This window comes from Panicum virgatum, chromosome 4N (assembly GCF_016808335.1).
Source record: "Panicum virgatum strain AP13 chromosome 4N, P.virgatum_v5, whole genome shotgun sequence".
In the NCBI taxonomy this organism is placed as follows: domain Eukaryota; kingdom Viridiplantae; phylum Streptophyta; class Magnoliopsida; order Poales; family Poaceae; genus Panicum; species Panicum virgatum.
In genome coordinates, this window is record NC_053148.1 from 6720141 (window position 1) to 6862660 (window position 142520).

At 49.0% G+C, this 142520-nt stretch overlaps 7 protein-coding genes and 3 pseudogenes across 12 annotated transcripts; 4 read left to right on the plus strand and 6 right to left on the minus strand.

Moving 5' to 3' along the window:
- Positions 1–15519: 15519 nt before the first annotated feature.
- Positions 15520–17282, minus strand: LOC120669055 (pentatricopeptide repeat-containing protein At3g25210, mitochondrial-like). Its single transcript, XM_039948878.1, has 2 exons — positions 17216–17282; positions 15520–17147 (listed from the first exon to the last, which is right to left on the minus strand). Exons 1-2 carry the CDS (start codon positions 17280–17282, stop codon positions 15997–15999), a joined length of 1218 nt encoding a protein of 405 aa, XP_039804812.1. The 3' UTR covers positions 15520–15996.
- Positions 17283–17440: 158 nt separating this feature from the next.
- LOC120670811 lies at positions 17441–18012 on the minus strand. The gene has a single exon (XM_039950977.1). It carries the CDS (start codon positions 17915–17917, stop codon positions 17579–17581), a length of 339 nt encoding a protein of 112 aa, XP_039806911.1. The 5' UTR covers positions 17918–18012; the 3' UTR covers positions 17441–17578.
- Positions 18013–26535: 8523 nt separating this feature from the next.
- LOC120668417 (hydroxycinnamoyltransferase 4-like) lies at positions 26536–28312 on the plus strand. Its single transcript, XM_039948118.1, has one exon. It carries the CDS (start codon positions 26606–26608, stop codon positions 27905–27907), a length of 1302 nt encoding a protein of 433 aa, XP_039804052.1. The 5' UTR covers positions 26536–26605; the 3' UTR covers positions 27908–28312.
- Positions 28313–33556: 5244 nt separating this feature from the next.
- LOC120670403 lies at positions 33557–35087 on the minus strand (annotated as a pseudogene).
- A 2697-nt stretch (positions 35088–37784) lies between these two features.
- LOC120668495 (atherin-like) lies at positions 37785–54030 on the plus strand. 5 transcript variants are annotated; one of them, XM_039948220.1, is made up of 5 exons: positions 37785–38772; positions 38987–39090; positions 39691–39720; positions 51999–52148; positions 53175–54030. In XM_039948220.1, the coding sequence occupies exons 1-5, from the start codon at positions 38570–38572 to the stop codon at positions 53189–53191; spliced, it is 504 nt and encodes a 167-aa protein (XP_039804154.1). In that variant the 5' UTR covers positions 37785–38569; the 3' UTR covers positions 53192–54030. The 5 variants fall into 5 exon arrangements, 2 of the variants coding, with proteins under 2 accessions (XP_039804154.1, XP_039804156.1); XR_005672453.1 differs by lacking the exons at positions 51999–52148; positions 53175–54030 and adding an exon at positions 40198–40384 and having other exon boundaries at positions 37815–38771; positions 38855–39094; positions 39619–39720; XR_005672451.1 differs by lacking the exon at positions 53175–54030 and having other exon boundaries at positions 37977–38771; positions 38855–39720; positions 51999–52016.
- LOC120669056 lies at positions 53330–57241 on the plus strand (annotated as a pseudogene).
- A 273-nt stretch (positions 57242–57514) lies between these two features.
- Positions 57515–60388, minus strand: LOC120668494 (pentatricopeptide repeat-containing protein At4g30700-like). Its single transcript, XM_039948219.1, has one exon. It carries the CDS (start codon positions 60339–60341, stop codon positions 57978–57980), a length of 2364 nt encoding a protein of 787 aa, XP_039804153.1. The 5' UTR covers positions 60342–60388; the 3' UTR covers positions 57515–57977.
- Positions 60389–61899: 1511 nt separating this feature from the next.
- Positions 61900–113713, plus strand: LOC120669813 (phospholipid hydroperoxide glutathione peroxidase 1, chloroplastic-like). 2 transcript variants are annotated; one of them, XM_039949650.1, is made up of 6 exons: positions 61931–62281; positions 63095–63171; positions 63267–63328; positions 97800–97918; positions 98039–98206; positions 102584–102773. In XM_039949650.1, exons 1-6 carry the CDS (start codon positions 62045–62047, stop codon positions 102611–102613), a joined length of 693 nt encoding a protein of 230 aa, XP_039805584.1. In that variant the 5' UTR covers positions 61931–62044; the 3' UTR covers positions 102614–102773. The 2 variants fall into 2 exon arrangements, with proteins under 2 accessions (XP_039805583.1, XP_039805584.1); XM_039949649.1 differs by lacking the exons at positions 97800–97918; positions 98039–98206; positions 102584–102773 and adding exons at positions 112348–113010; positions 113099–113713 and having other exon boundaries at positions 61900–62281.
- Positions 113714–113765: 52 nt separating this feature from the next.
- On the minus strand, positions 113766–117236 carry LOC120669812 (putative leucine-rich repeat receptor-like serine/threonine-protein kinase At2g24130). Its single transcript, XM_039949648.1, has 2 exons — positions 114492–117236; positions 113766–114388 (listed from the first exon to the last, which is right to left on the minus strand). Exons 1-2 carry the CDS (start codon positions 117196–117198, stop codon positions 113952–113954), a joined length of 3144 nt encoding a protein of 1047 aa, XP_039805582.1. The 5' UTR covers positions 117199–117236; the 3' UTR covers positions 113766–113951.
- Positions 117237–135711: 18475 nt separating this feature from the next.
- Positions 135712–142520, minus strand: part of LOC120669057 — a 15507-nt pseudogene continuing 8698 nt past the window's right edge.

The window sequence follows — 142520 nt, forward strand, 5'->3', positions numbered from 1 at the left end:
CTAATTAGATTCAAAAATTCGTCTCGTCGTGTACATCCAATCTATGCAATTAGTTTTTCGTTTCAATTACATTTAATGCTCTTTTCATGTGTCCAAAGGGTGGTCCAAAAATTTTTGGCAAAAAAATTTGGAAACTAAACATCCCGAATGAAAGACAAACAAATTCGTAATACACATCACAAATTAATTACAAATATTTAACCACGATGGCTGCATCCACCTTTTGCTAACTTTTAAGAAAGACATATTTAATTTAATGAATTTTAGATCATTTTTATAAATAACTAGTCATGTCTAACCTATTTTTTTCTAGAAGAGCCACAAACCAATCTCTAGTTCTCTACATGAAAATAATTAAACAAGCCCTTCTTTCGAGCCTCTTTTCCCATTTCTCCTAGTGGCCACTCTGTAGGCTCTTCTACTCTTCTATCCTGCTATACTCTCTTTCAAGGATTTGGATCACTAGTACAGAAAGTGTTTTTGGTCATGCACATTTGTCCTAGCTGACGCTGGCGCGGGACTAATGAAGGCACTGGTCCGAGATCCAACGCGGCTAGGGGACGGAAGGGACCTTTACTCCCGGTTGGAGCCTCCAACCTGGACTAAACGTCCACCTTTAGTCTAGGTTGATACTACAATCCAGGACTAAAGTTATAAAACTTTTAGTCCCGGTTGATAACACCAACTGGGACTAAAGAGTAACCATTTAGTTTGGTTGGAGGCTCCAATCGGGACCAAAGGGGATTCCACGAGTTGTTTTAAAAGGAAAACATCACAGGTAGTGCCTGTCGGTGTTTTACTGTCACAACCACCTAGAGATACCCTTAGTTAGAGAGATGATCGTGGGAAGGCACCGAGATCAGGAACATGATGGTGCAACCAACACAAGGGATTAGACAGGTTCGGGTCGCAAGTGTTGCGTAATACTCTATGTCTTGTGTGGGTTGTATTGCCTTGGGGTTCAGCGATGAATGAAAGGGGTCCCTGCCCGCCCTTATATACCCTAGGTCGGTTTAACGTCTAGAGTTTATCCCGAGTACTTTTCGGTGGTTTCTATCCGATCCGACTAACACAAGGTATGATATGGGTAGTTACATGGCGTATCAGTACATGATCTCTCCTACCCTATATCTCGCACAGAACCGTGCCACATCAGGTATCCCGTGGCTCCGGGTCTGATAGTGTCACATGTGTTGTGTAAGTGAGATGGTAAGAAAGCTATGCGCGAGGTAAGAGGTTATAGATTTGAGTCCTGGATGTGGAGTTTTTTTTTTTTTTGCATTGCACATGCCCTTTAGTCCTAACTGTGGGAACTGGGACTAATAATCCGGAGTCTTTGGTCCCGTATTCAAAGTCCTCATTCCATAACTGAGACTAAAGGGGGTCCGGTGCTAAAGGCTCTTTCTGGATTAGTGGATATCTCTAGAATTCGAAGAGAGAAGATATATCAATAAGATTAATAAAATAATTAATGTTTCTTCAAACTGGTTAAGAAAATAATCTACTGTATAAATCCACTAGCTGGTGGCCTGGAGCAAGGTTGGCGCAGACTTCCGCGTGGCTCACAGCAGCTGTAACACCCGAGTGTTAAACTTGGGATTTAATTAGCTAGTTAGTGACTTAAGACGTTCCGTTACAAATCGAGACGGAAATGGATCCAAGCTTAGTTCTCAAATTCTGGAGCCAGAGAAAACCGGAACCTCCGGAATTGGACCCGGAACTTCCGGAAATATCCGGATACTCCGGGTATTAGACCGGAAACTCCGGATTAACCCGGATACTCCGGGTATTCTTCCGGATACTCCGGACCTGAAGTGCTATTACTCCGTTTTTCACTCCTCCTCACTCTCTCCACGAGCTCTTCCTCTCTCCTTAGCCCTAAACTCCAAATCCTTCCCTCCCAATCCATTTCCAAGGCCAAAGAAGCTCAAATCGACGTGGGGAATCATCTTCTCCAGGTATTCCACCTTGGGGTGGTTTCATTTTCGAGTTTTTCTTGCAAGGGAAGCTTCCTCAAGGTACCCAAGCTAGGGCTAAGTGGTTTGATCATTTTAGGATGTGTTAAGCGATTTTCTTTGGGTCAATCATCTTCTTATGAATCACTCTACTATGGTCTAGAAGGGTTTCAAATTTTGTGGGTTGGTTTTGCCTCAATCAAAATTTCAGATTTGGGGGCAAAAGCAGTGTGAAACCCGAAAACTCCGGGTATTTATCCGGATATTCCGGAAATTTCACACCCGGAAACTCCGGGTATTAATCCGGATATTCCGGTCTAGCAGAATTGTGAACATCGGGTTGTCTTGGGTAGTGGTGCGTGTGTACGGGTTAGGATTATTTCAAAGTTACAATCATATTGCATGCATTCTTATGTCATATGCATACGTGTAGCAGCCGCGGCGGAGGAGGTCGTAAACGAGGTGGTTGCGGAGCCACAGGAGCCGCAGGGGCAAGCCCCGCAGGAGGAGGTTCGCGGGGAGTTGGCCCAAGGCCCAACTCACCCTAGCACGGAGCAGCAGACGCAAGGCAAGCCCCGAAGCACAACCTATTAATTTAAATTATGATATATATATATATTACTTGTGCATTACGTATAGATATTGGTTGAAACCCTAGTTGCATGATCTCTAGGTTTCCTTGAGTTTATACTAGTATGATAGAACAATAGTAATGCTATGCTTAAGAGTTCGCGGTAGAAGTCGAGTGACTTCTTGTCACTCGCGAGAGATAGAATATATAGAAGTCGAGTAATTTCCAGTTACTCGCGAGACATAGGTTATGTCTACTTATGTTACAGTACTTGAGATTGAAATGGATATGGAGATGTGAGACCGGGCGGGGATGATGTATACGTATGGCCGCAGGACAGGGTTCCTGGGTGTCTTAGCCCCGTCTGAGTCGATTAAGGACCAGTCGTTGTCGGCAGTGCTGATCGGGGATTGAATTGTACTAACCACATGCCGGGAGTAGGAGGTAGTCGAAACCGGTAAGCCGAGTACTGCCTTGCTTCGAAAGTACAGAACTTCTACCCACCCCTTAGGGCGAGTCGAGTGGCCACAGAGAATCGGGATGCATATGTTTACTTTTGGTGGTCTCTCGTAGGGCTCGACTGACTATATGCAGGTGGGGCGGTTCTGTAGTTTGAGGCAGGGAGGGGAATGGTTTGCATGTATAGTCCGACGGGGCAAATGTGTGCCGTGTTGGTTAGGTCCACCTTGTAAGGTTAAATCGGATCGATTCGCCGTGTCTCGCGGTTTATGAGGCCTTGATCTCTTTGATGCATCGTGGCAAAATGTTAGAATGTGAGTTATGTATATTTATATAAAATATTGAGTACATTGAATTATTTTTGCTTGCACCACCATGATTGCTATAGTGGGTCTATGCAAATATTAAATGAGGGTTCATTTATATAGAACCTGGAGCTAAAATAATAAAAGTAAGGAAACTACTTTAGTCGCTCTTTCTGCAAAAATAACCAGCAGCCAAAAGCCTTGCATGTCTAGTTATGTGGGCTAAGTTATACCCACTGGTGGGGTAAGCCTTGCTGAGTATTAGAATACTCAGGGTTTATTGCCACATTTATTATTTCAGGACACCTGGACGTCGACTTCTGCCCCTGTTGTGTCAAGTTCATCCGCCGGGATGCAGAGGGGTGGCAGGTCGAGGAGCGGGACCCTTAGGCTAGGGCTTTGTCGAGTTGTATACTTGGGGCTGCGTGTGCAGCCTGTCTGTTTTGCGCAAACCGGTCTGACCGGTCTTGTTAGATCAGAACTGGTGAAAGCTAGAGTAGTTGTAGGATTGTCACATCCTGGAAAATTTACCAAATAAATCACATGCTAAATAATTTTTCAAATTTTCTTTTCGTCGTTGAGCTCAAAACCTCCTAAAACCTGAACCCTAACTCCCCAAAATTTTTCCCCTATCCCGACGCCCGAATCCAGTCTTCATCGATTCGCGCACGCCACTTCCCGCCAAAGCCGCGACACGCCCGACAGATGGCCAGACAGAAAGGGTAAACCAGATTATGGAAGATATGCTGAGAGCGTGTGTCCTCACTTATGGCAAAGATTGGGAGCAGAGTTTACCCTATGCCGAGTTCTCATACAACAACGGGTACCAAGGAAGTTTAGGCATGTCACCGTTCGAAGCCCTCTATGGAAGGAAGTGCAGAACACCGCTGATGTGGTCAGAAGTTGGAGAACGTGCCCTAGTCGGGCCCGCACTCATAAAAGAAGCAGAAGAAAGAGTTGCTGAGATTAGAGAAAAGCTAAAAGCAGCCCAGTCCCGACAGAAGAGCTACGCCGACAAGAGAAGACGGGAAATAAGTTTCAACCCAAGAGATTTCGTGTATCTCAAAGTGTCACCCATTCGAGCAACCCGAAGATTTCAGGTACAAGGGAAATTGGCCCCCCGGTACATTGGACCGTACCAAGTTCTGAAGAAAGTTGGAGTAGTAGCATACCGCCTAGAGCTATCAGAAGAAATATCGGATATGCACCCAGTATTCCACGTGTCGCAATTAAGAAAGTGTTTGAGGGTACCCGAGGCAGAACATGTGCCAGTGGAAACAATAGATCTACAGCCAGACCTGCGGTACCAGGAAATACCGGTCAAGATTCTAGACACTGTCACCAGGAGGACCAGAAACTTCGAAGTACGGATCTGCAGAGTTCAGTGGAGCAGACACGGAGTGGAAGAAGCTACGTAGGAACGCGAAGACGCTCTGAAGAAGGAATTTCCTCATCTCTTTAGGAACCAGCCGAATCTCGAGGACGAGATTCATTTTAAGTGGGGTAGGTTTGTCATATCCCGAAAAATTTACCAAATAAATCACACGCTAAATAATTTTTTCAAATTTTCTTTTCGTCGTTGAGCTCAAAACCTCCTAAAACCTGAACCCTAACTCCCCAAAATTTTTCCCCTGTCCCGACGCCCGAATCCAGTCTACGTCGATTCGCGCACGCCACTTCCCGCCAAAGCCGCGACACGCGGACGCGACAGCCGCGCGTGCCCGACCGGCATCGTGGTCGCTACCGAAATTCTCGGCGCGAATCCCTCTCCTTCTCTCTCCTTTTCTTTTTCTTTTCCCTTTTTTCCAATTTTCTCTTCCTTTCTTTTCCTTTCTCCATTTTTCTTTTTCCCTTCCTCCTTTACTCTTTTCCTTTTCTCTCTTCTCTTCCTCCCTCTCTCCTTCCCCGAGCACAGCCCAGCCCGGCCTGCTCCGCTCCGCACTCCCGGCACGGCCCGACTCCCCTTCCCTCCTTCCTCTCTCCTCCCCGCACGCGCTGCCGTGCAGCTCGCCAACGCGCGCTCCACCCGAGCCGCTCCCCGCTCCCGGCCTGCCCCCTCCCACGCGCGCCTCCCCTCCCTCTGGCCCGCGCCCCCCTGCACCCGAGCCGCTCCCTACCCGCGTGCCCGCGCCCTGCCCTTGCTCAGCTCGCGCACCGGCCGCCCGCTCGCCCACGCTCTCGACGCCGCACCACGCCGCTCCTCACGCGCACCACCCACGCGAACGCAGACCGGCCCTGCTCCCCGACCTCGCGCACACGCTCGCCACGCCGCGGCGCACTGAGCCACGGCACCGGACCGCCTGCACGCACACACACCGCCCGTCGTTGACGCCCGCACAGCGCCGCCTGCGCCAGTCGCCGCCTGCCCGACGCGTCCCATCCTGCCTCGCCGCACGCGCCATCGCCTTGTGCACGCACAACACCGGCGACCTTGGCATGGCGCCGCCTACCCCACACCATTAACGCCGCCCTCAGAACTTGCCCCGCTGGCCATCGCCCCGCTCCCATCTTCACCGCCTTGGACGCCTATAAAAGGGGCCAAAGGGCACCCCCGAGCTCCACAACCACCACCACGAGCCACACCGCCCCTGTGCCCCTTCTCTCCAAGTTCCTAGCACCGCCGCCACCGCCATTGTCGTCGAGCTCCGCCCGCCGCCGTGGAGGGCCACTCACAGGCCGCCATCACCCAAGGTGAGCGGGGGAATCAACTCCCCGAGGCTCCCTGGTGCTCCTCCCCCTCTCCTTGACCGCCACCGCCCCTCTGGGACACCGGTCCGGGGCCAACGACGCCCGCTGCCGCCGGCCGTCGAGGCCAGGCCATCCTGAGCCGCCTCCGCCCGAGCTGGGGCCGGGGATCGACCCCGCGGGCCCCCCTCTCTCTTTCCCCTCACCCCGGAGCCGCTCCCGAGCCCCTGGCCGCCGGAATCGGTGCCGCCGCCGAGCGCCGCCCCTCCCCTGTTTCCCAGCGCGAGGGAAGGAAGAAGATAGGGCATTTTGCCCATAACCCCCTTCACCTTCTTCTAATTGTTAAAAGAACCCTCCACCCTTTGGTTTTTATGCAAAAGAACCCCTGCTCTTTATTATATTTACAAATAAACCCTTCCACCATAGGAACTTAATACTAATTAGGCCCTTACACCTTTCAGAAAGCCACAAATATTTCTAGAAATTACAACTAAGTCCTTTTCCTTTCCAGACAAATTACAAATGAGCCCCCTGGATCCTTATAAACCCCTTTGACCTATCATTTCATGCGCCGAACGACCTCGGATCTACCTAAAACTTTTTCACGCCTATCATAACATAGTTTTGTCCATGCCATTAAAAGACCGCCCGAAAATATTACTCCGAACTCCATATCTTAAGTATTTCCGATTCGAGCTCAACGATAAAACTTTTATTCTTTTTCTTGATTGTGTGTTTGTTTGTGTGCGTCGTAGACCATGGTGTGAACGAAGGAGAGCCCGTTGACGAGCAGTACTGCGAGCCCGTGAACGAGGACCAGTTCCGCGACCCCGAGCCCGAAGGACAGTGCTTCGACCAGGACCTCCCCGAAGGCTTCGAAGACGGCAAGTTCAATCCCATCCTTTGATGCATGCTTTTATCCTAGTTTTTATAAACACAACCTATTGGCCTGTTTTACAAGATTGCATATGTTTTGCTTGCATGAAAACACGGTTGGATAGCCACCCCTTGATTTGTGATAACCATTCCTTGACTACCTAGATTAATGTCTGATTTTACTTGGACGTTAATCGATACTAGAACGCTTAGGACCATGCTACTTTATACAACTTGTTTTATAAAGAAAAGGTGTGTGTGTGGGAAGGGATAAAAGTGAAATTTTCGAAAGATGAGACTAGACGGGATGGATGGCATTTCAGTGTGATTTGCCGTTTGGTGTGCTCGTGCCGGTGTGGCAGGGCAAGGAAGGGAGATATCCATCTTGTCACCCCTAAGGACCGAGTTGGTGTTACATCTCACCTAACTCCACTATCGTGCAAACCACTCGACCGTTGTATGGGCAACGGCTTAGCATAAATCCCACTAGTGAGTCTGATAGCCATCAGGAGAGCTGAGAGCAACGGGTGACTAAGGAGAAGGGATAAGCCCCGAGTGACTTATCCCCCGGTTAAACCTAGGTGAAAGGTCGATGACCCCTTGGTGCATCCCGTGATGGCTAGTTAGGTCTAGCTAATGTGGGTAATGGCTCTGTTGGGATCTATACCGACACTAAGGTGATCGTGTTGTGGTACCCCACTTGTGGGTAAAGTTGCACACCTCTGCAGAGATAAAAATCTATTCGAATAGCCGTGCCCACGGTACTGGGCGAGTTACGGTGTGGTCTCACAACTAGTGTTTACCTTGGGTTGGGCTAGCGTGAGTTGTTTTGGAATTTTGTCCGGCAGTTGTGCCGTGTGCTACGACGGACGGGGAGTCCGGTAGCAGTTTAAAACTTGAACTCCGTGTTACTCAATACAAAAACTAGTTTTTGAAATGTTTTCGGCTAAACGAACCCCTGCATAAAATTTAGCTTTCCGCAAATTAAACAGTAACCTTATCCTTGTTTTACCTGAGCATGTTATTCTGATATAACCCCTCCATGGGTGTGATTGGACTTGTTGAGTACGTTTGTACTCACCCCTTTCTTAGTTTTTACAGAAGAAGACCCAGACTTCGTACCAGACGACGCCGAGTAGGGTTATCGTTCTACACCCAACCTTGCCTGTGGAACCGGCCCTGTTCGTGATGTTTTCGCTGGCGCAGTACTCTGAGCCCGAGCTAGATCCCATGTGGGTCGCGCTCTGGTGTTATGTCGTAGCTTGGTTACTTATTATTATCATCTGTATCGAGTGTCCTCCTCGGAGGTTTGTACGGTAATGAACCATCTGATGTAATAAATGTGGCATCAGCCTCCTGGGACTGATGTTTGTACCACATTTAAGTTTTCTCTTATGAGGGGACGCTTCAAGGATCTTTTATATTTGAACTTCAGTCGTATCTATTGTAAAGTTAGGTTGTAAATTATTTATGTATTTGAACTTGGTTTGTAAAACTAAATGTTTCGTGTCGTGATCACTCTTGTATTTTCAAGTAATGAGTCGTGCTTGTGCCATATGCGCCCACCTTCGCGTGGGACTACCGGTGTTGTTTCGATCGGGCCGTGGGTTGAGAAAGGATCGCCAAATTAAGCCGTTAAGCTAATGTGCCCGATGTGTTCAAATGACGGCCATTATGCTTAATTAGAGTTTTAATTTGGCGGTTCCGTCACAACAGCCTCCATGGATAATGCTGAGGAAAGGAGCTGAGGTGATAATAATCTAGCACGTGCTTGGATCACTTCGCTATGAGAAGCAAGCATCCGGATAGACTTGCTTGACCCTAACACGTGGAATGACCTTAATAAGGGATCAAATAAATTTTAGATAATTTTTATAACACACTGGTCATGTCTTTGACCCCCTTTTTTTGAGAGCACAAACCAATCTCTAGTCCTCTGTGTGTGATTGGTTACTTGGACTATCCTTAGCTTAGCTATGAGTTATACATGACCAGCCCAAGCCAGGCTATTAGAAGTCTTTAGACTCGTGTTTGGTTGGTTGAATTGTCAGTATTTTCTCTGGCTAGATTGCGTTTTGTTGGGTGCATAAGAGGCTGGCTTGCACTGTATAATGCAATTGGGCATGATTGGTTGCTTGTATAGAGCCTGTTGTGAGCACCATGGTCTTGTTTGGGTATGCTTGTATAAAGGCGTTGCTCATCCTTTCTGTAACCCTACGGTCATTCTCACCGCTCCCCATCCTGTCCTCTCTTTCTTGCCTCTGCATCGAGTTCTCCTCCCCCTCTATGCCAAGGCCTCCATGGATGAGGGGATGAGAGGATCTTAAGATGTCTAGTGGGGGGTGAATAGTATGTCTAGTGGGGGGTGAATAGTCATACCTGAAACTTAAAACAACTTAAAACGAAGTTAGTAACCAAAGAGCCCGGAGACTCCGGGTTTGGGTCTGAATACTCCGGACCTAGCGTCCGGAGTTTCCGGGTATCAACCCCGGAGTATCCGGGTATGAATGTGAACGTGCACAAAATTAAGTAGATGAATAGGAAATTCAGATTGAGTAAATTTGTAGGTACCGAGAATGTCTTCTAAGTGTTTTCAACAAGATAGCTCACGCTAGAAACTAGTGTAAGGCTCACCGGGGTGTCCGACCCTAGAGGGGGAGGGGGTGAATAGGGACGCTAATCGCTTTTTAACCTAGGGCTCAAACTACTTGCATAAGATAAACCTAACACGTCCTATACATGCTAGTTATGACTAAGATTTATCTTTGCTATTTTCTACTTACCCCAAAATACTTACAACCTATAACTAATCCTAATCAAACTAACTAGGAAAGTAGAGGCACGCAAGGTAGAGTAAATGCGGAAACGTAATATGGTAAGTAAAAAGGTAAGTGCAAGAGGGATGCAAACTCCCGAGTAGACACGATCATGTAATGTGGTTCGGCACAAACGCCTACGTCCACGGGACACCGAGGCTCTTCCGATCACCGTCTTGCACTACGCCACCAAGGCGATGCCGGCAAGCAAAGGCAAGTGCCCACAAGACACCGAGTCTCGTGCACCGCCACCGTCTCTCTCGGTCACCCAGCCGAAATCCACTACGGAGCTTCTCCACCAAGGAGGGGGTCTCCTCTTCCCCCGCACAAAGTGTAGTTGCCACTCCACACCAAGTCGGAGGGTCACACGACGGATCACAAGGATTGCTTGCCGCAGCAAGACTTCTCTCAAGGGAGCTCTCGCAAGAACTAATCCCTATTACAAGCAATAAGCACTCTCACAAGTGTGCTTAAGCCTATATGATGTACAATGAAGCTCTATGGTGGCTGGAGATGATCTTTGGCTCTTGTATACTTCCTTGGTCTCCAGCACCCTCAAATGAGCCATGGGATGGCATATATATAGCCCACACACCCCAAACTAGCCATTGAAAAAAAGGCTGACGAAATCCCTTAACGCTGGTTAAACCGACGCTCCAGTTTTTGTCATCACCGGTTTAACCGGTGAGTGCATTTTCCCAGCAACTAGCCATTACTGCTCCAACGGCTACTTGATCAATCGACCGACGCTCTTAAAACTAACGTCGGTTCAACCGGTGTATGTAATCTCAGAAACCCCCGAAAAATGGAGTCTCTGGACAACTGCACCGATGCTCACTTTGCCTTGATCGTCGGTTTAACCTGCGCTTGTAAAACTTCTGTTGTTTCTTCTGCCTCCAAGCCTATTACACTGGTGAGTGTAAAACACTCAACGTCGGTTAATCCGGTGCCAAGTTCATTGCACCGATGAGTACAAATTTGCTCATCATCGGTTTAACCGGTGATAGCAAATTTGCTTCGTCTTGATCTTTTCGACTTGGATTTCTTCACGGTCTCTTCAATTCTTGTCATCACAAATTTGCTTAGCTACACCTATCTTCTCTTTGTCATCACTTGAACCTAAAAGCCTGGAAATGTTCATCTTAACAATCGTATTAGTCCAAGTGTTGTGTGTGTCATCAATCGCCAAAACATTATATTGAAATATGGCATGAGAGGCCATTTTCGCTACAACTAGTATATGAGTAGATCGAGTTCAAACTCTAGAAAGTTAGTCTGACAAGAAAATGACCAATAACTCAAGTAAAATAGAGACAAAGAGATTGTGATTTGTTTTCCGAAGTTCACACTCAAAGGTGCTACATCTCTATTCAGAAAAAGTCCAGGAGACGGAGCTTAAGAACCCGTATGCTCTTCAACCAAGGGCAAGATCAATGCTCAAGGCCAAGGTCACTTACTACGGGTTCCTCCGAGAAGAATGGAGAGTACAAACTTCCCGTGTAGCTCACAAATCAGCTTAAGCACTCACGAGCACGCCTAGCCGTCTAGGAGCTCAATGTTCCAAGAGTAATAGACTTGAATTCACCAGCTTGACGAAGAACTAGTATTCAAGAGTAGAAATGGAGGGTCACTAGCTCGAATCTTCTCTCTTGCAACACTCTCACTTGAATCCCTCAAAGAAATCACTCAAGAGTCCGGTTAAACCTCCGGATACTTCGGGCTGAAACCCGGACACTCCGGGTTCAGCAGCAGGCTCACTCAAAACTGACTTGTGTAAGATTTTTGATTGGTTTTTGTGGCTCACTGGCTTTGCATGGGTTTCTTGAGCACTAATCCAAGTCACAAGCTGCAGATCAAAGTCCCTCTTGATATTACGGCGATCCTATACTCAAATTTAAAACAAATACAAATTCTTGAGTCAATTCCAAAACACCGCTTTTCAATTCGCTTTTACGGGAACGTGCTTCACCATTTGTTTCACTAATTCAATCTTAGCACCTGCACACATGCTTGATAACAACATTAAACATACATGTGTTTTGTTGTCAAACACCAAAACCCACTAGGGGTCTAGATATCTTTCAATCTCTCTCTTTGTGGTGATTTATGACAACCCACGTGTACTTACGCGTGGACATCCTAATGATCCAAAGGACACCTTCCGTCGCTCCAAGGCTTGAATTTGTAGGCAGAGAGGACTGCTCGGCTCAGCTCAACACGACCCCGCGGCTAGGCTCTTGCATCTAGGGTTTTATTTCCCAACCGGAAACCGGTTACCGCCGCCCTCCGGTACCGGTTTACCGGACCGGTTAGGCCGGTAACCGGTGGAAACCGGTTAAATTCAAATCCAAATTCAAATAAATTCAAATTTTCCCGTGCAACCGGTTCCGACCGGTTTACCGGCCGGTTTGACCGGTTTACCGGTCGGTTTGACCGGTTTGAAATTCAAAAGCTCCCGTGCAACCGGTTTACCGGCCGGTTTTACCGGTTTGCCGACCGGTTTGACCGGTTTACCGGCCGGTTTGACCGGTTTGATCGGTGGGCCTTCATGGGCCGGCCCATTTTTTTTCTTTTTCTTTTTTGATTTAACTTTAAATTCCCACAAACTATACTAAATGAATGAATTTTTGAGAAAATTTGACACCATTAGATTCATCACACCTTGAAGTATTTTTAGGAATTTTTTAGGAATTTTTCATTTTTTGAATTCAAATTTAAAATTTGAATTTTGGCCGGTTGGGTACCGGCCGGAACCGGAACCGGACCGGACCGGTTTGACCGGTAACCGGTCAAACCGGACCGGTTCCCACCGGTTAGGTTAACCTTGCTTGCATCACGTCGCTGGACGAGACACGTTCCTTCGCCGGCCGCCCGTTTACGATGCAGCTACTTACCTGCTTGCTCTTTGCAGAGGAGCGAGGTGGACGGTGACATAAGCGTGGTAGCGCGAGCCGCAGCTTGCCTCCATGTAGGACTGCATCCAGCACACTGGGTTAGGCATTCCATCAAGCACGTGACGAGCCACATGCCCTCCGAGCTATGGTTGCATAGAGAGCTTGACTTCCCTAGACACCGATCAGAGTACAAAGTTCAGGGCACAGACGCTACAGTCCAGAGATCTAAGGCCCTTAAAAACCGTAAACGCATTAAAGTTAAACGGAATCTTGTTAATTTGAAGCACTAAATGAAGTCTATTTACAAAACTTTTTGTATGGATGGACTGTAAATCGCGAGACAATCTAATGAGCCTACTTAATTCATAATTTGCAACAGTGATACTACAGTAACCATCCGCTAATTATTGATTAATCATTGATTAATTAGCATCATTAGATTCGTCTCGCGATTTACAACCCATCTATGCAAAAAGTTTTGCAAATAGACTTCATTTAATACTTCAAATGCCATCTTTACATCTTTATATCTTTTTGCAAAATGAACTAAACACACCCTAACTCTAACTCTAAGCCTTGAGACCTTCACCCTTAGAAGCATCGCCACAAGAGCTCGGAGGCTCATTGATGCAGCAATGGCTGATTGACGATCTAGGTGTCGATGGAGGCGGACGAGGGAGGCAGCTTCGATTGACTGAGGTGATGGCTGGCCGCGGCGCTATGACGGGTAACTGAGGCGGCGGCGGCGGCGGACGAGGGAAGCATCACGCTTCTGTGCGTGCTGAGCCTACCAATCGAGCCGATCTCGTGTGCACGTGATTCTCTCATTTTCATCGAAGCCGAGCCGAGCGCACAGGTTTTGCCAGCGAATGTCAGATGCTATATCTGGACACGTGTCAACCATCGGCGTCTGGTATGCACGGGGAGGGGCTTTGCAGCCCGTCCGCACGGAATTTTTTTCAGGCTGTTTAGTTTCCAAAATTTTTCACACGATACAGTGATTATTAATTAGGAGTATTAAATGTGAATGACTGACAAAATCTATTCCATACCTCCCGGGCAAAATCGCGAGACGAATCTAATAAATCCAATTATGTAATAATTAGACGGTGTCGTACTACAGTAAACAACCTCTAATGGCGAATTAATTATGCCTAATAGATTCGTCCCGCGATTTCTAGTCCATTCGTGTAATTAGTTTCACAATTAATCTATATTTAATACTCTTAATTAGTGTTGTAAAAGTTTCTAAAAAATTTTGCCCAAAATTTTTTGGGAACTAAATGCAGACGGCAAAGGGCTAGCTAGTCAGCTATACCCACTATTTTGCCCAATAGTTTAGTTGCACTCCCCTTCTTTTGAATTCGGCAGAGAGCTAGCTAGTCGGCTAGACCCCGCTAGGCTCCAAAATTTTGTCCACCACACTCCTCTCTTTTTGAATTCGGCGGAGGGCTAACTAGTCGGCTAGACCCCGCAAGAGGCCCCACACGTCGGCACTCGAGCGGGAGAAGCTAGAGTCTGGGTAGAGATCGCGATCGATGGCGGCTGCGAGTGGCGGCGCCGGGGCCGCGTGCGCGGCATGCAAGTACCAGCGGCGCCGCTGCACACCGGACTGCCCGCTGGCGGAGTTCTTCCCGCACGACCGGCCACGCGTCTTCCGCAACGCGCACCGCCTCTTCGGCGTCAGCAACATCCTCAAGACGCTCGACCGCGCCGGCCCCGAGAAGCGCCGCGAGGCCATGCACTGCATCATCTACGAATCCCACGCCTGGGACATGTACCCGGCCAGCGGCTGCGTCCCCATCATCCACGACCTGCAGCAGCGGATACGCCAGGCGGAGCTCGACCTCCGCTGCGTCTACGCGGGCATCTTGGCCTACCGCGCCGCCGCCGCCCAGGGAGGAGTGCCCGTTCCCGACTCCGACGGCGACCCCTCGGCCTCCGCCTCCGCACCGCCGCCGCCATTCCAGTTGCAGCCCGCGACGGGCGACGACGTTGCTGCCGAAACATACGGCGGCGGTGGCTGGCCATTCATCACAATGTACGGTGGTGATCAGCAGCAGATGGTGATGAACGCTGCTGCTTCCGACGACGACAACATTGCTCTGCAGATGCCGCCGTGGATGATGCAGCCACCGCAGTACGACATGACGACGACGAGCGCAGCGGCTGTCGCCGACATGGCCGGCAAGCTCGTCGCGCAGCAAGACCACCAGTTCTTGGTTGACGCGACGATGGTATCCCAACCAGAGCACCAACAGCAGCACACCATCCAGCCTGCGGAGTTGGACGACGAGATGAGCTACTTCGTCAACGACGGCGTGGACGGTGACAGCGAGATGCCTCCTGAATCTAGGTAAAATGTTTTCGAATCTATCATATACAGAACTACTTTTGGATAGGTTGTTAGAGTAATTTTCGAAGAGTAATAAGTTGGCAACTAAAAAAATTCTAACAGATACTAGTATGAATATGTTTTTTTGTTGGTGAAAGTCTTTCCATATTAGCTTTTTGACGTCAGGTACATATACTTTATATATACGAACGTTTTTTGGATATATGAACTTATCTTAGATTTGACATTACAAAATAGAAACGTTCGTTTTCAAAAAAAATTATATATAAAGAGTACACGTTGCCATCTGCGTATATATAGGCGACATGCACGGTTGTTGTTGCTAGTTGTACTTGTACTTAACAAAATGGAAAGCTGTTCCAAAATTTATTAATGAGAAATTTAATTATTGCTACTAATTAAATCATCTCATATGTACATCCAGCATGTATTCTTCGGAGAAGAAGGCGATGAGAGCACCCAAGATGGAGAGCGTCAATGGCTTCTAGAAGGATGCTGCCGCCCCTAGCTAAAATAAATATCTGAGTGGCACTCGATGCTAAACTAGTCGCAGCTGCTCTGGTTCAGCCCATTTCAACCATGCGCTGCAAGATTAGCCTCTCTGTGGCCGCATGGTTATTTTAATCAATTTAGATGTAATACACTGCAATCTTTATTTCGCTGTTTGTCATACAACATATGATATCTGGAACAACTTTTTAAAATGGCCGTACAAGATTTACTTCAAATATTGGCTTTGGCAGGCAAATTTGTGAGCTAGTATCCTGACAGCAGCCATCAACATCTTATAGCAATCATCCCCACAGTAGTAGCTTCCTAACAGTGCAAGAACTTTAATCGCATATTTCCCATGATGTATTCTGCTGATGCTGATCTTTTCTATGCCTTGGCCTTGCATCAATTGTGCGCGTAGTAACTTTTATGTGGATGGGATGACCCTGCATCGATAATTGATTCATCCCGAATACTTCAAGCAGAGCTAGCCAATCTTCTGATGAACTAGAACCATTCATGCATTTGATTTTGGATGGCCTTAATGACCATTATAACACAAAACAATATGATCATCAGAACCCCTGTCATGGGCTGTCTTTATGTGGCTGGGAAATCCAATGCAGCCCATCGAGCAATTCTGAGTACATCCTCTGGTCCAATGGCCCTCGCTTCCTCCCTTTCAGCTCCTCCAGCACCTCGAACGCCTGCTCAGTCTGCCCGGCCCGGCACATCTCCTCCAGCAGTGTCCTGTATGTGATCATATCCGGCTTCCTCTTGCAATCCAACATGTCCAGCAGCACCCGTCTTGATTCCTCAAACCTCCATTCCAATGCCAATGCCGACACAGCAATCATGTACACGCCTCCTGATGGTACAAATCCTTTTTCCCTCATCTCTGCAAAATAAACCATCCCCTTGTCTGTCCAGCCCTTCTGAAACATGGCCTTGACAATGTAGCCATAGGTGAACTCGTTTGGCTCGCAACCATACAGCGGCATTTCACGGAACACCTTGAGCGCGTCGTCCACCTCCACGCATCTCGCATAGGCCTTGATGATGAGGTTGAGCAGGAAGGTGTCCGGGACAACGCCGGAGGCCTTCATCTGGCGGGAGAGGGACCGGACGGCGTGGAGGTAGACCATCGACGCCGGCGGGCGGCGCACGCGTCGCACGACGGCGGTGAGGAGGAGCGTGTAGGTCTCGACGTCGGGGCGGCATCCGGCGGCCGCGGGCATGGCGCGCATCTTGTTGAACATGTCGAAGGCGAGCGGGAACAGGCTGCGGCGGTCGCAGCAGAAGCGGAGGCAGGCGTTGAAGAGCCGGAGGTCGGGCGCGCAGGCCCCCGCGAAGACGTCGTGGACGAGCGCCTCCGCGGCCGCGGGGCGGCGGCCGGACGAGGCCGCCCTGAGCGCGGCGAGGTAGGATTCGGGCGCGTGACGGAACCCCGGGCGCAGCGCAGCCCAGCGGAAGAGCGCGAGCGCGAGGTCCGGGTCTGGCTCGGCGGAGATGGCCGCGGCGAGGTCGGACGCGGTGAAGCCCGGGCGGAGGCGCGTGACCCACGCCGCGAACTGCTCGTCCGGCGGGGTGCGGACGGGGGACGACTCTGGGGTGGGGGCGTCGGGGTCCGGATGGAGAGGGGGCGGGGAGGTGATGGTCAGGCGGCGGGGGTGGAGCAGACGGAGGTGGCGCGGGAGGCGGCGGACGGCGGCGGCGAGCAGCGCCATGGTGCTGGGGGCTCGCCCGTTTCAGCTTCACTGGGTGGACTTGAAGAAAGGCTCGCGGGCCGCGCGGGGCGAGGCTTACCGGGCTTCGTGGAGGTGCGAGGCCCAACAGGCCTCCTAGATGAGAGAAAGAAGGCCCATTGTTCCATGCAGGTTCGATTCACATAATTGATTAAGAATTTGAGATACAATTTTTTTTCTGGAGGAGAATTTGATATACAAAATTTAGTAGACTATAAATGCAAGCAGAAATCAGATTTTTGTTTTCCATTTGCAGCGAAGTGTCAGAGATATGTACGCGAAAACAAGCAAACAAGAAACAAATTTTCCAATTGTTTCAACTAAACTTTGTGTACATCGAGCTTGCCTTCGAGGTTAGAGACCAGTAGACTCTACTAATCTACAGCAAACGAACCCAAATAGATCGGAGCCGGCCGGCGGCCCGTCAGACCATGGAGACGCCGTCGCCGTCGTCGCGCGCCTTCCTCTCGCGGCGCCGGCGGCGGAGCAGGGCGAGGACGAGCGCGGCGGCCGCGACGCCGAGGAGGTCGGCGGCGGCGTCCTTGGGCGAGGCGCCGGCGGACCCGAAGAATCCGGCCTCGTCCGCGGCCTCCTTGGCGGCGCCGGCCGCGAGCGAGGCCGCGGAGCCGACGGCCGCGGCGCGGCGCCGAATCCCCGGGCGGGCGCTGCGGCCGGCAAGCGCGGCGGCGAGCAGGGTGATGAGGAAGCAGGCCAGGGCGTGCTGCAGCTTGTCGGGGGCCATCCACGCGTCGCCCCACTCCATTGCTCCCCGCCGCCGCCGCCGGGTCGGTTGGGTCCTCTGCCGGGTCGTCCGTCTCTCGCCGTCTCCGCGGCGTAACGGACGGACGCGCTCAGGCCGCCGAGAAGGTCTCGGCGGCCTTCTCGCCGTTTGTTTAACGGCGGGACTGAGACGGTAACTAGTGTTTGGTTGGAGAGCGAGATCGAATGTAAGGGATCCATTTTTAATTTTTAGAATGAATATTCTGTTTTATGTTTGATTGGAGGGTTGGAACAGTTTCATTTTTGTGTTTGATTGGAGATTATAGGGTTATAACGGTTCTATTTCCGTTTAGATTCCATCAAGCACCATTACTTCGGGCCACCTGTTGGTGAAATAGAAGCGTCTTCTTCCTCGTCGCGCTCGTCCGCCGCTCTCGCCTACTGCTGCTACCTGCAAGGCTTGCCTGGTGCTGCGGTGTTGCCGCATACACCGCGTACTCGCCCGGCCCCGCGCGCCCGCTGCCGCACGCGCCCCTGCAGCCTTGCCGCCGGCTCCGTGCACCAGCTGCCGCACACGCGGCTGCGGGCGCGGGCCCTCTTTGTTGCTACCGCCGAGCGCTTGTTTGCTGCGGCCGAATCGAAGCACCAGCCGCCGAATTGAAGTCACGAGCCAGTGAATTGAAGTCTCGGGTCTAGTGAATCAATGCTCCGATGGTGTAGTCATGGACAGCGAATGGAGCAAGAAAGACGGCGCGAGACAGCGTAAAAATGGAACGAGCTCGTTCGACCGATTTCACGAAACAACTCATCCCGAATCTATATGGAATATTTCTCATCTAGAACCGTTCTGTTCTCTCGCGCTCCAACCAAACAGCTTTAGAAATAGAGCCGCTCCATTCCATTCTATGCCATCCCCCAACCAAACACACAGGGACACGACGAGTCGACGACACGACGGTACGAGGCCCTTCGGTTAGCATGTGGAGGTGCAAGCCGGTTAGCACAGCGAATCCGGCCGGGAGTAGGTAGGCAGGCAACGGTGGCGCCGCCCGAGTCGCCGGAGCTCTGCGCGATCGCTGCCGGCCGGGCCGGAATGGGGCGCCTCCTGCAACGGGATCGGCGTCAGGCTGTCGCTGCGGCGCCCGCGTCAATGTCAGGATGACGTAGTCAAGACGCCCGATCCGCTTCGGTTAAACTCCTTCCGACACCACAATTTTTTTTTCAAAAAAAACCAGTCTATTTCTTCTCGATCCGTTTCAAAAAGGTATTCCTTCTCGATCCGTTGGTCCCAATGTTGGAAAGAGCCAGTTATAGCTTTGTTTTATTCCGCTATTAGTTTTTTAGAAGATCTACCGCTAAATTATACAGCATTTGTCCGCTATATCCGTTAAACAAGTTTTATGAGATTTAGCAATGCTAAATATATGTTAAAATGGCTTTTGCGACATTTAACAGTGTTAAATGTTAAGTTGCTAGTAGAGTATAGTGGTGTCATTCGTGCAAAGACGCAGTCAAAAGAATAATACAACTAAATGAGACCCACAACGTAGCATGCCCAGAGTTGGGCAGTTCAGAGACATGTTGGAGTTTTTGTTGTGTTAGACGAATAATGTTTATAGTTTTATATGTAATTATTGATTATTTTATTTTTCTACTAAATAATTTAGCTTTCGCTATATTTCGCTATAGCTTTTAGATAAAACTAGCACTAAACTTCATACCCGCTATTTTATTGGTTGGTCCGTTGGCGTTCAGATTCGCTGATGGGTTCGGCGAATCTATCTCGGAGCGGAGGGCGACTGCTCTGCTATGCTGTGGACTTGTTTACAGTTTTCAACACCTGCTCCAGCTAAATTCTTGACTTCACAACGTTTGTCCACACCTACCTGATGCATTTGCTCACGAACACATAATCAAAACGTGTTCCGCTCCACCGTGCGGTGCATAACTCTACGTAATCCAGAACGAAGAAAAAAGAAATCTTTGCGACATATACAAAGCAGTTGTACATATACCGCGATAAATAGAATTCCAGTAGAAAACGTAGCGCGATGTCTGTTTGCAAAAAAGGATGACGATCACACGCAGAAAATGCGACATGGGACAAAACTCTGATTATAGTTAATTTCCTAAGATGGAGGCGGTTAAGGAGTAATGTGCTACGGTCTCAGGTAGTGATGGATATGGATAGTTGAACATTCAAATTATCTGTATTTGTATCCGCTTAAAATACTAATATGGATATATGTATTCATATCCAATTTTTGTTTGGATGCATCCAAATCCGATTTTCATAATTTTTCTCTATCCGATATCATATCCGTATCCGAAATAAATATAAAATATCCGATCACATCCATATCCACAAAAAAAAGTGACTAGTGAAACCATCTTAAACTTATCTCTGTAGCTAATTACTTAATGATGTACACCATTTAAATTATTTAAAAAGTTTGATGACTAATAATATTAATTCCAATAGTATTAATGATATAAAATTAGTTTAACTATTCTAATATATTTATTTAATGATAAATTTATTTTGTATGAGTCAAATTTCTTATTTATCTAATGGTGAAATTTTTTATATATCTTAATTATTAAGTATTTAAATATTTATTGAATATATACTTACTTTGCATTTAAATTAGTTTGATATATTTAATTATACAGACTATGCATAGATAAGTATGTTATTTTTTATTAGCTAGATTCTAATCTTTGCTCTCTACTTGTATAATGATTCCAATCTACTACAAAATTATTGACAAAATAAATTGATACTGGCGATGACACTATGTTTCAAATCGACAAGGTATCCGGATCCGAATCCAAATTCGAAGTATCCATTTTGTATTCGTATTTGATATGATCAGTATTCGTATTCAAATTGAAATTGTGGTAAAAGGTGATACTGGGATCCAATTTTCGTATCTAATCCAAATCCATCTTTAACATCAGGGGGTAACACGCCTAGCCTCCACTACTGTTAGCGATCGACACCACCTACGGCCTACCGCGAGAGCTGCAGCTACCGATGACAGACCAGGCCACTGACTCAATGGGTGTGTTTTCCCACCAAATTTCCAAATTTTCCATCACATCCATCACATCTCTTATCGCATCGAAATATTAAATATAGCAAATAACCCATGCATAGAGTACTAAATGTAGTTAAATAAAAAAACTAATTGCATAGTTTTGATGTACGTTGCGAGCCGAATCTTTTGAGCCTAGTTAGGTCATGGTAGGATAATATTTACCACAAACAAACGAAAAGTGCTACAGTATACTATAGTGACTGATATGACTTTTTCTCTCCTTTTCGTCTCATCTAAACACAGCCAATGGAGGCGAGGCGAGAAACCTGCCGTTCATCATGGCAGTACGCGAGGCTGACGGCATCAGTGCTGTCACCACTAACGACCTAGCTTAGCCAGCAACAACAAGACGAAAGACGCAGCTACATCTACGCGTGCCCAAACTCCAATCAGGTCTCCGTCGACGCCTAAAGTCCACAAGGGTTGGTGCGGCGGCAGGTCCGGGCGCCGGCCCGGCCAGTACCGGCGCGTACACGTAAGCAGGCGCGATCCCTAGCCTTAGCCAGAGCGTTAGCCTACTACGTGACCGGTCGGCTGAAACGACGTCGTCGACGGAGACGGGAGACGATGAATGAGGTTGCGGCCCACCCAGCACGCCGTGGCGTGAGAAACGAAAGCTTTGCTTGCTTGCTTATTGACTGAATGACTGATACCAACCAACCATGGTACGGAAGAAAGAAAAGGAAAGGAAAACATTGCACGTTTGCATTCATGACTGATGAGATAGTACTACTACGACTCCTGCATATACATGGTCAAATTTTAAGCTTCTTTTAATATAAGTTCCGATTACTTTTAGTTTCCTATATCTACGTGTGGTTCGTCCTCTCTGCGCTTCGTCACTGATCGTCTTAGCTTGCTCATCACTGCAGATGCGGCGGTGCAATTTGCTTTAATAAGGTCCTACTAGTAATTAAGTTGACAGCGAAATCCGAAAGGCACGGAACATAGCAACATGCTGGTTATCTGGGAATAATAGAACAATTTATTAATTAGGGCGGGGAGGTCACCGTACCGTGCCTGATGATCGAGTGGTCTATCCCACCAAACATTCTCTCCATTTTTCAGAAGCAACACCACCACACCACAATTCTTTTGTTTTTACACCAAACGCGTGTGCTGAGTTAAACCAATCTTATTTAGTCGATCCGATTCCCTCGGCACCAGACGTGCACACCAAGTACAAAAGTACATGCTGACCGGCGGCCTCATTAGACCATGTCCAAGTCCCAGAGACCAATACAAGTTAATTTTTTTGTTAAAAAAATTATAACATCCTTACTAGGGCAGATGCTCGCTTCACTTAACAGTAAAATAGTACGTGTAATGTGATTCTCGCACATAAAGCATGTGACCGATTTTTTTATCGTATACATATATTGTATATGTGAACAGTCTATACACACACTGCACGTTAAATATACGAACCTTATTAGCAGGAGCGATGGTAGGATCAGTGGATAGAAGATACTGACGCTGTATATATTTTTTTTATCATTATTCAAAAAAAATATGTTTTTATCGACCCTGTTGATCATCAGTGCGGTAGTATTAAGCTAAGGGTTTACTTTGTTCTTCTACGACCTTCTTCTTTACTTGGCAAATAACCAACCTAAAATTTGTATAAAAGCTGGTGTGCTCTCTACACCATCACCCAATCTATCCTGGCGTAGAGACCTCATTGGTCACAATTTAACACGGTGAAATATCTTGGTATCCCAACTGGTTCACAGAAGAACAAGATGAGTTCAAGTGGGAATTAGACCCGATAGGTGTTTCTACAGTTAAAACACATTATCAGGTTAATCAACCAGAATGTTCCCAATAGAAATAAAAAACTTTGGAAGCTGAAAGCTCCTCTAAAAATTAAAATCTTCCTCTGGTACCTCAAAAGAGGAGTTATCCTCACAAAAGATAACCTCGCAAAACGTAACTGGCAAGGTAGCCAACAGTGCTGTTTCTGTCACGAAAATAAAACGATTCAGCACTTGTTCTTCGACTACCGCCTCACACGGATGGTATGGGCAACGGTTCACGCGCGGCATGGGGGCTATGCAAACCTACCAACATAGCCAATCTGTTTAGCGGGTGGCTTAATGGAATACCCAAACCTTATAAACCTCTCATTCTTGTAGGTGTGGCAGCCCTTTGTTGGTCTGTCTGGCTCTGCAGAAACGTTGTTGTATTTTGTCGGGTGCCACAATTAGGGACACCCTAATTGGGGTACTAAGATCGCTTTTAAAACATGAATACCTGTTAAGCCAACTGGGCCCACGAAGGCCCACGGCCTGCTTCCTATTCGGAAGAAAGGAAAGGACTCAAAGAAGTCCAGCATGCGACCCATTCCCATCCCCCTCGAACCAGAAGAACGATCTCCGCTTCGCTCAAGGGTCCCTTTCGGGCCCGCCGGGCAATCTCCGCCTCGCTCGAGGGTAGCGGATCTGCCCTTGAGCAGGTGACTCATCTCCGCCTCGCTCAAGGGTCCCTTTCGGGCCCACCGGGCAATCTCCGCCTCGCTCGAGGGTAGCGGATCTGCCCTCGAGCAGGTGACTCATCTCCGCCTCGCTCGAGGGTAGCGGATCTGCCCTCGAGCAGGTGACTCATCTCCGCCTCGCTCGAGGGTAGCGGGTCTGCCCTCGAGCATGTGACTCATCTCCGCCTCGCTCGAGGCCCTCTCACGGCACAAGGGACAAACGGTTCTGCCGCCCAACCGACCGCCGTACGAAGGCATTAAAGGCCAGCCACTCCGCCAGGGCTCAAATGACGGGCGGCGCCAGACCGCCGCTCCCGTGGTGGATGTGACCGACGTCCCATCCGCTGACCCCGGTCACCGCTCCGCCACCCCGGTCGCTGTAGCAACACTGTGGACATTCAATGCGGGGCAAGACAAGTTAGCGCCGCCCCCGTTACTGTTCTGCCGACATCAACCATCCGGACTCACCTCCCGCTGGGGAAGAGGTCCGGCGATGTCACGTGTCCTTCCGAGAGGGGCGCTCTGCACTCACGGGCAGGGACCCCGGACCTCCCCCTTATGGGGTCCGGGACTTCCACGTGCTCCTGGACCTTCTAGTGTGCACGCCCGCACTCCGACCAGGGGGTCCGGGACCGTCCCACGCCATTACTACCGCCGGGACACTGCAGGACGACCGGCGCAATCTTCGCGGGAACAAGGACGGAACCCAGGACGACAACGACGCGCGCCGCCTTCCCACAGTACACTTTCTACAGTGTTCGACCACAGTACCCCCGCGATTTAAGGGGAAACGATGACTTCCATATCCCCACTCATGTGCACCGCCCTTCCTTGTGACTATAAAAGGAGGAGGTGGGCTTCCTTAGGCGGGGTTGGCAGCAGGTTCTCCGGTTTTTCTCCCTCAGAAAGGCCTCAGCACTACTGAGCACTCACCTCAACCGACTCCACTCCTAGCAGAGACTTGGGAGCTTCCCTCCCTCTCTCGCTTTGCTTGTATCCCCTACTACAAGCACTCCGGGTGCAAGATAATACAGTGCCCTCGCACACCCCCTTTGCTGGACGTACGGCCCCGCGGCCGGAACCAGGATAAAACCGTGCGTTACTGTGTTGCCTCTTGCATCATCATCTGGGACGAGGAAACACGCAGCATTTACTAGTTGGGATTCAGGCCCCCCGGGTCGGAACACCGACATATTTGAAAACAAACAATCTTCTTTTTTACAAGTACTCTACATGACTACGCATTGGCTACGAACTTGGGCTATCCTACAACAGCCTACTTCCAAGGATACGCTTGTTGCGGGTTCTCAATTATTGGAGCAGGTGGTCAATGATGTTTTTACCCAGGCACATGGGTGGTGATATAGTATGAGGATTGATAGTCACTAGTGTGTCAGTTATCTAAAACTCTTGTTAGGCTGTGTGCCTTAGGACAGAGGCCGGAAATATTTCAAAGAGTTGTATCCCCTCGATGTAACGACTTGAAATTAATAAAAATTTCTTTTTTCAAAAAAAACCCTCCTATCTCCAAACATAAGTCATGTAGGCCTACTAATGGGTTGGGTTGAAATGGGTTTTATGGGGTGGGTTTTGAAATGGAGTGTGTTTGGATGATTTAAAATGGGTTGTATTAGTTAATGGGGTGGGTCGGAGCGGGTTCTATATAAATGCGGGTTGGGGCGGGTTGGGGTGAGTTGAAATGTATACTTTTTACAAAATAGTATAACTATATATAAATGTGGGTCCCACGTGAGAGCTGGACTCTGAAATTAAAACCACGTGTTTATATCAGAAAATTTTATCGAAATTGACTGAATTTTGTTGGAGATGACTCAGTACGACTGGCAGCTATTTTGTACAAAGCAGTGTGGCTAGAACTACCTGTGGGCCTCACATGAAAAGCCAGACCCTGGAATTAAAACCTCGCGTTCACACTATAAAATTTTATCGAAATTGACTGAAATTTGTTGGAGATGACTCAGTACGACTGGCAGCTATTTTGTACAAAGCAGTGTGGCTAGAACTACCTGTGGGCTCCACATCAAGAGCCGGACCCTAGAATTAAAATCTCGCGTTCACACTATAAAATTTTATCGAAATTGACTGAAATTTGTTGGAGATGACTCAGTACGACTGGCAGCTACTCTGTGCAAAGCAGCGTGGCTAGAACTACACGTGGGCTCCACATCAAGAGCCGAACCCTAGAATTAAAATCTCGCGTTCACACTATAAAATTTTATCGAAATTGACTGAAATTTGTTGGAGATGACTCAGTACGACTGGCAGCTACTCTGTGCAAAATAGCGTGGCTAGAACTATACGTGGGCTCCACATCAAGAGCCGAACCCTAGAATTAAAATCTCGCGTTCACACTATAAAATTTTATCGAAATTGACTGAAATTTTTAGAGATGAGTCAATATAACTGACAGATACTCTGTGCAAAGTAGTGTGGCTAGACATATATGTGGTCCCCACATTAAGTGTAGAAACACTAAATTTCTCTGCATAGTAGAACCCATGGGTTTTTATGGGTTACCCGCTTATAATGGGGCAGGTTGGTTAGAGTTGAGAAATTAACTAATTGGGTTGGGTGGTGTTGGGTATCTAAATATGTTAATTTTGGGTGGGGTTGGGTATGGTGCGGGTTCCAACCCATTAGCAGGGCTAAAGTCATGTACTCTTGTTCACCCACTAATATTGTACAACCATGCATATGCAAGCAGTACCATAGTCGTGTGTCGTCCTGCGATAGATGGCTGTCGTGTCCATCAATATCTTGCCCGGCGCTGCCTCACGATCAGGATTCATAGCATCTGATGATCATCCTCACCCATCCAAGAAACGAAGAAAATATGTGTGCCAATGCACACCGCTTTTATGTCTTCGTTCTCCACCCGCTTTACAATTTGTTGCTGCAGTCAACCGCGGCAGGAATTTCACAGGCGCCAGAGTGTTCCCCAGCGCACTTAGCTTACCTCTTTCTACCATGCCACCACACCGCCACCAACCGCCGTCGGGCGCCATGCACGCTTCCCCCACTCTCCTATATAAACCCACCACTCAACGCTCGGCCAAAACCACACCATCCAAGTCCCCAGCTAGCCCACCAACAGCTAGGGCGCACCAGCCGAACGCAGCAAGAGCCCCCGCGCGAGATGGCCGCCACGGTGGAGCGGCTGACGACGGAGCTGGTCGTCCCGGCGGAGGAGACGCCGGCGGGCGCCGTGTGGCTGTCCAACCTCGACCTGGCCGCGCGCCGCGGGTACACGCCGACGGTCTACTTCTACCGGGCGGACGGCAGGCCGGGGTTCTTCGAGGCCGACGCCGTCAGGGACAGCCTCGCCAGGGCGCTCGTGGCGTTCTACCCGCTGGCCGGCCGCCTCGGGCTCGACGGCGCCGGCCGCGTGCAGATCGACTGCACCGGCGAGGGCGCGGTGTTCGTGACGGCGCGGTCCGAGCGCTACGCGCTGGACGACCTGCTCCCCGAGTTCGTGCCTTGCGACGCGATGCGGGACATGCTCGTGCCGGCCACGCCCGCGCCCAACCCGCCGTGCCCGCTGCTGTTCGCGCAGCTCACCCGGCTGCGCTGCGGCGGCGTCGTGCTCGGCCTGGCGCTGCACCACTCGGTCGTCGACGCCAGGAGCGCCGCGCACTTCGTCGAGACGTGGGCGAGCATCGCCCGCGGCGACGCGGCGGCGCCCGTGCCGCCCTGCTTCGACCACAGGCTCCTCAGCGCGCGGCCCGCGCCCAGGGTGCTGTACGACCACCCGGAGTACAAGCCCGAGCCGGCGCCGTCGGCGGCGCTCTCGGCCGCCGCCGGGGCCGGGTCCGCCTACGCGAGCGCCATCATCACGCTGACCAAGGCGCAGGTGTCCGCGCTCAAGGCGCGGTGCGCGGGCGCGTCGACGTTCCGCGCCGTGGTGGCGCTGGTGTGGCAGTGCGCGTGCCGGGCGCGGGCGCTGCCCCACGACGCCGAGACGCGGCTCTTCTCCATGATCGACATGCGCGCGCGCCTGGCGCCGCCGCTGCCGCCGGGCTACTTCGGCAACGCGGTGGTGCGCACGTCGGTCTCCGCCACGGCCGGGGAGGTGGTGTCGAGCCCCGTGGGGTACGCGGCGCGGCGCGCGCTCGCGGCGACGAGCCAGGGCGACGACTACGCGCGGTCGCTGGTGGACTACCTGGAGGGCGTGGACGCCATGAACCTGCCCCGGAGCGGCATCTCGCGGGCGCACCTCCGCGCCATCAGCTGGATGGGCATGTCGCTCCACGACTCCGACTTCGGCTGGGGCGCGCCGGCGTTCATGGGGCCGGCCCTCATGTACTACGGCGGCTTCGTGTACGTGATGCAGGCGCCCGGCAAGGACGGCGCCGTCGCGCTCGCGCTCTCGCTGGAGCCCGAGAGCATGCCGGAGTTCAGGAAGGTGTTCGCCGAGGAGCTCGCCCGCCTCGAGATCTAGAGGAGCAATGTGGCACGTCCGCCACCGCGCACGAACGATCGATGCGTTGTCGTACGGTAACTGATGACGCCGGCCAAGAGTAGGTTGGTGGGAAGCGTAATCGGGTATACTCATGCATGCATGACATATACCACCACATACAGTACCATCCATCCGGGTTAGAGTCGTTAGCATAAGCTTATGTCACATCATTACTTTTGCATTGGCATGAACTAAAGCTATGTAAATTGTAATCTACCACGTGAAAAATTATTAGCAGTAAATTATACGTTGATTAACAAATCAACCCTGTGAATCTATAAAACCTATATAGTTGGTCCCCACTAGAGATTTCTCTCAACATGCAAGCTGTCCACCTCAGCAATGCACTATCACATGCAATTAAAACCCACTATGTTTTTCGCCGATTTTCTGTGAATGTTGCCATGCAATCACCTTAATATTTCTACTTTCAAATTTCACCTTAAAATTTTGTTTAAGAAATCCCGCAGCAATGCGCGGGGTATCACCTATTGGTATCATTTGTTCAACCATAAAGTATGTCTTGATAATAATGCACTTATTTGGTACTATGAATGTTATAATATTTTCCTAGAAACTTGATCTTTGACTTTGGATAAAGTTATGAATTATAATTTATAATGGAGGGAGTAGCTTTGTGATTCACAACTCAACACATTGACAAGGAGCACCATGCTGTCAAATTCCTGATACCTTAAAATGCATGGGTGATCTGGAGATTTGCTATTATATTTTTTATAAACCAGCAAGACAGCTCTCACTTATCCATAGCATTTTATTTAAATAATTATTATATTTTTATTATAATTTATCGAAAAGCTCTCTCAAATCCCGCAGCAACGCGCGGGGAGTCACCTAGTTCTCCATATTATTACTCCTCCTGGCATAAGCTAGCCAATCATGAGAAGATTGCAACTTTTCATCGTCAATGCTGAAAACTTAGAATACTTTCGTGCATAGCAAACGTCAAAAAGTTGCTGGATGCAAATCTGACCAGTCCCCACTGCCGAAAAGGGGTTCCGTTAGTGGCACACCCGCCCGCACACATAGAGCAAATCCGGGGGGGGGGGGGGGGGGGGGGTTCAATTTACCAGCTTGACAGTTGACTACTCACGACGATGACGACTGGGGTAGTTGGCTGCTCTCACGTTGACGATGGGGTCGACGCAACCGCATCACGCCGCTGGAGCGTTCAGCAACCTGCCAATCTTCAACGAACTGTCGAAGACGCCTGAAGGCATGAACCCTTTTCCGCCACGTTCCATGCTCTGTTAGCCTTTGGATCGCAAGCAATCCTGGTTAGCTGCTTATCTCCGACGACAACGCAAGGTTCTGCCTCAAGTTTCAGCACATATGGTGGAAAAAAAGTTTCAGCACATGGATGGGCATGGCTATGGCCATTTACTCGATTCGACGTCCTTCATTCATTCACGCGGCGCTTGTGGACGCGAAGAATCAGCTACTACTAGCTCCGTTCAAAGGATGGCAGATGCGGTGTCAGTGTCATGGACAGGTCGTGCGTAGGTTCTCCGGAATGATCGCCGGGCCAGGTGTTGAGAAGTTAAGGCTGGTACGACGCAACTGAGGCTCATGGTGTTATGGTCAGAGTTCTCGTTCCCATTGTGCTAGCTAACTGCCTAACTCGCTCAAGACTCCCAAGCTTGGCTCACACGTTGATGTGAAAAAGTGTAAAATGCACCAGAGATACATCAATTTATAGGAGGATGTCACTTAGCTCCATTAACTTTAAAATTGCATTTCTGAGTCCATAAATTTGTAATTTGTGTCATTTAGATTCATGAACTCTGAAAGTTTCATTCCTAGATCCATAAACTTGTAATTTGTGTCACCTAGGTCCATACCCTCAACCTAGTCTTCATGCACTGATATCGCACCAACATGAATCGACACAATTCCACACATTGCTGGAGTTTCGTTACAACGGTAAACTTAAGCCCCAATTTCAAATCAAGTGCATATGGATGGGAGAGAGGGGGATGAAAGATTTATTCTAGAGGTTATTGATATGTATTGGGATTCAAATGGGGCTTCCGGACTGTCATTGGTGAGTTCTGGAGCTTACATCCAAATATAACCCCGTAATATGGGTGGAGAATAGGGGGTGATTGTTTTGGAAGGATGGAGGAGGTTATAGAGAGATTCAACAACATGTGTACTGTGGTAGGGGATATTATATCCTCTGTGGCGTGGGTGTCCGGATCGGATATGGTGGAGCAAATTGTTGCGGTGAAAAAACTTGTGACGATGTTAGACTTAGGTCAACCCAGAGTGGTTCTCGGCGAGGAGTTGAAAGATATTCATGGACAGCTATATTGGGACGATCTTTATGGGTCTATAGCCACACGATTGCTCATGGATGAAGTTCATGAACATAAAAATGCACTTTTGGAGTTTATGGACCTAAATGACACAAATTACAAGTTTATGGATCTAAAAATGTACTTTCATAGTTTACGGACATAAGTGACACGAATTACAAGTTGATGGGTTTAAAAATACACTTTTGAAGTTCATAGACCTAAATGGAACACCCTTACAAGTTGGTGGATCTCTAGTGCATTTTACTCATGTGAAAAATTGAAAAGTCGACAAAAGAGAACCTGCGGATTCTTAGGGAGAGATCCAACACGCATAAGGCTACCGGAGAACAGTTGCACTGGGGTACTGATGAATCATGCTACTCAAGTAACTGTGATGCTTCAAGTAACTTTCGACACATGACAATATATTCAGGCCCTGTTTAGTTTCCAAAAAATTTTGCACTGTGCCCGTCACATCGAATCTTCGGACATATGCATGGAATATTAAATACAGTTAAAAAATAATTAATTACACAATCTAACTAATTAGCACGAGCTGAATTTTTTAAACCTAATTAGTCCATAATTAGACATTATTTGTAAAGTAACAACGACATATGCTACAGTACCAATACCCAAACTTTTTCACCAATTAAACACACCCTTATGATGCTTTGAGTAACTATGTACTATGTCAGCAAAGCAATTGTACCACAATCTGAAAAGAAAAAAAAAACAGTTATCCCTATTGGCCTGCCCCTGCCAGAAAAAAATAGAAACAGTCAACTCCATAATTGTATATCTCCAGATTACCTTCATATGCATATACTGCTCTTAGCTTTTCAATGTGTACTTAGGACGGAAAGTGATCAAATAGGCAAGTTATGGGATTAAATAATTGGTTAATTACCTAGGTGATTAATGAGATTTAGAGAATTATAAAGAATTATGTGTGGCCTTCTAATATATTTAAAATATATTGTATTATGGAAACAATTTGAACGACAGAATCTTTTATAATTTTGGATAAAATTTCGACGGTAGAATCTCTTATATTTGTGGATGGAAGGAGTAACAAACAAGAGGCCTCTGTTATAGCTTGAGCAGCTGGGCAGGTCAACCGAGAACTTAGTCATCAATTTTAGTCCCATCACGTCAAAGCGAATCTTATCGTTTTGAATTATTAAATAAAGTTTACATATAAAATTAATTGCGAAATTATATGTTAATTCGTGAGACGAATCTAATGAGGTATATTAATCTATATTTAGCGGATGATTAATGTAGAATAACTATAACAAATCATAAATTGATTAGGTTTATTAAATTCGTCTTGCGAATTAGCACCCATAAGTACAAAAAATTTAGTAAATAAATTATATAATAATTTAAATAGTAATATTTCTTGATGTGACCGGAACTAATCTGGATCGGGCCTAGCAAGTTGTCCGTTAACCGAAGTGTCAGAGGTCACAGCCGGCCTGCCCTGCATGCACTTGGATATATATCCCCATGCATGGTCCAATCCAAACAAAATTGCCGACCACCAACCCTCTAGTGATCCGTTTCTTCCGAGTTCCGATAGGCCCTACCTTGCATCAGTTGCATGTGGTATATCACTGCCGTACATGTCCCTTTCCAGGTTTCATATGATTCTTTTTTTTTTGAGATTAGGTTTCATATGATTCATGTGCTTAACTCTTAATTAACTGTGTAATTTGTGACGGAATAATTGAAGGCATTGACCAATGGCGGACCTAGAAATGTTCTAGAGCCCGGACCAACGTATCAACGACCAAATGCAGTTTGCTACTGGCTCACGTCCAACGACCACTCACCACTGTAACTTGTTTTTCTCGGGCTGCGCGGCACTGCAGCTCCACTGCACTCACAAAAAGGAGCCCGGACAAGTTAAACTGAATAGGGGCAGTAGTTTTCGACCGAATGGAAGGTGAGTTTTGTTGAAGGACTTGATGAGTTCCTTCAGCATGTTATTGGTGCTTATACATATGGAAGCTCTTTATATTCTCTGTTACACCTATTGGCCTTGTTCAATAGTCACTAGCTTGTTGCTTCTACAGTTTTTGTAGAAGAAATGCAAGTTAAGCAACGACATGTATTCTATCTGGAGGACCGATTTATTTTCCTAGTGATATAGTCTCACTTAGGGGTGGTAATGGGCCATGGCCCTAGTGGTCACTTCACAGCCCAACAAGACCCTTAAATTATTTAGTTCAAAATTGTATAAGATTAGAGCCCGGCTCTTTTAGGGCCCGACCCTTAGATTGTCCAGTTCAAAATGTTGGGCCGTTTACCACCCCTAGTCTCACTTGGATTAGTCATTGCAAATTGCAATAAACTTAGTTCTACTCTACATATGGAGGTCTCAACTAATTTTCATCGTCATCTTAATCAAACATGTGTCCAAGGATGTTCACTAAAAGAAAACTTACAATTACCATATTGATGAAATTTTAATGCATTAGAGCTAGGGGTGGTAAAAAGTCTTAAAATTTAGTCTAGATAATCTAAGAAACTCTTAAAATATATAAAAGTCAATTTAGATTGTGTTGAGCGTGCAGAGAATGCGCAAATCAAATCTCGGCACCCACTATGGCTTCTCCAATAATTAAGTCCTGGAGTTCTCTACTACTCATCAGTACACTTGGATATGAAGATGAATGATAGAAATCTGGGACTGAACTCTTTCTTAAAAAAAAAGAGTTAAACTGAATAGGGCAATAGTTTTCAGCTGAATGGAAGGTGCGTTTTGTTGAAGGACTTGATGAGTTCCTTCAGCATGTTATTGTTGCTTGTTACCATGGAAGCTCTTTGTATTTTCTCTGTTACACCTATTGGCCTTGTTCAATAGTCACTAGCATGTTGATTCTACAATTTTGTAGAAGAAATGCAAGTTAAGCAACGACATCTATTCTATATGGAGGACTGATTTATTTTCCTAGTACTCTACATATGAAGGTCTCAACTAATTTTCATTGTCGCATTATTGGAGCTAGGGGTACGGTGGTAGAGAGTTTTTAAATTTAGCATGGATAATCTAAGAGACTCTGAAAGAGCCGAACTTTAATCTTATACAACTTTAAACTAAAAATATATAAGATTCAAGTTGGACTGCGTTGAGCACGCAGAGAATGCACAAATCAAATCTCGGCCCCCACTATAGCTTCTCCAATGTCCTGGAGTTTTCTACTACTCGGTACACTTGAATATGAAGATGAATGATAGAAATCTGGGGCTGAAATACCAAAATATGTGTTCTATTTATTGGTTATATATATATAAACCAATATAGACATTCAAACATTCTGCATGACTTGGCATCCAAATTAAAGACTACACAGCTTAGAACTGAACAGTCTGGCTCACTCAGTCACTCACATGCATGTAGTACATCAGGCCATGGACGTTCGTGTAACCTTTCATGCCATGAATCAACAGTAATATACGCAGTTGTGCGCATACCCCTACACCACCTCCAGGCGCGCGAGCTCCTCGGCGAAGACCTTCCTGAACTCCGGCATGGTCTCGGGCTCCAGCGACAGCACGAGCGCGAGGCCGCCGTCCTTCCCCGCCGCGTTCATCACGTACACGAAGCCGCTGTAGTACATGAGCGCCGGCCCCATGAACGCCGGCGCGCCCCAGCCGAAGTCGCAGTCGTGCAGCGACATGCCCATCCAGCTGATGGCGCGGAGGTGCGCCCGCGAGATGCCGCTCCGGGGCAGGTCCATTGCGTCCACGCCCTCCAGGTAGTCCACCAGCGACCGCGCGTAGTCGCCGCCCTGGCTCGTCGCCGCGAGCGCGCGCCGCGCCGCGTGGCCGACCGGGTTGGACAGCACCTCCCCGGCCGTGGCGGAGACCGACGTGCGCACCACCGCGTTGCCGAATTAGCCCGGCGGGAGCGGCGGCGCCAGGCGCGCGCGCATGTCGATCATGGAGTAGAGCCGCGTCTCCGCCTCCGGGGGCAGCGCCCGCGCGCGGCACGCGCACCGCCACACCAGCGCCGCCACGGCGCGGAACGTGGACGCACCCGGGCACCGCGCCTTGAGCGCGCCCACCTGCGCCTTGGTCATGGTGAGGATGGCGCTCGCGTAGTCGGACCCGGCGGCGGCGTCCACCGGCTCCGGCTCGGGCTTGTACTCCGGGTGGTCGTACAGGACCGCGCGCGCGGGGCCGGGGCGCGCCGCGAGTAGGCCGTGGTCGAAGCACGGCGGCACGGGCGCGCCCGCGGCGGCGGCGGCGTCCCCGCGCGCGATGCTCGCCCACGTCTCGAAGAAATGCGCGGCGCCCCGCGCATCGCACACCGAGTGGTGCATCGCCTGCCTCAGCACGACGCCGCCGCAGCGCAGGTACGTGACCTGCACGAACAGCAACGCGCACGGCGGGTCCGGCGCTGGCGTCGCGGGTACAAGCAGGTCCCGCATCGCGCGGCACGGCACGAACTCGCTCATCAGGTCGTCCAGACCGTACCCTGACCTCGCGGTCACGAACACCGCGCCCTCGCCGGTGCAGTCGACCTGGACGCGCCCGGCGCCGTCGACACCGAGACGTCCGGCGAGCGGGTAGAACGCGACCAGCGCCCTGGCGAGGCTGCCCTTGACGACATCCGCGGCGAAGAACCACGGCTCACCGTTGGACCGGAAGAAGTAAACCGTGGGCGTGTACCCGCGGCGCGCGGCGAGGTCCAGGTTGGACAGCCAGAGGCCGCCCGACGGCGTCTCCTCGGCGGGCACGACCACCTCCGACGTCAACACCTCCACAGTCGCCATTGCCTCCGATTCGATCCTCACAAGCTAGCTGGAGCACTTGTGGTGCTGAGCAGCAGCTGGCGATGGGTTCTGGCGAGCATCTCGTCGGTTTAAATAGAGGTGTACGTGAGACAGTGAGCCAATGAAGCTGTGAGAGGGCTGCGCACGCGGTTGGTGATGAGTGACAGACTCCGCGCTGTGTCGAATGTTGACGACGAAGTTGTCAGTACATGTAGGAATAGGATGGCTGACTGATTATAGACGGCGGAAGGACTGGTGAAACGCGATTGGAACATATTTCAGTACAGCATTTTATGCACATAGACAACGGGACAGTACAGGTCCGTTTTTGTCAGTCATTTTTGTTGGTGAGAAAATAAGGTCATGTGGAAAATTTCGTTTGATACTTTGACAAAAATTACCTCAATTTGACAATGCCTGCAGTAGATTATATTATATTGGCCATTTGCTCATCAATTCATCACCTAACGCCCTAATCTGTTAACTAAGTGTAGCTCAGCTGGTAAGGTTCTACGTATTCAGTGGTACGTGGCAATACCCTTTACTAGCGAGCCGTTTGCAATGACTTCGTCAATCTTATAGATCTGTCGGCTCAGTCTCTCGGAGGAACTCAGTTGGGTTGTGTGATGAGTGTGTCTGTGCATTTTCTGCGTCTTTCATCTATCCCTATATATACTGTGTTCCGAAAAAATAACTCCCTATTTTTTAATTTATTAATTATTTAGTTAGTTTTTGTTGAGGGCAAGTCGCAAAACTAAAATTAAACTTACTGCATTTGTAGAAATTAAAATCCAGAAATCTTGAAAATCTCATAGTGAGAAGGGTTTTCCACTTAAACACAAAAAACGAGCAAAATGCAACAAACGTAGAAATGTACGGAATGCAGATCATACCTTAACTCAAGGCTGAGTTAAAAAAGTGGTGTGGTAAGTTATACTCTAACTTCTATCCGCCGTGGGAAGAGAAGCCTGGGAGCGCTCCGTTACTCCCGGAGCGACACGTGTCCCCGGAGAGAGTAGCGCGACGCGAGCCGTCCGATCCGTCGCATGGGGTTGATCCACGCCGTTCCTTGGTTATTTTGCAAATAGACCCTCCAAGTTATTTTATTCAAACCCGCCGTCCATATATTTTTCCAAAAAAAACCAGCCGCGCCACCCCTCCTCGCTCAAGCCTCCCCACCCCCAGCGCCCCCTCCCCCGACCTCCCGCGCCCCCTCCCTTAACCCTAACCCTAGCGTTCCCCTCCGCCACCCCGCAGCCCTCCGCCCCCGCCGCCGCCCCGCAGCCCTCAGCCCCTCGCCCTCCTCCCCTGCCGCCGGTCGCCTCCCTTGGCCGCCGAACCCTCCCGGGTTCCCCACCCCTCGACCCCCGCCGCCACCGCTACGACCCCGCCGTCCAGTCCACCCCACCACCCGGCGGGGTATCCAACCGGCGGCGTGACGGTGGCGGATCTGGTCGGCTCCGCCCTCCGGCGCCATCATCCGTCGCGATCCCCGCCCCCTCCCCACCCCCGCATCACCCCGGTCGCCGTGGGCCTCCACCCTGGCGGATCTCGGTGTACAGGCGCGAGGGATCCGACCGGTGGTGGATCTGTCGGCGAAGTTGAGGAGGAGGAGCGCGGCCGACGAATCTGGCTGTCATTGGCGACGTCCGGTGGACCTGTGCTGGATTTTTTTTTCTTCACCTTTTTTTGGTCCCCGGAGGCAGTGGTTCTTGCGGCGGCGGCGAGCCGGAGCCACGAGGGCAGTGGCCTGGTGGCGGAGGTGCTGGGTGGTGGGTTTGGGCGGCGGACGACTCCGCACTCGATGGGAGCAGCACCATGGGGGCCGAGCTGTGCGGTGGAGAAGGAGATGATTCCAATAGGGATTGAGCTGGTCAGTTTTTTTTTTCTTTTCATTTTTTTGTGCTATCTTTCTTTCAATTCGGGGGAGCTCACGCAGCGGAGCACGTGTATTGTCCTAGTTCTACCAAATCAACACTACATCTAGGCTTCGTAAGGGCTCTTGCATAATATTATATGTCTGTCCAGGGAAAGAATTTGCTTTTTTTTTGCGAGTTCACGAAGAGAGTTTTTTTTACGACACTACAGACGCATCATACAGTTATCACGCTCCTGCATCAATAGATATTAAGATTGACAAATATAAAGCATATCACTGTTAAAAGAAACATTATTGTTTACCACTGAAAAACAACATATTAATAAGACAAAAAGGACGTTAAACCTGTAGTTCGATTCATGGTGTGGTTTGGTTCTCTCGCGCATAAGAAGCAAATATTATATCGGTAAAACTTCCTAGCATGTTATACACGTCTTCGACAGAGAAGAACAATGACACAAACCACAACGTTTCAGTTCAACTGGTGACCCTTATCAGTTTTTTTTTTACATTTTGTGCTGAAATATGCAGCTTTCGGTGAAGTCTTTCTATCTTGAAAATTTACATCCTCGTCAAGCAAAGTTATTAGCACCTACGTTCGTTTCTGCAATGTAGAAATCACCAGGATACCAATTTTCCCTGGAAGGTAGGAAAACCGCCATGCACCTGTGTAAAGTTTAGACTCTGCTGGATGCTAGAACACCGAAAAAACGATGCTGCCAATTGCCCAATTCTGAAAATCAGAGCAGTCAAAGTCACTACCAAACTGTCTATTTTTGAAAGGTGAAAAATGGGTAGCAAAGTAACCATGAACGACTTTGCATGATACAGTCACCCCTGAAGTCATTTCTATGTATCATCCCCCCCCCGCTCCGTGAGCTCTTGGGGCATCCACGTCGGCCCGAATTGACTTGGCCGTTCGATTTGCTATCTACGGTGTTCACGACCTTGCCCGCTCCGGCGTTGCGTCGGTCTCCGTGGTCTTCCTTTCACACTGCCTTTCCAGCTTTTATCAGAGCTTTCCAGTTCCACTGCTGCACCGAGCCCGTTTTTCTCCCTCTCTTCCTGCTTTCACACTGACTCCCGTCCCAACCAGTGCCGACCATCGTGGGGAAAAAAATCCCCACCACGTCGCCACTGCCCCGCCCCCCGCACTGCTGCCGCCCGCCCCCTACACCCCGCGCCGCCAACGCCGTCCTTCAGTCCCGCGCTGCCGCTGCCCTCCGTGCGGCGAGACGGAGCTCGGCCACGGCTCCTGGCGGCGCGGCGGGCGGAGGCCGGTCTCCACCGGCCGCGCCGGCCGGATCTTGGCCCCGACCGGTTTCTCCCCGGCCCTTGCTCCTGGCGGCACGGCAGGAGGAAGAGTCCGGCGGCGGCGGCCGGATCCGCGGCCCTTCTCCTTCCGCCCGCGCTGTGCTCCTCCGGCCGTGGCTCCTGCTTCGACCGGCCCTCTTCGGCGGCGGATCCCAAGCTCGGGCTCCGCGGCCTCCCTCGTCGGCGCTAAAGCTCGGCCGGCCTCGAGCTCCGCCGGCCTCCCTGCTCCCTGCTCCCAGGGGGCGTGCCTCCCTGCCGCGCCTCCCTGACGCGCCCCGGCCGCACGTCCTCGCCCACCTCCGCGACGGGACGGCGCGCACGCGAGGACGGCCACAGCGGGATGCCGCGAGGCCGCCGCGCGGCGAGACGGCCCAAACGGCTGCCGGTGCGCCCCGGCCACGGAGCAGACCGCCGCCGCCGCCGGCCCGACGCGTCGAAGACGTGGTCGTCGTCGTCCTCGACGGAGCAGCAGAGGTCCTCCTCCTCCTTGCTTCGTTTCATCCTCCTTGCTGCGGTTGTTGGATCTAGACAATGTTTTCATGGTTTGCTTGTGCAACATGTGCTTCGCATTTCATTCTGTTTTTCTGCTACTGTTTCTTCAATGAACATTATGCATCATGTGTAGGAAATTTGGGATTTGCCTTGCGGGCCCCTACGGCCTCGCCAAGGAGCACGCCTACCTGCTCGGCTCCGGTGTGGCGCAACCCTCATGAGCTTCCCCTCACCAAGCCGCACCTTCCCCGCCCCACCTCATCGCTAATCGGTCGCCGAAGCGCCCCCGCCACGGAACAGAACGCCGCCGCTGCCGCCGGCTCCGATTCCGCCCGACCCCGTGGTCCTTCGCCGCCGGGGATCCCCCAGATGAGTTCCCCTTCGCTCCTCTCTTTTCCTCCCTACCCACTGTCTCCCGCGCCCCAGAACGCCGGGCGGCCGGCAGGCCAGTTCCGCAGGCAGCCATGGCCAGGAGCTCTTCGAGCTCCTCTGTTTAGGGCCCCAGGAAAAAGATCCGTTCATTTTTTCTTCTTATTCGTGCAAAACCAGGCCACGGTTAGTAAAGACCCAAGGATAAAGAATCACTGGTTGCATCTGTTTACTGACCGGTTTGCCCTGTCCTTCTCCTTCCGCCATTATGTGTAAGGTGATAATGTTGGTATCTACATAAGAGTTCATATCTTAACAATTAACTCCTCTGAACTCTGGTTTTCTTACGCTAAGAGTGTTTATATATCACTTTGCGATTCCTTGCTCGCTGCACCCCTTTTATATTAATTTCCTGTGTTTGAAAGTGCCCATTTACTTGGTGTTGACTCTTTCAGAGGAATAATTCCTTGAGCATGGTATAAGAAAATTAGAAACATCTTGAGTATTGTCTCTATGCATATATTGTAGGCTTCTTTGCCGGTTTGCCAGTGAAAGACTAACCTTGTCACCTTCTCATCATGCTTCTATCGTTTAATGCACACAAGGGACGCCAATCAATCATGCTCCTAAGTAAGGAACTACTACTATTCCATAACTAGGATAATAATTTTTTGTGGCATGTAATTAATATTTCCTTCTTACTTCCCAAGTTTTAATAAAAGCATATAGAATTTCCTTTCCTTTTCCTTTCCTCCTTCACCACTAAGGCATGATGAAGTTTTCCTAATTCTGTGTCCGACTACTTTATCAAGTAGTACATGTTTGCTATACATATGTTGTCTCCTTCACCAGCATATTTTGTTAAATTAATTTTACGACCTCACTGCTGAGCATGCGTTTAATTTGAAATCTTAATGTTCTTAGGATTTCAGACCTGTTTCAGCATAAAGACATCCTATTTCCAATATGCTGTTAACTATGCTAGAGCCTACCGCTTAACTATGGCAGTCCTCTTTGCAATTGAATTCCATACTTATGATGTCGCTTTCTCATATAATGTCATCTATACGATGATTCGAAATTTGATACGATTTGTGTTACAAGCAGTCTCCCCTCGCCGAGTTGCATCTGCCTGGCCCCTCCTCACTGCCTTCCCGTCGCTGGACCACCGCTGAAGCGTCCCCTCATAAGAGAAGACTTAAATGTGATACAAAACATCAGTCCCAGGAGGCTGATGCCACGTTTATTACATCAGATGGTTCAAAACCTTACAAACCTTGGCGGACACTCGATACAGATGATAATAATAATCAACCAGGCTACGACATAACACCAGACCGCGAACCACATAGGGTCTACTACGGGCTCAGAGTACTGCGACAGCGGAGCCATCTCAACAGGGCCGGTTCCACAGGCAAGGTTGGGTGTAGAACGATAACCCTACTCGGCGTCGTCTGGTACGAAGTCCGGGTCTTCTTCTGTAAAAAGTAAGAGTGGGGTGAGTACAAACGTACTCAGCAAGTCCAACCACACCCACGGAGGGGGTTATAACAGAATAATATGCATAGGTAAATCAAGGATAAGGTTACTGTTTAATTTGCAGAAAAACGACATTTTATGCAGGGGTTTATTTTACGAAAAACCTTTTATAAATCAGTTTTTGTAGTAACACAGAGTTCAGGTTTTAAAACTGCTACCGGACTCCCCGTCCGTCGTAGCACACGGCACAACTGCCGGAACCGATTCCAAAACAACTCATACCAGCCCATCCCAAAGAAACACTAGTTATGTGACCACACCATAACTCGCCCAATACCGTGGGCACGGACTATTCGAATAGATTCTTAACTCTGCAGAGGTGTGCAACTTTACCCACAAGTAGGATACCACAACTCGAACACCGTCGTGTCGGTGTAGATCCCAACATAGCCATTACCCACCATAGCTAAGCCTGACTAGCCATCACGGGATGCACCAAGGGGTCATTGACCGTTCACTTAGGTATAACCGGGCATAAGTCACTCGGGGCTTATCCCTTTTCCTTAGTTACCCGTTGCTCTCAGCTCTCCTGATGGCTACCACACCAACTAGTGGGATTTATGCTACGCCGTTGCCCATTCAACGGTCGAGTGGTTTGCACGATAGTGGAGTTAGGTGAGATGACACACCAACTCGGTCCTTAGACACGACAAGATGGATATCTCCCTTCTTTGCCCTGCCACACAGGCATAAGCACACCAATCGGCAATTCACACAGAAATGCCGTCCATCCCGTCCATACTCATCTTTCGAAAATCCACATTTTATTCCCTTCCCACACGCACACACATTTTCTTTATCAAATAAATTTTATTATGAGTAGAGTCCTAAGCGTTCTAATATCGATTAACGTCCAAGCAAAATCAGACATTAATCTAGGTGGTCAAGGAATAGTCATCACAAATCAAGGGGTGGCTATCCAACCGTGTTTTCATGCAAGCAAAACATATGCAATTTTATAAAACAGGCCATTGGGTTGTGTTTATAAAAACTAGGACTGAAACATGCATCAAAGGATGGGATTGAACTTGCCGTCTTCGTAGCCTTCGGGGAGGTCCTGTCCTTCGGGCTCGGGGTCGCGGAACGGGTCTTCGTTCTCCTGCTCACAGTATGGCTCATTGACGGGCTCCCCTTCGGTCACTCCGTGGTCTACGATGCACACAAACAAACACATAATCAAAACACAGAAAATAAAGATTTGTCGTCGAGCTCGAAACGGAAACACATGAAATATAGAGCATAGAGTATTATTTTTGGATGGTTTCTGAATGGTATGGCCAAAACTGAGTTAAGAGAGGCGTGGTAAAGTTTTAGGTTAATCCGGGGTCATTTGGCGCATGAAATGATAGGTCAAAGGAGGGTTTAAGGCCTAAACAGGGGTTCAGGGACCTAATTGTAATTAAGATTAAGTAGGCAGGGGCTTGGTTTATATTTTAGAAGTTTCTTGGGTTAATTAAAAAGGGTCAGGGTTTTATTTGTAATTAAGTTTATAAGGTGGGGGGTTTGTTTTGGAAATATAACAAAGGGTAAGGGTTTAATTGAAAAAGGGCTTAAAAGGGCGGGGTCTCTTTACTGATTAAAGGAAAGTGGAGGGGGTTATGGGCAAAAACGCCCTTTCTTCCTCCTCCCCCCGACACAGAACAGGGGAGGGGTAGGGGCGCGCCGGCGGCGGCCGATTCGGCCGCCCTGGGCCTTGACGGCGGCCCGGGGTAGAGGGGAAAGGAGGTGGGGGCCCGACGGGGTTGATTCCCGGCCTCACCTTGTGCCGGGGCGGCGCTCAGAGGCGGGGCGACGCGGGCCGGTGGCGGCGGCGCTGCTGAAGCGGGGCGGTGGCGCTAGCGCTGGGGAGGGGAGGCGGTGGCGGCCAGGGAGGTTTGAGTGTGAGGGTGCGGCGCCGGTGGGGAGGCTTTTATAGCCGTGGAGAGGCGGTGGCGGCTTGGCGGGATGCGGCGGAGGCCGGCGGCCGAATTAATGGCGGTGGGGGCCGGCGTTAACGGCGGTCGGGGCTCGGCGAGGCGACGTGACGCCTCAGGCAGGCGGCGACCGCCGCAGGCGGCGCTGTGCCACGGTCGACGCCGCTGTGCAGCGTCAACGGCGGTCGGCCGTGGCGTGACGCGCGCGGGCCGGGGTGAAGCACGGTGCGGTGGCGAGTCCGCGTGCGTGTGCGTGTGCGCGCACGACGTCGCGGCGGCGCTGGAGCGGCTCGGGCGTGGCGGTGTGTGCGTGCACGGGGCAGGAGGCGACCGCGGCGCGTGTCGCGCGCGCCCGAGCGGTGGCGGTGCTGCTCTGCGGCGCGCGCGGGGGGGGGGGCGTGGCTTGGCCGCACGCACGCGGGCGGCCGCGGCGCGGCGCGTGCTTGCGCGCGCGCGCGTACGCGTGGGGGAGCATGTGCTCAGGGTGCCGGGCCGAGCGGCGCGCGAGCAGGCCGAGCGGGGAGTGGTGGCGTGGTGCGGTCGGCGCCGTGGCGAGCCTGTGCCTGCGCGCGCGCGTGCGTACGCGTGGGCACGGCCCGGGGGGTGGCGAGCGCGCGGCGGGCGGCGGGTGGCCGGGCGCGGGGCTGCCCTGCAGCGTGGGCGCGCACGGCAGGGGTGGTGCCGAGAGCGGGGAGCGGCCCGGGGAGGGAGCAGGGGCGAGGGGCGGCACGGCCGAGCCGTGCGGAGCAGGGGGGGCCGGGCTGGTGTCCTGCAGCGCGCAGGAAGGAGGGAGGAGAGGGAGGAGAGAGAGAGAAAAGAAAAAGAGAAGAAAATGGGAAAAAGAAAAAGAAAAAGAAAAGAAGGGGAGAGAGAAGGGAAAAAGGGAAGAGGGAGGGAGGGATCCGCGCCGGGATCACGGCGCTGATCGCGGAGCCGGTCGGCCACGCTCGGCGTCCGGGCGTGCGAGAGCGCGACGCGCAGGTCGAGGGGAAACAGGGTGCTGGATACGGGTGTCGGGTCTTTGGGGAATCGGGAGATCCGGCGGAACAGGGAGGATTCCGGACAACTGGGGTTAGGGTTTCAAGGAGGGACCTCGAGCTCAACGACGAAGCAAAGTTTTAGCGCACGATTTATTTTAGGTAATTTTCGGGATGTTACAACCGCCTCTCGACGGCGCTGAAGAACAATCTCTGCCGCCCCCTTCTCTGGCCAAATCCGGCCACCACGGTGAGTCCCTGCTGCTGGTAAGCCAAGAAACGGAACCCCCTCCCTCTCCTCTTTGGTTTTCCCCACTCCCCCCCTCCCTTGGCCAAAATTGATGGAAATTTGAGCAGCCAGTACCACCGTCGGCCATGGCTGAGATCTCGAAGTTCTTGCGGTTAGGCCCCAGGAAAAGGAGGTAATTATATTCCTATTTCTTGTGTCTTAGCATATCTGCAGATGACCCTCTCCAAAGCTTAGTTTCCTGCAGTTTGGTGTAATGTATTCAACCCCGGCCTGCATAATGATGACGCTATTTTGACCCTGCTTATTTTTATTTCCTCATCGCTTTTGCATGATTGCTTCTGTTACAGCAATTAGCCTTAGTCATGATCCCATTCAGTGAAATAGAGAGGATTTTGATTATCTAAATGTCAAAAAATAAGCTTCTTCCAAATTTCATATTCCTCAGATTATATTGTTTGCATTCTACTGAAACTAGGACCACATCCAAAAATACAAATGTTGCATGCCTGGCTCAACAAGACCACAAAACATTAAGTTGACAGAATAATTCCATTTCTTTTGAGAGCTAGTTGTACTATAATGGGATAGCTATTTATTTAGGATTGAAATAACCTCATAGTCTGCCAAGAATTGCTCAGATAATGTGGCAGATTAGTTTTCTTATCTTTATAGGTGGCTAATTCATAAGCCTAACTAGCAATCTTTGGCGTTGGCTGTCTCTTATTAGCTACTATAAGTCTGGTTAGCTCCTCTTCCCGTTTACTTATACTGACTAAAAATTCATGTACCCAGACACATTTGGATGGCCAAGTTCAGTTGCTTTCCGCAACAGTAATAATATGAATTAAGCTCATTGTTGCTTTTTGGTTCTTACTGTTACGGCGACATGTGTCCCTAAACCATATGAGCTATCTCCATGGACATGCAATTTTAAGCTGTAGCAGTAGGGGAAACAAATCCTACCTGAAATGCGCACACCACATTAGGTTTCGCTTTTCAGCCCTTAATCGCCTTGGTGTTTTGAGCCCCCTATTTTTTTTATGTTACAATTGCTGCCTTCTGATGCCCTCATTGCGGTGTTAAGCTTAATGAGAACCTGCTGTTATTCTTTTTGGGTTGTTTTTCTTCTCAAATTTGGAACATGCAACATTGTATGTCCTTACACATGAAGTTGATTGTGAACAACAGGAGCAAGCAATTCAGTTCCTTTATTGTCCCTATAATACCTTGACATTATTCCTCTTTTATTTAATGAATGTGAGTAATTTTAGTTAGTATTGTTAATTGGGATCTGGAATTTGTCCACCAAATTTTGTTGAGTGTGTTTGCACCTTCTCCATGTGATAATTCAGTAGGTTTGTGTTGAATTAAAATTCCATGCAGACAACAACCTTTACACCTGAGCTGCATGTAGATCTGCCTTAGTATCCTTTGTAAATGTTTAGCATTTTGCTAGCTTAACAAAATGACTGAACTGGCCGTTTAAGATAAAGTATCATCGAACTATTGTAATCCTCTCTGTATGGACCATTTAGTTGTTTTGCCTATCTTTTGACAATTATAGCTCTACTACAAATTTATTCATACAATTACTATGGTTTCTAAAACAAAAACAGAGGTCATATTTGGCTTGGGAATGCCCCGGGTCCGACAAAAATGATGGCAATAATTTAACTCTTTGACGATTTCAAATACTTCATACGCTCCCCAAACTGTTTACAGTGTTATATCTCTGTACTCCTTAACATTTGGGTTACATTTTCTACTTGAGTGTGAGTCCTCTTTAATACTTAGGTTACATATGCTATCTGGGCCGTTTTGCACGAACTGACCCGTTACGATCTTATTAGGTTACACCTGAAAAAAATAGAAATTTATAAAACTTTAACTCTGACCTTCCTTTATCCATTTTCCTATCAGATCTTATAAAATTTACATATTATTTTTAATTTCTCTGCACTTCAAAACATCTACTACTACCATAATAATTACCAGTAAGATTACAAAGAAATTTATGCGCGCGCAACGCCGCGCAATCCACTAGTGCCCATGATCTGACCATTGCTGCTACGCCTATGGCTACACCTACGAGCTAAGTGTGTAAGCTCCTATTTTCCAGTAAACACGTAGCCCTCTTTCATGGTAGGATGTCACATCTTACGATCAGATTGTATCATAGATTCACCGGGGAATCCACTATTTTTGTTTTTTAAAAAAGTAACGGATTGGTTCGTGGCAAGGACATCGCACCAGGTTGTTGGGTTTAGTCGCAATCCTCACCTATCAGGTTAGTCTTTTAGGTTGAGTTAGGTCCATTATTTTAATCTATTGTGTCCCGTTATGTTTGGGCCTCCATATAGTTCCTAAAAAGTGGTATCAGAGCCCATGGGTCAACAATCTCTTTCACATGTTGACGGTGGAGCTCGTTATCTCCGTTCAATAGTCATGTCTTTGTGACATTGGAGATGAAATTACTCTTGTGACGGGAGAGCTCGTTCGGATCCACATTTGGAGAGTTAAAAAAAATTGGCATCTCCGTTCGGATAAAAAAAAACTTAAGGCCCGTGATGATGCCTTGTAATACAAGATTTGGGCCCAATGTGTGACCGGGGGAGATTGTTGGGTTTAGTCCCACATTGGAAATTAATGTAGGGGAAGTACAACATATAAGACCAAGCAATTCTTACCTATCAGGCTAGTCTTTTAGGTTGTGTTAGGTCCATTATCTTAATCCATTGTGCTCTGTTATGTCTGGGTCTCCATATAACTTCTAACAAGTGGTATCAGAGCTCATGGGGCAACAATCTCTTTCACATATTGACGGGGGAGCCCGTTATCTCCATTCAATAGTCACGTCTTTGTGACATTGGAGATGAAATTACTCTTGTGACGGGAGAGCTCGTTCGGATCCACATTTGGAGAGTTTAAAAAAATTTGGCATCTCCGTTCGGATCTAAAAAAACTTAAGGCTCGTGATGATGTTTTCTAATAGAAGATTTGGGCCCAATGTGTGACCGGGGGAGATTGTTGGGTTTAGTCCCACATTGGAAATTAATGTAGGGGGTACAACATATAAGACCAAGCAATCCTCACTTATCAGGCTAGTTTTTTGGGTTGAGTTAGACACATTATCTTAATCCATTGTGCTTCGTTATGTCTGGGCCTGCATATAATTTCTAAAAAGTGGTATCAGAGCCCATGGGTCAACAATCTCTTTCACATGTTGACGGGGGAGCCCGTTATCTCCGTTCAATAGCCACGTCTTTGTGACATTGGAGATGAAATTACTCTTGTGACGGGGGAGCTCATTCGGATCAACATTTGGAGAGTTTAAAAAAAATTGGCATCTCCGTTCAGATCTAAAAAAACTTAAGGCCCGTGATGATGCCTTCTAATAGAAGATTTGGGCCCAATGTGTGATCGGGGGAGATTGTTGGGTTTAGTCCCACATTGAAAATTAATGTAGGGGAGTACAATATATAAGACCAAGCAATCCTCACCTATCAGGCTAGTTTTTGGGTTGAGTTAGACACATTATCTTAATCTGTTGTGCTCCGTTATGTCTGGGCCTCCATATAGTTTCTAACACAGGTTCCGGTCGAAAAAAAGCAGCACATACTCGCATGCATGCAGCTTTCTTGCGTAGATGAGCGTGACCCAATAATGTCTTGTGTTTGGTAGGAGAGGAATTGTGTGCTGGATGATTATACTTAGTACTAGTATACATGAACACTCATGACTACTTATGATACTGATGGAGTGTTATGACTCCTTTAATTTCCAGCTGTTGCATGACACAAATATACTTTTTCATAAAACACAAAAGTACCAAGCTCACTCTCGAAAAAGCGAAAATTCTTCGCGTAACAATTAAGTTTTCGTAGAATTCCTGCGTCCAAACACGTCCCTCTCGCTTATTTGTTCTTATAGCCCGTGTTCAGTTCCAAAAACCAAAATTCCAAAAAAAATTTCCGGCACCCGCATGGAGACTTAAATCTAGACGAAATAAAAAACGCATTGCGACTGCTGTCTGTAAATGGCGAGACGAATCTAATGAACCTAATTAGGCTGTAATCAGACGCTAAATTGCTACAGTGATGCTACAGTAACAACCTATAATGATGGATTAATTATGCTCGTTAGATTTGTCTCGCGATTTACAGATGAGTTCTGTAATTATTTTTGTGATTAGTTTATGTTTAGTACTTCAAATATAAAAAGATGTTTTTTCAAAAATTTTACACCGCGTAACCAAACGGGGCCATAGTTTGCTGATCAAATCTGCCCTGAACTACTGTGCACATTCAGATGATGCGTGGTTGCTCAGACGACAGTGCCCTAGAAAACGCAAGGAAACCAGGAACTTGCATGCCCAAACGATCGTTTGGTGGAGTTGCTAATCTGCTCGGGTCCACCTTTTGACTGCCCCCTTACGTGCCCACTGACCATGAGACCGACGCCTAAAGCCGCCGGAATTTGCAGTCAGAAAGCAGGGACAAAACTTCGGCTTCACTGAGCTACCGGCAGTATTCAAGTCTCAGCTGCTCACATTCCTTCTCAAATGCAGGGACAGAAACTCTAAAGCCTGCAATGATCGGCGCCACAAGGAAGGGATGTGCTTTTATTCGAGATGATGAATAGAAGAAAGATTCAAGGGTGGAAAGGAACCCGATCTCTGCATTTTTTTTAGAAGGTGCAGATGCAGGGGTTGGTGAGGAGGGTACTTGTCTGACAAAGAAATGCGAATGGCCCTGGGAACTGGAAGCTTTGGGCCGCCTAGTGCTCTGGTCTCTCGTGGAATTCTAACTAAACAATGCCACTTGATCGAGCTCTGCGCGCACGGCCTTGGCCCTCTATTTTTTTTCTACCTCTAGCTCGTGCACACCAGAGCAAACACAATCTAGAACCTACTGGATACAAATCCAAACACAATCTAGATGCTTTTATAAGGATTAGGAAACTAATCAAGGAATGACACTCTGTTCTATAGCCACGATAAGAACTTGCACGAGCTCATGATGAAGTCATGAGCTACAAAGTTTTTGCCACTGGACGGTGGAGCTGACAGCGTGGCAGCGTGGCTGTCGTGGTACCGGCCGCCGGAGAAAGTTGACGATGGCAGTAGAAAAAAAAAAGTCTAAATTACTCTCTTGAACTATAGCCAAAGTTTAGATAACCCCATAAACTATTGTTTGGTTTATTTTACACCCCAAACTATACCCTTTGGTTCAAATTGCCCCCTAATACAATTTGTCTTTTTCATTTCTCCATGTATAGGTGGAGTTTTAAGTTAAAATTTTACAAGATGATAGTACACATCATAAAACATCTTAGAAAAATACATCATAGTTTTTTATTATTTTGATAAGTTATGATATTTAATAATAAATTAATCATTGAAGTACAAAATTATATAAAAAATAACGATGAAAAAAATATAACAAAATTTTTTAATGTGCATTGTGATGTCTATTATTACTCTGCAAAATTTGATATTAAAATTCAACTTTTGTATGGAGAAAAAAAGATAAATTATGTATAAGGGTAAAATGGACTAAATTGCATAGTTTAGAGAGTAAATTGAACCAAGTTATAGTTTAGGAGATCGTCTAGACTTTAGCTATACTTGAAAAGAGTAAATTGGACTTTTTTCCATGGCAGTACGATCACACACCCCAGACCGACGACCAGCTTCGCTGCTCGGCATGGTGCCCGCTGTACGACCTTGGCCCTCACACTTTCCACGCTGCCCGTGCATGATGTGTCTCCTGATACTCGGATTCCAATGGAATTAGGGAGGTAGTAATCAAAGAATACAAAAGCAATGCAGCGAAGCAAAGCATGATCTAGCTCAACTGTGGTCATCCATGTCTGTTTCATTAAAAAAAAACCCAAAGATGATGCTGAACCATTTTTTTTTCTAGAAGACTAGAACCATCGAACGAATTGAACATTTATAACAAGCAAGTGCTCCGTTGGCATGCTTGGCCACAGCGCTGCGTACGTGCATTCAGACAATCTTATTCTATCCCCGATTTGATGGAGTTTTCAATATCAGATAGCTTCATGTCCTAGAAAATCATGGTCTGAAGCCCCCACAAGCCACAGCCGAAAGGTGATGAGGATTGGCACAAAATGCGCAAAATAAACATAGTTGCACCGAAAGTAAATACGATAATACTACGGCTCAGATGTCCGATATCTATTTATCATCGAATGCTAGCAAGAGACAAATACCTATCTATACTACATCTATACTATAAAAGTTGAAAGAACTGAGATCTTTTCTTACCAAAATTAGACCTAGCATACTCATCACGAAACCTCATTTGCCAGATCTAAATGTTTGACGAAAGAGGGTAGAGTCCCATTTTTCGATAGAAGGAAAATATTTCCACCCAAAAGCTAAAACTTTTTCACCAAAACCTTCTACATACCCATTCGGTGTACCCACCGCATGGAGCACACTCACATGCGCAATTAAGGAAGAAAATTGATCCCCATATATTTCTTTCTTTATGCACAAATAGAAAATGGAGTAATATAAATAGAGGTGCATAAATTAAATTAAGTAGTATAAATTCTTTCCATACTAAATAATCAAGATATCCTATCAATCAATCACGGATCTAATTGGAGGTGCCCTGATTGCCGGAAAACCTTTCTAAAAGCATGATGTCTTCTTGCCTTCCGTTCACTGCATCTGTAAAGCCATACACTACTAGGGTTAATCATTCACTTCATTGTTGCCGCTGTCGCTTCAAGAAGCTGCTGCTACCATCTAATTTCTTTTTCCAAGATAGGACCTCTCCGCTGATCGGAAGGGGGCTAAAACTACGGCAAGCATCTGATTCCACAAAAGCAATAGGACGTCGCATCCAACATCAAGGTCTGGTGCCCATGTTTGAATGTTTTTGTGTAGCAGTTTTATTCTGTTAGTTAGGAAGAAGGTGATGTTCATAAGGGTGTTGAAATCATGTTTTAGGTCACCGAAATCTCACATCGTCCGTGTTTTCCCGGTCGTCGCTCCTGGCGTTCCCTCGTTCTATATGCTCCTCCTAATATCGCACATCGCGTGGTCGTCAGTACTAACGCCCATTATCCTAGAGGTCAGCAGCAGTCACCTATACTAATCCTAGCATGAGCATGTTGTCTTGATCGGGATTGCTGGTATATACACAATATCTATACTATAAAAGTTGAAACAATTGAAACCCTTTCTCACCAAGATTAGGCCCACCATACCCCTCATGGTGGTCCCACTTGTCAGCCCAAAGGTTTGACGAAAGAGGGTGTAGACCCACAAAATTGATAGAAGGAAATGTTTCCACCAAAACTCTAATACTTTTTACACCAAACACTTTTACCTACCCACCTTTGTACCCACTTGTTACTTTCCATTGTATAGAGATGAGGTAACCATAATTTTTGGTAAGACATCCTAAAATCTCTCCTTTTATTTCCTTATTGTTGTGAGCTGATTAACCCCCTTTTGTTTATCTTCCTTTTGTGTTGTGCGCTGGTTGATTGAGTGACAAACCTTCCATTTGTGTTGTGTGCTGGTTGATCAAGGGCTTTGGTGCTCCGTCAGGTGCGCCGCTCCCACGCTCGACCGAGATTGGCTCGCGGGCAGCCATCACACTATCGCCAGGCCGCCTTCGCGACCGTCCACTGCAACATGTTGTCGTCGTGATGGCCGACTGCCCCAGGCAAGTGCCGACCTTTATCTTTGATCTTGGATTCATTAAATCAGCGGTGAGGATGCCACCCCCTCCCCCCATTGCACCTTGGCCATGGTGCATGTTTTCTCCATGGCGTCCAGGGATTTGTCTAGCGATGTTTGTTTTTTGTTTTGCTAACTGCCGTCAAGATCGCTGACCTCCATCTTTTTTCTTTGTTTCATTAAATCAAGACACTTTCATTAAATCAGGACACTGTCAGGATCCACCTGTGTTTCCTATCAGATCCTGACCCCCAAGTTGCATGTTGTATCAATGTATTTATTTTCTCCATGGCGTAGGACATCAAGCAACATCGATCGTCTAGGGACTTTATTTAACAATGTTTGTTTTTTAATTTGCTTGCATGAGTCAGGTGATGAATTCTTAGAGCACATATCAGCAAGTTTTTTAGCACCAATCCCCAGGGTATAATTTTTTTGGTGAAATTAGATGTGTAATTATATGTGCCCAAGCTGTTATCCATCATTCATGGAGAAGTTCACTGCAGATGTGATGCCTATAAAATTGAGGGTGGTGGTGAATCGGAATGCCTTGACCAGCCAGGGTCCAGAAATAGCAATTGAGTTTGCTCTCGCTTTGGTGGAGCGTCTATATGGCAAAGAGAAGATGGAGGAGGTTGATGGGTCTTTGGTAAGCTGTAAGTCATAAAACTCCTCTGTTTCTCTTTGTTGTGTTATTCCATCACGTAATAAATGATATTTTTTAGCAGTATTTCGATGCAATCCAATTACTTTTAAACCATTTGACTTTAAACAGGCACGTACATATCCACTAGTTTTTACAAATATTCATTTAATTATTTTACCCAGCAATTTGGATTCTCCTTAATATATATCTATACTATATTTATACTATAAAAGTTGAAATAATTGAAAATATTTCTCACCAAGATTAGGTCCACCGTACCCCTCTTGGAGGCCCCACTTGTCAGGCCAAAAGACTTGACGAAAGGGAGGGGGAGGTTGGTTTCGTCAACGTTTTCCACCAAAATCTTATTATTTTTTACACCAGCAATTTCCTATACCCACCTCCTGTACCCACATATTACTTTTCTTTAGCATACTCATATTTTCATTTGCACATACATTGACCCATAATTTACGCCATTTTTTTCTTTTGGAAGGATAAAAATTGACATAATTATTTATGAAAGGAAAAGAAAGACGTGTATTAATGTATTACTTTCCTTTAGTATACAAAAACTTTTCTTTGCACATACTTTAACCGATAATTCACGTCATTTTTTCTTTTGGAAGGATAAAAATTGACATCATTCTTTATGGAAGAAAAAGAAAGACGTATATTAACATATTACTTTCCTTTAGTATACACATACTTTTCTTTACACATACGTTAACCGATAATTCACATCACTTTTTCTTTTCGAAGGATAATAATTGACATCATTATTTATGAAAGGAAAAAAAGACGTGTATTATTTTTAGAAGAAAAATAAATAACATTGTTGCTTGATGATTTTGGAAGGATATTAATTGACATCATTATTTTATGTAAGGAAAAGAAAGATATGTATTATTTTTGAAAAGAAAATAAATAATATCATTGCTTGATGGAAGAAAAATTAAATATGTGCCTGTGGCACGTACATCTTCTCTAGTCCTTGGTTATACGAGTGTTAATTGGAGCACACGAAAAATGACAGGGACAATCAGAGTATGATGTTTTCCAAATCCAGCCTTCAATCTGTACGATTACTCTCTATTTGATTTATTTCCTTACTTCCTATGTGTTTATGGAATTAAATATTTAATTTCTATCCCTCCTTTGTGTTTATGGAATCAAATATTGCCTACATGCATGGATCTGATTAGCTCCAAAACTCATGTAAACTCTAATTGGTAAGAAATCAGGTTATATGTTCATTCGCCAATTTGTTGACTAACTAATTTCATAAATATCATGTGAAAATAAGATGTTTTCATAATGACAGGGACAATCAGAGTATGATGTTTTCCAAATCCACAGCCTTCAATCTGTACGATTACTCTCTATTTGATTTATTTCCTTACTTCCTTTGTGTTTATGGAATTAAATATTTAATTTCTATCCCTCCTTTGTGTTTATGGAATCAAATATTGCCTACATGCATGGATCTGATTAGCTCCAAATCTCATGTAAACTCTAATTGGTAAAAAATCAGGTTATAGGTTCCTTCGCCAATTTGTTGACTAACTAATTTCATAAATATCATGTGAAAATAAGATGTTTTCATATTTAATCAAGAGTTGTCTTATATAGATACTAAATATTGCTTTCGTTTTAGACTTTTAGATAGAAAATATAGTTGGTTATTTCATTACATAATAAATGAGAATTTTATAGTAGTAATTCGATGCAATTAAACAATTTGACATTAAATACGTGCCACTTCCACTAGTATTGCAAATTTGCAATAATTATTTGTTTATGTGGGCGTTGGGCCTGAGAGAACGCACGGCGATCTGGTAAACAAACAGATGGGCCAAAACACAGAAATGCAACCCAACCCAACCCACGCACACCGTTTCGTCCCCGCCGCCTCTCCCACCCGCCGGCGCGCGCGCACTTCGTCGAAAAGCTGGCGCCGCGCGCGCTGTCCCCCGGCGACCTCCTCCGTCTCCTCCCATCATGCGGCACCCTCCTCTCCCTGCGCGCTCTCCACGCGCGCCTCCTCACCCACACCCATGGCCTTCTCCTCGGCAGTCTCCGCGCAAGCACCAAGCTGCTCAGCTGCTACGCCGCGTTGGGCGACCTCGCCTCCGCGCGGATGGTGTTCGACGGGACCCCCCACCCGGACGCGTACTCCTACGGGGTCATGCTGCGGTGCCTCGTCGATGCGGGGCGCCACGCGGACGCCGTCGCGCTGCACCAGGACATGCGGCGGCGGTGCCCCTGCCCGGAGGCGCAGGACGACTTCGTGCTGTCGCTCGCGCTCAAGGCCTGCGTCAGGTCCGCGGAGTGCGGCTACGGTAGACTGCTGCACTGCGACTCTGTCAAGGCCGGCAGCGCCGACGGCTTCGTGATGAACAGCTTGATTGACATGTATGTGAAAGCCGGGGACTTGGAGTGCGCCCACAACATGTTTGAGAGAATTCCCGACCGGAATGTGGTGTCCTGGACCTCGATGCTAAGCGGGTGCGTCCAGAATGGTTTTGCTGCAGATGGACTGTTTCTGTTCAACCAGATGAGACGAGAAAGTGTGCAGCCAAGTGAGTACACGATGGCTAGCGTTCTTGCTGCTTGCTCCGCACTCGACAGTTTGCACCAAGGGAGGTGGATCCATGGGTCAGTGATCAAACATAGCTTAATTTTTAACTCTTTCATCAGTGCATCCTTGCTGGATATGTATGTTAAGTCTGGGGAGGTAGAGAATGCTCGGCGTGTGTTTGATGAGCTCAGCTATGGTGACATTGTTCTTTGGACCACGATGATTGTGGGGTACACACAGAATGGGAACCCTCTTGATGCATTACAGCTGTTCCTTGACAAGAAGTTTGCAGGCATTGTTCCAAATTCAGTTACCACGGCAACTGTTCTTTCAGCTTCTGCTCAGTTACGTGACCTGTCTCTGGGAAGGTCGATTCATGGTATAGCTGTTAAGTTAGGTGTGGCTGATTATGATGCGGTGGTGAATGCCTTAGTTGACATGTATGCAAAGTGTCGAGAAGTTTCAGATGCCAACAGCATATTTGGAAGAATTTTGAACAAGGATGTTGTCACATGGATGTTGCGGTGGTTTTGCGGGCACACACGGAGGGATAGAGTCCGGAACGAAGTTATTCGGGATAGGGTCGGGGTGGCACCAATTGAGGAGAAACTTACTCAGCATCGGCTGAGATGGTTTGGACATGTCCAACGAAGGCCTCCTGAGGCGCCGGTGCGTAATGGGATCCTTGAGCTAGTCGATAATGTAAAGAGGGGTAGAGGTAGACCTAAACTGACGTGGGATGAGTCGGTTAAGAGAGACCTTAAGGATTGGAACATCTCTAAAGAGATAGCTTTGGATAGGAGCGCTTGGAGACTAGCTATCAATGTGCCTGAACCTTGAACTTATTTCTTTCGGGTTTCATCTCTAGCCTACCCCAACTTGCTTGGGAAAAAAGGCTATGTTGTTGTTGTTGTTGTTGTTGCAGGCTATGCTGAGAATAACATGGGCAATGATGCTCTGATGCTTTTTAAACAGATGAGGCTGCAGGGCATTTCACCTGATGCAACCTCAGTGGTGAATGCTCTGTCAGCTTCTGTTTGTCTGGGTGACCTACTTATCGGTAAATCATTCCACAGTTATGTTGTTAAACATGCATTTCTCTCCAATGTTTATGTCAACACTGCCCTACTGAATCTGTACAGCAAGTGTGCTGATCTCCCATCTGCTCGTGTTCAATGAGATGAATTACCGTAATTCTGTGACTTGGTGTGCTATGATCGGGTGTTATGGAATGCAAGGAGATTCTGCTGGTTCTATTGATCTTTTCAATGAAATGCTGAAAGACGGTGTGCACCCAAATGATGTAGTATTCACAAACATCCTATCCACTTGCAGCCATACTGGGATGGTTACTGCAGGGAAAAAGTATTTTGATAGCATGGCACAGCATTTCAACATCACACCATCCATGAAACATTATGCTTGTATGGTCGATGTGTTAGCCCGTGCAGGAAATCTCGAGCAAGCATTGGAGTTCATATATAAGATGCCAATGCAAGCAGACGTTAGTGTTTGGGGAGCTCTCCATGGATGCAGGCTCCATTCAAGGTCACAGTATGGAGAAGAAGCTATCAAGAGGATGATGATGCTTCATCCTGAAAGACCAGATTTATATGTGCTGATATCAAACTTGTATACCTCATATGGGATGTGGGAAAAATCTCTAGCTATCCGGAGATGGATGCAGGAAAAAGGACTAATTAAGTTACCTGGGAGCAGCTCCATAGGTCATGAAAATGGGATGATTGAAAGATGCTTTCAGAACTCAGAACAGGAAATCCCATTGGTAACATTCTTTCTATGGTTGTTAACACCTGTAATGATTGCTTAGAATTGTTTTCTCTTACAATCATATGACAGTGGCAACAGAAAGTTCAGAAAATTTTTATATTCTGATATATTATGTCAGTTAAAAGTGAAAGCAATCAATGAAGCAGAGTATTAAGACATTGATCGGTGACACAATTTCTGGAAAGTTTTTTCAACTTCCAGGGATCAGATGGTTCGTTTTTTTAGCACTACGCTTGAGACGATGCATATAACAGTTGAGGTGTGCTAAGAACTTCCAGTTGCCACAGCGTTGCAGTCTTTTTTCACAAATGTGTCTGAGCATGTTTTCATTAAGAGGAGAATAACATTTCAGTCTTCGCTTGGCAATATTGTTTATATATTGAAGGCCTGGTGAATTAGACTCTGCTGGACTCTCTATGTGGTGCTGGCGACGATCACAATTCACAAGGCAATGGCCATAACAAGTTCTCACTACTTAAAAGTTTTTGATGCTCTATGTGCAAGGAGGCTGTGCACATCTGAGCCCGCGAAGAACCTTTAGTTACCTAACAGAGGTTACAAAAATGTCCTGGTTATATAGTGTATGGCTTCTAGGTTGTAGCAGCTAGGCACACTGTAATTAGGTAGGAACACATGAGCTACTCATATTGTTCAATGTAATTTTCTTGTCTGCTCGACAAAATACTCAAATGTTTCTTTTGTTCATATGGTATCAGGAGATTGTGCTTTCATATTGGTTTCAGGTGATGGTGCATGAGTGCTCTAAGACTACTGCTATGCAGCATGACCTGACTTTTGCCTGACTAATTTACATAACTCTCTGGCCGATTGCAGCATGAACTATCCATATTTAGACATAGAAGATGGCATCCATTAGCTGAAGTCAAGATGTAGAAGAATCAGAATGAAATTGAGCACAAAGTACAGAGCCAATGCTGAGATATTGTACACCTTTCAACATTTTAGGCATAAAAGCCAACCCCAATTAACTTTACACTAGAAAATGGTGAAGCAATAATACTTTGATATCAGAAAAAACAAGTGATGAAGTTTTCCTTTTGGCTTCTGACAGTTCTGGGTACAATGTGCACTCCTTTTACCCCTGCACAAAAGCTACATATTGTTATGTACTTCACATCGTTGTTCAATTGGCAATTGATTCAACATACTACGTGTTCTTGTTTCAGCACTATCTTTTAACATGGCAGCAGCAGCACTGATATTTTGAAAATTATTTATAACTTTGTATGAATTAGTGAGATCGTTGCTTGGGTTAGCAAATATCAGCCTTGCTGGGAAAGATGGAAATCAATTGCACTGGTTATTGGTCAGAACAGCGGCTTCCACCAGCTAGATCAGTGATGCCCTGTTCAAACTCCAGACCCTTGAGCACAATTTGATACTCTAAGGGCAATTATTTCAAAAGAATCTCAATTATTTGTTAGAGAACCCTTTTCTTCAAGCAAATCACCAGTAATCACCACAGGAGCAAACACCGTCTCTGAAATGGTGAAACCTCGAGGCATCCCTAACAACAATAAGCCTTTGTGTCACTTTGGATATGAACTTGGTAGCATTATGACAATCTAGGCACACCCTAAGGTTCTTGATGATCCTGATCTCTGTCCCTGGCTCTGTACTGAGGAGCCCAAATGCAATGGCTAACTTCTCGCTATGCACCTTTACCATGTGCTCCTTCTCTTCCTCCTCGACGTCATACAATGCTGCCTCTGTCACAGGTTGATACCCGGCTTCAATCATCTTTGCAGTTAATTTCTCCAAGTATGAGTATATGGCTTTTGACTCAGGATGCACACGGTCACCAGCCATGAAGACATGCGGTTTGTCGCCTATCTCAATGAGAGTACACCCTGGTGTTTTCACCAGCTTCCTGCTGTTAGCCTCTTGCCTCACTACAGCTGCTTCGGAGTAACGCTTCTTGGATGTGTACAAATTAGAGAGGAGCACATAGTAGCCTGCGTTCTCTGGGTCCAATTCGAACAATTTCTGGGATGCCAGTTTTGCAAGGTCGCTATCCTTATGTACCATACAAGCACCAAGCAGCGCCCCCCACACGCCAGGTCCAATGGCACTCTTGGGGAATTCAGAGATGAATTCAAAAGCTTCCTTCAACTTTCCTGCCCGGCCAAGGAGGTCCACCATACACGTGCAATGCTCGATACCTGGAGTGATCCTGTACTCATTAGTCATCACACGGAAAACTGTCCGCCCTTCGTCAACCAATCCTCCATGGCTGCATGCGTAGAGGACAGAAAGGAAGGTGGAGCTTGTCGGAAGAATGTGTGCATCCAGCATGGTCTTGTAGAGCTTCAAAGCTTCAGCACCTTGGCCATGGAGACCATATCCAGATATTATCGCGTTCCAGGAGACCACATTCTTGTTATCCATTCTGTCAAAGATGCTCCGAGCTTCAGCAAGGCTTCCACATTTTGCATACATGTCAATGAGCGCTGTCATGACATAGACATTGAGCTCAAGGTTCTCCTTGGCAATGATCTTGTGAACCCACTTTCCCAGAGACAAAGCTCCAAGCTGTGCACAGGCCGATAGAGTGCTCGAAATGGTGATGGGATTAGGCTGCACATTAAGCGCCTGCATTTGTTGGAAAAGTTCAATTGCCATCTCCGTCAAGCCATTCTGGGCATACCCGGATATCATTGCATTCCATGACTCCATGGTCTTCTCTGACATTGCATCAAACATGCTCCTTGCAGATTCCATATTGTTTAACCTACAGTACAAAGTGGTCAGCGCTGTCGACACCAGAGCATCTGCATCCAACCTGGCCTTGACAACAAACCCATGCAAGCACCGAGCAAGCAGCTCATGCCCAAATGGACTGTACACGGGAATCACTGCCACCAATGTGCTTGAATTTGGCCTCCAGCCTGAGGCTGCCAACTCTTTGAACAGCTCCGTCGATGATTCAACCATGCCGTTGACCGAGTAGCCTGAAATCAAAGCATTGTAGGCAACCAAATCCGGGTCTTTCATCCTATCAAAGAGACAGCGTGCGCAGTTCATATCCCCACACTTGGCGTACAACGACATCAGCCCAGTCACAACATGCTCATGCTCTGCCAACCCGCACTTTACCCCATATCCATGGACGCACCTCCCCATTGCCATATTTGCCACCTCGGCGGCCGCCCGTAGGACGGATGCTAGGGTGGTCGAGTCAGGTTGCACCCTCCCTGCCTTCACCATCCGCATGAAAGCCTCCAGGGCCTCCGAACAAGGCAGCCCAGCCAGCAGCGTGTTCCACAAGATAGTGTCTGGCGACAGCACCTCGTCGAACACCTTGCGTGCGTCATCCCCTCTCGACAACTTGAAGTACAGCTTGGCCAGAGCCGACGCCACGAACGTGTCCGTCGCATACCCCGCGGCGATGGCGAGCGCGTGAAGCGCGCGCGCGGCAGCGGCGTCGTCGCCACGGGAGGAGCAAGAAGAGGCGAGCGACGTGGCGGCGAAGGCGAAGGAGAAGGAGTCCGGGCACGGGAAGAGGAGGTGCGGGCGGAGGGACGGGAGGGACCGGAGGAGCGCGTTGCGGAGGAACCGGTCGGGGCGGGGGAACGCGCGGAAGAGGCGGAGCAGGTGGGCGTGGGGCGCGCGGAGCGAGGCGTAGCGGAGGAGCAGCGCGGTGGCCGGGGCCGGGTCGAGCGCGTAGTGGCCCGAGGCGAGCGAGACGGCGAGGAGCTGGTCGAGGTGGCGGGGCGTGGAGGAGAGCGCGACGAGGCGGAGGTACGAGCGCCGGAGCGCGCCGCCGGGGTCGCCGGCTGGCGTGGGCAGGGCGAGACGGGGAGGGGGCATGTCGCTGGCTCGCTGCCCTGCCGTGCGGTGCGGCTGCGAGGCGCGGACGGCAGAGAGCAGCGTAGCTTGCCGAGCGGTTTGAACAGACGAGACACATCACAGCCGTCGGACATGAGATGGACGGTCAAGATGAACGCTGGATAACAGCTCAGCGGCGTAGGTTTTTTTTTTTTTGAGGGGGGCTCAGGCGCTCGGCGGCGCAGCTTTTTTCTTTTTGAGGGGACTCAGCGGCGCAGCTCTCCCTTCGAAGTTCGAACAGGCCCAAATGTGGGCCGTGGGCTGGATGTGTGGGCTTACATTGAGGAGGTTGCGGCTAAGTTTCTGGGCCTGGATAACACTACCAACTGGCTCATTTCCAACTAGGCACTAGCCCAACCTCTGTACACCACGGTGCCGCACCTGAAGATTTGGGATAATCTCAAAAAAAAAAAAAAAACTGAAGATTTGGGAAACAAAAATCAGATTATCCAATGGCGACTGGAAAATTCCCATTCCCATGGATCAGCCAGGGACGCAGCGAACCGACTGGCACCACCACCTCCACCTCACCACCTGCTTCCTTTCCGTCGTCTGTCGTCCACGACCGTGAGCGTGCGCCACACCGTACGCTGCCGCAAGGCGGATAAAGATTTTCTGGCAATTGCGTGGTCCAGCTTCCAGCGCTCTCGCCACTCCGCGTTGAAAAAGACCAACACCCGTCCGGCCGGCGTGCAAACATTTCACGTGTCCACGAGGCTATCACCACTTCACTGGCCGGAGATGATTATTTCCACCGCCCCCCCCCCTGCTTATCCTGTATTCATTGGAGATAGGCAATACAAATTAATCCACCTTCTGTTGGGACCTTGTGTTTGGACATTACAATTAAAGCATGTGTAATCACACTTTCAAACTGTAGACAAATTGATTTAAATTTTGTTAATGACCTGATAAGATTTGGGTTCGTACCTTAATATTTCACTAAATTAAAATTATGTCAGATGACTTAATATAATATCCAACTCCTTTATATAAATTATTGCGGCAAGATCTTCATGTGAGTTCCGTGATAAAAGCCTGATCCTATAATTAAACATAACGCTTATACTTTAAGATTTTAGAGAAAAATAACTAAAATTTATTAGAGGCGAGTCTATTATGATAGCAAGCTACTTCATGCAAATTAACATGGTAGATCCACCTACCTCAAAGCCGGATCTCATAACCACCAATTTATGTAATTTTTTTTAAAAAAATCCGGCGGACATAATTTTGCTGAACCATAATCACTGTGTTCGCTTAGCTGTAGCTGATGGTTGATGCTGATTTGTTATGAGAGAACAATACTGCTGACTGGCTGGTAGCTGGTGGCCGGTGCTGATTTAGTATGAGAGAACGGTACTGCCAGTGGCGGAGGCTGGAATCACCGGCAGGGGCCTACTCGCCCTTGAGTATTGCTGGCTGATAAGTTAAGCGAACACAGCGAATGAATTAGTAACAAGGGAAGGGTGTATGCACAAAAGATTGCCGCGTAGCCCGTCCCTAACCTGAATCGCCACGAGCCAATCCGCCTCCGCCAGCAGCACCAAACCGGCACCACCCCCGCAGCAGCCTTTATTCGCCAGCCACAACCACCCCCTGTCCCGGTGGCCCTTCCGCCCTTGCTCCAGCGCGTCCACTCCCCATCTCTCTCTCTCGCTCTCTGCGCTCGCCACGCGAGCCACATGGCTCCCGCTACGGCAACCGCCGCGTTCACTAGCCTCCTCCCCGCCGGCGCCTCGCGGCTCCCCTCGGCCGCCGCTGCCGCTGGAGCGGCGGCCTCCTTCGTGCGGCTCCCGCGGCACCCGACGGGCTGGGCTGGGGCCTCCGTCGCGGCGCCGAGGACGGCGCGCAGGCGGGCGCCCGGGGTCGCCTACGCGACCGCCGCCACGGATAAGAGCATCTACGACTACACCGTCAAGGTGACCCGGTTTCTTCCGTTGAGATTTTTGCTCGCCAAAGTCGCCATGGCCCCGCAATTACGGCTGCGATAGCTTAGTATGCTAGTACTAGTGGATACGTTACGTGTGACGTGCGGCTGGCCTGTAGTCGTTTAAGCGGGGGTAATGAATTGACGCGTTCAACCCGTCTGAAGTTTGGACGGTTTTTGTTTTGTTTCTCGTTGCAATATCAGTACTGTAGGTATTGAAGCAGTGTTGTTGGGGGTAGGTGTGGGAAGTTGCAACCATAGATTCCTTGTGTATTGAGTGTTTTCTGGTGCTGTTAGTTATGTTTGAAACTGACTGAATCAGCCGTCGAGTGAATGCTATTGAAGCTTTGTTTTCGAAATCAAATGGGTATGACTGCATTAGCTATGAGTATCAGGGACAGGTTTACTATGTCGGAAACTAAGCTTTAAACATGATTCTTAGGATGTAATAAATTCTTGTCGTCCTCCACTTGTTGGATCAGTTAACCAGCTATGCACATTTGAATGGAAAAAATATCAGGGTGGTTAGTTGCAGAAAAATAAAAAAATTGCACATGTTAAGCCGGGAACACGGAGGAAGCAAGTAAAATAAAAAGTGTATGATGAGAAATTTTGGGATACCATTTTTTAGTGGACAAACCTGATGTTTGTGAATTTTTATGTTTACCTGGTGCTCTCCTTCGACATATTTTAATTTGTCACCATCTTACATACGGATACATGAAGGAATAATTGTGCCTTAAGAAGATCAAATATGTGTGCATGTTTTGATATCTTGTACCTGAAAGAATTCTTCATTGATCAGGACATTGATGGAAAAGATGTTCCTCTTAAAAAATTCAAGAATAAGGTGTTGCTGATTGTTAACGTTGCTTCTCAATGGTAATTTCATTGCAAAATCATTCACCAACCACATAGTATGATAATATATTTAGTACTTTTTGGCATTTAACTTGTCATTTTTCTGTGAATCTCAGTGGGTTGACAACAGCAAACTACACTGAATTATCTCATATCTATGAGAAGTACAAGACTCAAGGTACTGTATTTTACATTACCTTGCGTATTTATTAATCAGGAAATCTAGTTTTTCCCCAATTTAAAGAGACACTGCCCACTATACATTACATTTAAGTCACTGTACCCTTTCAATAGTATTTTTATCCTAACTATATTATAGACATCACAAAATAAACACAGCAGGTTAACTCAAACATATTTTGATGTTTCTTTATTTATGCCAATTTATGTGATCTTTCGATTATTGAGACCTTTTGTTATTATGTTAGTGAACTTTTGCTTATCACATATATTCAGTACTCTTCTCCTAGTGTATCATCTCAATGCATTTGCTGATTGCCCTGATTTGTAGTGGAATAAGCATATGTCTAGGAGGTTACTGTTTCTATAGCTCTTCACGGTATTTCTTAAGTTATCATAAGTCAGCAGTTCTGTTGATGCAAATCTCGGTCAACACACGAGAGCACTCGAACGTGCGAGTCGCAAACGGACCGAAGAGCGGCAAGGCCACATGGACCGGTTAGACCGGTTGAGCAAACTGGCCAGACCGGTTTCTAGGGTTTCGCTGGAATCGATCGTCTCGAGGGATAAGTATCACACTTATGTGGTGAAGAGCAGCAAGGTTTACGAGCAAACCAGCAAAGGATAACCAACGCGTTTACGTGACGAAGAACGACTAGTTTACGAGCAAACTAGCAAAGGCCGTCGAAGCTCTTGCCTTGGAGGGACCCCGTCAGGGCGTGAACATTGCCGGACGTGCCCTAGGTCGACCAGCGAGCTTAGGACGTCATCAATGGCCGTGGAGATCACGATGGACAGCAAGAGAGATTGGAAAAGACTAGGGTTTAGAGGTAAAAAGTAGATGCATAATGTTTTGTTCGATTGGGTGTGTCTCAATCAGCCGTAGCCCTTTATATTTATAGGGTGGGAAGGTCTGTACCCGTGGGAGGTCAAAAATATGTTACAAACCGACCTAGAATCAAATTACAACTCTAATTCGGACTAATCTGCTAAAAACCGATTAGACCGGTCACCAAATCCGGTCAGACCGGACTCCTCGTGCTGCACAGCAGCCAAAACCGGTCAGACCGGTCCCCATATCTGGTCAGACCAGTTTTGCACAGATAGGCGAACTTCCTGGCGCCATAACTCCTATACCCGGACTCCGAATTAGGCGATCCATATGTCCGTTTCGATCGTCTCGACGAGGGCTTCGTCTTGGTGCGTTAAAACCCATGATTTGACCTCATCTTGATGCCTTTTTGTGCCCATCTTTGTCTCATTGATGAAATCATATCCAGAATATCCCAAAATGATCTCCATATCCTGCACAATGGTCATATATGCCAAACTTGTAAAATAATAAGAGTTAATATTGAATTGGCTATTTTGGCCTTTATCTTGCCTACTTCAGGTCATGCCAATTTTGAGTGTCAACATATGCCCCACTGTTTCTTGATAAAGTTTGCGTACCAAGAAACATCTCTTTTGGCCAAAATCATAGAAGACCGATGACTAATTCTAGTACATCATCTATGTTTTTATTCTAAAACCAATAAAACTTTATCGGCCATGTCGGGTGGTAAACCCAGCCGGGTGGCAGGAATGCACCCCCTAAGCCCTGAGGGAGAATGAACTCGGGGGTAGCTAGGATTAGTCCGATCTAGATGCAAGAACACGATGAACGCAGAAGGTTTAGAGTGGTTCGAACCGCCGGAGCGTAATACCCTACATCCATTGTGTGTTGTATTGCCTGTCCCCCCTGTGTTGTAGCGAGCGCCTCCCTTTTATATCTCAAGAGAGGCGCGTACATGGCCGTTGAGTTCCCCGACAGGTGGGCCTAACGATGTTGTATTTAATACAAATGGCCTAGCGCTATTATGGTGATATGCCTAGGGAAGATCTTATTCCGGGATTTCGCTACCTCGTCCGCATGGATGTACTGGCCGCCGCAGATTCTTCGACCGGCGTGGTCTTGCCCTGTCATGTTGGTGCGGCGCTTGCAGCTAGCCGGGTAGGCTGTGCCACGCATGTTGTTCATGCCGCGTAGCTTGCGGCGTAGGCGGCCTGATGGAAAGGGCCGTGCCGTCGTATCCATTTAATGCGACAGACTAACGTGCACCGCGCGCGCGGCGCCTGTGGCTGCACTGTGCACCTTGGCAATATGCGATCAATAGTGGAGTCTGGCAAAGGTTGCCCCGTGCTCTGCGGCGGCAGAGCACGCCTCAGCCTCCCGCATTAAATGCGGTGGGTGGGCGAGTCTTCCGCGTGCCCGCTCCCGCGTTCACGTGGCGGCTCCGGACCCTCCTGGGTGAAATGCTGGTTCCCTGCGCCGGGGGGTCCGGATGGCATGGGGGTCCGGTGACCCCCGGCTATCTGCGCCGGTGTCTCTCCGGTGGCTCGGCTGGGCGTGGTCCGGTTGCCCCATAGCACGCACAGAAGCTCATCAACCCATCTTGCACCATGCTTCTTCAAGCAGTTGTAGGTACGGGTCTTGAGTCCCCTGAGGACCTCTGCATTTACCCTCTCGACCTGTCCATTGCTGCAGGGATGTGCCACGGACGCAAAGCATAGCTGGATGCCAATGTCCTCGCAGTACTCTTGGAAGAGTCTGCTTTTGAATTGGGTCCCGTTGTCTGCGATGATGCGGTTTGGGACGCCAAATCTACACACAATGGACTTGAGGAATGCGACTGCTGATCTTTTGGTGATGTTCACCACAGGGGTTACCTCTGGTCACTTTGTGAATTTGTCAATGACGACGTAGAGGAACCGGTACCCGCCGACGGCCTGGGGGAACGGCCCCAGGATATCCACGCCCCATACGGCGAACGGCCATGAGGGCGGGATCATTTGCAGAGCCTGAGCTGGTGTGTGTATTTGCTTTGCAAGGAACTGGCATGCTTTGCAGGACCTTACCAGCTCAGCTGCATCCTGGAGTGTTGTCGGCTAGTAGAAGCCATGCCGAAAGGCCTTACCAACAAGCGTGCGAGATGAGGAATGACTTCCACACTCGCCTCCATGGATCTCCGCGAGTAACTCGCGACCCTCTTCCTGGGAAATACACCGCATGAGGATACCATTGGCGCCACGGCGGTAGAGATCCCCTACTACCACCGCGTAGCATTTAGCCAATCGTACTATGCGCTCAGCGGCTACATCATCTTCAGGAAGGATGTTGTCTTTCAAGTAGTCCCGGATCTCGGAGATCCATGCATCGGGACTTCCCTGAGTAATTGGGGGTGGCCCTATGAGGTCTCCGGGATCCTCGGTAGCGCACACGACCCCTGGCGGGCTCCACGGATGGATTGCCGCTGGGATCGCTAGCTTCGAGGTGCTAGATCGATCCCCTTCACCCAGTTCGGCAGGCTGGGTGGTAGGTTTCAGCAGCCGTCTTTCGAAGACACCCTCGGGCACGGGTGCCCAGGTAGATGCTCTCGTGGAGAGGTCATCTGCTGCTGAGTTGAATTCATGGGGAACATGTTGCAGTTCCAAGGCGTCGAAGTCCTTCTCGAGCTTCCTCGCATGTATGAGGTATGCTGCGAGTTGGGGATTGTTTCAACTGCACTCCCCTCGGACCAGCTTAATGATCAGCTGGGAATCTTCCTTCACCAGGAGCTGTCGGACCCCCATAGACAGAGCTTCTGTCAGGCCAAAGATCAAAGCCTCGTACTCTGCCATGTTGTTGGTGGCCTTGAACTCAAGGTGCACCATGTACTTCAGTTGATCTCCGTTTGGGTCGATGATGACCGCACCAGCTCCGGCCCACTGCTTGCGGACGGACCCGTCGAAGAAGAGTGTCCAGTGGGCTTGGCGAAGACTGGTGTCTTGACTCCCTGCTCCGGGGGTCCGGCGTTAAGGTCCGGACCCCCAGAATTGCTTGGGGAAGGAGTCCATTCTACTATGAAATCAGTCAGGATTTGGCTTTTGACTGCGTGGCGGGGCTAGTCCAGCTGGAACTCAGCCAACTCTACTGCCCACTTGGCGATGTTGCCCGTGGCATTGGAGTTGTGTAGGATCGCTCTCAGTGGATAAGAGGTCACTACGACTACTCTGTGCGCCTGAAAATAATGGTGCAGTTTCCTGGACGCAATAAGTATGGCATAGATAAGCTTATGCGTCTCAAGATACCTGGCTTTTGCCTCGTGGAGGACTTCGCTGACATAGTAGACTGACTTCTGGATGGTCCGGACCCTGGCCACCAGGTCCGGCTCGCCCTTGTCCACTACGCCAGGTCCTTGGGCCCCCAGCGGTTCTGGGTTCCCTCTGGGCTGAGGCTCCTCCGGACCCCATGTCCGGGGTTCGGACCTTCAGACAGAGGTTTGGCTGCCGGACCCCCATGTCCGTGGTCCGGCCCATCATCCTTGGCCGGGGGGACCCCGGTGTCCCCCTGGCGGGCTTGCTCAGTCCTCTCGGCCACCAGCACCATGCTGACCGCCTCTGCAGACGCAGCAAGACAAAAAACATCTCACTGGCTCTGGAGCCACCAATACTGGCAGTGAGGTGAGGTGCTGCTTCAGTTCCTGAAAGGTTTTTTCAGCCTCTTCAGTCCAAGAGAATGGACCGGACCTCAACAGCTTGAAGAAGGGGAGAGCCCTCTCTGCCAGCCTTGAAATGAAGCGGCTAAGAGCAGCCAAGGACCCGGTGAGCTTCTGTACGTCCTTGATGCGGCTAGGAGGCCTCATCGCCTCGATCGCCTTGATCTTGGCTGGGTTTGCCTCGATGCCTCGATGTGAGACCAGGAAATCCAGCGGCTTCCCTGCCGAGACGCCGAAAATACACTTCTCGGGATTCAGCTTCGTGCGCGTGGTGCGCAGTCGGTCGAAGACGAGGGACAGGTCCTCGACTAGTGTTAACACTACCTTAGTTTTGACTACGATGTCATCGACATATACCTCAACTATATCTCTAATTAAATTACAGAAAGTTTTGTTCATAGCTCGCACAAACGTGGGTAAGGCATTCCGCAGTTCATATGGCAAGACAATATAACAGTAAAGTCCATCCACTGTTACAAAAGCAGTATTTTTTCTATCCTCCCTAGACATCTGTATCTGGTGGAAACCAGAGTAAGCATCTAAAAAAGACAAGGTCACACCCGGAGGTGGAGTCCATAATCTGATCGATACGTGGAAGAGGATAGGGGTCTCTGGGACATGCCTTGTTGAGACTGGTGTAGTCGATGCACATCCAAAGCTTCCCGTTGGCCTTTGGGACGACGACCGGATTGGCCAACCACTCGGGGTGGTGGACCTCCTCGATGAAGCCGGCGTGTAGCAGCTTGCAGACTTCTTCACGGATGAAGTTCTGCCGCTCCACGGACTGCTTTCGAGGTTTCTGTACCGGTTTGGCGTCGGGGTAGATCCTCAGATGGTGCTCGATCACTTTCCTGGGGATCCCGGGCATCTGTGACGGTTCCCAGGCGAACACGTCCACATTTGCCCGGAGGAAAGTGATAAGCGCGTCTTTCTATTTCTCCTCCAGGTTTCCCGCGATGCGGGTGGTCCTGGAGGAGTCCGCTCCGACCTGCACGGTCTTCACGGGTACATTATCCGGATCAGACGGCTGAACCTTAGGTGCCCTTGCGGGTGCCCTGGCTCGCGAGGTGGAGGGCGTATCCTCCTCGGAGCGTGCAGCCTCCGCCGCCAGAGCATGCAGTTTCTCAACTGCAGCGACGGCAGCGGTGCGGTCACCCCGCACGGTGAGGACACCGGCAGGGGAAGACATCTTCAAGACCAAGTACTCGTAGTGGGCAATGGCCATAAAGCGGTAGAGCGCCGGCCTGCCAATGGTGGCATTGAACGGGAGGTTTACCTCCGCAACGTCGAACTGGACGTTCTGCGTGCGGAAGTTCTCCTCAGTCCCGAACGTGACCGGTAGAGTGATGCTCCCCAGAGGGAATACCGGGTGTGGGCCCACTCCTGAGAATGGGCGAGAGGAAGCCAGCTTGGACTCCGGGATCTACAGCTGCTTGAACGCCGCATAGCTGATGACGTTGAGGCCAGCCCCGCCGTCGATCAGCACGTGATAGAGCCTGATGTTGGCTATGACAGGGGCGGTTACTAGAGGTAGTATACCAGCCCCGGCCATGTTCTCCAGGCAGTCAGATGGCCCGAAGGAGATGGTGGTGTTCCTCCACCTGTGGTGAGGCGCCGCCCTTGGGACCCCCGGCTTCACCGAGAGGACCTCTCGGCGAAGGGTCTTGACATCTCTCCGGGAGACGAGTTCCGAGCTTCTGTCGCACATAACGTACAGCTTCTTGCGGCGCTCGTCCTCGCCAGAGTCGGTGTCGCCATGGCTGTAGACGCCTTTTAGTTCTCGAGCAGAGGATTGGTACCCTAGCCCCTTTTCCCCGGCAGTGGCCTCACTGTCGGAGGCTTTCTCCTTGCCAGGCCGCTGGCGAGGAGTGGGTGAGCCGTCCTTGAAGGCCTGGTCTCGCCGCCCACTGACCCGCTTCGCGAGTTTCTGGATCTCACGCCAGTCAGCGGCGCTGTGGCGAGCAGTGGGATGAACTGGGCATGAACCACCATTGCCACCCTGCGGGCGCGGGCGCTTGCCGTTCGCATTCTAGCCCCCAGCTGCCGCTGCTGCAGCTGGTGCTGCTGCCACAGCAACTGGGGCTCCAGTCTGGGGCCCCCCGCGACCGCGGTTCTTGTTCTTCTTTTTCTTGCCACCGCCCTGGACGGTAGCTCTGGAGCCACCAGCCTCGGCGACTCCGTCTTGGGGGCTGAGTGCCATGCGCGGCCCTCAGCGGCCCTGGCGCACTTGTCGGCCACGGAGAATGTGACACCCCGGCCCAAGGCTTAATAGGATTAATAGGATACTCATACCAACAAATTGCAACTTCTTTTCCGGAAGCCGGTCTCCAAAAAACTCTGAGGTTAAGCGTGCTTGGCCCGGAGAAATTTGGGGATGGGTGACCGACCGGGAAGTTCTTCCCGGGTGCGCACGAGTGAGGACAAAGTGTGCAGAAAAGACTGGTATTGGTCTGTGAGGACAGTCTATGTCCTAGAAAGCAGCCAGATGTAAGCGGGCCCGGCCTCGGGGAGGCGGGACGTTACAGAATGGTATCAGAGCCGATTCTCGCGGTTTCACGGGCACGTACGGGCGTAAGTGCGGAGGCATGAGCACGGGCGCGTGGGGGCGCAGATGCCACCGGCATGGGCACGGGCGCGTGGCGGGTCAGTGCGCGGGCATCTGGGATGCGCCGTTGGCACTGGACGCACGGACGTGGCACAGGGACCATTGGCACTGGACGCACGGACGTGACACATGGGCTGCTGGCACTTGACGTACGGGACGTGGCCAAAAGAGGACGTTCCTGGCTTGGGATTGACCGACGAGGACGTCGGTCTCTTAAGGGGGTGAGAATGTGACACCCCGGCCCAAGGCTTAATAGGATCAATAGGATACTCATACCAACAAGTTGCAACTTCTTTTCCGGAAGCCGGTCTCAAAAGAACTCTGAGGTTAAGCGTGCTTGGCCCGGAGAAATTTGGGGATGGGTGACCGACCAGGAAGTTCTTCCCGGGTGCGCACGAGTGAGGACAAAGTGTGCAGAAAAGACTGGTGTTGGTCTGTGAGGATAGTTTATATCCTAGAAAGCAGCCAGATGGAAGCGGGCCCGGCCTCGGGGAGGCGGGACGTTACAGAGAAAAGCGTGGTGACGCTTTCCACCTCGTGCGTCGCCAGTTTCTCGAGCATCTTCTCATCACGTACTCCCTAACGGAAAGCAGTAATGATAGATGCCTCCACACCATGCTGCTGATAAGCACTGGCAAAGTTCGCCGAAAATTTGGCGCAGAGACCCTCCCAGGACTGAATCGTCCCAAGAGTGAGGTTCATGAGCCAAGTCCGGGCTGGCCCAGTCAAGACTACATGAAAGTAGCTCGCCATAACAGCGTCGTTGCCACCAGCTGCTGTGATGGCGGTGGCATACACCTGCAGAAATTCCGACGAGTGGTACCGTCGTACTTCTCCGGCAGTTGTGGACGAAACTTGGACGGCCAGGCCACCGCGCGGAGATGATCCGCGAGCACGGCACAGCCCACCCTAGCAACCGGGGCAGCTGCCGGTGCCCGGGCGTTTCCCGGGAGCTTGGATGCCGCTGCATCCAAGTTGGCGTTGAGATTGTGGCCCTCGATGTTCAGGCGACGTTCCCGCGCCCTTTCCACGGAGATGCGGGCGTCCTCACCCGCGCGCCTGTGGTTGAGTTCCGCCCGCAGGTCTTCTGTTCGCGCACTCCTCACCGTGGGGGAGCACACGGATGCCGACGCGCCGCCCTGGCGCCGGTGGAAGGGTACCACCGCATTACCAGGCGGTGGTCGTTGCCCAGTCCTTGAGGAACTGGGAGAGGCCTGAGCCAGATGGAGGAGCCGGTCAACGTCGTCCCGCCACTGCCTCAGGGCGTCTGGCGAGGCTGAAGCAGCCGGAGGGTTGCGAAGCAACTCCCTAGCTGCCGCCAGTGCCCCGCTGCTCGCAGCTTGAGGGGGCCTTTGACGGGCGCCCTGATTCTCGCTGGCGTGCAATGTGCGCCGCTGCCATCAGTGGCTGCTCCACGGGCACGGTTGCCCCTGGCGCAGGAAGGCGAGAGGCACGTGGCGCGGATGACGCCACACCCTCTACTATCTCCACGTCGTCGTCGTGGTGGGAGTGCTCAACCAAACGAACCATGGAGACGAGCAAGAGATGAACTAAAACTAGATAACCCCACTCCTACCTGGCGCGCCAAATGTCGGGTGGTAAACCCAGCCGGGTGGCAGAATGCACCCGCCTAAGCCCTGAGGGAGAATTAACTCGGGGGTAGCTAGGATTAGTCCGATCTAGATGCAAGAACACGATGAACGCAGAAGGTTTAGAGTGGTTCGGGCCGCCGGAGCATAATACCCTACATCCACTGTGTGTTATATTGCCTGTCCCCCCTGTGTTGTAGCGAGCGCCTCCCTTTTATATCTCAAGGGAGGCGTGTATATGGCCGTTGAGTTCCCCGATAGGTGGGCCCAACGATGTTGTATTTAATACTGGCCTAGCGCTATAATGGTGCTACGCCTGGGGAAGATCTTATTCCGGGATTTCGCTGCCTCGTCCGCATGGATGTACTAACCGGCGCAGATCCTCCGACCGGCGTGGTCTTGCCCTGTCATGTTGGTGCGGCGCTTGCAGCTAGCCGGGTAGGCTGCGCCACGCATGCTGTTCATGCCGCGTAGCTTGCGGCGTTGTCGGCATGATGGAAAGGGCCGTGCTGTCGTATCCATTTAATGTGGCAGACTAACGTGCACCGCGCGCGCGGCGCCTGCGGCTGCACTGTGCACCTTGGTAATGTGCGATCAATAGTGGAGTCTGGCAAACGCTGCCCCGTGCTCTGCGGCGGCGGAGCATGCCTCAGCCTCCCGTATTAAATGCGGTGGGTGGGCGAGTCTTCTCCAAACTTTTATATAGCTAGAACTCTGTAGATAATCAATAAAAGATTTTCTCCAAACACTAACCCCGGCTGCATTATGATTTTGGGCCACCATAGCCGACTTAGTGTTTTCCACAGGAAAAATTGGTTAAACCGGTTCCACAAGCGGTCAGACCGGTCATGGAATCTGGTCAGACCTGTCTCAAAAACCGGTTGGACCGGTTTGTCCAGAGAGTGCACTTTGGTATCAACAAACATCGGCCTTTTGATATGAAATTGATCTTTTCTAATCATATAGCCAGATGTTTGATGTGTCAAAATATTTGCTCCGTTATCAACATGTCTAGGTATATGGTAAATGACAAATTAATCAAAGCAAGATATCACATCAGACATTCTCATGATAATCCTTTTGTGATCCAAATAAGCATCAGTTCAGCTTAAATACTTGCTGCACCTATCAATATTGAATCACCAAACGCTTTTGCCTATTTCGCACCTATGGATCACAAGATTTCTACCTCGAATACAAAACTTCATATTCGGCGTAAATATTGGTGTAAAATGTTTAAACCGGCTATACGTCTCAAAATAGCATCATTTGATGAAACAAAACAGCACCAGTGCCTTGAGAACTCTTTCAAGCCGATCCAAAAAAATTACCAAATCCATAGGGAAAAAATGCTCATTTTACTAATACCTTGCCCCCCGTGCATTAAAATAATTAAGTGATATCTTATCGGGAAGCTTAAAGCTTTAGGACGATGATCAAAGACATTCATCGGCCGTATGTGTTGCCAAGGATGATACAAATTATCGTCCACAGTAAATTCATCCATAAGAATATGTATAGCGGAAATAGTGTAGAGAGACATATAAAATCCAGAATAAAAACCATCTCCAGGAACTAAATATTTCGGCTTTTGAAATTAATCAATAGGCATAACAATTTGGTGATAACCCTCCTTGATATAAAGACCCACATGGCGTCCAAGGATCAAAATAAGAGCATGAGGGATAACCAAACATATTCATGGATGAATTCCAATACACAGGCGTATATGGCATTTGTGAATCCAATGGATGATGTACTGACCACTAATTTTGATGATTTGGTGCAAACCTTATATTTGAAGATCGTCTCTTGGACCTTCTATTCTTCTTTAATTGCATGGCACCTTCTGTGCAATCATCATCTTCGCCTTGAGTTTGAATGCTTCCTTTAGGAACCCACGCCATGCCTTTTTCTTTCAGCTCCTGGGCACTAAGTCTCTGGAGCTTCTTCTTTTGCCAACCTGATGAGCCGAGTAAATACCTCGGCTGTGCTTGAGCTTTGGACAGCGGCACCTTCTTCTTGATTTTCGGCTCATTTAACCTCTTTTGCCCAGATTTGGTATTTGGAATATCAACAGCTGAATTTTCCTTTTCATTGCCATTAATAGCCGAAGTCTTTAACACATTAATCAGTTTTTCAGCAATTGTATTCAGATCTGAACTTGTAGCTTTGCAACCATCTGAAGGTCCCCCTTTACGTGCATCTACCCGACAAAATGGTAACTATCAATGCAACCCTCGAGCCCGAGGAAGAAAAAGAGCTTCTCGAGTTCCTCCGCAAGAATCAAGATGTTTTTACATGGTCCGCCAGTGACCTACGGGGTGTTAGCAGAGATATCATTGAGCATCGCTTGGATATCAACCCCAACATCAAGTCGAAGAAGCAGAAACTTCGCAAAATGACAGATGAGAAAGTTGCGGCAGTCAAAGCCGAAGTCCAGAGACTGTTAGATGCAAATGTTATTCGAGAAGTCAAGTACCCAACATGGCTGGCAAACACTGTGCCGGTCAAAAAGAATAATGGCAAGTGGCACATGTGCATCGATTTCACTGACCTCAATAAAGCCTGCCCGAAGAATGACTTCCCGCTGCCAAGAATTGACAGTCGTTGATGATGCGGCAAACAGTCAACTGAGGTCTCTGCTGGATTGCTTCTCCGGATACTCAGATATGGATGAGAAAAGAAGATGAAGAGAAAACAAGTTTCATAACACCCTTCGGCACCTACTGCTTCGTGAGGATGCCCGAAGGATTGAAGAATGCATGGCAGTCTTTTTCAAGAATGTCTTCAGTGGTTTTAGAGCACCAAATCAGAAGAAATGTCTTGGCTTATGTTGATGATATTGTTGTGACCAGCTCAATAAGGAGCAACCATGTGGCAGATTTGGCTGAAACTTTCGCTAGCCTAAGAAAAACATGGTTATCCTTAAACCCCAACAAGTGCATCTTTGGAGTTCACAAAGGAAAGGTGGTAGGATGCCTCGTATCAACAAAAGGCATCGAAGCAAATCCTGACAAAGTGAAGGCGCTCTGGAACATGGAGGAGCCCAGGTCCATCAGGGACGTTCAGAAACTCACAGGGAGGATAGCAGCACTAAACAGATTCATCCCTCGCTCCGCTGACCGAAGCCTACCATTCTTCAAGTTCCTTCGCAAAGCGAACAAATTCGAGTGGGGCCTCGAGCAAAGCGAAGCCCTTTAGGCACTCAAAAATCATCTCCAGAACATGGTCAAAATGACCTCGTCTGATCCAAAGGATGTATTGCTCCTGTACATCACAACATCCTACTCTGCTGTCAGTGCAGCGCTTGTGCTCGAGAGAAAAGTTGAGGGAAAGAAGAAACAACTACCTGTCTCTACTTCGTATCCGAAGCTCTTGCAGCCTCGAAGCTTCTGTACTAAGAGCTTGAGAAGATTGCATATGCAGTAGTGTTGACGCTCCTTAGAGCCCCAATTTACGTACCGCAAGCGCACAGATCATGTAGCTTTTCCCTTAAAGTATTCCCCCAAGGTTTATCAATCCACGGAACAAACATTCTACTATGCTTAACTAAGCACTAATGACGTTGGTAAAAGATCTATATTGAGTGATTGAGTGTGAAATAGATCTAATCTAACCAATCTAATCTAATCTAGACTAGTGAGCAATGATAGGTGTGTGCACAAGATATGAATAGCATTTGTCCATAGGCTCTAGGATCACTAGAGATGTAATCGCCGAGCAACAAAGAACAGATCTAATCTACCAAAGGTGTGTTCCAAGATCAAAACCTTTCCCTCCCGCATACTGTCACTACACGAGGATAATCGGTAACGAACAATATGAACACGATAGTTGATGTAATCTAAGTAAACCATGCAAGAGCAAAGCAAACCCAAAGACAAGTCGCGATCTATTAAGCATGAAAGCATCATCAACAAGAATCATGATAGATCAATCTCATAAAGGATTCGGCAATTACAACTCAAGAAGTCCTTACAACCCCATGAACAAACGAGGACTTTACCCCATGAAGCTAGTCGAAGCGTAGTCGATCATGGTGACGAAATCTCCGGCAAGGGATGGATCCCTTGCTGTCCTCCAACTTGCAGCGGCGCCGAGGGACGATGAGGCCTCCGGTGTCACCTTTCTCTTGTGTCTAACTCGAATGGATCTCTGGAAATCGTCTCTGGATGCTCTCCCCCTTCTTGACGGCGGCTTCGGGGCATATATATAGGCGGCTCTGGTCGATGGTTTTGGTAAAACACCGGCTAGGTTTGACGAGTACTTCGCGCTGAAGAAAGTTGAAGCCGATTGGGCCCTGGAATGGGCTAGGCCGGCCGGCTTAAGGGCTCCAGGCTGGCCGGCCTGGGCTCCTTCTGGCCCCTTTCGGCTCCATCTTTCGCGTGCGGGCTCTTCTCCTTATTCTTCATCTTAGCCCAGTTGTGACCCTGCGTCAAAACATCTCCAAAAATGTCCAATTTCCTGTCAAAATGCAACATACTCCAAAATCCACGAAAAAAATCGAAAACGATCAAGTTCGGGTGCCAAGTGGCGGGTTAGTACAGAAATCTTCCCGAAGAACTTACCAAAACCACTCCTAATTATATAATAAAATGGGTACTTAAAGAGCGCCAACATTCCCCCCATGCTTAGCTTTTGCTCGTCCTCGAGCAAATCAAATCATCAAGTCCTTCCATGGGTTGCTCGAGTGTTCTCAAACTGCAAAACTTACTTATGCAAACAAGTCTAACAATATTTCTTCAAACAAAGGTCAGAGGAGCAGCGAATGTAATTATATCATGGGCGTTTAAAAACTCATCCAATATTACTCCACGACTCTTACCTTTAGCCGGCAACTTGATATTGACAACACTTGCTTTTCTTGCCATCCTCGGATGTTTGTTTTAGTTTTTAGAAGCAAAATACCCTGCAACAAAGTTTAGACCAAAAATTCTTGCACAAGTCCTTTCATGTCTCTCGATATAAGTGGCTATCCTATTATTATTTGCAAACTCTAATCTCCCAAAAGTCTCTCAAGTATAAAGTGGGGCTATAAGTGAGGCTAGCAAAGTATATACATATATTGTCAAATTAAGAAAACCTTCTAATGATTGCTTATCTTCCGAGCCAATGATCATTAGAGTTTCTCCATAATGTAAGGGGTTCAAGGGTAAGAAGATTTAGAATTGTGGACATGTGCAAATGCATACAAAAAGATTGACTTCAAGGCACAAGCGTCGTTCTCGTTGTCGGATTGCACATGGTTGGAATTGAGGATATTGTTTTCAAACAAAAAGGTGATTTGCACTTCTCTAACCAGAGAATCCCTTCATTTATTCTTTTCTTCTCTTCTCATATATTTTTTCCCTTTCTTTCTCCCGAATTTTCTTTCTCTTTTCCGAACCTTTTCATAGGACACTTTCTGTAGAACATAGATAGGCAAATCTCTGAAGTGGCTCCCTGAATTTTTGGAGCCCGAGCCAATGCCAGAGGGCCCTAGGCCGGCCGGCTCAAGGGGTGTAGGCCGGCCGGCCTGGGGCTTTCCCAGCTCGGCTTCGGTCCGTCTTTCTAGTACTCATTCCTTTCTTCATCCCAAAGTTATTTTTTATACAACTCATGCGCAGGAACAGAACGTATCCTCATAATTGGGTTGTGGTCAAGGAAGAGGATAATAAACAAGATAATCTCGGGTTCGGGTTTTGGAATCCGGTAGATCTCATGAGTTGTTCCAATGAGGAATTCTCATTACCGAATATTGACGGGGCTAGCAATTCAGAGATGAAAAATACGGACATGATCATCGCTCGAAATTAAAACTCCCAAGAGAAAGAAATCGTAACTCAACTCAATGCACATCCAATACTTATGCTGGAATGAATATAGCTTGTGTATGATATGATTTTTACTCTCGACTTGTCAAGAACTTGGTCAATCTTATGTTTGTAGGTGTTTTATTATTTTTATGAAATTATAGTCCTCCAAATCATGCCTTATTCGCAAGCGTAATCAAAACCAAGCGCTAGATCAAAGCTCAAGTGTGGGTATTAACAAGGACGAATAATTTACTAAGCTCCACAAATAAGAATTAATTTTCATGACAACGCTCATAAACAATTGCTTTAAAAAAAATAAAGTAAAACTTGCTTAACGTCGTTAGGCTTGACGTCCCGGTTCCTCATCCATGGTGTATATGTCGATGTAATGAAGGGGCACGACGTCGGGCTCCAAGAATACCTTTAGTCGCTGCCCGTTCACCACATATTGGTTTGATTAATCTACCATCTCCCATGATCAATTTAATGATTGTAGCATCTAGGTTCGGTGTTTCGTTAAAAAGTCCAACATAAACTTTAGAACTCATCACACTAACATGGGCGCCAACGTCACATAGAACATTGCAACATTTTTACTCCATCTATTATGCAATCAACACGAGGTGTGGGTGATGGATTACCTTCGCTTTGATTGCTTCCAATCGCATATACTTGGGTTATGTGCGTGTAGGGTGATGATTCCGATTTCACTCCCATGATCCTTTTGACCTCCAGCACTTCGTCCAAGTCAATATCTTCCTCTTTTTCTTCAAAAAGTTTCCGAATAATATCACTGGCCGATTCCTTGCAAAATGTATATCCCGTGTGATTATCCGGCGGAAAGTCCTCCGCTATCACCTTCGCCATTCCTCGTTGATTTGGATGCGGTCTTGCTTTGTCGAACAATCTTCCGAAGTCAATTGGTATCCAATCCATTTACTCGAATTCCCTTAGCGATTTGGCGGTGCCCAAGGTTCATCCTTTCTTTTCCGGGTCGTCTTTTGTTGCACTCCGGATCGATGCTTCTTCATCGTGTTTTGTCTCTATGACTTTCTAATGCTTCGGTTGTTCTTCCCTCACTTCCGATGTCTCTTTTCTGAAAATTCCAGCAAGCACCCGCACTTGAGATTCTTTCTCGGAGTTTGCCGAATATCGTTTTTCCCAATCTCTTCGCATGGCTGCACCCTTGCTTATTTTTTGTAGGAGTTGGGCGGCTTCCGTGAGTGTTTTCTCCATGAGATCTCCTCCTGCACATATTTGAACAAATTGCATGCACTCGGGGGTTAGGGAAAAATAAAAGGTATGCAAGAGTACATCACCGGAAAATCCGAGTTTCGGTCTTGTTCAATCAATCCATTGAATCTATCCCATACTTGATCTATCCCTTCTTTTTCTCCTTGCGCGAAGTTGATCACTTTCTTCCGAATATGTTGAACCTTGCTTAACGGAAAGAACCGCTCATAAAATTTCTTCATCAAGTCATCCCAATTTCCTTTTACCTCGAATGATGCAAGTGCAAACTATCTTCTCGCTTCTTCCGCAAGTGAGTATGGGAAATGATTCCATCTAAATCAAGCTAGCGGAATTCCGTCTTGTTGTGCCGTGTTGCATAGCATTGTGAACCACTTGATATGTCTATATGGGTTGTCCGTCTCATCTCCTCTAAAGGGGTTTGCCGCTGCCATCTTGATGATTTGAGGCTTGATCTCGTACTCGGTGGCTCGCAACACCGAATCTGATTTTTGCATGTCGAAGTCCTCCGATCGCGGGCTTGCATAATCCCTTAGTGATTTTTCTCCTTCCTCCACGTGTTGAATGAGAAGGGCCATCTAGACAATCAAAACAAAGAACAAAAATAAAAATTTTCTAGGGAAAATGTTAGGTGTTAATAACCAACAAAATTAATACAAAGTTAAACGTAGCAAAATCGCTTGTTCCCCGGCAACGGCGCCAGAAAAACTTGTTGATGCTCCTTAGAGCCCCAATTTACATACCGCAAGCGCACGGATCGTGTAACTTTTCCCTTAGAGTATTCCCCCAAGGTTTATCAATCCACCAAACAAATATTCTACTATGCTTAACTAAGCACTAATGACGTTGGTAAAAGATCTATATTGAGTGATTGAGTGTGAAATAGATCTAATCTAACCAATCTAATCTAATCTAGATTAGTGAGTAATGATAGGTGTGTGCACAAGATATGAAGAGCATTTGTCCATAGGGTCTAGGATCACTAGAGATGTAATCGCCGAGCAACAAAGAACGGATCTAATCTACCAAAGGTGTGTTCTAAGATCAAAACCTTTCCCTCCCGCATACTGTCACTACACGAGGATAATCGGTAACGAACAACATGAACACGATAGTTGATGTAATCTAAGTAAACCATGCAAAAGCAAAGCAAACCCAAAGCCAATTCGCGATCTATTAAGCATCAAAGCATCATCAACAAGAATCATGATAGATCAATTTCATAAAGGATTCAGCAATTACAACTCAAGATCTCCTTACAATCCCATGAACAAACGAGGACTTTACCCCATGAAGCTAGGCGAAGCGTAGTCGATCATGGTGAAGAAATCTCCGGCAAGGGATGGATCCATTGCTGTCCTCCAACTTGCAGCGGCGCCAAGGGATGATGAGGCCTCCGGTGTCGCCTTTCTCTTGTGTCTAACTCGAATGGATCTCTGGAAATCGTCTCTGGATGCTCTCCCCCTTCTTGACGGCGGCTTCGGGGCATATATAGGCGGCTCTGGTCGATGGTTTTGGTAAAACACCGGCTAGGGTTGACGAGTACTTCGCGCTGAAGAAAATTGAGGCAAATTGGGCCCTGGAATGGGCTGGGCTGGCCGGCTTAAGGGCTCTAGGCCGGCCGGCCTGGGCTCCTTCTGTCCCCTTTCGGCTCCATCTTTCGCGTGCGGGCTCTTCTCCTTATTCTTCATCTTAGCCCAGTTGTGACCCTGCGTCAAAACATCTCCGAAAATGTCCAATTTCCTTTCAAAATGCAACATGCTCCAAAATCCAAGACAAAATCGAAAACGGTCAAGTTCGGGTGCCAAGTGGCGGGTTAGTACATGAATCTTCCCGTAGAACTTACCAAAACCACTCCTAATTATATAATAAAATAGGTACTTAAGGAGCGCCAGCAAGTAGTCATGTCTGCTCGGAAGCTCCGACATTATTTCGAAGCTCACAAGATAATCGTAGTTACAGATCAACCTCTACATGATTTGTTCACGAACAGAGAAGCATCAGTCAGAATCGCCAAATGGGTTTCGAAGCTCTCCGAGTTCTACATTGACTTCGAGAGGAGAACGGCAATCAAATCACAAGTATTGGCAGATTTCATCGTTGATTGGACATCCCCAATCTTCAAGGAGGAACCTTCGACTGAAACTTGGATCGTGCACTGCGATGGAGCCTGGTGCATCGATGGAGCAGGCATTGCTGCAATCATAGAATCTCCATCGGGAGCAAAAACAAGATATGCAGCGCGCCTAAGCTTCGGCAACATAGAATCGTCAACCAACAACACCACCGAGTATGAAGCTTTACTCCTGGGCCTTCGCAAAATGAATGCCCTCGGCCATCAAAACTTCATAGTCAGAACAAATTCAAAGGTTGTCAGAGACCACATTGAAAAAGACTCAGAAGCAAGAAAACCAGAACTCATCGAGTACCTCGATGCCGTCAGAGCCATGGAGAAGCATTTCAAGGGCTTCGATATCATCCATATCCCAAGGCATATGAATGACGAAGCTGACAAACTAGCAAAAGCAGCATCCAGAAAGGAGCAATTACCTCCGGACGTATTCTTCGAAGAGATTACGGAACCTTCGGTCAAGCCGAAAAAAGAAAAACAAGTTTCAGTTATCTCAGCCGAAGATTGGAGAACACCTATAATAGAGTACCTTCGGGGAAACATCGAGCTGCCAAATGAGAAAGAGGAGAAGAAAATGTTCTAGAGAGCGATGGGATATGTCATCTCTGAGGGCGAGTTGTTCAAGTCAGGCGTCACCAGCCCATGGTTAAAGTGCATCTTGACAACCGAAGGAATTGAGCTCCTCAAAGAAATTCACTCCGGGTTTTGCGGATCCCACATTGGCTTCAGACAAATTGTCTCCAAAGCCTTCAGGCAAGGATTCTTCTAGCCAACGGTGCTGAAGGACGCTCAGCACATAGTAAAAACATGCCAAGCATGCCAAATGATGGGCCCGAAGGCCTCTAAACCTTCGGAGTCAACTCAGCTAATACCTCCGACCTGGCCTCTTCAAAGATAGGGAATTGACCTAGTGGGATCTCTACCCACAACTCAGGGCAATTACAAGTACGCAGCAGTTGCTGTTGAGTACTTCACAAAGTGGATCGAAGCCAAGCCACTCATCAACATCACATCAGAAACAATCAGAAAATTCTTCTGGCAGAACATCATCTGCAGGTTCGGGGTCCCAAGGGAGATCACTGTCGATAACGGCAAACAATTTGATTCACAGCTCTTTAGAGAATTCTATTATAGTGTGGGCATGAAGGTAATCTTCGCCTCGGTGTACCACCCACAATCCAACGGGGCCGTCGAAAGAGCCAATGGCATCATCTTCGGCAGCATCAAAAAGTGTCTGTTTGATCAGAAAAAGGGAAATGGGCCGATGAACTCCCGAAGGTCATCTGGTCCCACAACACTTCAGAATTAGGGACAACGAAGTTCACCCCATTCAGGCTACTCTATGGTGCCGAAGCAATAACACCATAAGAGCTTAAAAACCGAAGCCTAAGGGCGACTCACCAAGTCGAGGCCATACCATCGAGCGACAAGGACCTTATGGAACTAGATATTCTTCAAGCTTCGGAGAACCTTGAGAAGTATCAACAAGAAACCACGAAGTGGAGAGACAAAAAGATCGTGAAAAAGAACATCACAGTCGGGGACTGAGTCCTAAAAAGAAAGCCAAACGCCAAAACCTCCGGTAAGCTTAACTCAAAGTGGGAAGGGCCTTTCCTAGTGACCAAAAGCAACAGGCCAGTGTCTTACCACCTGTCTGACGCCGAAGGCAACGAGCTGCAGCATCCATGGAATGCTGACAGCCTCAAGAAGTACTACATTTGAGCATGTAAAAAGGCCGCAACGCAAGACTATAAGCGATTGCGGACCTCCGTAGCTGTTTTCATTTTTTTCCTTACATTGTAAAGGGCCGTACTCTTTTCCTCACAGGGGAAAACTCCACACCGGAGGTGAGGTTTTTGACGAGGCGGACCCGTTGTAAGCTAATTTAATACAATGAATTTCCCCCAAGTAAAGTGTCCCCTTCGCCTAAGCAGCCCAAATGGCAAGCTTCGGCAAGCATCTAAATGCTCCTTAAAACAGTAAGTTAGTAAAGTATGCAGAATCCGCAAACTTTGCATACTTATCTAAACAAACGCCAAGGGGCTTCGACCTATTAAAAGGTCCGAACCAAAAAAACCTTCGGCACCCAAAGACACAATAAGTGCTTGCTAAATATACACCAAGGGGCTTCGGCTTATTAAAAAGTCCGAACCAAAAAATCTTCGGAACCCAAAGGCACAATAAGTGCTTGCTAAACAACAGCCGGGGCTTCGACCTTTTAATAGGTCCGAACCAAAAAACCTTCGGCACCCAAAGGCACAATAAGCGCTTGCTAAATATACACCAAGGGGCTTCGATGTTTTAATAGGTCCGAACCAAAAAACCTTCGGCACCCAAAGGCACAATAAGTGCTTGCTAAACAACAGCCAAGGGGCTTCGACCTTTTAATAGGTCCGAACCAAAAAACTTTCGGCACCCAAAGGCATAATAAGCGCTTGCTAAACAACAGCCAAGGGGCTTCGACCTTTTAATAGGTCCGAACCAAAAAACCTTCGGCACCCAAAGGCACAATAAGTTCTTGCTAAATAAACGCCAAGGGGTTTCGACCTATTAAAAGGTCCGAACCTGAAAATTTTCGGCACCAAAAGGCACAGCAAGTGCAAAATCAACGCCAAGGGTCTCCGACCTTTCAGAAGGTCCGAACCAAAAACCTTCGGCACCAAAAGGCACAGCAAGTGCAAAATCAACGCCAAGGGGCTCCGACCTTTCAGAAGGTCTGAACCAAAAACCTTCGGCACAGAAGGCACAACAAGTGCAAAATCAACGCCAAGGGGCTCCGACCTTTCAGAAGGTCCGAACCAAAAACTATCGGCACAGAAGGCACAACAGGTACAAAATAAATGCCAAGGGCCTTCGACCTTTCAAAAGGCCCGAACCAAAAAAACCTTCGGCACTAAAAAGCAATAAGTACCAAACAAATGCCAAAAAGGCTTCAACCCTATCAAAAGAAATCCAAAAACTCTTGACCCTAAATGAAGGGAAGAGCACACCAAGTACCAAGGAACCTCGATCTCCCGAAGGTGCGAAACGAAAACACCCTCGGAAAACCGAAAGATGGATGCCAGAAAGGGGGGAGACGTTTTTCTCTTCGAACTCTCGGCATCCATCATTCAACCTAACCAAAATACAACGAGGGAGTCAACCCTTCGAGGCAAAAGTGTTCGTAGAAAGGTGGGAGGCGTTTTTTCCCAAAACACAAAATTTGCGCACGTTGCCTCGACAGTGAACAAATTATCTATCAAAGTTCCACAAAAAGGAACTTAAACTGCCTCGCAGGCAACGATTCGCCAGGAAAGGGGGGAGACATTTTTCTCCAAAAAACACAACCCTAACGAATGTCGCTTTCGGTGGCAGTAACCTGCTTCCCGAAGGACACAGCCAGCATCCAACAAAATGAGGAGACGTTCTTAAGACCGACAAATCTTCTCCCGAAGTTGCTTTTCCTTACCAAACGCAACAATCATAAGGATCGTCCGGGATGACGACACGCAAGGAAGGGGGGAGACGTTTTTCCTGAAACTCCCCTTGCACATCCCTCACCAAGGCCTAACTCGACTCGCAGTCCCCAAACTCGCGGGAGACATTTTTATCACACACCAAAAGCATCTCGAAGGATGCACAGAGAAAGGCATCTCGAAGGATGCACAAAAACAACCTGAAGGATGCACAGAGAAAAACATCACGAAGGATGCACACCAAAATGCACCTCGAAGGATACCCAAAACAAGGCATTGTCAGAAACGATTGCTAGAACAGCGCGAAGGTTGAGTAGAGTCACAACGAAGGTCAGCACGGTAAAGTTACAACGAATCACGACCGGACCAACACAAGTACTCTGCCACGCTGCATCCGGGACGAGCAAGGCTGAAAGCCTCCCAGCTCATCAATGGCACAGCACTGTTCACATCCTGCATCATGGGAATATTTACAAACCAAGTACATAAGCTCTCAAAACAAACACCTACAAACTAATCTCTAGACCTGAGCCCCCGATAAGCCGCCGGCGTCATGCCCCGAAGGAGACCGTCGGACTTCGGACATTTGATTGTTCCCCGAAGGTTGATCAGGAATCGACTCCTGCGCAAACAGAAAAGCTTAATAAAAAACAAGCAAAAAAAACAGAAGGCTTAATAAAAAACAAGCAAAAAAAAAACAGAAGGCGGGCCCATGGAATCAACCCTACCTCAGTAGCTGCGGCCGCAAAGAGTCCAAACGGCGACCTTGCCCGAAGGCTCCCAGAACCGCTCAAAATATGCAATCTTGACTTCCTGGATCTTGGCCAACTCCTCAGACAAACCCTCGTAGGGGACGTACTGAAAGTCCCCTTCGAGTATGGAGAGGTCAACGGCGCCGACACGGAGCAGGTTACCCACAAGTCCCTCGAATGAGACGGACGCAGTGTTATCATTGGCAACGCTCATCACCTCTCCAAGCCCCTCAAATTCAGAAATCATTCAATCCAAAAGCTGAAAGATCACTTGAGAACCTTCGGCCGGCTCAGGCAAGGGCAGAGGCTCCGCACCGAGCGCCGCAAGAGCCTTCTTGTACTCCCGGTACACTCCTTCGGCCCGGGCAGCGACCTCCGTAAAGACCTGGTTGAGCTCATCCACCTTGGAGTAAACCTTCTCCAACTCGGTGATCTTCCCTTTGAGGGCAGCCTTCTCATTTATCGAAGGCTCTCTAGAACCTTCTTATTGTCCAAGGCAGTTGTCTCTAGCTTCGAACACTTGACCTTTAATTGCTGGTTCTCATCCCTCAGAGACTGAACCTCCGCCTCGGCCCACTTCAGCTTCTCTGCCAGGCTCAGCCTCTCGTTGGCTCGTTTAACCCGTAGGTCCTCGTCAGCCTTAGCCTTCTTCACCAAAGCTTGGCTAGCGAAGGCAAATTTTTTGCTCAGTTCCGCCACAATAAAGGCAGCATCGGAGGTAGACGTCTCTGCCACCGCTGCGTTAAATTCTGCACCAAACACAAGGTCACCTTCGGTTATCACAAAACTTAAGCGAAAGCTAAATAGAACCCTGCGCCAACTTACCTTTTTCCGGGGGAAGAATCCCGGTCGTGCCAGGCCCGTGCATCACAGCCAAAAGCTGCTTCATTGACGCAGACACAGCTGCGAAGGAAATAAAAAGAGGGGTCCTCTAAGGTCACAAACAAACCAAGGGCTCATAAAAACAAGGAAACGAAGCTTACCGGTTTCGTCGAAGTTCAACCCCTCCAACATCTCCACCTCCTTATCCGAAGGTAGAGCCGAGGACCCACTTGGGAAATCCCCGCCCCTAAGAGAGAGCAGCGTCTCACCAACCAAAACCTCCCCCTCCTCGACACCCGCTGCAAGGGTAGGTGTGGCGACCGCCGTCATCGGAGCCGGAGCCTTTGGAGCACCGGCCGCAGGCCCGGTGGGCCTCGGCTCAGGCGGCTTCGGAATGTCCGAAGGCTTGGCGCCAGTCTTAACCAGACTCTGAATCCTCCGGCGTTTTGTTATACCTTCGGGGGAAAAATAAAGGTTAATTAGTGCTTTCGCCACCTCAACCCAACGGCCGGAACCAAAAAGCATGGTCGGTACTCATCGCTAAGATCATAACGGGATCTAAAAAGCCTCACTTCGGGAACTACGATCTCCCCGCCCACCGTCCCCATGAGCTCTTCCATAAATGAGGGAGTACCACTATCTCCCGATGAAACCTCCTCGTCCCGCGCCTTCCTCTTAGCGCTCTCGGCCCTCGCAACCGAAGCCTTCGAGCTCGAAGGTTTCCTCCCCATTCCGCGACTCCGACCACCCCCTCCGCCACCCTCACCCGAAGTCCCCACCTCCTCTTTTTTAGCCTTGCCCTTGGACTTCTTCGACGCCACCTCGGAGCCAACATTGCCCGGAGGCGTCATCCTCGGAACCGCACCCGCAGGCACCGGCCGAAGGCCGTACTCCACGCCCATCTCCGCCAAGCACCTATTCAAACAAGGTTCCTCTTGCAAACCTCGACCAAGGAAAGATATTCCTTCCTGTTCCAAGGCCCCAAAATGTCTGAGGCCTCCCGCTCCAACTCGGCAACAATCACCTCATCGCTCGAACCTTAGGGCCTCCGAAGCCCAAAAACTGGAGAGGTCAAGTCATACTCCATTCCAGCAAAACGCTTTCGCTCGAACCCTCGAGGAGCCCAACCAGCGGACAAAGGCCAAATCCCCGCAGCCAAAAACTCTTCCACCACATCTCTACCGCCGCAAACCTGGCAAGCTGTCATGAAGGCTTCCACACACGGCTTAAAACCTGACGCACGCTTGTTGTACGCAGGTTGATAAGTGTGATCGAACGCCTCTATATCCGAAGCTCACAAAAACCTCTCCTCGCTCGAGCCCTCGGGATCCGGAAAACCGATCTGGGCATAAAACCAGTACTCCAGCCAATTCCCCTCCCATTTGTTTTTCTGGGCTGCGGCAAGCACAACCTTCGTCAAGCCTGTCTTCTTGTTGGACTTGCGAGGGACGAAGGTGCAACACCCATTCTGCACCTCACTCTCTTCATCATCATCATCCACAAAAACCTTCCGAGGCTGACAGTGCAACTGAAAGAGCCTGCAAAAGGCATCAATAGACACCCCACCTCCGAACGTCCTCGCAACCCACAAAAATTTGGACAATGCTGCTATCGCGTTCGGGGTAAAATGGTGAAGCTTCACATTGAATGGCTCCAGCAGCTTCGGAACTACTGGATCCATCGGAATGCGCAACCCAGCGGTAAAAAAATCCTTAAACACCACCACCTCTCCAGACCGAGGCACCGGGAAAACCTCTGGGCCAGGAGGGCGACACACACCTTCGGGAAAATATCCTTTTGAAACATATAAATCGACCGTACTCTGAGAGACGACAGATGGCTCGAAGAGCAAAGTCTTACGCTTCTCAGGAGCCATTAGGTCAGAAACAATTGCTGAAACCCCCGAAAGACTGCCGCTGGCCTGTTCTTGTTGGGCTGGCGGACGCGAGGCCTCGAACCCTTCGGGATGTTCAACGGGATCAGAGTCTGCGCGGAGAACCACCCTCTTAATGAATGCCGTATCTACATAAAAGCGAAGAAGGGCAAATTAGAAAAAAGGGTTCAAACGAACCTTCGATTAACCTCGCTGTTTGCCTAGTGCGAGCCATGAACCGCTAACCTACTTACACTGAGAAAAACGAGCAGCTTGATCTCGCACGAAGCGGAACCTTCGGAAGAAGCGCTTTATAGCAAAAAGCGTCGAAGGTAAGCAAAGCTCAAGAGAGCACATGTTTTACCCCCCCTCCGCTTATATAGGTGGGGGAAAGCAACAGTACCAACGGTACAATCGTGGAGTCGGCTGCCCAAGCGACACAATCTGAGCCTGACACGTACACAACCAAAACCGACCGTTGCAGCCGACGGTTCGGGAGACGTTTTTCTTCGGGAGCTTCCCGAAGGTTATGCACAATCTTCTTCATTAACGCGGGTTCGGACCGTCGGCTTCGGACCTCACCCTGGAGGGGCTACTGTTGGGGATTGGACCTTCGGGAATGCGCTCGGAGGTTAATCCGAGTCTCGAAAACATCTCCTAACCTGTCTGCAGGGCCCCGGTGTTAGGTAACAAGAGCGCCCGAAGGGTGCTCGGTGCCAACCAAGACACCGAGGACCGGGAGGCCCACCTTCGGGACCGAAGGTGAGGGCCGATCACTCAGGAGCACAAGCCTGAGGACCACAACCTGTGAAGCATCGAGGGGATCACCTTCGGGAGGCCGAAGGTGACGATTGATCGCTCAGGAGCACAAGCCTGAAGACCACAACCTGCGAAGCATCGGGGGGATCACCTTCGGGAGGCCGAAGGTGACGATTGATCGCTCAGGAGCACAACACTGAAGACCACAACCTGTGAAGCATCGGGGGGATCACCTTCAGGAGGCCGAAGGTGACGATTGATCGCTCAGGAGCACAAGCCTGAAGACCACAACCTGCGAAGCATCGAGGGGATCACCTTCGGGAGGCCGAAGGTGACGATTGATCTCTCAGGAGCACAAGCCTGAAGGCCACAACCTGCGAAGGCTCTCGAGACCCGAAGGATATTGAGTGCAGAATGCAACCCGGACGAAGGTCTTCAGAACCTTCCTCGGGAGTAGGCGTGCGTGTGAAACGTGAATACGTGAGAAGGTCGAATTTGTGCACCTCTCACCGTGTAATTTTACCCTGAAACCATCTGTAAGTGAGCTGTAAATGTGTTGGAGGAGGGCAATGTAACATCCCGAAAATTCACTAAGAAAATCATGCGCCAAAGTTGTTTTATCGTTGAGCTCGACTTAAACCCTGAACCCTAAATTCCCAGAGCCTCTCCCGAACAACCCGACACCCGAATTCAATCCGCGTCCCATCTCTTTCCCCATCCAACGCGACGCGTCGTGACCGGCCGCCGCGAATCCCGCCCGTCCTTTTTCCCCCTCTCCTTTTTCCTCTCTCTCCTCCGACCGCAGTCGCGATCGCCGCTGGCGCGCACCGCCCCCCCTCCTTTTTCCTTTCCCTCCCTCCCATTTTCTTTTCCTCTATTTCTTTTTCCTTTTTCCATTTCTTTTTCCCTTTTCTCTTTTTCCTTTTCCTTTTTTTTTTCTTTTCTCTCCCTCCCTCCTCCATTTCTCCCTCCTCTGCCTCGCTCCCGCTCGCCCGAGCCCCGCCAGGCCGGCTCCCTCCCCTCACTCCCTGCTCCCTCTCCGGCTTGCCCCGGCCCTCCCTGGCCGCGACGCCGCCCGCCCGCTCACGTTCCACTCACTCCCCGCGCGCACACGCCGCTCCCCACGCACGCCCACGCGTGCGCACCCGCGCGCACCCGCACGCGCTCGCCGCACCGCGGCACACCGAGCGGCACACGCCGCCGCACACGCGCGCGCGCCCCGCACCCCGGCCACCTCCACCACGCCACGCACGCTGCCCGGCCGCACGCGCACCAGCGCTGCGTCGCCTGGCCGCGCGTGCCCGCTGCACCAAAGCCGCCGCTGGCGCTGCCCCGGCCCCGCGCACGCCGCTGGCCCCAGCGCCGCTCGCGCGCACGCGCCGCACCGCCCTCGCCCCTGCGCGCCACGACGCGGCCGCCTGACCGGCGCCCCGCCATCACCGCCCCGCCATCACCGCCCGCCGCTGGCACCTCGCCCCGGCCCTGCTCAGCCCGCACGCGCCCACGTGCGCCCGCCGCGCCGCTCGCCGTGCCCTGCCTCGCCACTCGCGCCGCCGCTGTGCCCAACAGCGCTCCCCCACATGCTCGACGACGGCCTCGGCGCCCACGCCCTCGCCGCATGCCGCGTCGCGACACAAGCACGCCATTAATGGCCGCCGCAGAACTTGCGACGCCGGTCACCTACCCCCGCCGCACCACCGACCTAATCCGGCTATAAAAGGGCCCCCACGGCGTCGCCGTCGCTCCCCAATCCCGGCCGCCACCCCCAGCACCCTTCCCTGCTTCCCTAGCACCGCCGCCAGAGCTGCCTAGCGCCGCCGCCGCCTGCCCTCGTGAAGCCGCCGCCTCGCTCCACCATAGCCCGAGCTAGGTAGGGGAATCGGAGCTCCTCCCTCCCCTCTCCCTTTCCCCTCTCTCCCCGGTCGCCGCCGTCGCCCAGGCTGCCCGAATTGGGCCGCCGCCGGCGAGCCGACGCTCCTCCCCTGTTCTGCGATGGGAGGAAGGGGATGGGTGGCCGTTTTGCGTTTAGGCCCTCCCTCTCCTCCCATTCTATTACAGACCCTTTTCCATTATAACCCTTTTTCTAAAAACACCCTCCCTGTTCTCGTATTTTGCAAACAAACCCTCCGTTATTTAAACTTAATAATAACCAGACCCCTACACCATTCTAATAAGCCCAAATATTCTTAGAAATTATAACCAGGCCCTTTCTATCCCAGAAAAATTTACAAACAACTCCCTGAACTACTGACTGAACCCTAACCACCTCGTTGCCCTATCATTTTATGTACCAAACAAACTCTGTTCGACCCGAAACTTTACCATGCCTGTTATAACTCAACTTCAGCCGTGCCATTAAGAAACCACTCAAAAATGCCACTTCTATCTCCATATTTTATGTGTCCCCGATTCGAGCTCAACGATGAATCTTTGTATTGATTGGACGCTTGTTTGTGTGTGCTGTAGACCGCGGAGTGAACGAAGGAGAGCCCGTCATCGAGCGGTACTGCGAGCAAGGGAACGAGGATCAGTTCCACGACCCCGAGCCCGAAGGACAGGACTTCCCCGAAGGCTTTGAAGGTCCAATCCCATCCTTTGATGCATGTTTCCGTCCTAATTTTTATAAACACAACCCAATGGCCTGTTTTATAAAGTTACATATGTTTTACTTGCATGAAAACACGGTTGGATAGCCACCCCTTGTTCTGTGGTGACCATTCCTTGACCACCTAGATTAATGTCTGATTTTGCTTGGACGTTAATCGATATTAGAACCCTTAGGATTTTACTCATAATATGATTTACTTGTTAAAGAAAATGTGTGCGTATGGGAAGGGGTAAAATGTGGATTTTCGAAAGATGAGTATGGACGGGATTTCTGTGTGAATTGCCGATGGGTGTGCCTATGCCTGTGTGGCAGGGCAAAGAAGGGAGATATCCATCTTGTCGCGTCTAAGGACCGAGTTGGTGTGTCGTCTCACCTAACTCCACTATCGTGCAAACCACTCGACCGTTGAATGGGCAACGGCGTAGCATAAATCCCACTAGTTGGTGTGGTAGCCATCAGGAAAGCTGAGAGCAACGGGTGACTAAGGAAAAGGGATAAGCCCCGAGTGACTTATGCCCGGTTATACCTAAGTGAACGGTCAATGACCCCTTGGTGCATCCCGTGATGGCTAGTCAGGCTTAGCTATGGTGGGTAATGGCTATGTTGGGATCTACACCGACACGACGGTGTTCGAGTTGTGGTATCCTACTTGTGGGTAAAGTTGCACACCTCTGCAGAGTCAAGAATCTATTCGAATAGTCCGTGCCCACGGTATTGGGCGAGTTACGGTGTGGTCACATAACTAGTGTTTCTTTGGGATGGGCTGGTGTGGGTTGTTTTGGAATTGGTTCCGACAGTTGTGCCTTGTGCTACGACGGACGGGGAGTCCGGTAGCAGTTTTAATAACCTGAAACTCTATGTTACTGCAAAAACTGATTTCTAAAAGGTTTTCCGTAAAATAAACCCCTGCATAAAATGTCGTTTTTCTGCCAATTAAACCGTAACCTTATCCTTGATTCACCTATGCATATTATTCTGTTATAACCCCCCTCCGTGGGTGTGGTTGGACTTGCTAAGTACGTTTGTACTCACGCCACTCTTACTTTTTACAGAAGAAGACCCAGACTTCGTACCAGACGACGCCGAGTAGGGTTATCGTTCTACACCCAACCTTGTCTGTGGAACCGGCCCTGTCGAGATGCCTCTGCTGTCGCAGTACTCTGAGCCTGTGGTTGACCCCATGTGGTTTGCGGTCTGGTGTTATGTCGTAGCTTGGTTAATCTTTATTATCATCTGTATCGAGTGTCCTTCAAGGTTTGTACGGTTTTGAACCATCTGATGTAATAAATGTGGCATCAGCCTCCTGAGACTGGTGCTTTGTATCACATTTAAGTCTTCTCTTATGAGGGGACGTTTCAGGCAATTCCTGGATATCTGGCCGAGGGCCAAGGGTATAAATAGCCCCCTCTCTCCACAGTGTAGGGGGTTGGATTTTCTGGTTATTTACTGGAGAATTAAGTGCCTACTTTCATTACCATTTTCATACTGTTCATGCTCCCTATTTGGGCATCTAAGAAGCAAAGATCCCAACAATTTAGTTCATATAACTCATTTTGTGATGTGCATTCTCCTCTCAAATGCATGAAAAGGAATGTCACGTGGTGGGCTCTCTGATGGATGAACGCTGCGGAGGTTGTAGCTGTGATCTGTAAGAGGGCGAGGTCCAGGACCTCTGCGTTTGGGCGCCGTCGGCAAGCTAGGGCAGAACAGAGAGAAGAGGTAGACGAGAGCAGGGATAGGGGAAACTAGAATCAATTCCTTTCTTAGTCCTTTCCTGATTACATGTATCCTCTATTTAAGCTAAGCAAGAGTTCTACTAAGGAAATAATTAAACGATCTGATTACAAGGGAACTAATCCCGTCCATCATGCGCCCCTGCATCTACTCTTTCCTTCTTCTTGTGCCTTTGGTAATATTTTCCCGTCATAACATCTCTCCCCCCTGGAGCAACAGCTCGTCCTCGAGCTGGAAATCTAGATAAGAGCGACGAAAATTTTCCAAAGCTACCCACGAAGCAGAAGCTGCATCTTGATTTTGCCACTGGACCAGCAGCTCAGCGACCACGAGCGAGGCGCCCCCGAAGCACCTTCGCTGGACTTGGATAAGCACGACCATTCTGAATTGGTGGAAGAGGTGGAGGAGCATCAGGCGGCGTGCCCCTGAATGGCTTTAGCAGTCCCACATGAAAGACATCGTGTAAGCGAGCCCCTCGTGGCAGGTCCAAACGGTATGCGACATCACCAATCCTTTCCAGCACCTTATAAGGACCGAAATAACGAGGGCCTAACTTGCCTCGGCCCTGTACTCCAAGAGAGGCAAACCGGCCTATGCAAAAGCCTCAGCCAGACCCACTGTCCTACCCCAAATGACAGCTCACGATGCTTCCGATCATACTGCACCTTAGAATATTGCTGCGCTTGTTCAAGCCGATCCCGCACCTCTGCCAAGAACTCATCCCTCTCCAAAAGCTGCTATTCAACTGTCGGAAGGCGAGCTTCACCCTGTTCATATGCTCTGAGAATGGGAGGATCCCGACCATATACTACACGGAAAGGAGATGTCTTCAAGGAGGCCTGATAAGATGAATTATAACATAATTCAGCACAAGGTAACCAACGCACCCAGTGGCGTGGCCGGTCTCCAGACAAGCAGCGCAAGTACATAGCAATAATCTTGTTAGTGGCCTCCGATTGACCATCAGGCTGTGGATGAAAAGCCGATGTGAAATTCAGGCGAACACCCGCCAGGGCAAACAGCTCTTTCCAAAATGTACCGGTGAAAACCGGGTCTCTATCACTCACGATGGAAGAGGGCATACTATGGAGGCGAACAATATCTTGGAAGAATGCTTTTGCAACTGACGCAGCAGTATATGGATGACTCAATGGAATAAAGTGTGCATATTTTGAAAATCTGTCCACTACCGTGAGGATGACAGTTTTACCGTTGACCTGAGGGAGAGCTTCGATAAAATCCATGGCCACATCAGCCCACACGGCCGACGGAATGTCCAGCGGCGGCAACAAACCTCTAGGCCGCAGGTGCTCCATTTTGTTACGCTGTTAAACTTCACAATTTCTAACAAAATCAAAAACCAACCGGCGATCACCCGGAATATAAAAGTCTGAACGCAAGCGGTGGAGTGTCTTCTGAATACCTTCATGGCCCATGCCATGCGCAAATTCCAGCAAGGAGGAAATAGCCGGATATGACGACGGAACAAAAACCTTCCCCTCCTTTAACAACAGATGATCAACGATGGTCCACCCATCCTCGCCCTTAGCTGCCTTGTCGCAGATGGCGGCCAGGTCAGCGTCACCTTGTAATTGTGTGCGCAGTTCATCGAAGCTGGGGTGGACAAAGCTGTAAGTTCTGCTGATTGGCACTCCTCCCGTCGCGATAACGCATCAGCCACAATATTGGTTGAGCCCGGCTTGTACTCTACCCGAAAATCATATCCCAGCAGTTTAGCAGCCCAATGATGCTGAGGTATAGTGGATAGACGCTGATCTAAAAGAAACTTCAAGCTATGATGATCTGTTCGGACGAGGAATTCCCGGCCCCAAAGGTACGGCCGCCAATGTTTCACTGCTTGGACCAATCCAATTAACTCTCGCTCGTATGCAGCGAGCTTAGCATGTCGAGGGGCAATGGGTCGACTGAAAAAGGCTATAGGTCCGCTGCCCTGATGTAGAACTGCCCCCAAATCCCGAGCCAGAGGCGTCACATTCTACCACAAAAGGGGTGCTGAAATCTGGTAAATGAAGTACCGGTGCCGTGGACAAAGCCGTTTGGAGGGCCCTGAATGCCGAGAGTGCTGCTTCATCCCATAAGAAACCCTCCTTCAACAAACAAGTGAGCGGTGCTGCAATGAGGCCATAATCTTTGATGAAACACCGATAATATCCAGCAAGGCCTAAAAATCCTCTAAGTGCCCGAACTGACTTAGGAATAGGCCAGGTGAGGACTGCCTTGACCTTGTTTTCATCCATAGCCACGCCTTGAGCAGAGATGACTGGCCCAAATAAGTGACTGATTGCTCTCCAAAGGAGCACTTTGATTGTTTCAAAAATAAAGCGTGCTTCTGTAATGCCTCCAACACTGCCCGGATATGGAGTAAGTGCTCAGCCCAGGACTGACTGTAAATTAGGATATCATCAAAGAAAACCAACACGAAGCGGCGCAAGAACGGTTTCAGAACAGCATTCATCAAAGCTTGGAAGGTCGTCGGGGCATTAGTGAGGCCGAATGGCATTACTAAAAATTCAAACAGACTTTGATGTGTCCGGAACGCGGTCTTGTGAATGTCCCCAGGAAACATGCGTACTTGATAATATCCCGATCGAAGATCAAGTTTGGCGAAAAATTTGGCGCCCCGCAGCTCATCAAACAGTTCCTCAGCCACTGGTATTGGGAACTTATCTTTGATTGTACACGCGTTGAGGGCCCGATAATCAATGCAGAGTCTCCATGAGTTATCTGGCTTGCGGACCAGTAATGCTGGCGAGGAGAAGGCTGAAGAACTAGGCCGGATAATACCTTGCTTGAGAAGTTCAGTACACTGTTTTTCCAGCTCGTCCTTCTGAAGATGAGCATAACGATAAGGTCGGACTGCCACTGCTTCAGTGCCCTGTTTCAAACGGATCTTGTGTTCTATCTCACGGGAAGGAGGCATGCCATGCGGTTCAACAAAAAGACTCTGAAATTCCTGGAGTAATTCCGGTAAGAGTTGGCCGGCCTTGGTGGACATAGACCGAAGAGATGCAGGACCCGGTCTGTTGATGCCGCACCACATAATCCTCTTGTCAGCCACACGAAACGCAAAGGTTTGCTCCCTAAAATTCCAACTGATATCACCCAGCTTCGGACCTCGCCCTGGAGGGGCTACTGTTGGGGATTGGACCTTCGAGAATGCGCTCGGAGGTTAATCCGAGTCTCGAAAACATCTCCTAACCTGTCTGCAGGGCCCCGGTGTTAGGTAACAAGAGCGCCCGAAGGGTGCTCGGTGCCAACCAAGACACCGAGGACCGGGAGGCCCACCTTCGGGACCGAAGGTGAGGGCCGATCACTCAGGAGCACAAGCCTGAGGACCACAACCTGTGAAGCATCGAGGGGATCACCTTCGGGAGGCCGAAGGTGACGATTGATCGCTCAGGAGCACAAGCCTGAAGACCACAACCTGCGAAGCATCGGGGGGATCACCTTCGGGAGGCCGAAGGTGACGATTGATCGCTCAGGAGCACAACACTGAAGACCACAACCTGTGAAGCATCGGGGGGATCACCTTCGGGAGGCCGAAGGTGACGATTGATCGCTCAGGAGCACAAGCCTGAAGACCACAACCTGCGAAGCATCGAGGGGATCACCTTCGGGAGGCCGAAGGTGACGATTGATCTCTCAGGAGCACAAGCCTGAAAGCCACAACCTGCGAAGGCTCTCGAGACCCGAAGGATATTGAGTGCAGAATGCAACCCGGACGAAGGTCTTCAGAACCTTCGTCGGGAGTAGGCGTGCGTGTGAAACGTGAATACGTGAGAAGGTCGAATTTGTGCACCTCTCACCGTGTAATTTTACCCTGAAACCATCTGTAAGTGAGCTGTAAATGTGTTGGAGGAGGGCAATTCCTGGATATCTGGCCGAGGGCCAAGGGTATAAATAGCCCCCTCTCTCCACAGTGTAGGGGGTTGGATTTTCTGGTTATTTACTGGAGAATTAAGTGCCTACTTTTATTGCCATTTTCATACTGTTCATGCTTCCTATTTGGGCATCTAAGAAGCAAAGATCCCAACAATTTAGTTCATATAACTCATTTTATGATGTGCATTCTCCTCTCAAATGCATGAAAAGGAATGTCACGTGGTGGGCTCTCTGATGGATGAACGCTGCGGAGGTTGTAGCTGTGATCTGTAAGAGGGCGAGGTCCAGAACCTCTGCGTTTGGGCGCCGTCGGCAAGCTAGGGCAGAACAGAGAGAAGAGGTAGACGAGAGCAGGGATAGGGGAAACTAGAATAAAATCCTTTCTTAGTCCTTTCCTGATTACATGTATCCTCTATTTAAGCTAAGCAAGAGTTCTACTAAGGAAATAATTAAACGATCTGATTACAAGGGAACTAATCCCCTCCATCATGCGCCCCTGCATCTACCCTTTCCATCTTCTTGCGCCTTTGGTAATATTTTCCCGTCATAACAAGGAACTGTTGATGTTAACCCTGAACCTTAACCTCGATAAAAAAAAAAACTGAACCTTGACTTCACAGATCAATAGTAGACCTGACATCCTAATTTTTTATTACTTTATTTGACATGTAGGGTTTGAGATTCTTGCATTTCCATGCAATCAATTTGGTGCACAAGAACCTGGATCAAATTCTCAAATAAAGCTGTTTGCCTGTACAAGATTTAAAGCTGAATTTCCTATTTTTGACAAGGTATGGTAAATGCACCGTGCTCAATAGTATGTTCCATAGTTTATCCCACCTAATACTGGTTGAATTTACAATAAAAAATCAATGCATGATGGATATTTTCTCTTGTCTCTATAATGTCAGGTTGATGTCAATGGACCTAATACAGCCCCCATCTATAAATTTCTGAAGTCCAGTGCTGGAGGATTTTTGGGCGATCTAGTCAAGTGGAATTTTGAGAAGTTCTTAGTGGACAAGAATGGCAAAGTTGTAGAGAGATATCCACCTACAACTTCACCGTTCCAGATTGAGGTGTGTGAATTACATCTGTAATCTACCCAACATACTCTTTTTATATTCAACTTGTTTTCAAACTTGTGTTACTCGAAATTAACATTTTCTTTTTCCATATGGGCACTTAACTAAATATGCATATGTAGTGTTATCAATCGTTTCTTTCCCATTAAGCAGTGAATATGTGAGCATGCCATGTGTCAACACATTAGAAAGCACAAGCATGTACAGCATACTTTTAGACGTCAGCACCATATCATTGCAGTTTTCCCCTTGCCATTTGATCACCACGCGATGAACATGAATGCACCAAAAGGACATAGTTGCTTTTCAAACATACTGAAAGACATAAGCACAAGAGGATGCATAACAGTATCAAGTACCTACTAAACATTTGTAAGAATCAATAAAAGTAAGACTTACATCAATTTGGAACCTCGATTAATACATTTAGCTGATCTTGTACATACTAGATTTGAAATAGAACTTAGAAAAAAAAAACTACTTCTGGACCCTAATAATAGATGGGTATTCATGTGTATATTATTTAGGACAGCGACCTAGGCAACCATTTTGGAATGTCATTGATCATGTTTTCCACACAAAGTTAACATAATGACTGTCACACCCGGTTTTAAGGACAAAACCGAATGCATAACTATATGTATGCCAGGATCAAATTTCATACATATAGTGACATTATAAGTAAATAATCAGCAACATTATCACGTAAAAAAGAAAAAAAATAACAAATAAAAGACTATCAGAGTTATACAGCTTATCCTGGAAACGGAGACTCCAAACTTCACAGGCAATCGACTGGGGGTTGTGTACGCCTAGAACTCAGCATCATCTTCAAAAGACTTCACAGCAACTTTCCCTTCTGAGCAGCAGTAAGGGTGAGTACACTTATGGTTGGTACTCAGCAAGGCCACAAGAAATAATCAAAATATGATTTATATCCATCTTTAAGTTTATTAATCATGTGAGGGTCCAAGCCGCTCTTGACCGTGAGCACGACTAACCGGTTAGTTTTACACTCTGCAGAGGTTGTACACTTTACCCACAACTCGTGTTTCCCATGTCGCCCGGGTTTGCAAAGCCCTTAAACACTTCCTTTGGTGAGTGGCTAGGAATTCACTACGAGGCTTTTTCAAAGAATCACTATATATACACTGGTCCCTTTTTCTGCGGTGCCTCAGAAGACGAAGCTTCCTTCACACGCTCCTCAAAGCACGATAACCCGAAAAAAATCCACCAATCAAACGCCCCAGCACGACATATAGATCATCTATTTACTTAGCCAAGACCAGAGTCATATAGTATTGTGGTTGCACTATTTTCCTGGGTGGTTCTCCATGTTCCAATTAAATCATAGTACTCTTGTAAATAAAGCGTAGATAGAAGTATGGTTAGGGTCACTTGCCTTTCTCCAACGAAAAGCTACTTTTACTGTTCTTCAGCTCTTGCTCGCATGGAAAACTTGATCTTCAATCTTCGAACAGCGATTCTTCTACTCGGAACAATCTTCGGGCAAACATACAAAGCAAACAAGAAGATACAACTAAGAACAATACACCAAAACAGAAGAAAGACTTTAAAAAGAGCGTACTAAATGATAGAGCTCGCTGCTAGGGTTACGAGAGCGCAAGAAACACGGAAAACGGAGCTAGGACGTGTAAACTATGGGATAAACAATGAGTAAGGATTCAGTCGCGATTAACCAAAGGGTTAAGAACTAATGGAAAAAAAAATATTTGTGAGACACAACAAAGTGTGCTCACAGAGGATAAAAAGGTTATAAAGCTATTGCACATGTCACAAGGATCACGTGAGCGCAAGAATCGATGAAAACGGAGCTAAAACGAAGAAGTTATAGCTAAAGCAAGGTTCCAAGAACTTATTTGTAAGAGAACAGAGCTTCTAGGGGCTAGATCTGAAGAAATCAATGACTAAAACAAGATTAAACTCTATCTCCTGGACGGTGGGTTCTATTTCAGAAAAGTCCAGGGGTCTAAACATAAAACCAAGGGCTATTTTGTAATTATTTTTGAACTGGAGGGGACCGCGGGTTGATTTCCTAGAAACTGGGGGGCTTCTTTGCAAAACTGACTATGGTTGACCGGTATTGACTTGGGTTAGATCTGATTTGATCCATCGGATCACGATCTGACGCCGGATAGGCAGGCGGGCGGCTCGGTTCGTCTCGCACGGCTTGCAGCTGGCGGCTCGGGTCGGCTCAGGCGGTGCGGGCGGCGCTGGGAGTCGCCGGCGGCGAACGGAGCGGCAGCGTGGGCGCCGGCGGCGAGCAGACCGCGGCGGGGGCTCGCCGGCGTTTCGCGATAACGCGATTCTGGCTCGGTTCAACGCGGGTTTTGCACGGGGAGGTAGCGCGCGACGCCAGGAACGCGATTGCGGCCTCTACACGGCGGATCGGCGGCTCTGTGGCGAGCGGCGGCGGAGCAGAGCCGGCGGGCGCGCAGGAGCGAGAAGGGGAGGAAAAAAAGGGTCGGAGAGCTCCCTTGTTACCTTGCGAAACTTCTGGGGCGGTGAACTTGTCGAGGAGAAAGCACAGGGTCAACGGCGAAATGGCGACGACTCGCGAGAAGGAGGACACCACGACGAAGAGGACGACGAGCTGAGCACTTGGGTGGTGTCGGATTTCACCGGAGATGCACGGATGCGGAGGATGGTGGGATTCTGGGGAAAAAAATATTTTAGGGATTCCCAAATAAGGAGCCTCCCTATATTTTTGTGTGGAGTTGCCATGAGAGGTTAGTTTAATATATAGGGAGAAAAGTATCACCATCCCACATCAACTAGCAATGTGGTACTAAACCTCCCTCCCATGCTAATGGGCTTTACGTGCCTTTAGCCCATTAGGGAACACACGAATGGGCCCTTGAGGTCCATTAGAGATTTATATACTTTTGATAGACTTAGCCCATTTAAAATTCGGAATTAATTATTTCGAAATTAAAATAATTCTAGAAAAATCTAGAATTCATATTTAAAGTCCGAAAAATATTCCAAATGGCCCGAAAATTCTAGGAAAAATCCTAGAAATATATTGGGACCTAACGAACTCAAATAAAATATTTGGAGCTCATGAGAAAATTTGGAAGAGCCTCTAAAAATTAGAGTTTGCTCTAGGGAAAATGGGAAAAGAATCCAGAAAAATCCGGAAAATTCCCGGGAAGAACTTTTGATGATAGAACACATTTTGAAAGGTTTTCACACTCAACAACACTATGCATGTGACATGAATGCATCACCAGAAGAACAACATCATTTAATTTCAAAAACAACCAATATTTATTTTCTTTTACACTAAATTCTCTGTGAAGAAAAATAAATGTTGAGAAAATTTTAAAATTGTGAGAAAATTGTTGTTTTATTTTTAATTTTAATCACATCCTGAAATTCAAAAATTTCAGGGTGTGACAATGACCATCTCATGGAGTGACATTTTTTATGTTCTTAACGTTTTGACCTCTGCCTTTTTTTGTCTTTTATGCAAATCTTTCGGTGGAAGTTACACCTTTAGCACATAAGTACTTGATAATAGGTGAATGGTGCTTGGGGCACCCACCTGAAGCTAATTAACCTTGCATACTGGGCTTCAGTTGTTTTTTTTTTTTGAAGACAACAGGAGGGGCATGCCCCCTACTTAACGCCTTGGTCCTAGAAAAGAGGGCTCTAATATGAAGCTTCCAAATGACTCTAGTAGGTCACATAGTAGACGTTGCAGTGCGGACAGGGTGCATGGCCTATGAAAATAATTCGTCAATGACAGTTGCTCATGACAGCACGAGTCAGTCATATGCAAGCAGCCCTGAGCTTGCCAGCGTTGATTTTCCCACTGTTGGCATAGGATTATTTGGTTAAGAACTTTAGGTTCACTGGAGTGGAGACTTAGACTGACGATCTGGAGCTTGCTTTGTCAAAAAGAACCGTACAGTACTGGCTTTGGTATAAAATATTCTCAAGTTGCAGTAATGGATCAGCTTTCAACTTTAATCGTGTTTTGTGCTCTCATTTTGAAGTGGAAAGGCAGATCCCTTCGGTTCTAGTTCCTTTATCTTACCATTTATTTGAGTCAGCTGTTTTGCTTTCGACCTGTTCTTTTTACCACATTCTGGTGCTTAAGACAGCTTTGCTGCACGCACACTCATTGCCTTTGAAATCTTTCCATCAGTTTCAATTTAAAAATGTCCACTTTGTATTTCATCGGTTTGCACGTTCGCTAATCCTCTCATGGTCATGCTTTTCTTAGGCCACTTGCTTAAAAAATAATCGAAACCTTTTCCTCCTACCTCCTGCAGTTTTCTGCTTACATTACTTTGCCATTCCATGTTGCTCACAGCCTCCTTGCTATGATTTTTTTTGTTGCAGAAGGACATCCAGAAACTCATTGCAGCATAAGTACTCCCAAGTCTTTCAGTTGAGTATATGTACATAGGCCTTGTCTTAAAGTTGTTTCATGTGATTATATCTTTTTAGTAATGTAATAATTCTTTCTTGTAAAATAACTCACTCATTATCTACAGTGCATATATAGATGTAACATTTTTTTTCGAACAAATTCGGGGGGGGGGGGGATCCCCCCTTCTATTTCATTGATCGAAAGAGCTCCGAGACGGAGCCGTTACAATGACACTTACAAAGATTATCTCGGCAAGCCGAGGGAGAACAACGTGAGGTCGGCTAGGCCGAAAAGAGAGAAAATACAAGAGAGGTTATATGGACACATCACAAATTCTAATACAGCTCAAGGGTACACCAAAAGTTTTCTACCAATCGTCCATGGGAGCCGCAACCAAACAACATGCTTGCCAGGTTCACAAGAGCCAAATTGCATCCACCCACCCCTCGCATCTACGCCGCCCTGTGAGCCACCCTCCTACGATTTGGGAGGGCTCGTCCAACAGAATGGGGGGCTAAGGCTGGGGGAGACAACTTGACCAGAATGTCGCCGGAAACGACGACCTCCCTTCGAGCTGACAACGACACCAAGTAAGGCACATCCGGGCGCCGCCCACTGCCATCCAACGCCCTTTGAGGGGAGGAAACCCCAAAGGAGGGAGGGCAGACAAAGGGCGAACTTCACCTCCCGGCAATTGGTTTGGAGTCTCCATCAACAAGGAGAGCGCCGACGAAGTAGAGGCGCCAGCAGCGGACACATGCGGAGCCACGGTAGAGTCCAATAGAAGCACGAGATGAGGCACATAGGAATGGCCACTGTTGACGCTCCTTAGAGCCCCAATTTACGTACCGCAAGCGCACGGATCGTGTAGCTTTTCCCTTAGAGTATTCCCCCAAGGTTTATCAATTCACGGAACAAGTGTTCTACTATGCTTAACTAAGAACTAATGACGTTGGTAAAAGATCTATATTGAGTGATTGAGTGTGAAATAGATCTAATCTAACCAATCTAATCTAGACTAGTGAGCAATGATAGGTGTGTGCACAAGATATTAAGAGCATTTGTCCATAGGGTCTAGGATCACTAGAGATGTAATCGCCGAGCAACAAAGAACGGATCTAATCTACCAAAGGAGCACTTATGAGAGATTGCTTGAGTGTTCGAAAGGCGTGAAGACAATTACAATCGAAGGTGTATTCCACATCTTTTTGGAGAAGTTGTGTCAATGGCTTGGTGATTTTTGAAAAATCCTTTATGAACCTCCTATAGAATCCGGCATGACCGAGGAAGCTCCTCAAAGATTTGATATCCGTAGGTGGTGGCAATTTCTCCACGGTTTCTATCTTTGCTTTGTCCACCTCTATCCCTCTCTCGAAGATAACATGATCGAGGACAATTCCTTCTTTCACCATGAAATAACACTTCTCCCAATTAAGCACAAGATCAACTTCTCCACATCTTTTAAGAACTTTCTCCAAATTTTCCAAGCAATTTTTAAAGCCAGTATCATGTATCGAGAAATCATCCATGAATACCTCCATAATCTCTTCTATGAAATCTGAAAATATAGTCATCATGCACCTTTGAAAAGAAGCGGGCGCATTGTACAATCCAAAAGGCATCCTCCGATATGCAAAAGTTCCATACGGGCAAGTAAATGTGGTCTTATGTTGATCATCCGGATGGATAGGTATTTGGAAGAATCCCGAGTATCCATCAAGGTAACAAAAGTGTGAATGCTTTGCCAACCTTTCTAGCATCTCGTCAATGAATGGTAGTGGAAAATGATCCTTCCTCGTTGCCTTATTCAATTTTCTATAAACGATGCACATCCTCCATCCTGTGATGGTTCTTTGCGGTATCAATTGCTCCTTCTCATTTTTCACAACCGTAAGTCCTCCTTTCTTTGGAACGCAATGAACGGGGCTTACCCATTCACTATGTGGCACTGGGTATATTATTCCGGCATTCAACAATTTAATAACCTCCTTCTTCACCACATCACGCATAGCATGGCTCAACCTTCTTTGATGCTCTACGACCGGCTTGTATTGCTCCTCGAGTTGTATACGATGTGTGCAAAAAGCGGGACTAATACCTTTCAAGTCATTAATCGAGTAGCCAATCACCTTTTTGTGCTTCTTCAATAAATTCAGTAACTTCTCAGTCTCTTCCGGGCTTAGTTCGTCGCTAACAATCACCGGGAAAATCTTGCCATCTCCCAAGAATTCATATTTCAATCCCTTGCGGAGCGGCTTCATCTCAACATCGGGCGCACCATCCTCTTCTTGATCTAACTCTCCAATGTCTTCAAATTTTTCTTCCTCCAAATTCCCATGTTGCGGCTTCAACTCTTCCATTGTTTCCACTAGTTCTCCATCTTGATCATCTTGAGCGTCCCCATTCTCCAAAGCGCGTTGGAGATGATCCCTGAAAGAATCAATGAAACGAATGCTCTCTACCCCTTCGTTATCAAGAGGTAGAGGTGAAGCACGAGACGGTTTTGAATGAAATTTGAAAGTGTGCTTCTCTCCATCTAGATCAAAAGTGACAATCCATTTTCCAACATCTAGAATAGCATTTACTAATTTGAGAAAGGGTTTTCCAAGGATTATGCTTTCATGTTCATCATCACTAGCATTAATCACAAAAAAGTCGGTAGGAATATCTTTGCCCGCTATAGCAACATTTAGATTTCTAATCACTCCTAGCGGTTTGATTAATCTACCATCTCCCATGATCAATTTAATGATTGTAGCATCTAGGTTCGGTGTTTCGTTAAAAAGCCCAACATAAACCTTGGAACTCATCACACTAACATGTGCGCCAACGTCACATAGAGCATTGCAACATTTTACTCCGTTTATCATGCAATCAACACGAGATGTGGGTGATGGATTACCTTCGCCTTGATTGCTTCCAATCGCATATACTTGGGCTATGTGCGCATAGGGTGATGATTCCGATTTCACTCCCATGATCCTTTTGACCTCCAGCACTTCGTCCAAGAAAATCTCTTCCTCTTTTTCTTTAAAAAGTTTCCGAATAATATCACCGGCCGATTCCTTGCCAAATGTATATCCCGTGTGATTATCCGGTGGAAAGTCTTCCGCTATCACCTTCGCCATTCCTCGTTGATTTGGATGCGGTCTTGCTTTGTCGAACAATCTTCCGAAGTCAATTGGAATCCAATCCATTTGCTCGAATTCCCTTGGCGATTTGGCGGTGCCCAAGGTTCTTCCTTTCTTTTCCGGATCGTCTTTCGTTGCACTCCGGATCGATGCTTCTTCATCGTGGTTTGTCTCTATGAATTTCCCATGCTTCGGTTGTTCTTCCCTCACTTCCGATGTCTCTTTTCTGAAAATTCCAGCAAGCACCTGCATTTGAGATTCTTTCTCGGAGCTTGCCGAACATCGTTTTTCCCAATCTCTTCGCATGGCCGCACCCTTGCTTATTTTTTGTAGGAGTTGGGCGGCTTCCGTGAGTGTTATCTCCATGAGATCTCCTCCTGCACACATTTGAACAAATTGCATGCACTCAGGGGTTAGGAAAAAATAAAAGGTATGCAAGAGTACATCACCGGAAAATCCGAGCTTCGGTCCTTGTTCAATCAATCCATTGAATCTATCCCATCCTTGATCTATCCCTTATTTTTCTCCTTGCGCGAAGTTGATCACTTGCTTCCGAATTTGTTGAACCTTGCTTAACGGAAAGAACCGCTCGCAAAATTTCTTCATCAAGTCATCCCAATTTTCTTTTACCTCGAAGGATGCAAGTGCAAACCATCTTCTCGCTTCTTCCGCAAGTGAGTATGGGAAGAGATTCCATCTAAACCAAGCTAGCGGAACTCCGTCTTGTTGTACCGTGTTGCATAGCATTGTGAACCACTTGATTTGTCTATATGGGTTGTCCGTCTCATCTCCTCTAAAAGGGTTTGCCGCCGCCATCTTGATGATTTGAGACTTGATCTCGTACTCGGTGGCTCGCAACACAGAATCTGATTTTTGCATGTCGAAGTTCTCCGATCGCGGGCTTGCATAATCCCTTAGTGATTTTTCTCCTTCCTCCACGTGTTGAATGAGAAGGGCCATCTAGACAATCAAAACTAAAACAAAAACAAAAACAAAAAATTTCTAGGGAAAATGTTATGTGTTAGTAACCAACAAAATTAATACAAAGTTAAACGTAGCAATATCGTTTGTTCACCGGCAACGGCGCCAGAAAAGATTGTTGATGCTCCTTAGAGCCCCAATTTACGTACCACAAGCGCACGGATCGTGTAGCTTTTCCCTTAGAGTATTCCCCTAAGGTTTATCAATCCACGGAACAAGCGTTCTACTATGCTTAACTAAGCACTAATGACGTTGGTAAAAGATCTATATTGAGTGATTGAGTGTGAAATAGATCTAATCTAACCAATCTAATCTAATCTAGACTAGTGAGCAATGATAGGGGTGTGCACAAGATATGAAGAGCATTTGTCCATAGGGTCTAGGATCACTAGAGATGTAATCGCCGAGCAACAAAGAACGGATCTAATCTACCAAAGGTGTGTTCCAAGATCAAAACCTTTCCCTCCCGCATACTGTCACTACACGAGGATAATCGGTAACGAACAACAAGAACACGATAGTTGATGTAATCTAAGTAAACCATACAAGAGCAAAGCAAACCCAAAACCAAGTCGCGACCTATTAAGCATCAAAGCGTCATCAACAAGAATCATGATAGATCAATCTCATAAAGGATTCGGCAATTACAACTCAAGGTCTCCTTACAACCCCATGAACAAACGAGGACTTTACCCTATGAAGCTAGGTGAAGCGTAGTCGATCATGGTGACGAAATCTCCGGTAAGGGATGGATCCCTTGCTGTCCTCCAACTTGCAGTGGCGCCGAGGGACGATGAGGCCTCCGGTGTCGCCTTTCTCTTGTGTCTAACTCGAATGGATCTTTGGAAATCGTCTCTGGATGCTCTCTACTTTCTTGACGGCGGCTTCGGGGAATATGTAGGCGGCTCTGGTCGATGGTTTTGGTAAAACACCGGCTAGGGTTGATGAGTACTTTGCGCTGAAGAAAGTTGAGGCCGATTGGGCCCTGGAATGGGCTAGGCCGGCCGGCTTAAAGGCTCCAAGCCGGCCGGCCTGGGCTCCTTCTGGCCCCTTTCGGCTCCATCTTTCGCATGCGGGTTCTTCTCCTTATTCTTCATCTTAGCCCAGTTGTGACCCTGCGTCAAAACATCTCCGAAAATGTCCAATTTCCTGCCAAAATGCAATATGCTCCAAAATCCAAGACAAAATCGAAAACGGTCAAGTTCGGGTGCCAAGTGGCGGGTTAGTACATGAATCATCCCGAAGAAATTACCAAAACCACTCCTAATTATATAATAAAATGGGTACTTAAGGAGCGCCAACAGCCACCATGCTCATACCTCAGCTTGTCTTGAAGAGGAACAGGTCGATTTATGTGACCACCGCGCCAATCGAGTGGAGAGGTGATTGTGGAGGTATGTAGGCATAGGGAAGAGGAGGCATGGCGACAGCTTGGGGGGATCTGGTCGCCAGGGACCCGCCGGACCGGGGTGACCAAGCAAATTAGAGCCGCAAGAGCCCCGTGCCGGCACCCGCACAGGACCAGGACCATGGCCAGCGCGCCGAAAGCCAGACCACCACGCGGCCCCCGCACAGGACCAGGGCACGGCCAGCACGCCGGCAGCCGGACCACCACGCAGAAGACCTCGGCGGCGCCAGATCCACCCTCCAGGGCACCGGATCTGGTGCCCCGAGCTAGCGCCGTCGCCATCTGCAGCTGCCGCACCATGTGGCCGACCAGGGCGGTGGCCGCCGGTGGACCTCCCCGTTGATGGCAGAACAGGCCCACGGGAGGCCGGATCTGGCCATAGAGGACAGCACGGAGGGGGAGGTCTGCCGCTCACGGATGTCACGACGTTTGCTAGGTTGTGGCCGTCCCGCTCCAGCAGCGCGCCGCCGCTCCCCACCGGCCACCAAGCCGCGGACGCCGCCGCCGCAGCGCCCCAGCCGTGCACAACCGCGGGGAGCCGCGCCCCTCCGGCCGCCCAGGCGCGGACGCCCCCCCAAGCCGATCTGCGAGGGGTAGGCTCCAACGACCCAGGAGGCACTGGATCTGTGGCCATTGGCGCCGGATCTGCGGAGGACGGCGCCGGCCACCAACCGACACGCCACCACCGGCAAGAAGAGAGAAGGGGAAGGTTGTGGAAGAGGGAGAACTTCAATGGAAAAGGGGGCGAAGTGCCTGCCGCCGCCCTCATCGCGGCCGAGTGGACTTCCACCGGCGAGCTCCGGCGGCGGCGAGGCGGAGGGGAGGAAGGAGGGGGCGCTCGGGGTGGGGGAGCGGCGTCGCCCGAGTCGCCCCTCGGGGCGATGTGGGGGCCGGGTTCGAAAACCTGTCTTCCTCCGCGTATTCGTCATATATAGATGTAACATGAAACTATATTAGTCAATAGACTATCAAACCTATAGTTCATATGTCCATGCCTAAAGGATTAGTAGCTTACATGGGATGCCTCTGGCTGGGAGCACCCTGAGTCATTCGATTTTACCTTTAGCATCGTGCAGTTGCCTTATGGTGTGCCTGTACCGAGACCTGATGCAGTCGTCTGGTGCTGCCTGCGCGCGTGCGAGTGGCATTGCTAGTTTTTAGTTTATGTCACCATGTTGCACGCAGGGTTTAGCCAGTGAGCAACACCCAATGTGATCCCTCTCTGTTAATTAGTGGATGTTTGACCATTATCTGGCCTAATCCACGATTCTCTCTGTTAATTAGTGGATGTTTGACCATTATCTGGCCTAATCCATGATTTAATCTCCATGGGGATTTGATAGGGCCCAGGGGCGTAGCTAGGATTTTGGGTTAGGGTGGTCCAGATTACATACATAATACAAGTTTAGAATTACTTAAACAACTAATATTGTATTAATAAAATGTTTTACAACTTCAAACATCTTAAAATCAATAATTAAGTCTGAATTTCGCATATGTCAGATTGTTTCATGGATACTTACTGTACTTATACCTTAAGCTACTAATTTTAGGGTGGTCCATGGCCCACCTGTCCACCTAGCTAGCTACGCACCCTCCATCATGATATCATCCACACCGGGCTGATGCTTTCGCTGAGTTACTCATGGCGTTAGCATGAAGGTGGGGATTCGCCCTTTGATATATCATGATCCTTGTATTGATCAAGTAACTGCAAAGGTTTGTTTAGATTGAGTGTTATTCATCAGAAAGTTGAGTTTTTGTATCTGAACTAAGAAGTATATGCTCCATGTAAAATACCAGTTAGTATCCACTATCCAAATACTTCCTACGGGTAATGCCCAGTGGAGATATCTAACACATAGTTAAGATCCTGTTTGGTATGGTGGAATTGTTCTAAGTCCCGGCCCTAACACGTGTAATGTGCCTGTCTCTAGATAGTGGTCGGGATAGAAAATAAGTCTGGATGGTGCCAACGGGATCTCACCAGTAGTAGGTCACGAATCAGGTTTTTGCAGTGTTCACCAATCACCATGACAGTTCAGAATCACTTTACCATTTCTACCACGGCCATAGTCAAAATTTGGCAGCAAGAAAAGGCATTGACCCTTCAGTCATCGCCTGTCAGGACCCACTTCCCCCTGCTTATCCTCCCTTTCATCCCCTATTTAAACCACCATCTACTCATAGCATAGCCTTTCACCAGTTATCACCCCTGCAAGTTAAGGTAGGGACCTCCACGTCTAGAGCTGTCTTGTACAATCCATGGCAAAGATGCTACTGACTGGTACCAGCTCTCCAAACCTCCTTGTAATCCCCACAATGCCTAGATTCCTTGCCCTAATCACCATCACCATTGCAGTTGTATGCTCCAACCATGCTTCTGCGGTGGATCCGCAAGCCAGCGATCACACTGCATTGCTTTCCTTCAAGTCATGTGTCTGGGGGAACCTGTCTGACTGGGGCTCCCCTAAAATGTGCAATTGGACTGGTGTTACATGCGACTCAAGAGGGCGTGTGATTTACCTTCTCCTTTCTAACTCTAACCTCACCGGCATCATCTCCCCGGCTATCGGCAACCTCTCCACACTCAGGAGGCTAGACCTCCATAGCAACCAACTCTCTGGCAGCATCCCACCGGAGCTTGGCATGTTGTCGCAGCTCAAGGAACTGAACCTTAGTATAAACTTACTCAACGGGCTGATCCCAGAAGCATTAGGTCTTCTGAAAAGCATAACCTACCTCTCCATATATGGCAACAACCTCAATGGTAGCATCCCGGAGGCTGTTGTCTGCAACTGCTCCTCCTTAACCCACATTAACCTGAGAACCAACTCCCTCACCGGTGAGATCCCTTTCTCTGCACGATGTCGGCTTCCGTACCTAAAGGAGATCATCCTCTATGAAAACAGGCTTGTTGGCATTATCCCCTCATCAATTTCGAATTTTACAAGCCTTGACTGGGTGCTTTTGCAGAGCAATTTCCTTGGTGGTGAGCTGCCATCCCAAATGTTCAGCACCATGCCATCCCTCCAGTCCCTCTACCTGTCCAACAACAATTTCTCAAGTGATGGCGGGAACACTAACCTTGAGCCTTTCCTTGCTTCTCTAGAGAACTGCACCAGCTTAGAAGAGCTTGGGCTGGACTCAAACAACATTGGAGGCAAGATCCCGCCGATGATCGGCAATTTATCAACCAAGCTCACCAAGATCTACTTGTATGACAACAAAATCACTGGTGCGATTCCTCACGCCATCGGAAATCTTCCCTTGTTGATAGATTTATGCCTAGAAAGCAACATGTTGGAGGGCCCGATCCCCTCAGAGATATTCCAACCACGTGGGCTTACACGGCTAGTCCTGTCATATAACCAGATCAACGGTGAAATACCCAAATCCATCGGCTTGGCTCAACACTTACATATCATCCACTTATCTTATAATGGTCTTCAAGGCACAATACCAGATACCTTCTCCAACCTCACTGGGTTAGGGTACCTTGTTCTCGATCATAACCAGCTCTCAGGTGCCATACCACCTGGTCTTAGCTGCAACATGATCTTGGACCTTTCTTATAACAAACTTACAGGTCAAATTCCTACTGATGCATCTGGGCTTAGTACCCTCCAAATCTATCTTAACCTCTCTAACAATCTCCTAGAGGGGCCTCTACCATCGGAATTTGGCAATATGGACAAGATCCAGGCTCTTGACTTATCTGTGAACAAGCTCTCCGCGGAAATACCAGTGCAGATCCAGGGCTGTGCCGGGGTTGAGTATATCAATCTCTCCAGAAATTTTCTGCAAGGCCCCCTTCCTTCTTCCATTGGCGCTTTGCCAAGCAGCCTCCATGTCCTTGATGTTTCTTTCAATAGGCTTACCGGTGTGATTCCTCGGTCTTTACAGGCATCACCAGTGCTCTGGTTTGCCAACTTCTCATACAACAACTTCACCGGCGAGGTCTCCAGCGAAGGGGCATTTGCAAACCTCACTGATGACTCATTTCTTGGCAATCCTTGCCTCTGCGGGTCCATTCTCAGCATGGCGCCGTGCAGTGGAAAACACGGCCACCTCCTGTACATAGCCATCATTGTCGTTGTATTCGCCATTGCTGCGTGTTTATTGGCCATGGTGTGCGTTGTTGATCACGACCTAATGAAGACTCATTTGAGGTTGACGGCCCCATCCACTCAACTATCACGTTTCCCGACAGGACCGGTCAATGCCGTGGGCAAAAAAGAGGGTGAGCATCCAAGGATCTCATATCGTGAGCTTGTCGATGCGACGGATGGCTTTTCGGAAGTGAATTTGATTGGGAAAGGAGGATACGGACATGTCTACAGGGGTGTCCTCCATGGCGGGACATTGATCGCCGTCAAAGTCCTGCACCAGGACCAGGTCGGCGGCGAGGTGATCGCCGGCAGCTTCGAGAGGGAGTGCCGGGTGCTCCGGAGCATCCGGCACCGGAACCTCATCCGCGTGATCACCGCGTGCAGCACACCGGACTTCAAAGCCGTCGTGCTCCCGTTCATGCCGAACGGCAGCCTCGATAGCCTCGTCCACGGGCCTCCCGGCGGCGGCGGCAAGCCGGAGGGGCCGCGCCAGCTGGACCTGGACCTGCTCCTCAGCGTCGCCAGCGACGTCGCGGAGGGCGTGGCGTACCTGCACCACCACGCCCCCGTCACGGTCGTGCACTGCGACCTCAAGCCGAGCAACGTCCTCCTCGACGGCGACATGACCGCCGTCGTCTCCGACTTCGGCATCTCGAAGCTGGTGGCCACGGACGCGAGGGGTCCGGAGAAGGGCGAAGCGTCGACGTCCGGATGCAGCTCCATCACTCGGCTGCTGCAAGGCTCCGTTGGCTACATTGCACCCGGTCCGTAAGCAACAGTGCATCTTCTATCTCTATCGTCTGATCAGTGATCACTTCTTGTCTAAGTGGTTGCCCTTAACCTCTGATGCAGAGTACGGCTTGGGAGGCCGCCCTTCGACGCAAGGCGACGTGTACAGCTTCGGGGTGATGCTCCTGGAGATGATCTCCGGGAAGAGGCCGACGGACGTGATCGCCGAGGAGGGGCACGGCCTGCACGAGTGGGCCAGGGACCGCCGCCTGCAGCGCGACCTGGACGCCGTCGCCGATGAGCGCTCGCTGCTGCCGCGTGATCCGCCGTCGGTGCTGCCGTTGGGCCTGCCGCCGGGGCGCGAGATGGAGGACGCCGTCGTCATGGAGCTGCTCGAGCTCGGCGTTGCGTGCTCGCAGCTTGCGCCGTCGATGAGGCCCGCCATGGACAACGTGGCGCACGAGATCGCTTGCCTTAGGGACGGTACGTGGAGGAAGTACAGGGCAACCGATCGGAAGGCCATTGACCAGATAAAGTCCAAGAAACATTAGTAGACTGGTAATTCGCTACTTGAATTCTGTTAATGAAATACGTGTTCAGGCAGTGTTGTAGAAGCTGTAATTGTATGCCGGACCTGGTGTATGGGCACCATGCCCTTTTGGCTTTGTACCAGGCCTGTGCTTGATCCAGTTATACGGGTGGTAACGGATCAAGCCTAGTGGCCACTTCACGATTCAACATGGTTTTTTATATAGTTTTAACTTAAAATTGTATAAAATTGAAGCCCGATTCTTATAGGATTAGGCCCTTAGATTATCTAGGCTTAAGACTCTTTACCGCCCCTTACCAGAGCGACGGCTAGCTAAACATCGCATTTCTCACAAGGGAGCTACATGCCTACATATACAAGTACCAAAGTGCCCAGTGCCTGCAGCTTGTTCCTAAATCCTGAACTTTTTTTTTGCGTAATTGAACATCAGAAAGACGAATCCGTGGTGGAGTACGAGCGCTCGCTAGCCGTCATCGTCATCATCGACGTCGTCCTCCTCGCCGCCGTGCCCAGGTGCTTGGCGAGGTCTTCCTTGAGGAGGGTGATCCCGTGGCACACCTCCACCATGGTCGGCCGCGCCGACGGCGAGTGCTGCGTGCACTCGAGCCCGAGGTCGATCAGCTCGGCTATGACATCGTTCCAGAGCCTCTCGTCCGCCACCGCCGACGCCGCGTCCGTCAGCCACGACTGCCCGACGACCTCGCCGACGTCGTGCGGGTAGTGCCGCTTCACCCAATCGTGCAGCGTCAGCCCCTCCTCGAAGATCACATCGGTCGGCCTCTTCCCGGTGATCAGCTCGAGAAGCATCACGCCGAAGCTGTACACGTCGCCCTGCGTCGAAGGATGCCCTCCCAATCCGTACTCTGAACCATGCAAGAACAGAACACAAGCAAAATGCTGAGCAAATCAAATGTGACATGGTTTGGATCAATGAACTTGGTTTAAGTGCCTGAGGTTGTCTTGTACCTGGTGCAATGTAGCCGACTGAACCTTGTAAGAATCCGGTGATGGAGTTGCACGGATCACCGGAGCCGGTGTTGCCGCCGAAGTCGCTGTCGCCGGCGTCCTTGACCAGCTGCGCGATGCCAAAGTCGGCCACGACGGCCGTCATGTCGTCGTCGAGGAGGACGTTGCTCGGCTTGAGGTCGCAGTGCACGACGCGGACCGGCGCGTAGTGGTGCAGGTAGGCGAGCCCCTCGGCGACGTCGCCGGCGATGGCGACCAGCTGCGCGAGGTCGAGGCCGCGGCCCGGCCCGCCGTCGGCCGGGTACAGGCGGCTCTCGAGGCTGCCGTTGCGCATCAGCGGGAGCACGAGCGCTTGGAAGTCCGGCTGGCTGCACGCGGTGACCACGCGCACCAGGTTCCGGTGGCGCGTCCGCCGCAGCACCTGGCACTCCCGCTTGAAGCTCCGGGAGACCTCGCCGCCGCTCTTCGGGTCGAGCACCTTGACGGCGACGCGCGTGCCGTCGCGGAGCGTGCCCTCGTAGACGCGCCCGAACCGCCCCGCTCCGATGAGGCTCGCCTGCTCGAAGCCGCGCGTCGCCTCGGAGAGCTCCCGGTGCGACACCCTCGGGTAGTCCCTGTCCGCCGGCTCGTCGGCGTCAGTCAGCAGCATCGAGCGGCGCGAGTCTCGCCTCAGCTCCGCTCTCGCCGCCCCGCGGCACGCGACGACGCCGACGATAGCCGACGCGAACGCGACGACCGTGATCACCACGGGCAACACCACGTGCCGGTCACGAACCACGCGGTGCCTTGCGCCGCCGCACCGAGCCAAGCCGGCAACGGGCCCGCATAGGCCAGCGTCGCCGAGGAATGCGTCCGCCGGGAAGCTCGCGAAGGCCCCGGTGCCCGGCACCTCCCCGGAGAAGCCATTGTAGGAGAAGTTGACACGCCGCAGCGACGCCGCCGTCTCCAGCGACAACGGCAGCGCGCCCGTCAGGCCATTGTACGACACGTCAAGAACCTGCAGGAACGGCAGGGCGCCGATGGTGTCCGGGAGGCCGCCGTCCAGCGCGTTGCCGGAGACATTCAAGTACTCGAGCGCGACGCAGCTGCCGAGCTGCGGCGGGATCGTGCCGGACAACCTGTTCGACGACAGGTTGAGCACCTGCAGCATCACCATCTTGCTGATGGTCGCCGGGATCGGCCCTTCCAGCTGGTTGCTGGAGAGGTTCAGGTAGAGCAAGCCACTGAGCCCGGACAGGTCTGCCGGGATCCTCCCCTGCAACGCGTTCTGAGAGAGATCAAAGTTCTGCAGGTTCACGCACTGGGCAAGGCTCGGAGGGATGGCGCCGCAGAGGCGGTTGTGACGCAGCACGAGCACGCGCAGCTGCGTGAGGTTGGAGAGCGTGGCCGGGATGGCGCCGGTGAGCCGGTTGTGCGAGAGGTCGATGAGGCCCAGCCGTGGGATCGTGCCGAGCGGCGGCGGGATCTCGCCGGAGATCAGGTTGTCGGAGAGGTACAGCCGCTCGAGCCGCTGCATGGCGGCGATGCCCGGTGGAACCGAGCCGTTGAGGAGGTTGTGGGACAGGTTCAGCGTGGTGAGATTCGCGAGGTCGGTGAGGTTCGCCGGGATCGGGCCAAAGATCTTGTTGTACTCCAGGTGGAGCTGCTTGAGGCCGGGGGAGAGGCGGCCGACAAGCGGCGGTATCGTGCCGGCGATCTCGTTCCAGGAGACGCCAAGCTCTTTCAAGCTGGTGCAGTTTGTCAGGGAGGCAAAGAAAGGCTCAAGGTTGGTGTTGTTCTCCGGACTCGTCAGGTAGTTGTAGGAGAGGTACAGGAGCTCCAAGTCCCTCATGCCGCTGAACATGCCGGACGGCAGCTCGCCGGTGAGGAAGTTGTTCTCCAGCAGCAGCCATTTGAGCTTCGTCGAGTTGGATATCGACGGCGGGATGCCGCCGACGAGGTTGTTCGACCACAAGACCAAGAACATCAGCTCAGGGAGTGGGCAATCCCCCCGGATGGGGATCTCGCCGGCAAGGAAATTGGAGGAGAGATCAATGTACTGCAAGTTGGAGAAGTTGCAAAAGATGGCCTCCGGGATGTGCCCGGACAAGTTGTTTTCACCAAGGTTGAGGTAGATGAGGTTCGGAATGCGTGTGAGCTCAACCGGAATTGGCCCCTCCAAACTGTTCCCCCCAATGCTCAATTGCTTCAGGTTGGAGAGGTTCCCGAGCTCCGGCGGCACTCCTCCGGTAAACGAGTTTCCGGAGAGGTCAAAGTAGTTGAGGCTAGAGAGTTTGCCGAGCTCCGGAGGGACTTCACCGGAGAACGAATTGGCCGACATGTCTAGTAAAGTGAGGTGAAAGAGATTCCCCAACTCCGACGGAACCCTTCCGGTGAAGAGGTTTCCCGAGAGGTTGAGTATGTTGAGGTGGGAGAGGTTGCCGAGTGCCGGAGAGACCTCACCGGAGAGCTTTTGGTCTCTTAGGATCAGCTTCACGACGCGCCTCGCCGCCATGTTGCAAGAAACGCCGGTCCAGTTGCACACATTGGGTGAACCCCAGCTAGCTAGAGCTCCATTGGGATCACTAGACACGCCAGACTTGAAGGACAGAAGTGCAGAGCGATCATCCGGCCCGCCAGCTAAAACAGTTGGGCTCGGACCGTGGGGGAGGAGGAGGAGAAGGAAGGTGAAGACGGCGGCGGAGATCGGCACAAGCGCAACCTCCATGGAAGCATGTGGCGTTGTAGAGAGCTCAAGACATCCGAGGAGAGCAAATGCTGGGTGATAGCTACGTTTGCTACACCGATGGGAATTTTAAAGGAGGGGAAAAGGAGGCATCCTGCCTAACTGCTGTTTGGCTGCAGCCGTTGCACATTGGCGCCAAGTTTTTGACTTTGCGCCGGGGACACGTGTCGCAACAGGACTGGCTTCAGCGCGTGCAGTGTTTCACTGAAACTTGGGGCCCTGCCGTATGGATACACGTACACTACTCTTCTGTGGAATCTAACCGGAGTGGATTAGCACGCAAATTAAATGAGGTGATAAGGTGAGGATTAGTGAGCGAGACGGTAGGACAAGTAGGTGATTAGTGATGAGCGCATGCAATCATGTGTCTGTGCCGTGTGCGTGCGTGCGGTCGCATGGGCCCACCGAAGATTTTCACGCGCCCCTGGTGAAACTGTTCTGCGTTTGCATTGTCTTGCTGCCTTGAAGACCCGTGTGAGCTCGTGGTGATTAGCTAGTGGTTAAGATGCGTGTTTGTGGTGAGGACTGAGGACCGCCATTGCTCCGAAAGCTGGGTCAGTAGGCTATCTTTAGGGGATGTATAGGGATCTTTTTAGACTGATTTTCGAATAGGAAACACCATTCAAAGGGTGGCGCAGATTCTTCCACACAAAGAGATCAACTTCAATGGTTCAATCTAGAATCTAGATTGTGTGAGTACAAAATAAAATTTACGTGGAGTTAGGTCAAACCTCCTCTAAGGGATTAATAATCTTGCAAAAAAGGCTACATACTTACATAGTGCTTGGATTCATACATGTTCCTGATGCCAATTAGGCAATTAGGGCAAGAAAAAAAAGTGTAACACAGGTCAATAATCTTGCAAAAAAAGCTACTATTACTAATTGAAGGCTCCTTTTGAAGTATCCAGGTGATACCACCTAGAATCTTATGTGGATATACTAAAAAAACAGAATTTTTCTAAAAAAAGCAAAATATGTGGCCATCAAACAATATATTATAATCATCATTGATAATAATAGCAGTTGGATTTACTATGTTTCTAAAAAATTAATTACCCAACTATGTTATTATGAAGAACTAGCCTAAAATAACCCCCTATATCTTTTTTTTCGTTGAAAGACCTGGAACTTGTCCAGCATTCATTAATAAGTAGAAAGAGAGTTTACAGTGGAGGGACGCCAATTACAGCTTCCTTCCCAGACAGAGTGATGAGAAGGCCATGAAAAATAAGAAGACTACTCCTGCAAGATATGTCCAAACGAATCCAGATGCTTCACCCCAGCAAAGATTCATGTTGAGGAATGAGAGTACTCTATCCTGTTTGTGATGAGTGAATTGTCAATCGTGCGATGTGATCGTGCGCTTGGTCTTTGGATTGCAGGTACACGGGCGTCAAGTGTCGACGGGGAGCTGCCGTGGAGGTGCTGTGGCCGATGGAGCGTGCGGTGGACGGCAGTGAAGGGCAGCCGGGACCGGAGCTCGGACCAGGCGGCAGCTGTGGCGTCCACTCCTGGATCGAGGGCGCAAGCGGCGACGGAAGGCGGGTTTCTTCGTTTGCGCCACAAAACCAAGGAGGCGGACGGCGGTTGAAGATGCTGAGTCGTGGAGGCACGGGCGTCGGTCTCGGGACTGACGGAGGCGACGGGCGTCGACAGCGTCTGGGGCCTCGCTGCGGGCGAGGAGGTGACGGGCGTCGGGCGGCGTCTAGGGCCGTCAGAAGGCCGAGGCGGGAACGGCATCTAGGGCCACGGCATGGAGGCGGGAATCTTCCTGCGCGTGAGGTTTTGGCGGTTTTCTCAAAACCGGCCACCTACCCGGGTTTCGCGGACCCTCCAAAACCGCGGACTGGATCTTCATCAAGATGGCGGTATCACGGAGAAGACTTCATTTCGAAGAAAGAACCTCGGCCGTCGGATGAGATCGTGTACAGGGGGTGCTGCAGGCCAACCGGTCTGACCGGTCCCTGGCACCGGTCTGACCGGTCCAGCGTACCGGTCTGACCGGTCCCGCGGGTATAAATACCCCTTCACTTGTATTAGGTTAAGTGCGGCTTTTGTAATTGTGTCCGTGAATTGTCTCTACTCCCAGGCCGCCGCCTCTGTGTTCCTCTCCCCCTGTTCATCTCTTTAGGGTAGATTTGATTGTTGTTTGTGTGAGAACTCTTGTGGATTTGATTGGGAAAGGAGGCCCTAACCTCCTCGTGCCCTCTGGGCAGTTTGATTCAATCCATCTCTTCGTTTTGTGCCTTGTTTGATGAAATTTCGATTTCGTTTTTGGTGCACTTGTTTGCGATGAGTCCACGAGTTCTTTGCCGTGATTCCCATGCCTCTATTTTGTTCTTGAACCCTCTGGAATCACTAGCCCGTCCAAATTCGATTTCTTGGAGACTAGAGAAAACCCCACCCCCTTTGATCTTATCCCAAAATTCTCATGCTATGGATATATTTAGGGTGAGATTTCTTGGGGATACACTTTTGGGGTAGGAACGAAGCTATCCTCCAAGTTTCATCCGATTTGGACGCGATTTGCTTTCGATTCACGGTTTGGAACTAAACTTTCGGGGTTTTCTGGACGCCACCGGTCAGACCGGTTGGAGACACCGGTCAGACCGGTCTGCCTGTTTCTTGAATTGCTTGACCGGTCAGACCGGTCTTCTATACTGGTCAGACCGGTCTGTGCCTGAGCTGCTTCATTTTGAGTTGGTTCTCAAGCTTTTGCTTCCACGTTGCGATCCGAGTTTTCGGAGTTGAGATAGCTTGTCCATAGCTATTCTCACTGATCTCGGTTTGAGGGTTTGCGGTGACTTTGGGACATCGGTCGACGGTTTTGAAATTTCAAAGAAATTTTGATCGGCTCTCATTCACCCCCCCTCTGGTCGCCGGCTTCGATCCTTCAATTGGTATCAGAGCCTGGTTGAGGTTTTCAGTATCTTAATCGGTTCGAAAACCACTCGGCGACCATGGCGAGTCTTGGTAAGATCCCGGTGTTTTCCGGCGAGGATTATGCCTACTGGAAGGTTCGCATGAGAGCCTTCCTGCAGAGCATGGGAGCCGATGTCTGGGAGATTATCACGAACCAGTTGTACGAGGTGCTTGCTGTTCGGACCACACCTCTCGAGGTGACCCAGCACGAGGCTAACGCCAAGGCCGTCAATGTCTTGTTCGCTGGCATTTCTCGTGCGGAGTTCTCACGCGTCCAGGGTTTTCAGGAAGCCCACAAAATTTGGACGTGCCTTGAAAACTACCACGAGGGTATACCTCAGGTGAAGGCCAGACTATTCGAGACTCACCGGCGTGAGTACGAGAACTTCACACAGGAGCCGGGTGAGAGCATTGACCTGATGTTCAGTCATTTTTAGTCGATTGTGAACAAGGTCAATGCGAACAGATCTGCTGGTGCCCTTGAGTACACAGAGCACGAGAAGGCTCTCAAGTTGCTCTACGCACTTGACCGCTCTGTGTGGGATCTCAAGGTGAACACGATCATTGAGTCTGCAGGCTATGAGACTCTGACCGTGAACGAGCTTTTCAGCAAGCTCAAGGCCACGGAGGTGGATAACCAGACATGAGCCAAGCTCAATGGTGCCCCTCCTTCCAAGAGCATCGCTCTTATGACTAGCCCAGGTGGATCGAGCTCTAACGCTAACTCTGCTCTTGGCTTTTCTCTTGCCTCTTTGCCTTCTGTTTCAGATGAGCAGCTGGAGACGCTGGGGGACGACGACTTGTGCCTTCTCATCAGCAAGTTCCAGCGCGTCTACCACAACAGGCAGAGGAAGAAGAACCCCAGGTGCTACAACTACGGCGATCTGAACCACTTCATCGCCGATTGCCCCCAAGAAGTCCGGCGGTGGCCAGAACAACTCCTTCGACTACTACCGCCACCGCGACCGTGACGAGGGAGGCTCCAACAAGGAGTGTCGGCGCCACAAGCACCGCAGTCGTGACCGGGGAGGACACTTCGACAAGGAGTCGCTCAAGAAGCGCTTCCAGTACAAGGCCAAGAAGCGGGAGAAGGCCTTCCTGGCGCAGCTCAGCGACCTCGACAAGAGCTCCGACACTGATCGCTCTTCTTCACCGACCTCCGATGACGACGACAAGAAGAAGAAGAAGCGGGACAAGGAAGCCACCGGCTTCATCGGCCTTTGCTTGGCGGCCAGTCGGCGCAAGAGCTTCTGCACCATGGCGGGCGAAGCCGATGGTGCTCGTGCGTCTTCAGGTGGACATGCTACACCGACGCACTCCGGCTCTTCTCCTGGATCCGAGAGCGATTCAGAGGTAAACTCCACAATTGACCTACTTGATACAGAGGTTAGGGAGTTGTATGCCACTCTCGACAACCAGAAGAGGCTGCTTAAGGAAGCAGCTAGAGAGCGTAGAAAACCTAGGGCTGAGCTGACTTGTGCTAGGGAGAAATCTAGTGAGGATGAGTGCGCTGGCTGCATATCTCACATGAATGATCTTGTTGCTCTCCGTGCCAAGCATGATGAGAACGTCGCGAACTTAGATGTTGCTAAGACTTCGCTTTCTGACGTGTCTCACGAGCTAGCCAAGGCCAAGCATGAGCTTGAACTTGTCAAGGATGCTCCCATTGTTAGTGATGTGCTTGAATGCGATGAGTGCCCTATCTTCAAGTCTGATCTGGCTTCTTTGCAGTCCAAGTTTGCTACTGTTATTTGTTAACTAGATGAGCTTAGATCTAGGCCTGTTTTGCTTGGTGCTTGTAAGCTTTGTCCCACGCTTAGGTCGGAGCTAGAGGAGAAGAACGCTTTGATCAAGTCTTTTGGAAAGGCTAAGGTCGTAGAGTCTAGCCCACCTATTGACTACTCTGTTTGCCCTGGTTTGATTGCTGATCTGGATAGTCTCGCGGTAGAGAAAGCCAATTTGGAGAATGAGAATACCTATCTTAGGGCGATTCTGAGTTGGGTTTCTAGCAGTGAGCCGTAGTTGGGCATGATGATTAAGCAGTTCAAGCGTGGTGATGGGTTTGGGGTCGGTTACACATACACGAAGTCAGACTTTGACAGGTTGTATGGTAAGATTGGCAAGGCTGCTGGAAACACTGCTAGCACGAGCACGCAGCCTTCGCTTGTTGACCCCGCGGATGGTGTGCTTAAAGAACCACCGAAAGCACATCCGCAGAAGCAGGTTTGGGTTCCAAAGCCCAATGAGCTGAGAAATCCCCTCGACACGCTCCCTGCTGCCACAACCCAGGTTGCCCAGAAGAAGAGGGCTGCTCCTCCCCGTCCGCAGGCTAGGCCTCCACCTCCCAAGCATGAGGTGATGTACCACTGCGAGTTCTGTGATAGGGAAGGTCACCTGGAGGAGTTTTGCTTCAGGAGGAAGCGAGCTGTGAGGAGAGAGCAGGAGAGACGGAATGCGGACATGTACTCTGCTCGGGTGCATGGTCCTTCTCGACGTGGTGGTAGGCAAGACGCTAGGGCGCGCCGTGTAGGTGGAGGTCAGGGAGACGGTGGTGGTTACCGTGCTCCAGCGGGTGGTCGCTTTGCCGGTCGTGCTCCTGGTCGTTTTCAGTACGGCTATGGACCACGGGACCGAGGCTTTGGAGGAGGTTTTGAGACTCCATGCTTTCCTCGCAGTAGTGTTCGTCAGTCACGCGGTAGACGGGACGGGGGATACGCTTTGTCTGGTTTTGCTAACCCTTCTGTAGAGCAAATGGCTCGACACTGGTTTGCTTCTCACTTTGCTAACCCCAGTGTTGAGACATTTGCTCACCCTTTGTCTCACTACTGATGTGCAGGTCGGAGGCTTGGAGAACAGGTGGATCATGGACTCCGGTTGTTCACGCCATATGACCGGATATGACAAATGGTTCTCCAGCCTCACCCCGATGCGCTCAAAGGAGTACATTGTGTTCGGGGATAATGGAAGAGGAAAGGTACGTGGACTTGGCGCTGTTCGAGTTTCTGATCGCTTTACCCTGAGAGAAGTTGCTTTGGTTTCGAATCTTGGTTTTAATTTGCTCTCTGTCTCGCGACTTCTTGATGAGGGGTTTGAGGTTCGCTTCAAGGAGGGCTGTTCGCGTATTTTAGATTCCAGGGGAGATTTGGTTTGCCGGATTACACCTCGCGATAGGGTTTTCTTGGTTGACTTCTCTGGAACTCCTTTTGACCCTTCTCATTGCTTGATGGCTGGTCTTTCTTCTGATTTGTGGAAGTGGCATAGGAGACTTGGACATTTGAGCTTCGATTTGTTGTCGAGACTGAGCTCACTTGGCCTAATCCGAGGATTGCCCAAATTAAAGTTTGAAAAGGACCTTGTTTGCCATCCGTGTTGCCACGGGAAGATGATTGCCACTTCACATCCGCCTGTTAATCAGCTGATGACCTCTCACCCTGGAGAGTTGCTACACATGGACACAGTTGGTCCTTCTAGGGTGATGTCTGTTGGTGGGAAGTGGTACGTTCTTGTGATTGTGGATGACTTTTCTCGCTATTCTTGGGTCTTTTTCATGAGAACCAAGGATGAGGCTTTCGAGTTTGTTCGAGACTTGATCTTGAGGTTGAAAAACGAGTTACCCCAGGTCATGAGAGCGATCCGCAGTGACAATGGCACAGAATTCAAAAACGCTCGTATTGACACCTTTTGCAGTGATCAAGGGCTTGAACACCAGTATTCTTCTCCCTACACTCCACAGCAGAATGGAGTTGTAGAGCGGAAGAATCGGACGCTGGTTGAGATGGCGAGGACGATGCTCGATGAGCATTGGACTCCTCGCAAATACTGGGCTGAGGCGGTAAACACCGCTTGTTACGTGTCCAACCGTATTTTCTTGCGTGCTTTCATGCACAGGACTTCTTATGAGTTGCGGTTTGGACGCCAGCCCCGTGTTGACCATCTCAGAGTTTTCGGTTGCCGGTGCTTTGTGCTGAAAGATGGAAATCTTGATAAGTTTGAGTCTCGCTCGTCTGACGGTATTTTTCTCGGTTATGCTTTTCACTCTAGAGCGTACCGTGTGCTGATTATTGATACTAACATCGTCAGAGAGACTTATGAAGTCACTTTCGACGAGACTGCACCGTGCAATTCTTCTGTCTTTGAAGTTGCAGGAGATGATGAGCTCGGCACCTCCATCTTTGAAGATGAGGAGGAAGAAGCTGCAGATGGCGATGCTGAGGCTACCATGCGTGCTGTGGACCTAGCTTTCTCTGCCACGAGCTCGGATGATGACGATGGCCCCGATCCAACTACGTCTACTTCCCGGGGGCTGTTCGAGGAGGTGACTCAGGCTTCACCAGCTGCACCTGAGGAGACACCAGCTTTGGTTGAGGGGGGGCGACTTTGACACGGGAAGCACCGCGACACATTCAGCGTCGCCATCCACCTCAACAGATGCTAGGTGATCTCAACGAGCGAGTCACCAGATCCAAGGTAACAAGTATCGCTGGCTTTGCTCATTCAGCGTTTGTTGCCTCTTTTGAGCCCAAAGATATTGGACACGCTCTTTCTGATTCTAATTGGGTCAATGACATGCATGAGGAACTTGAAAATTTTGAAAGAAACCAAGTTTGGGTTTTAGTCGAGCCTCCACCTGCTTGTAATCCCATCGGAACGAAGTGGATTTTCAAAAACAAGCAGGGTGAGGATGGTTTGGTTGTTCGAAACAAGGCTCGTCTTGTTGCCCATGGGTTCTGCCAAAAAGAGGGTATTGATTTTGAGGAAACTTTTGCCCCTGTTGCTCGTTTGGAAGCTATTCGAATCTTTCTTGCATTTGCTGCTTCCAAGGGTTTTAAGGTTTTCCAAATGGATGTGAAATCTGCCTTCTTGAATGGTTTTATCGAAGAAGAGGTTTATGTGAAGCAACCCCCTGGTTTCGAAAATCCCAAGTTTTCAAACCGTGTTTATAAACTCCAGAAAGCTCTTTACGGTTTGAAACAGGCACCTAGAGCTTGGTATGATAGATTGAAAACCTTTTTCTGGCTCAGGGCTTTAAAATGGGATGTGTTGATAAAACTTTGTTCCTCATGCGATCTGGCACTGATTTCCTTTTGGTTCAGATATACGTGGATGATATTATCTTTGGTGGCTCTTCTCACGCTCTTGTCTCCAAGTTTTCTGAGCAGATGTCCAGGGAGTTCGAGATGAGCATGATGGGTGAGCTGCAGTTCTTTCTCGGGCTGCAGATCAAGCAAACTCCTCAAGGCACTTTTGTCCATCAAGCCAAGTACACTAGAGACTTGCTGCGAAAGTTCGACATGAGCGACTTGTCTCCTCAGCCGACTCCGATCAGCACATCGACGTCGCTTGATGAGGACTTGGACGGCGAGGCGGTGGACCAGAAGGAGTACAGGAGCATGATCGGCTCTCTCCTGTACCTGACGGCGACGCGACCGGACATCCAGTTCGGCGTCTGCCTCTGTGCGCGGTATCAGGCTTCGCCGCACACCTCCCACAGGCAGGTGGTGAAACGCATCTTCAGGTATCTGAAATTCACCCTTGAATTTGGTCGTTGGTATTCTGCGGATTCTTCCCTGATTTTGGTGGGCTTTTCTGATGCCGATTTCGGTGGGTGTCGGTTGGATCGCAAGTCGACATCCGGCACTTGTCAATTTCTCGGTACACCTTTGGTGTCTTGGTCCTCTTGCAAGCAGGCTAGTGTAGCGCTTTCTTCCACAGAAGCTGAGTATGTTGCCGCTGCTAGCTGCTGCTCCCAGATACTTTGGATGAAACAAACCTTGCAGGATTATGGCTTGAGTTTCGGTAGGGTTCCCATCTTTGTAGACAACATGTCAGCCATTAGCATTGCAAAGAACCATGTCCTACACTCCAGAACCAAGCACATAGACATCCAATTCCATTTCCTGCGAGACAACCATAAAAGAGGACACATAGACTTGATCCATGTCCCTTCAGAGAGGCAAACCGCAGATATTCTCACCAAACCGCTTGAGCAGGACACTTTTGCTCGCTTGCGAGGGGAGCTTGGGGTTTGTTACCCCTTTTGATCGCAGACTTTTGTTTTGGTTAGCTTGGTAGGTCTTTGTTTTGCTTCTCTTTGTTTTCTAGGTTTGGTAGTTGCATTGTGCATATGCATTGTACATGTTTGCATTTTGCATTGTCTTACTTGCACTAGCATTCTTGTATACATTAATATGATCTTCTAGTGCCTGCTAGTGTGAGTTGATAAACTTGATCATGTATAGCTTGCTCCACTGTGTATATGACATCATCTGAGTTAAGCTATTTTGATTTGAAAATCTGAAAACATGATCACCCTGTTTTGGCTACTAGCATGTTAGGGCATGTTGATATGCTTTGCTATCTTATTCATGCTAGTGTAGCTTTTTGTTCAGTAATTCATATTTGAAATGATCTAAATTTGATAAAATTGCTTGAACCGTTCTTGAAATGGATTGAAAAGATCCAAGTGGGATTGCTTGTCGCACTGATCGAGCTTTCGGGACGGCTCACACTGCACTTGTGAGAACCCGGTCAAGGCTGTGCATGACTGAAACGAGCGCTTTAAGCTTCTGATTGTCTCTTGGCATAGGCTTGGGCTCGTTGCTAAGTAAAGCATGACAAGCTTTCAACCCCTGGCATTAAGAATTGATTGCTATAAATTTGATTGAAAAATGAACGTTGGCAACTTGTTTTGGCTGGTTTGGCTCACCTGTATGAGTTTGAGTAGCACTGCTTTCTATTCCCTACTTGTTAGTGCTAGATCATGGGTGCTGCTTTTATTTCTCCTAAACTGAACTTGCCTAGCTCTAGACTGATTTGATATACCCTGTTGAGCTAGATGTAGGTCTTGTTTATGGATGCACACATGCTTGAGACTAGATGTTGCTCATATCTTTGTATCCCTGAATGCTTTCACTTACACCTTCTGCATTGCATTCATTGCACAGCATCTATTCAGGGGGAGTCTCAGTTTCAGGGGGAGCTCTAGGTCTTTCTAGCCTTGATGTGTGCATGTGCCAACAAGAGGGAGAATTTTGAGAGAAGTGATCGAACAAGGGAGAGACTTGTTTGATTTTTGAAAGACTTGTTGTGCACAGGGCTTTGAGAGTGCATCATTTTGGGAGAGTTGCACATGTGAGAGGGAAAAACTTTGCTTGTGGAGTTTCTGCTTTGGTTTTGGCTCCTGGTTTTCCTCGTTTTCCCTCTGCTTCTTGCATGACTGTGTCGAGCGTTACCTCTGTCTTTGAGGAGTCATGTTGTGCCTTTTGATCGATTGCGTCGAGCCTTTGCCCTTGTCTTAGGGGATCGATCTTTACTTGAGTAAGTGACTGTTCTTGCCTTTCTGAGCTTTTCGTCACTTGCTTGAGTTCTTCTCTTTCGTGCTTCTTTGTTCTTCTTTGGTTTCACTTCTCTTGATTCGTTTGTGGTGTGTTGACAATGCACTCATCAAGGGGGAGATTGAGGAATGAGAGTACTCTATCCTGCTTGTAATGAGTGAATTGTCAACCGTGTGGTGTGATCGTGCGCTTGGTCTTTGGATTGCAGGTACACGGGCGTCGAGTGTCGACGGGGAGCTGCCGTGGAGGTGCTGTGGCCGATGGACCGTGCGGTGGACGGCGGCGAAGGCAGTCGGGACCGGAGCTCGGACCGGGCGGCAGCTGTGGCGTCCACTCCTGGATCGAGGGCGCAAGCGGCGACGGAAGGCGGGTTTCTTGGTTTGCGCCACAAAACCAAGGAGGCGGACGGCGGTTGAAGACGCCGAGTCGTGGAGGCACGGGTGTCGGTCTCGGGACTGACGGAGGCGACGGGCGTCGATGGCGTCCAGGGCCTCGCTACGGGCGAGGAGGTGACCGGCGTCGGGCGGCGTCTAGGGCCGTCAGAAGGCCGAGGCGGGAACGGCGTCTAGGGCCACGGCGTGGAGGCGGGAATCTTCCCGTGCATGAGGTTTTGGCGGTTTTCTCAAAACCGGCCACCTACCCGGGTTTCGCGGACCCTCCAAAACCGCGGACTGGATCTTCATCAAGACGGCGGCATCGCGGAGAAGACTTCATTTCGAAGAAAGAACCTCGGCCGTCGGATGAGATCGTGTCCAGGGGGTGCTGTAGGCCAACCGGTCTGACCGGTCCAGCGTACCAGTCTGACCGGTCCCGCGGGTATAAATACCCCTTCACTTGTGTTAGGTTAAGTGCGGCTTTTGTAATTGTGTCCGTGAATTGTCTCTACTCCTAGGCCGCCGCCTCTGTGTTCCTCTCCCCCTGTTCATCTCTTTAGTTTATATTTGATTGTTGTTTGTGTGAGAACTCTTGTGGAATTGATTGGGAAAGGAGGCACTAACCTCCTCGTGCCCTCTGGGCGGTTTGATTCAATCCATCTCCTCGTTTTGTGCCTTGTTTGATGAAATTTCGATTTTATTTTTGGTGCACTTGTTTGCGAGGAGTCCATGAGTTCTTTGCCGTGATTCCCATGCCTCTATTTTGTTTTGAACCCTCTGGAATCACTAGCCCGTCCAAATTCGATTTCTTGGAGACTAGAGAAAACCCCACCCCCTTTGATCTTATCTCAAAATTCTCATGCTATGGATATATTTAGGGTGAGATTTCTTGGAGATACACTCTTGGGGTAGGAACGAAGCTATCCTCCAAGTTTCATCCGATTTGGACGCGATTTGCTCTCGATTCACGGTTTGGAACTAAACTTTCGGGGTTTTCTGGACGCCACCGGTCAGACCGGTTGGAGAGACTGGTCAGACCGGTCTGCCTGTTTCTTGAATTGCTTGACCGGTCAGACCGGTCTTCTATACCGGTCAGACCGGTCTGTGCCAGAGCTGCTTTGTTTTGAGTTGGTTCTCACGCTTTTGCTTCCACGTTGCGATCCGAGTTTTCGGAGTTGAGATAGCTTGTCCATAGCTATTCTCACTGATCTCGGTTTGAGGGTTTGCGGTGACTTTGGGACATCGGCCGACGGTTTTGAAATTTCAAAGAAATTTTGATCGGCTCCCATTCACCCCCCTCTGATCGCCGGCTTCGGTCCTTCACATGTCCGCACACTATCTCTGAGCAAAGAAATAAAATTAGTTGTTGTCAGCTCCTCTTGTTGGAAAATTCTTTTGCTCCTTTCCTTCCATAGGGACCAGACCACTAACAACACGAGTGTTTGGAGTCCCTTCATGTGCTGGTTTGAGTGGACAGTCAATTGAGTGAACCAGCCCTGTAAATCTTGATCCGCTGTCCAGCTATTAGGAGAAAGAGAAGGACAGTTAGCCCACGTAGACATGCAGCTCCAGACCCGCTTGAATATGGACATTCGGCCATTAAGTGAAGAGCTGTTTCCAAGCTTCGCTGACATAGGGGGCAAAAATAAGAGTTCGGCCATTCACGCAGGAGAAGTCTGTCGGCCGTCCAAACTCGGTTTTGAAGTAAAAGCCAGAGGAAGAACTTGCATTTGTTAGGTCCCCAAGGTTTCCAAATGGCAGGAGCAACCGCTGAAGTAACCGTTTCTTGTAGTTGTATAGCATAAGCCGACTTGGCCGAGTAAGCACCGGAGGCTGTTGGTGTCCATATGATCTAATCTTCTTCAGAGCTTTCCAAATTTAAGTTCTGAGATTCAACTTTTGACCACAGGGCGAAGAAATCCAAAAGCAGGTCGGGTGTCAGGTTATGCGCAATGTCTTTAACCCACCTATTCCTTGTAACAGCATCAGCAACACATCTATTTTTTCTTTTGTTGTGCTTGTACAACAGGGGGAAGGTGGTGGTCGGTGCTTGGCCCTCTAGCCAGCTGGAGTGCCAGAAAAGAGCTTTCTTCCCGTTATGTACCTGTACTCTTGTAGCTGCTGCAAATAATGCACGGTCAGTGTTGTCGACTAGAAGATCCAAGCTAGACCAAGGTTTTTCCGGGTTTGTCCACTTATACCAGAGCCAACGCAGCCGCAGGGCCCTTCCAAACCTTTCCAAATCCAGAATTCCCAGGTCACCGAACGAAGTTGGCAAGCAAGTTGTTGACCAATTGAGTTTGCATTTTCCCCCGTGGAGTTTCTGATCCCCCGCCCAAAGGAAACGACGCCTATTCTTGTCCAATTCTTTGAGGAAACTCATCGGCACTTGGAGGGCAGTTAACAGATAAATGGGCATAAAGGAAAGTACTGAGCGAACCAGCTCTCTCCGGCGGAGTCCGGCCTCCAGCAGTGAGTAGCCGGCCCTGCCAACCAGCGAGTTTGGCTTTGATTTTGTCCAACGTAGGTTGCAGGTGAACCATTTTTCAGCCTGCCCAAGTAAAGTGGGAGTCCGAGGTATGAAAGCGGGAAGGCAACCTTCGGCCCCGAGAAACAAGAGATAATGTCGTCTAGATTAAGATCAGCACAACGGATGACCGCCGCAGAGCTTTTGGCCACATTAACTTTCAGACCAGTGGCCTCACCAAAGTGTTGCAATATTTGTAATGTCAACTCCACATCTTCCTTGTATGGGTTTAGGAAAAGAGCGGCATCATCGGCGTAAAGTGACAGGCGAAGTGAGGCATGCTGTCCACGGAGCTCAGATAGGTCCCCTTCTTGTGTGGCCAACTCAAACAGTCGCTGAAGGGTGTCAATTGCAAGTATGAAAAGATAAGGTAAAAGTGGATCGCCTTGCCTCAATCCCCGTTCATGATGAAAGAAAGGGCCCGGCACCCCCATTAAGAACAATCGATGAGGCGGAGAGAATTAAGGAGATCCAATTTCTCCATCTCACCGGAAAACCTCGAATCTCCAAAAGTTCCAGCAAATATTCCCAAGATACAGAGTCAAAAGTTTTTGCAATGTCAAGTTTAAAGAGCAAGGTCGGAGTTTTTGTTTTGTGGTAAGCTCTCGCCAAGTTACGGACATACAGGAAGTTGTCTTGGATGCAGCGTTTCTTGATGAAAGCACTTTGGGATATAGAGATGAGTCTGTCAATTTGGGTAGAAAGCCGGACTGATAAAACCTTGGAGATTAGTTTGGCAAAGAAGTGAATAAGACTAATGGGTCTGAAATCAGCAATGGTTTCGGTGGTTTCTTTTTTGGGTATGAGCGTGATGGCTGCTGAATTCATTCGCTCAAGAGAGGCAGTGTTTAAATGGTAGAGGCAATTAAAAGCATCCAAAATGTTAGATTTGACAATGTGCCAACAAGATTTATAGAACGCACCAGTAAAGGCATCCGGACCCGGTGCTTTGTCCGACACATCTGCCACTATAGAAAAATAAATTAGATCCAGCCTCATCTATATCGGAGAGAGAGTCTATCCCAAGGGTCCGTAGCCAATCCAACTAACAAATCATTTGTATGTGTACATCCGTCTATGTATAAAAAGAGCTCCATCCTAATGCATATATGCTCCGGTATAGAAAAATATATTTCCTTCTACCACTGTAGTTTAAAGTTAGCAACTTTGTACATGATAATTAACATGTTATATATTAAAGAGTTAAATACACCAGCGGCCCTCGAACTTGTCCTCAGGTGCCACTTAGGTCCACGAACTCACAAAATCGAAATCTGGCTCCCTGAACTTGTTAAGTTGTGCCACTTAGGTCCATACCCCTTCAAGGGGCATGAATATATGCAAAAAGGCTCTTGAGTTTTATCGTCTTCTACCTTCACATTCTTGAGGGAAGAAGGCAGGGCTGCCGCACACAGCGCGCGCCTGCCTCTGCGAGCCGCTGGCCTCCACGCCGCGAGCGCGCCTCCCGCGGCCGCGAGCCACCGGCCTCCATGCCGCACACCCACCTCCGGCGAGCCGCCGACCTGCGCGCCGCTCCTCCCTCCGCCGGCGCGCCTCTCCTCTCGCGCGGCTGTCCTCCTCCGTCCCGGCGCGCCCCTCCTCCTTCCCTCCGCCGGCCAGGAGCTGCAGTGCACGGGGAGAGGGAGAGCGCGCGAGGGCTCCTCCTCCTCCGGCCGCGCCGGCTTCTCCGGTCAGGCCCCTTCCTCCGCGTGTCCATTGCGGCTCCATGGCGCCGGCGGCCAAGCTCCACGGCGGAGGAGGACTGTGGTGCTGGGGTAGGAGACCCGAGTGGATCCGTCGCCCCCTGGTCCTCCCTCCTCCACCCCCTCCCATGGTGGCGGCGCTGGCGGAGGCCTCCGCTCTCCCATGGTGGCGGTGTCCATGGCGGGCCCAGCAACAGCAGCGACGAGGATGAGGATTGCGGGCCGACGCCCATCGCCGACGCCGTTCCTCCCTAGCTCGCGGCGAGCAGGGGCACGACCCCCTCCTGCCTCCCCCTCCCCCTCCCCCTCCACATCCTCGAGCTCGGCCCTCCCCGGAGGCGAGAGCCGCGAGCCACGCCGCCGCGGTGCGTGTGGGTGCCGCAAGCTCCGCCGCCGCCGCCTGCACGGGAGCCGCGAGCCACCCTGCCGCGGCGCGTGTGGGGGCCGCGAGCTCCGCCGCCACCACCTGCGCGGGAGCCGCGAGCCACGCCGCAGCGGCACGCATGGGGCCGCGAGCTCAGACGCCGCCGCCTGCGCGGGAGCCGCGAGCCACGCCGCCGTGGCGCGCATGGGGCCGCGAGCTCAGACGCCGCCGCCTGCGCGGGAGCCGCGAGCCACGCCGCCGCGGCGCGTGTGGGGGCCGCGAGCTCAGACGCCGCCGCCTGCGCGGGAGCCGCGAGCCACGCCGCCGCGGCGCGTGTGGGGGCCGCGAGCTCCGACGCGCCGCCTGTGCGGGAGCCGCGAGCCACGCCTCCGCGGCGCGTGTGGGGGCGTCATATATTCATGCCACATGGCGTCATATTAAGGGTTGTGGACCTAAGTGGCACAACTTAACAAGTTCAGGGTGCTAGATTTTGATTTTGCAAGTTCGTGGATTTAAGTGGCACCTCAGGACAAGTTCGAGGGCCGCTGGCGTATTTAACTCTATATTAAATGATGGTAGTTTAGAAACTAAGATGCATGGGGTTATTTTAAGCATGGTCAAATATTAAAACGACCAACTATGTCGAAATAGACTTAGGAAAAAACAACATAACGCGAGAAGCTTAGAAAGTTCAACAAGATATGCCAACATAAGGTAACAGAATTTAATAAGAAATTGTTTAATGAGTTTACATCAATTGATTGTTAGAGGAGCTGACTGCCACGCACATTTGTATATATAGGATAATATAACACATCTTACTATTACTAATTGGAAGCTCCTTTGAAGTCTCCACATGAAGTCACCTAGAATTCTATGTGGGCACTCTAAAAAATAGAGAAATCCTATACATTTTCACAAAAATCAGAAATATCTAGCCATCAATCTAGCGAATCTAATTATAATAACCATCAAATATGTTATCTTTCCTTATAAATTACCCACCTGTGCTATTATGAAGATAGACTAAAGTAACCCCCTAAATATGTATTTAAATTACCCACCTCTGCTATTATAAAAAATCTAAAGTAACCCCTAATCTTTATGTAAATTATCCACCTATACCATTACAATACAAATAACCCCCTTAATTTTCATATAAATTATCCAATTATATCATTATTAGAAGTTAAATTACTCCTAAATCTGAATCTAAACTATATGATTATAATAGAAAATTAAAGTGCACCAATATAAAATTCTAAATTACTATTTCTATCATTACTAATATTATTGTTTGTATGAAAATACTACCCACGATATTTGTCACCATATATTCATATATGATGGAAGAGATAAGACTACCAATTGAAAAACAAATAGTTTAACAGAATATATATATCGAATAAATGTGGAGGGATGATGCAAAATGAAATATATCGTAACTATATATGATAAATATATATTTTAGAGCATGTGTTAGAATACTTAATTGATGAAAAAGAGCGTAATTATAATTATTGATCTAATTCTTATATTAATTTTAATTAGTCCGTGCGGGAGCACGAGTTGATAGGCTAGTTATAGATAATTTGCGTGCATTAGGAGTGTGCTTACATGTGAGTGTATGTTACTGCTTTGGAGAAATGAAATGAAATAGGACAAATATTTAGGAAAGAAAACAATCTCTTAATGGAAAATTGGTTCACCTATAGTTTCTGATGTATACACATTAAAGTATATTTTCTCACAAAAATTTAAAATATATTCAAATTCTATGTATTAGTTATGGTGTATAACTAAAAACACCGTTTGCCCCACTCCCTTCATTCTAAGCTATAAGTCATTTAGTTTTGTGCTAGGTAAAACTTCTCTATGTTTGACCAGGTTTATAAGAAATTTCATAAAATATCTATAATATTATAATAGGTTCATTTGATAGACTAAAATTAGTCAAAGTTAGATAAATTTACCTTAATATAAAAATAATAAATTTATAAATTTAAATAGAGGGACTGTTAACTAGGGATATACAACTATAAATTATTTGCTCTGCATGGGTTGATAGGTTAGTGGTACAAATTTGTTTGTGTGCAGACACCATATTAGACTAGAGTATTTTACCAAATACATCTCAATCATCTGCCGTGATGATGCCACATGGTTATGCCATTGTTTTGCAAAAGAGATAAGATGATCATAGCACTGGGAAAATGCATGGCCGGTACGGTTAATTTTTGTCTTCATCTGCAACATATTTACTCTTTTCAAAAAGGGGCATGCAGTACCATCCTTTGTACAAAAAGGAACAAAAAGACAGACCAAGTGCAGCATGAATTAGAAATCACTTAGCTAGTTACAATCACATCAATCTATCTCTTGCGTGTTGCTGTGATTAATGCCATCAAAGCGAGCTCTAGTTTACGGACACTTTATTAGCATCATACGCCAGTCCAATCAAGCTGCTGATGCATGCAATGTCACAAACTAAAACATAGTAATCCGGGGATCGTGCACGCGGTGATCGTATCTTCGCTAGTTGCAGTTAGGGTTTATATATACCCAGGTCAAAATCTTACAAAAAATATATAACAAAATGGGATCCAACAATCTTTTCTTGATTATATATAACTGCGTGGGCAAAACCAATGTGTCTATATATCACTTTCTGAACTCTAACACATCAGCCAAGTTGACCGCATTAATTAAAGCTAGCAGGCGTGCTAATTAAAAAGCCTAATTGATCTCCACGATAAGAACACGGAAGTTCCTGTCAAATCTTGAACAACATTATACAATGTGTTGGTGGTGAAGAGGGCATTACATTCTTCATACAATCATACATGATCATCATCATCATCAGATGCATCGAACGACGACAGCGCCGATCAGCTATGATCTGTCGGGTACAAGCTAGTCGGGTTTGTTTATGCTTGATCGTGAGCACCTGAATAATGACCTAACTCAAGAGCCTTTTGGCTTCCTAATCGGCTAATGGAGTCCGACATGTTCGCAACACAGCACGGATTATCAATCGAGTGCCTCCTCCATTTCAGAATTAACAACTCAAAGAATCAGCACCAGTTTAGTAGTAGGCGGCTCCCAACATTGGAATAAACAAATCATCAATGGCGTGGTGGCGGCCGGAGTTGAGGGAGACGACCCGTCCAATCCAACACCACGGAAACAGCGGCGGTGGCAGCTAGCATCGCGTCGATGTTTCCCGGCTAGCACTGATAGATTTGCGTCCTAAACAATTCGATGTCAATTCAGTTGGAGAACAGCGAGTCCTTGGTCGAGAACGAGCGGCGGCTGCAGCCGTGTAACGAACATGGCACCATTTATACTATTTCAAGTGATTTTAGTGATCATATAACAACATAATCAATGGGACTAATGATTTAGTTAAGTGAACATTTCTAGATCTTAAGGATGAAGTAAAAAGGCCATACAAAGCAAAACACAAAGAAATAACTCAAAGAAACGCTGAATTGAACGAGTTCTACTGAAATCAGTAGCACCGGAAGAACCGATAACTATAGCATCGGTGCATCCGATGGTTGTCGGAAGATCCGACGCCCTAGTATTGGTGCAGGACTGGGCACCTCTGGAGATCAAGTGAAAAAAAAGTAAAGCACCGGTTGAACCGACGGCTTCAAGAGAGGCATCGGTGCATTCAACATACCATGTTCCAGAGACAATGTCAAGCGAACAGGAGCGAAGTCTTCAGCACCGGTTGAACCGGTGGTGCGTCGAAGCAGGGCGTTGGAGCAATGACGTCGGCAAGGGCAACGGCTACAAGATAATCAAGAGTCACCGGTTGAACCGACACCATAGCATCGGTTCAACTGATGAGTGCCAACTCAGCTGCAGAAGCGTCAGAGAAGCCAACGGCTAGTTTTAGCTTGTGAGTGACCGGAAGAACCGATGCAGAAGCACCGGAAGTTCCGATGCCCACGCAGAAAAGCTGCTAACGGCTACAAACGGCTATTTCGACTTGGAGGTCTATATATATGAGCTCCCCCGGCCATTTGTTTTTTTGCTGGAGTTGCTGAACATCCCACACACACACCTAAGAACATCTCCAAGCCATTCAAGAGCATAAAGATCAAATCCTTAGTCCTTAGCACATGCTTTGTGAGTGTTAGTACAATGTTAGCTCTTGAGTGAGTGATCAAGTAAGATTTAGATCCTTGTGCTGTGGTTCTAGAGTGAACCATTCTTGTATCTTGGAGCGCCGGCCATCCTTGGAGCTTTGGTGGCTCGCCGGCAAGTCAACGACCATCCGGCTTGGTGTGGAGCGGCGTCGACGACATTGTGCGGGGGACGGAGACCCCTCCTTCGTGGGCAATCTCCCTTAGTGAAGATCGGGATCAAGGTGACCGTGATTGTGTTCACAGAAGAGACTTGATTGCCGGGAAGCGATACTCTTAGTGAGTGCTTCAACAACGTGGATGTAGATGCATCTTTGTGGCAAACCGAACCACGGGATAAATCCTCGTGTCGAGAGTTCGCTTCCTCTCATCTCTCCCTTTAAGCTTCCGCATTTCATATTGCAAATTTGTGTGCCTTTACTTTCTTAGTGTAGTATCTTGCTAGAATTAGCTATAGGTTGCAAAACTCTTTTGGGATGAGGGTTTCACACTAAGGTGAACTGTAGTTGCACATCTAGAAAGATTGTTTTAGTTTAAGTTTTGTGCAAACTAGTTGGAGTCATAGATTAAAATTTTAATTGTGACTAATTCACCCCCTCCCCCTCTTAGGCTAGAGCACCCCATCGCTTTCGAGCCGTCCTCGTCGGCGGCGCCGTGGCGGGCGAGATCCTCCTTCCGCAGCGTGATCTCGTGGCAGACGTCCGCCATGGTGGGCCGCAGCGCCGGCGAGTGCTGCGTGCACACGAGCCCGAGCTCGATGAGCTCGACGACGGCCACCTCGGCCGCCCGCGCCCGTCACGGCGCGTGCGCGAGGACGGCGCCCACGTCGTGCGGGTAGTGCCGCCTCACCCAGTCGTGCAGCGTGAGCCCCTCGTGGAAGATCACGTCCGTTGGCCGCTTCCCGGTGATGAGCTCCGGGAGCATCACGCCAAAGCTGTACACGTCGCCCTGCGTCGAAGGATGCCCTCCCAATCCGTACTCTGATCAGAACCAAAAAATCGAATTAGAACAATTAATCACAGGATTATTAGTACATGATTATGTGAAATAATAATTATCATGCTCCGATCCATGGTGTCACTGTCATGTATGCATGCGTCTGCAGTCACAAAAGTTCCCGGATCAACGGATCGAAGAACGTGGTATCTTGTTTAAGAGTGGTTTTAACACAACTGAAACAGAAATGTATCAGCATTTCCGGAACGAGGAACGTGGCATCCTACCACGTTCCCGGTGACTGCGATACGTACATGTGTCCAAGGGGTGAACGTACCAGGTGCGATGTACCTAGGGGTGATAAAGGGCCCAACATTTTGAACTAGAAAATTTAAGAATCGGGTCTTAAAAGGGCCGGGCTCTAAACATATGTATTTTTGAACTAAAAATTTTAAGGGCCTATTGGGCTGTGAAGAGGCCACTAGGGCCATGGCCCATTACCACCCCTAGATGTACCCAACTGAGCCTTGCAACAGTCCGGTGATGGAGTTGCACGGGGCGGACTCGTCGCTGGTGCTGCTGGCTTCGCCGGCGACGAGCTGGGCGATGCCGAAGTCCGAGATCACGGCGCGCATCCCCTCGTCGAGGAGGACGTTGCTCGGCTTGAGGTCGCAGTGCACGACCCTGACCGGCGCGTAGTGGTGCAGGTAGGCCATGCCCTCGGCGACGTCGCTCACGATGCCCATGATCTGGGCGAAGTCGAGGCCGCCATTGTCGCCGTGCGGGTAGAGGAGGCCGTCGAGGCTGCCCTTGGGCATCAGGGGGAGCACGAGCGCGTTGAAGCTCGCCGTGCTGCAGGTGGTGATCACCCGGACGAGGTTCTTGTGCCGTGTCCGTTTGAGCACCCCGCACTCCCTCTTGAAGCTGCCGGAGACCTCGCCGCCCCCCTTCGGGTCCAGCACCCTCACGGCAACGCGCGCGCCGCCGCGGAGCGTCCCCTCGTAGACGCGCCCGAAGCGGCCGGCGCCGATCAGGCCCTCCTGGACGAAGCCGCCGGTTGCCTCGCAGAGCTCTCGGTACGATATTGTTGACAGCCAAATTTGGCATCTGCTGAGATCGACCGGTCTGACCGGTCGGGCCGACCGGTCAGGTCTGTACAGTCCGAGTAGAATTAGATTTTTTGTAAAGAGTCCTCATGTAATCCTACTCGTGAAGGGGTACGTCTTCCCCGGTCTATAAATATAAAGGCTAAGGCCAATTGAGATTATTCCCAATCGAATCGATACAAAAATCGCATTACTTTTATATCTCAAACCCTAGCCTTTTCCAACCCTAGATTGCTTTCTTCCTTCGTCCCGGTGGCGTTTGAAGACGTTCTGAGTGGCCTGCCGACCTCAGAGCAACCCTACGATCACGAGCTCCGATGGGGTCCCTCCCGAGCTCGCTGTTCTAGGTTTCCAGCGAGTCCCTGCTTGCACCGGTCAGACCGGTCTACGGTACCGGTCAGACCGGTCCGCCCAGGGTTTCGCGGGTGTTGATCGTTTTGACGATCGTTCGTGCGTTCTAGCGCATTCGAGTGTGTTGGCGCGATTCTGTGTCAACATACTTTTTGGCGACTCCGCTGGGGATAGATTAATCTGGTTTTAAAACCGATTTGATCTACTCCCTGAAGAAGATGGGCTCTTCAGAAATCAACAAGGAAAACATCATCACGGCTACCATGGAGGAGCTCACTGAGGAGGAACGCAAGGCCTACCTTCTTGTGGAGGAGCACGTCAAGGCACAATTCTTGAAGGGCTTCAAGAAGGATCGTGGTGGCCTCGTCAAAAGGGTGGAGGAGTTCGTGCTGCCGTCTCTCAAGCTTAAGCAGGATAAGATTGAAGAGATCCCCAATGTAAGCCTTTCTCCATCTGATATGTTTGATAGGATGCCATCTTTAATGGATCAGAAGATTATTGCTGCACAAGCTGCCACAGGTGACATGTTAGTTAAATTGAGTACTGATGTTGATGCGCTTAAAGATAAACAACCTATGTCAGATCCTAACTCATCAGATCCGAGTTCGGCTACCCCTGAGTTCACATCTGAACCACTTTATGGTATGCCGCCGAACTCGTTTTCAGGGCAAACCCCGCCACCATCGACCGTGCACACAGCACCGGTCGGACCGGTCCCACAGACCGGTCAGACCGGTACGACCGGTTACTCAGTGCCGTCGCCGATGCCTCTCGAGACAATTCCAGGTTCGGCTGCCCCTAGCCGAACTAATGAATTGTCACTTTATACACCACCCCGCACTACTGCTGTAGCGGGAATATCACAGGGATCTAGACCTAATCAAGGACCGATCCCAACTTCATTACAGATAATGGCGCATGGACATCCTAATGCACAGCGGTTTTCTGAGTTCTATACCAGCCAGCACTATCAAGCCGATCTTCTTAAGTTCAAAGAGGATCTGGCAAATGCGATTAAGAATAAGCTTGGGGTGGATATGGGTACTACACGTTTATATCAAAAACCTTACCCCGTTGAGTTTGATTTCACTCCTTTTCCTGCTGGTTGGCGTATTCCTGAGTTTACTAAATTTAATGGTGATTATTCTCATACAACTTGGGAACACGTTAGTCAATATGTATTGCAGTTAGGGGAAGCTGGTTTTAATGATGCTTTGCGTGTGCGTTTATTTTCTTTATCTTTGACTGGAACAGCTTTCTCTTGATTTTCTTCACTTGCTCCTAACTCTATTAGCAATTGGGCTCAATTGGAGCGTAAATTTCATAATCACTTCTTTAGTGGAGAAACTGAAGCGAAATTATTGGATTTAACATCGATTAGGCAAGGACGTGATGAATCTTCTTCGGATTATTTCAAAAGATTTAAAGAGATTAAAAATCGGTGTTTTAGTTTGACAATTTCCGAAAAAGATTTGGCGGATTTGGCATTTAATGGTTTACGTTCTTATTTGGAAGAGAAACTTGAGGGCTTTGAATATCATACCGTGAATTTCTTGCAAGTCAAAGTCATGGGTTTAGAATCTAAACTTAAAAATGCCAAAGATACTTTCAAGCCTCATCGGTCCAACACACACATTCTTGATCATGATTCGGATGGTTCGGACGATGATAGTAAGGAAGTATATGCCGCCGAATTTGTTTGGCCATCAAAGGCCAAACCCGGTTCGGTTCCGTCTCTCAAGCCGATTCAAAAGAATCGGCAGGAGGAGCCGAAGTTTACTTTTGATGTTTCTAAGTGTGATCGGATTTTTGATGGATTGCTTAAGAATGGTAACATCCGATTATCGCATGCTATTCCATCTCCCGACGAGCTTAAACGACATACATATTGTAAGTGGCATAACTCTACATCTCATGCTACTAACGATTGTAATGTTTTTCGTCGACAGGTACAATCGGCCATTAATGAAGGACGATTGGTACTTTCTGAGATGCAGATTGACAAAGCTCCTTTCCCTGTTCATACACTGGAATTGAACAATCCAAAGGTGCTCATTCGGCCGGAACAAGCCGAAGGAGCTAAGGGAAAGCATGTTGTCGTCGGTGATCCAAGACCGATGAACACAAGTGACAAGATCCTTGCCCGAGAAGTTATCAAAGAGAAAACTGATGATGGCAAGAGTACTCTGAAGATCATTGTCAGAAATCCCAGACTCGGGGGGGGCAAGGGAGTTCTCCATCAGAAAATCGGTCTGCTGATCAGGCACGACCGGTCAAACCGGTGTCTGAGACCGGTCAGACCGGTCCGACCGGTCAGACCGGTTCTTCCAACCGGTCAGACCGCCCTGGTGACCATCCCCGGACCTTCAAGCCGAAACGTCCGGAAGTGGGTACTTGGAAGACCAACGAAATGAAGGTGCAGGGAAGAACTGCTAATCAAAAGCCCACATTCAACCAGTTGTTGAACAAGTATACAAAGGCCGTTCAAAACGATCGGCCGTTTAAAAAGAGACCTTGTTCACCGTCGCGTCAAGATCGTCCAGCGTCCCCAAGAAGGGAATCCAGCAGGCGCAGAGGTGATGTTGTCACGTTATATCCTCCTCAGAAGATGTATGCTACCATGCCATGGATGCCACCGGCTTCAAATGCAACAAATCCGGCATGGGAACAAGGGGGGATATGGATGCAGTGTTTCCCGATGCCTTATCCTCCACATTATCGAGGGGAAAGCTCCAGGATGCCAGTGCATGACCGATTGGGACCACGCCAATCCGGTCCAGGGCAGCAGGTTACACCGGTCAGACCGGTACACACTGACCGGTCAGACTGGTCTCATCAAAAGCCGGGTCAAGCTCCTGTTCCAAGGTTTGAATATCGCGTCAAGGAAAAGAGGGGGGAGCATAAGGCCGTGGTTGATTCAGAAAAGTCCAAAGCGGATGTTATTCGAATCGGTGAAATTGAAGTGCCCATAAGAGATACGGGCAAGAAACCGATGGATATAGATGCATCGGTTGACGTTCCTTCGCAAAAGCCGGTCATGGCCAATGATCATGAGGCTGGTAGCAGCAAAAGCGCAGCGGATAAGTACCATCAGCCTAGATGGTGCCCTTCGGGATTAACTCATACTCAAAAAAGGAAATTGCAGCGCCTCCGCAACAAAGAAAAGAAGGAACAGGAGAAGGAGAAGATGAGGGATGAGGAATTCAACAGATACAGGCCTATGTTCCCTCAAAGCAAGGTGTGGAAAGCTAAGGCAGCTGACCAGCCAAACAGACCGGTTGGACCGCCACAGCCGACCGGTCAGACCGGTCAGGAGGACCGGTCAGACCGCTCTGACCAACCGGTCAGACCGGTCGAGCCCAGTGCAGAGGCAACAGCCGAATCGGTGCCGCCCGTTTCGGTTCCTTCTGTTGATGAAGCCTCAGCAGTTCCTCCGATAGCTGAAGACGAGGAATTGGTAGACTACGAAGCGTCTCCAGACTTCACCAATATGGAGGTCAATGTGGTGCACTTATCTTCGGATTACTTCGT

What these genes read in the sequence shown, in the direction of transcription:
- LOC120669055 (XM_039948878.1), bottom strand. Translation starts at nt 17,282, where the DNA reads ATGGAACAATGGGCCTTCTTTCTCTCATCTAGGAGGCCTGTTGGGCCT. An exon ending in TCGCACCTCCACGAAGCCCG is followed by an intron (nt 17,148 to 17,215) that starts GTAAGCCTCGCC and finishes GAAACGGGCGAG; the next exon opens with CCCCCAGCACCATGGCGCTG.
- LOC120668495 (XM_039948222.1), top strand. Translation starts at nt 38,570, where the DNA reads ATGCCGCGAGGCCGCCGCGCGGCGAGACGGCCCAAACGGCTGCCGGTG. An exon ending in ATCTAGACAATGTTTTCATG is followed by an intron (nt 38,772 to 38,854) that starts GTTTGCTTGTGC and finishes CATCATGTGTAG; the next exon opens with GAAATTTGGGATTTGCCTTG.
- LOC120668494 (XM_039948219.1), bottom strand. Translation starts at nt 60,341, where the DNA reads ATGCCCCCTCCCCGTCTCGCCCTGCCCACGCCAGCCGGCGACCCCGGC.
- LOC120669812 (XM_039949648.1), bottom strand. Translation starts at nt 117,198, where the DNA reads ATGGAGGTTGCGCTTGTGCCGATCTCCGCCGCCGTCTTCACCTTCCTT. An exon ending in AGTCGGCTACATTGCACCAG is followed by an intron (nt 114,389 to 114,491) that starts GTACAAGACAAC and finishes TGCATGGTTCAG; the next exon opens with AGTACGGATTGGGAGGGCAT.
- LOC120669813 (XM_039949649.1), top strand. Translation starts at nt 62,045, where the DNA reads ATGGCTCCCGCTACGGCAACCGCCGCGTTCACTAGCCTCCTCCCCGCC. An exon ending in TCTACGACTACACCGTCAAG is followed by an intron (nt 62,282 to 63,094) that starts GTGACCCGGTTT and finishes TTCATTGATCAG; the next exon opens with GACATTGATGGAAAAGATGT. An exon ending in TGAGAAGTACAAGACTCAAG is followed by an intron (nt 63,329 to 112,347) that starts GTACTGTATTTT and finishes GTTTCCCGACAG; the next exon opens with GACCGGTCAATGCCGTGGGC.
- LOC120668417 (XM_039948118.1), top strand. Translation starts at nt 26,606, where the DNA reads ATGGCCGCCACGGTGGAGCGGCTGACGACGGAGCTGGTCGTCCCGGCG.
- LOC120670811 (XM_039950977.1), bottom strand. Translation starts at nt 17,917, where the DNA reads ATGGAGTGGGGCGACGCGTGGATGGCCCCCGACAAGCTGCAGCACGCC.